The 144179-nt window shown below is 37.6% G+C and overlaps 4 protein-coding genes across 6 annotated transcripts in view; 1 reads left to right on the top strand and 3 right to left on the bottom strand.

Annotated features, from left to right (window-relative positions):
* The window catches only part of bcl11ba (BCL11 transcription factor B a), a 50330-nt gene extending 26474 nt beyond the window's left edge, over nt 1–23856 (bottom strand). For both annotated transcript variants that reach the window (XM_084096742.1, XM_084096743.1), the window contains exons 1-2: nt 21722–23856; nt 9584–9967 (exon numbers count right to left, since the gene is read on the bottom strand). In XM_084096742.1, coding sequence (XP_083952868.1) covers nt 9584–9967; nt 21722–21779 — 442 coding nt within the window. In that variant the 5' untranslated portion in view covers nt 21780–23856. The remainder of the gene's footprint in view (nt 1–9583; nt 9968–21721) is intronic.
* A 23378-nt stretch (nt 23857–47234) lies between these two features.
* On the bottom strand, nt 47235–72291 carry setd3 (SET domain containing 3, actin histidine methyltransferase). The gene is made up of 13 exons (XM_084097176.1): nt 72183–72291; nt 70543–70670; nt 69827–69919; nt 68883–69031; nt 68174–68246; nt 66393–66649; nt 56384–56442; nt 55085–55199; nt 53551–53625; nt 52473–52639; nt 51362–51447; nt 50638–50798; nt 47235–49349 (listed from the first exon to the last, which is right to left on the bottom strand). The coding sequence occupies exons 2-13, from the start codon at nt 70643–70645 to the stop codon at nt 48885–48887; spliced, it is 1803 nt and encodes a 600-aa protein (XP_083953302.1). The 5' UTR covers nt 70646–70670; nt 72183–72291; the 3' UTR covers nt 47235–48884.
* Nucleotides 72292–77812: 5521 nt separating this feature from the next.
* Nucleotides 77813–114372, bottom strand: ccdc85ca (coiled-coil domain containing 85C, a). 2 transcript variants are annotated; one of them, XM_084096544.1, is made up of 6 exons: nt 113339–114372; nt 90839–90918; nt 86792–86896; nt 82698–82793; nt 80142–80240; nt 77813–79023 (listed from the first exon to the last, which is right to left on the bottom strand). In XM_084096544.1, the coding sequence occupies exons 1-6, from the start codon at nt 114042–114044 to the stop codon at nt 78934–78936; spliced, it is 1176 nt and encodes a 391-aa protein (XP_083952670.1). In that variant the 5' UTR covers nt 114045–114372; the 3' UTR covers nt 77813–78933. The 2 variants fall into 2 exon arrangements, with proteins under 2 accessions (XP_083952670.1, XP_083952669.1); XM_084096543.1 differs by lacking the exon at nt 80142–80240 and having other exon boundaries at nt 78417–79023; nt 113339–114366.
* A 5475-nt stretch (nt 114373–119847) lies between these two features.
* Nucleotides 119848–128050, top strand: hhipl1 (HHIP-like 1). Its single transcript, XM_084096064.1, has 9 exons — nt 119848–120425; nt 121326–121972; nt 122313–122456; nt 122584–122912; nt 123055–123181; nt 123718–123863; nt 124017–124098; nt 124881–124963; nt 125560–128050. Exons 1-9 carry the CDS (start codon nt 120135–120137, stop codon nt 126087–126089), a joined length of 2379 nt encoding a protein of 792 aa, XP_083952190.1. The 5' UTR covers nt 119848–120134; the 3' UTR covers nt 126090–128050.
* Nucleotides 128051–144179: the final 16129 nt, after the last annotated feature.

Genomic DNA, 144179 nt, shown 5'->3' with positions numbered 1-144179 from the left:
CTGATGGCACACATGGCAGCATTTAGAAAGCGCCAAGCTTCAGGTATGCCAGATCCGTCACACACTCTGTGCATTGCAGCATAGCACTCATATGCTGAGCGTCTGTTGGCTCAAAAACATATCTCTTTGTTTTGGATCCAGCCCCAGAATCCTCATGCTGGTAAAAGTTGTGTTTAATTCTGTCGCTATATCAAAATGACAAGGAGACCACCAGTTTCTGAAAAAAGAAAAGGAGAAAAAGAAACACGCATGCACACTTCTCAGTCTTGCTAGCAAAGGGCATTCACTCTCTCACACACACACACGCACGCGCACACGGTGTCGTGTGATGCCTTTGCCAAACCACAAGTAAGGGGCCAAAATTCCATAGGCAAATGCTTGAACCCAGCAGGGCTCTGACAAAGGGAAAAGAAAAATCAGTGGAAAGGTAACGTTAGTGAAAAGTGTACACATTTATGTGCTTAAATTAAGGCAAATCCCTAAGGACTGAATAAATGGAGCTCATTTCAAAGATAAAATACTGGGTTATAAAAAAAAAAACACACAAGCAAGTAAAAAGACACCGCATTTAGAAACATTTTATCAGGATTTCAAAGAGGAAAAGATCACACAAGCCAACGCTAAGTAAACCGAGAAAAGAAAGCGAATCGTAAACATGTTACTTAATTGCATACTAGCAATAAGACGGATTAAACCAATCAGGTGTTAGACTAAAAATGGGGGAGGAAGAAAAGAGGAAGGTCTGGCACAAAATTAAAAATTAAGAAGGTAAACGGTCACATTTTCCCTTTCTATTCTCACATCATCCATTCAGATAGAAAAGACACCAAAGCCCTCTATTGCAGAGAACAGTCATCTTGTTTAGAAATAAATAGGCCAAACAATAGATTTGAAATGCCTGTCTGCCATTGAGGGGCTGTTTTCTTCTGCTTGCTTTATGACGTTTCATTACATAGAAAGCCGTTTAAATGACTGCTCTTTTTCTTAGACCAATTACAGGAGATATCTGAGACAACAGCAAGCGAGCAATGCAATAAAGAGACCCGCACAAACACACAAATGTGCCATCTCCTCTTTCTCTCCGGTACATCCGACGCCATCTCCTCTGAACCTCCACAACCCCCCCCCAACACGAATACACACTCACTCACACACACACAAATCCCCACATCCACAAGCGCCACCGCCACCAATCACAGCCTTGACGCCAGGACATCAATTCTCGCAAGTCGCAGAAAATTACCATGCATGAATGCAAAAAAGCCTGATCAGGAGTAATTAACACGGCTTCATATGCAAATTTTATTAATGCAGAACTACAAAGTCATTATGCAAATGCAACTTTCGTCAAGCCTCTTGACAAATATTCAGAGCTCCAGCCAAAGAACAGGTTTTTCTCTCTCTCTCTCGTTCTCGGTCTCTCTCTCTCTCTCCAACTCTATACTTTTTTCCAAGGCACAGAGAATGTATAACAAGTATGTAAAGTTATTTCGAACTTGGTAAATCTTTTTTTTATATTCTTATGGAAGTTTAAATCTTAGCAGTAAGGCGATGATGGCCAGGCATCCGCAATTAAAAAGCTGGCTCTTGGTAATGACTGTTTGGCTTTGGAGCGAGGTAATGAACCTGTAATTCTGGGGGAAGCGTGGGGGGGGGGATGCGGATATGAATATGCATGAGGCTCACTGCCTTTGATGATTAAAGAAAATTTTAATATTTAAATGAGTGCATGCAAAGTGATTAACTGAAAAAAGCAACGAGGCAAAAATCTGAAAAGGATTTCAAGATGCTGAGAAGAACATGGATGCAGCTTTCCTTTTTTATGGTCTATTAATGACTAAAACTGTTTTCTCTCGTTCTTTCACTCTCTCTCTTTCTCTCTCATTTTCAGCTTCTCACTCCTCCTGGCTTTTCCTGTTCTTGCCGCTGCTGGACACAACCCAAATGCGAGGATTTGGAAGGCATTTCAAAAGCCAAGTAAAGGTAGCACTTTCCTGAATTTTGAAGTAGTGGATTAAACACACAGGAGGGAAGAAATTAAAGTCTGGTTCACCAAAGGGGATGGCTTTGGCAGCGTGTAAGTCCATGTTATAACTACGGAGGATGGTTCGACATGCACCGCAGAGGACCATGTAATCAACCGCAGATTAACAAAGATGTTGCTAAAACCAGACACTCTACTTTACATGATGGCCACAAAACTAATAGCTTTAAATATATCGTTGAATAGATTTTAGCTTGATTACATGTCGCTCTAATGTAAAAACGCAAGTTATTTGAAATGTAAAGGCTTAGCATGCAGTTTAAATCAGTAAACAAACTATTAATGCACATTTCAAAGTGCATAATCTGGTCTAGATAACATGACAATAAAATCCTTGCATGTTTGGTTGGACATCCCAAAAACTTCAATGCCACATTCAAAGTACCATTAAAGGGATTGTTCTGATAGTTCACCCAATTTTGTCATCATTTACTAGTTGTTTCAAACCTGTATCTATTTCTTTCTTCTGCTGAACACAAAAGAAGATATTTTGAAGAATATGGGTAACCAAAACAGTTGATGGGCCCCACTAACTTCCATAGTATATATTTTTTTCCATACTATGGAAGTCAATAGGGCCCATCAGCTGTTTGGAACAACTTGATGATTGCATGTAAATGATGACAGAATTTTCATTTTTTTGGGAGAACTATCTCTTTAACATGCATTTAGACTGCAAATTTGAAATGCATGCATGAGGGAAATAAAAAGAAAAATGCTGCATTGTAAATCTGAACTGCCAATGGCTAGTGTGGCTAATGCAGACATTTAAAAAAGAGAGGGGTGAGAAGAAAAATGGAGAAACTAGACAAAAGTGGGCAATTATCACTTCAAAACGGCTGCTTGGTTTGGCACTTCAGGCTTTATTGAAACAACTAAAAGGGAATAAAACAAGAAGACCGGCAAAAGAGCTATGTCTGAAGCAACATATAAAAAATCAAACACGCATCTATCTGTGCACATTGATTCAGGCATAGCCCCTGCACCAGGGCAGGCCATCCTCCTGCCAAGCCTTTGTGATTCTTAATTGAAAAAAATGGCATGTGCATCATATTATGGAAGCATGTTTTCGATATCTCCGCGCCTGTTGTGTCATTATTTATTGAAGAGCCCTCCCAGTGTATATGTTGATTCTGAGAGAGGGACATGTACTCTCAATTGAGATGTTCTCCGCAGCGAGGGAGGATCCAGATATCTGTTTATTCTGGACTGTGCATGTTCATCTCTGCTGGGCAGAAAATAAGAAAAATATACCATCTTCTGATATACTCAAAATTCTGTCTGCTTCATAATGTTAAACATCTAATGGGCAGCACATGTTCTCTCAATTCTACTCTGTAAATATTGAATTTAGACATTACAATAGAGAAAATGTGAACTGAACATAAAAGATAGACTAAACCATGCTAGTCGATGAAACCTGAATGAAGCCAACTACCTACATAGTTACCCTAATACCTAATAACAAACAAAGATAAAATCTAAATAAATGCTAACATTCAAAACAAAGCACATCGTGCACAGTTTACAAAGCTGGCAAACCGTGCTGGCACCACACCACTGCAAGTAAAACTCCGAAACAAATCTTTCTGGGCAAAACCTCAAAAATAGGTAGGAAGTGAGGGCACGTAACAGGAACCGGCTGGCCAGGCTCAGTATCACTGAAGCCAGGATCAGATTGTTCTCCAGAGCATTAAAACCTCTGAGAACAGAGATACACTACAGTCTCACTATTGAGATAAAACAAATGCATTTTATTACTAAAATAAAACTTAAAGTACAATGAAAATATATTACAGACTTAAAGGGATAGTTCACCCAAAAATGACCCAAGTTCTGTCATCATTTATTCACCCTCAAGTTGTTACAAACAAGTATGATTTTCTTTCCTCTGCTGAACACAAAATAAGGTATTTTGAAGAATAAGGGTAAGCAAACAGTTGATGGGCCCTATTGACTTCCATAGTATGAAAAAAAAAAAAAATAGTATAGTAGTCAATGGGAGCCATTCTTAAGAATATCTTCTTTTGTGTTCAGCAGAAGAATGTAATGCATACAGGTTTGGAACAACTTGAGGGTTAGTAAATAATGACAGAACTTTTATTTTTGGGTGAACTATCCCTTTAAACAAACCCTTATTATCATTTTTAACATTGTGCTGAATGTAGCATCTAAAGTAAAAATAAATAAATAAAAATGCTCAGTTGCCAAAGCAGAAATGTGCACAGTCAGCATGATTATTTTATTCTGTGAGCAGAGGTGTCCAATAAAATAATCTGATAATGTGATTCCTATTCAACTGGCCATGTGATCTCAACATGCAGTCTCCCATGAGGTGAATTTCTCCATGTTAAATAATACTTATTTTATACTACTGATAAGACCGGGGTCTTTTTTACACACATTTTCAAGCACTATTCATTCCTGTACATGTTAATATTTTTAATTAAGTAATAAATTAATTAATAAATAAATGACTGAGAGCACATTTAATTACCATTCACAATGAATCTGTGACCATCAAATATGCCGATACTGAGAGTGTTAGGCCCCGAACATCAAGCGTTTTTGGCTCCTGATGAATCGATTTGCATTACACCTACAAAGGGTTCTGCCACTAGACTCAAGACGGCATTAATGACATGTGCGGGCTCCGAAGCGACAGGGGCCCGGCAGTGTGATCACTCTCAAGGAGAGGCAGGGTGAGGGAGGAAAGTGTTTGAGGTAAATTTCTTTATAAATATAGCATGTCTCATGAAATATTCACCGCGACGATCTGGTGAGCCAAGGGTCAGAAATAACTCCCCCTGTCGCAGCACTTGTTAGACGTGTAAAGCTGTGTGAGTGTGCTTGGATGGTGTGAGAGGAGAGAGATCGAGAGAGGGAGAGAGAGTGAAACGCTGACAGAAACGGGCTCATCTCGGCAAAAGACACGTCCACCATCTCACCACGTGCTCCGCTGGCGTTCCTATGGTAATAGAATGCGAGTTAACTGATGCAGCCTGCTGTGAGGTTTTGACTGAGCACTAATGCGATTGTACGGCAATTTTTCAATCATTTATAAACATATATTTACAGTGCTTGCAGCATTGACATTCCTTCCTCAATACTGACATTTTTAGTACTAATCTTAGTATTAAAGTATTAGTATTATCTTAGTGTTAAACTTAATTTAAGTAAGCCCAAACTGCCTAATATAATATATATAAATAAATAAATATATCTGGACAAATCAAAAACTTTTAGTAACATTCTCCTCTTCCTATTTGTCACTCTTATTTGCATGCTGATATTTAAGCTAACCTCTAATGCAATGTAGGTTTTGAATGACACATGGCTGCATCACCACACATTCACACCAACAAGAGCTTGACTACAACCAACACTAAATACTAAGCCTTTATTTACACCCCATCTGAATCAGTTTTCTTGAAAACTGAAAACACTACCATCCCTGTTGAGTACTGTACAACACAAGTATGACAAACAGAGCTTGACAGTCTTTACTTTCACCACTTTTTGCATATTTAAAATGTACAAACTACCCATCTGATCATTTATACGTCAGTGACTGAGGATTCAAAAGCTTATTCAGAGAATTAAACACCAGCAGGCAAATAAGAGAGACAAATAGGAAGCTAACATTTCCTTAAGAGTTTCGATTATTAGATTAGATTATTCAGACGTGATAATGGGACCACTTTAGACTTAGTCTACCTTAACCAAAAATACATATTCTAGGAATTTATGCATAATGTTATCTCATCGCATAATCCTTTTGTTTCTGGTTCATGAGATCATATTACATTATTGCTCTTTAATTAAGGAATCCTCACAGCGAACGGTTTCAGCACAATGCATCGTGGTTCATAGCACCTCTATCGGAGATCTATAATTAAATAACAAGTACCGTTAAATGCCTGGCCAGCTTCAGCAGGCTAAGCCATCTAGATGCATTAAGGGGTGGTAAATGTCTTATTTATTTGTTTATTTATGTACGTATTTCACATTTGGACTGCTTAATGGTGCACAGTGGCAACAGCTAGCTATGTCGGCCATCTCAGGGCCCTATTTTTCAGTTCCACTGAACTGTTTTAACCTTGCTGTGCTACACGAGAGGGGCTCTAGCGGCTCGTGCACGCAAACCAAGCCCTCCCTGTGCCCCCAGCAGCAGTTCCTATTGCCTGAGGGTATGCAGAATGTCATATTTTATTTAATTAGGGCCATTAAATATAATTAAATTCCGCTGAAACTTAAGAAGGCTAAGTGGCAATACAATACGGTGCCGAGCGAGCCTGTGTCCTGCTGATATTTATGCAAGAAATATTGAATTCAACCCTCAAGTGGTTCCTCTTCAATGGCTGTCCCGTATTGTCATAGATAACGTTGACTTTTTCATACACACTAATAAAGAAAAAGCCACTGGGAGAATTATCGCTAAAAGCAATTTCAGTAATCAGAATACTTTATCACAAGGTCTTTTTCGACTGATTATAGGGTTTCGGGAGCAAAGCACACAGTTTAGTTATCATTACGGAGTCTCAAGAGAATGGTTACGTATGGGACTTAATGAAGTTGCTGTTCAGTACCTTCACTCAACCAAAAACAAAGAATCACTTGGATGATTTTCTTCCTAAAGGCCCGTAATATACCGCAAGATATGAGCCATGATATTGGGAACGTTAACTTCAGGAAGTAAGGCCTGAAATGAGGCTCTTCTCATTGGACTATTGGTGAATCACACATGAAGGCCGGAAAGAGAGGGATGATGTGATGGAGGCTGACGTGTGGGAATGAAGCGGTGCAGTTTTAGACCTGTCACAACAGTGCTCGTGTGTCAAGGTTACACGGACGGTTTAATGAAAAGATCAAAATGCCGCTGTGAGGGTCTGGAAGTGCAAGGAACTCTTACGAAAATAATGTTGGTATGATCAGAGTTGGCTTTTGAAATCTTATTGATGGATCCAGAAGTGGTCTTCCTCATCCACATCTCTCTCTATCTCCCGCATTCTCATGCTCTCTCTCATTTCTCCACTTGAAGCTAGCAGATGGATATATTATAGGAGAAAAAAAAAACAAATTCATGAAAAATGATCTGTTCTTTGCCGAGCAAGAGTACCACTGCTATTTTCAAGGCGGAGTGGCTGAGTGTTTTTTTTGCGTGTCATTTTCTGTTTCACGTCGAGAACAAATGGAACGGGAAAGGTTTAGCATAAAAGAATACTTTAACCTGCTGGGAGGCAATTATGAATACAAGGCAGCCTGTGAGTGTTTAGCCGCATGCTCAAGCTGACATTCAAGCGTCTTAATCACTTTCAGAGGATGTTTCATCTGTCGTTATATTCTTCTCTGCGAACTGCCTCCCTATCTAGTCCTGAATTAATAAAAGGTGTAAAATTTACTCTTGCTAACTGCAATATGATTTACAAAGGCAAATGAACTCCTTTCATTTTAAAATCCCGTTTTTCAAATTCTTAAGTTTAAATGAGATTTAAACTATTTTTCAATGCAGATCTTACCACAAAGGTGGCTCGAAATGAAGAGAGATTTAGTAATTTTGAATGGTATTGACTGAAATAACATGAATTGGGTAATCACAATTTTTTAAATCACTTTTCTTTGTATCCTTAAAATACAAGCAAATGTTTTGTTTAACATTTACAAAATGAGAATTTTGTTGAGAACAAAAATTCAGTATACTCTGGAATAAGCAATTTAAAAGGTTTACATCAACAACAACAACAAAAAATAAATAAATAATTAAAATAAATAAAAAATTATATATATATATATATATAAGGACAAAGATGCAAACATAGTCCAAACACCCGCAAGTGATCAATTGACTTAACTTAAAAAAAGAGGAAACCTGTTGCCGATAAACTTCATGCACAATAGAAAAAATTACGTTATGTGGAACTCTAGTGCACATAACCTAATTTTTTTTCTATTATGCATTAAGTTTATTTACGTAATAAACAGTTTATTTACGTAATAACTTTAAGGCAATCGGTTTCCTCACTTTTTTAAGTTTAGCCAACTGATAACTTTTTTACAGTGAAGTGTCAATTGCAAGTGAAATTTACTTAAACTATAATAATTTACAGTCAAACTATAATGAAATTCAACTTTTGCTGACGTAAGCAATGTATCATGACTGTCACTTCAATTAATAATGTATCATTAAAAATGTTCAATTAAGGGCGCTTACATATCTTTTCCTCTAGAACACCACAACACAGATACAGTATGTGAACGATATTAAGGGGGGTATTTTCACATTTCGCTACTGCACTGTTTGTCATTAATATGCAAGAAAAAAACAGCCATTAACTGTATTGTGCATTATTTCTATTTAAAAAGTAATTCTTATAAGTAAATTATAATACAGAAAATATAAAAGGTCAATTTGACTATTTACTGGTGCACTAAAACTTTCACTTTTGGACCCTGACCTCTTTATTTAGCAAATTGTGTGGTTAGCAAAGCACACGTTTACCAGTCAGTCTTTAAAAAAAAAAAAAAAAAACATCACTGACGAACTGTAGTGGAACAGTTTGCACGTAACTGTGTGAACGCTTGCATCATATTTCACAACTAACGCCAACACTCTCTCTGTGCGAGAAGCCAGCCAGTCAGTCAGTCTGGGAGTGAAGTTTGCATCATGTGAGGTACTGAGTAATTTAGCAGCGGCCTCATTATTACAGACATTTAAATACACGAGGCATTGTGGTGGCACGGAATAAATTGTCTCCGATGCCTCGGGTAACTTTCGCAAATAAGGATTGCGAGGCATTAAAAAACGACGTTATTAAAAACCGAGGCAGTGTCATAAGCCGCTCCCCTGCGTTTCCCCCGGTAACTTTGTCCAACCTAGAATATTATTTTATGAGACCCATTTCCCAAGATCCCTCCGGCTTCTTTGTGAAGGACTTGACTGTGCTGTTTTGTAAGATAACTGGGAGAGTTCTCTCCCTACAGCTGGACTAAACTAAACTGCCTCTTTACCCCTATTCAATAGGAAACTCACTCTTTTAATCCTACTCTATTTCTTTCCTTCTCTCTTCTCCTCTCTCTCTCTTTTTTTTTTTTTTTTGGAGCATTTGAATTTTAATGAGCTTTTCACCTTTTAAGCAGATGGCTCAGGCTGGATTTCTCCATGAAAGTAGGGTGAGTTCTCTGTCACGTCTTGCACAATTTGTTTCAACTACCAGAGTCCTTCAGGGGGTTTTAGGGCTTTGAGTCAGTAATGTGATGTTTCACTTTGCACGGCGTAGGCTCCCCTAATGAAATCAGCTGAAGGAAAAACAATCTCTCTTGAGGCTCGCAGATGAGCGGTATCACAATCACTACAGGACGCCCAGAGTCCTACCGAGGTAAATGAGTGCGTGTCTCCCTTTGTCTGCAACTCTGCAGGCTGTAAGTGTATGTTTGCGCACATCAGTTTTAGAAAACACGCTGGCGCGAGAGAACGTTCGAGTTCATTAGCGTCAGCTTCTTATGCCTGCTTGAAACTTTTCTGGAGAGAGTTTGACCTACCTGCCAGGCCACTTTCTAGCTTGGGGCAAATTCCTTTTGGGGGCGTCAACAGTCTCTCGTCCTCCTCTTCAGGTGTCACCTGGATTCCAATTTCGACCGGTTCCACCACTTTTCTCAGCTCGGCGCGGGGCGGCGAGGGGCTATTGCGGTCCGCCATCTTGTCGTAGCAGCCGTGGCCAGCCGTCAGACCCTGGCATTGCTTTTTCTTGTGCTCGATGAAGAGCAGAATGTCCCCCAGTGGGAAGGTTAGTTGGCACTGGCCACAGGTGAGGAGGTCGTGGTCGCCCAAGCCCGGAGGCAGAGTCCCAGGCATGCTGGGATCCAGCAGCGGGTGAGAGTGGAGATCAGCCACGGCCAGTCCCGCATCCACATGCTCAGCTTCCGCTACAAGGAAGACCAAAAGACAGAAGTGTTTTGAGACAACATGAAATCTTAATAAAATCTCCATATGTGCAGTGGTCTAAACAAATAAGAAAATTATTAATAACTTAGTCTACTTCTGAAATGACTTTTCTTTTCTGCTGATGTAACCGAGGCCATGTGGGTGAGGAAAAATATGAACCAATAATACCACAGAATAACACATTTAATCAAATTTCATAAACCAATCAGATCCTGATCAATAAAATCAAGTCCCACCCTAGATTATTTCCCACAAAATATTTTGGTTTTACTCTGAAATACATCCCTTCATGCAAATTAAATGCATTTACAAATTATCTTTAACTCTTCCAGATCCTTTAGCCTGCCTTCACCCTGATTTAAATACATCAGTATGGGAATTCAAAATAAAATACTGGCCACTTGGATGAGTAAAATTATTTACCAATATTTTCTTTTTCTTGCTGAATATTCTGTTTCACTCTGAAATGCATCACTTACAAATGTTCATTCATCATTAACTCATAAGTTGCCACTGTATCTATCCATGCATTTTTCCTCTTCCAGATTCTTAAGCCTGCCTTCTTACACAAATTCATGCGGGAGAAAAAACTGATATATAAGTATGGGAAGTTTAAAAAATAAAATATTGGTCGAATGGATGACAAAAAATTATTAACCAAAGCATAATACGCCCTCACAATCCAATCAAATAAAATCAAGTGTCACTAAATTATTTCCCGTTTAATATTCTTGTTTACTCAGAAATACAATAGTCACTTTATGCAGATTAACTGAGTTGATAAATGTCGATTCATCTATAACTCATTATTTGCAACTGAATCTACATCTTCCCATGCATTTTCCCTCCAAAACTGCATCCCTAGCCACCTTCATTCACCAATTCATGAAACAAAAACCTGACTTGAACACATCAGTGCAGGAAATTGAAATAAAATACAAATGACGGGGAACTTGAGACATAATCACACATTTTCTGAGTTCAGGGTCAGATCATTTAGCATTTATTTATTTGGCAGCTTGTTAAAATAAAGGAAATGAATGTTGGGGCCCATTTAAGCATTCACCTATGTCCCATGACAGTCCCACTAAACTTCGAGAGCAGAAAATAAAGGCCGACTTCAATTTAATCATCCCAGCGGCCACACACGAGGCACCTCACTCTCGTTCGGCGTGTTCTGTCCTGTAACCAGCCAACGCTTGATAAACATCCATATGTGAGGCCAAGACCCAAGAGCAAAGAACTGTTATTAATATACAATACAGTACTTGTGAGGCTGAGAATGAGTCCGCCAGACTTGAAACAGAAAGAGAGTTAGTCTGAAGGGAGAAGAGAGAGAGAGAGAGAGAGAGAGACCGAAAAAAGCAAGAAGGAAGGAGGGAGGGTTCTGTTTTTGGCTGTGAGAGATATTTGCACAGCCATGAGAGCAAGAGGCCCTGCAGATCTTCTGGTTGATTCTGTCACCTAGATAAACAGTGCAGTGCGACGGGCGTTGAAACCACAGAGTACCCCGGACAACCTCAGTCCCTCTCCCTCCATTTTGAAATTTCAGCCTCACCTTTAAGTATGCGGCCACAATCGGCCCTTTGTAGCCCAACGCCGAGTGCAAGAGCAGTTTTATCAAAGACAGTAGAGGCCCTTGACAAAGCCCCCTCGGGACCCCCTGACAGACAGCTCTGTTGATGTTACATTTGACAGCTTATCCTTGCGCCATACTAATCATAAGATCTAGACAAACACCTCTCTGACTGCCACTTTACACTCTTCAGCTTCCTGTCACTGCTTTCATGCTCTCTCTACTCAACACGCTGCATGATTTGGGTGAAAGCAGGAAAAAAGAAGAAAAACACTACCATAGCAACACTTAGAGCCACACCGCGAGCAGGTGCGGATTTTTGAAGTGCACATAAATCTGGAAAGAGAATGAAGGAAGGAATTCTCAAATTGTCAGAGCCTAAATGACAAATGTAAGACTTTTTTTTAAAGAAACAACGACCATGTGAAACAACCCATAAAAGCACATATTAGGATCTAATTGATTAGATTGTTTTAATTATTAAATTTGGCCTGTGCACGTTTTTTGCTTTTCACCAGTACGAGGCCTAAAAGCCTCTCTGAGGCCAGAGAAGCGAGTGAATCCATGCCGCTCACTGGAACGGCATGAGAAGAGACAGACGCCGAGCGAGACAAAGATGGAGGAACGGACCACTCTGCTCACACAACACAGGTAGCCCTGTTTACATCTCCCAGAGGAACCGCCTAACCACTAATTTTCGATGATAAATTACGAGCAGCCTGCGCATCCATCTGCAATTTGTCCACGGTCCAAATTATGAATGCGGACAGATTTGTAATGTCAAGCTCGGAACGCAGCTTTGAAAACGAAACCACTAAACCCACTCTTATCTCCATTTCAGACGAATGCAAACTACATTAGAGCGACTTTAGATCTGCATCCTGTTAAACAACAGCATCAACACTTTGCAATCATTAAGGAAGCATTACAGTTAGCATAAAGCATTAAAATTGTCACTAAAAGCACACATTGTCACTGGGTTCAGATTTTGCACCATAATGAAGGAAATAACTGAAGATGACTAAGGTACTTCAACCCCCCTTAAATCCAGCCCCCCGACCCCGACTCAGATATATAGGAGTGGAGCACAGACCTCCTCCGGGCAATATCAGACCATCTGTGCATTAGATTAGTCTGCATGTAAATAAAGAGAAAAGCCTACAGAGACTCATCAACCTACAGTATGTAATAAACTGCACTGAAATTATGACTGCGACTTATTTTAAATATATTTTCAAATATATATTTTCTAATTATCTCATTTATTTTTTCACAAAAAAATTATATTGTATATTACAAATGTATTATATTTGTATAATATTGTATATTACCATATCCATATCCATATATATATATAGATAAGATAAAACTTTTTTTGTATAAATTCATTGTTTGTTTTTTTGTTTTTTGTTTTTTACCCCACTATAAAGACATTTCTCCATTACTGGGGGAGGTCTCACAACAAAAACTGTTTTACATTTATTTGTAACTGTATTTGCACCTGTGAGCACATGCACAAAAAAGCATATGCGTTTGAACCGATAAATGAAGATTGCTTGCAGGCATATGTATGTGAGCAATATGCGTGCATGTACGCCTGTTTGTGTGTCACGCATTTGTGCATCCTGGGAAGCTGCACCAGCAGAGATGCACACACACACACACACACACACACACACAGGAACGACTAACCCTAACATACACATCACTACAGGAAGAGGTAATTTTCTATGAAGTTCAAAAAGACAACATGAACCACAGTGTATATTTTTGACATTTCTAATAGACTAGCTATAATTCGCCAAACAGGTAATAAGTTGTACAATAAAATAAAAAAACGTAATAAGCAGAGTTAAACTCTCAGACTGCGTAACAGGAGGTGAGAGTGAGATTGCAGCATCTCTGTACTGTGGGAGAGAATTTAAGGTGTGCTAGTGGAAAGCGTTAGTTTAATGTGTCAGAGGTCTAGCACAGAGCTGAATCAAAGTGACAGCTGGAGAAAAAACCCAGAGTGGTTAAGAACGAGCACAGCTGAAATTTTCTCTCTCCCTCTGTCCCCTTCTTTTGCTCTGTCTGTGCCAACCACAGGAAACACGCTGCTTGCAAGCAACGCCGCTAGTACGCACTTCAAAAGAAGGGACCCCCGTACACACAAACACACACACACACACACCAGGTGTTGTAATCATGTAAACATACGGTACAGTCTTGGACTTGACTATAGAGTCTGAACTAATCCATAAGGGAGTAAAACACCATAAATATGTCATTAATTCACCCTTATGTCATTCAAAACCTGTGAGACATTTCAAGCAGCTCTTTTCAATACAATTAAAGAGAATGATGACTGCAAAGAGAATTTTCAGTAAATAATAACTTAAATTCAGTCGAAGACTCAGAATATAGAATGTGAACAATTATGATGGTGTTTTATGGAAAAGAGCAGCTCAGACATTCTTACAAACCTCTCCTTTTGCATTCTACAGAAAAAAAAGAAAGTCATACAGGTTTGGAAAGACAAGCGGTTATATAAATGACAGAATTTTCAATTTTAGGAGATCTTTTCTTTTAAATAAGTCTCTTGAAGGTACGAGATTGAACTACGCAGGCCCGATCCGGTGGTTTGCGTTTCCTGCTCTAGGCAAACAGGTGAGAGTCTGCAATTCCTCACAGTCAGTCACACACACACACACACACACACTCATCCACCAGCGATAACAATGCTGTCACCAAGGTAACATTACAGCTCATGATTTTCTCTGATCCCTCAACAAATACTCCATATAATTCTATCAGGGCCACCGAAATGTCAAATGTTATTTGTCTTTATCAAGCACTCTCTGGCAGGCGGAGAGAAAGACAGTGAGGGACAGTGGAAGTAAGACAGTCTGAATAAAATTTATAGGTGGCTAAAAAAGGATGATATGAAATTAAATCTCAACTTTGGATCAAATACACTTACTATTTTACCTCAATTTCATTTTTGAATGAAAAAAGCACAATAAATACAGTAGGCAATATTTTTCATGCACGTACTACCTTAACATCATGCAATTAGTAAAACGTGGAAATGTTAAAAATAAGCCTCATTCACCCAAGAAATGCACACTAATGGGATTTCAGGAAAACATAAAACTAAAAAAATACATGGCTTCCAAAAACGAACATCACAAGGCACGTCTTAACACAGTTCTGGGATTTATCCTTTTCCATTCTGGATTTGCGTACCATTGTTCACGGGCCCTCTGACTCATACTTACGAAGTCTTTTTGTTTGTGAGGAACCAAATTGCTGTTGACAGGTATTTGGCTGATCACGGTACAGTCTGGCTTTCCCTCCAAAACACACAAAGGTCTGCGTGTTACGTAACAGCGCTTTAGCAGCCCAACGTTAGCGTACCTTTCATCCTCGGACTGTCGCCCTGCAAACCTCACCATTAACGCTCGGCGCTCTTTGGCTCACGGTTGAGCTGTTGAGATTTTCCGTAGTGATATCAGGACGAAAAGTCTCAGACATCTTTAAGGGTTTTTTCAGCCATTGCTAATGTTAGGGCCTTATTAGACAACACACACCATTTAACGGATTTCATATTGTTTTTTACTGGGTCCATAAATTTTCGTATTTAAATCTTGAAAGACTTTATAATGCTGTCCAGATATAAAGATTTACCCTGTGCCAATTAAAGCCATTCACAGAACTGTGTGAGCGGAGGGCTGAGCGTGCTGAAAATGAAAGCCAGGGAAAGGGCCTAATCAAACAATAAAAAGCTCCGCTTTACTGTTTGTGCGTTATTTTCTTATGTTTCCCCATCAGCCCAAGCTGCACAGGAGAAGAAGCAGTGGGTGGGGGCTTCGCTTTTTGTGCTGCTACGTACACAAACCTCACCACACCAGCCCACAAACTAAAATTCTGAAATACCCACTCTGAGCCGCCCGCTACCCAAGCGCATACATGTAACAGAGATGCAGGCTAGCTGAGTAGGACAGGCTGGATTTGGGTTGAGGCACGCAAACAAACAAACACACACACAAACAGATTGACAAAGAGGTAGCGAGTCAACGGCAGCAGTCTTCACGTCCGCCGTGCGTGCAAAAGGCCTGTGTAACACATGCACACGTATCAGCGGCGCGTACAGGAATTTATCAGGAATGAATTAGTCTGTCATTAATCTCTAACCTACAGTCAAGCGTACCAACGCTCAAACCGCAAACCTCCGCCTTGCGCTAGGCCTCAGTTTTTCCTGTTTTCTCTTGCTTAAAAACTTCTCTGTGACCTGTTTGTTTAGCTAAATTTGTGTCAAAATGCATTACATAAAACACTCTTCAATAAGTGACACCATCATGTTTTAGAAAACTGCTAGCCCGAAGGCCTTCGCAAATCCTATAAAATAAAAAACAAAGAACCACACTCGTTCAGGATATTTAGATGCTTTAGCTTCTGTGCAGATGCAAAGCGCCTCGCCGAGGTTTTAAAACACTAGTAAATGCGTGCGCGGTGGTGGCGTGCATGTGTGAGCGCAAAGCGTGGTGCATGTGCAAATGAAGCTGTTAACAAGAAGAGAACAGGGATCATCGTGGCACGCGGCGGCGGTGGAATTTTAAAAGCGTGATCCTCGGCCGCCGCGCCGGCACTAGTCCATTGTTTAATTAAAAAAGGGGGGGAAAAAAGAAAATGAGTTGTCTTGCAGGTAAAAAGAGATTAACATGATGATGTCCACTGGGAGCCCGTCTAAGCATCACTAACCCTTTATCTGCAAATCTCATCAGGGAGATATTACCTAATATTTTCACAAGGAAAGAAGATGGGAGGAATTATGGGTAGCTGGAATGACTAAATATCACCTGAAGCTTAGCGTCTCTCTTTTTCCCCCCCTGCAAAGCTTTTGTTTCTAATGAAATAACACTAAAAGGCACGTGCTGTATATCACAATCGCAGAACTAGTAACACATTCCCACACAACACACTCATCTGATGCTCAGGAAGCGGAGCGTTTCCATGCTTGGAGCCGGTCAGAACTCAGCCAGCTGTGGGACGTCAAACACTCAAGCCACTATTACGAGTGTCTATCCCTCATAAATCAAGCCATGGAAAACTATGCCCACTTTTGATGACGTCCAAAGGATTCAGTCGCCTTGATGCATTTATATTGACAGACAGCCATAGACTTCTGTACATTTCATCAGAGAGGGATTTCTGTTGCTCTCTCCCTCTCCCGCTCGTGGCGCAAACAAAAGGCACCTGAAACTGAAAGGAAGAGAGAATATGCAAGCATATTAATCAAATGTGCCAGGCAGACATTTTGCCCATTGTTATGTGGAGAGTGTAAGCTCTGTAGAGGCTACCATTTTTTATATCACAGACTCAAATTTATTTATTTAGATGGCAAGAACAATAGGTCCTCAGTCAGAGGGGCCCACAAGTTCCAGAGACACTTCATCATTCACTTTTAAGCACGCTTGGAAAAAAGAACGAGGTGACGTTCAACCTAAATTTGTTTGTTTTGGTGTCACGTGTCTAAATGAGCACTGAGAAGCGATCCAACTCGCTGTAAATTATTAAAAAAGTGCTTGAGCGCTAAAGACAAAGTAAAAAAAAAAGGGAGAGAGAATGACAGAGCCATCATGTTTTAAGAGCAGCTGCTGCTGTGAGGCGTTGACAGTTTGCATCTGAGCATGTGTTAATGGCAGTATCGTTTGAAACATCTATGCAGAGTCGTCGGAAGCCGCAGCCCCCTATTTCACTCGACTTAACCATTTAAGTACATTTAGGAAATATGTTTTTAGACTTTTTCAGAACTGTCTTCCACCCCCACTGGCAGACTTAGAGCTCCCCCTAGCAGGTCATGGCCAGCAAACTCTGCACTGCAAATGCAAGGTGGCCCAATTCAGCACCCAGACAAAACGGAAAAAAACCAAAAAAAAACAAGGACATTTGATTCCCTGAACTATAAAAGAAATGAATAAAATGAGCATTTAAAAAGGAAACGTGAATATATTTTCAGACCTGTTTAGTTTAACTTAAAATATGCAATTAAAAAAAAAAAAAAAAAATGAAACCCTGCCTATCCCATACATACTTTTGCAAATTACAAATAAATAAGCAAACATTTTAGAAATAAATAAACAAATAAAAAGGAAAAGACGATTTATTATGGATTTCTGAAGCTGCACACCTGCATCCAAATGCACTTTTTTAGCTACTATAATCAAATATGTTAATGTCTTAACAAACAGGCAAGGATGTTTTTTGATTCGAGCTATTATCATAAATTAAATTCTCTCAGATGTGATGACATGAAGTCATGGCTAAGATTTATGTCCTAAACACATTCAAAAGCAAGACAGTTTCCTGTGCTGGCAGGTCTAATGTGAAACATGCATCTCAAGCAAGAGCTGAAAATTTATGTTACAACTTCATAATTCCGCAGCTCACCGGAGGAAAATTACCTTCTCGCTGTCATCTGATTTCCTTCATTTGAAGAGGACATCTGTTAACTCGCTTTTAGATTTATTTTTAAAGCACTACTGTATAAAGGCACTACACTGACATGACAAATTGAACAGGTGTAAAGATCTCATTTAAATTCAGCTAAATCGGTGATGACATGAATACACTCAGTGAACGTAAACATTAAGAAAATGTATCTAAAAATGACAGTAATTTAGAGAACACTAAGGGCTTGTACGATATGTGATTTTCATAATTCTTTTTAGAAAACGACAAAACTGGAAAATACTCTGGATTTTTAGTTCAGTCAATAAAATAGAATGAAAATTCCAACATGTATAAAGAAAATACGCTAAACACTGCAACCGTTCGCATTTCACACAGAATTAATAAACCACTGGGTTTATAGAATATGTGTTTGAGTGGCGTGATGTAGCACACAAACCACAGGCTGATAAACCATTAAAACTACTGATGTACAGCACTGCAAAGTTTGCAGATCGCTCCCGCCGAGAACACATAAATTACCGTTTGGACGTAGACTACACACACACACGCACTCTGTCTCTCTCTCTCTCTCCTGAACACTTGAGCAGACAAAAATTGCCACTCACTAACTCGAGGCTAATCCAGCTAAGACACCATGGTTAACGAAACTAAATACCACAGAAGACATGCTGACGAGCAGACATGCACACACACACCCTTGTTTACAGCTCCAAATATGTCCTCAAAAATGAAACTTTGAGGTTGGGACCTTTCTGTTTTTGACCTTGACATGTAAAGCAAAAAACAGAGATATCAACTGCCGTCCACATTTGCATGGCAATTTTGCTGCTCTGCAAGAAGCTTTTTCCCATAATCAGCCACATATCAAATAGAGTAAGAGTGATCAAGCTGGCACAGGGTCTTTGAGCTTGCACATTTGCACACATGCTAGCATGCACGAAAAATTCTAGTACGAACAAAAACACTCGTTACATCAAAATCATAGCCACAAACTCGTACACATCAGCATGCGATGAGAATTCCGAACTACGAGGAACGAACGTACCCCTGAGCTCAGATGACTATCTGCCAGCACCTGGCCTACATGTCCTCTGCATAAAAAAAACACTAAGGCATGATACGTTTGAGGAACCTCTCTGAAGCTTATATATTCATTCACCGGTGAACACCTTTCAATCTCTAGTTTCTAAGAAGGAGAAAGTCAACCACCTTCCTTTCTCTCTCTCTCTTTCACTGTGTGCATGTAAAAAATAAAAAAAAACACAAAAGCTTGATGTCTAAACTGGCGTCTGCTTTACTCTGTGCACGTCTGCATTTGTGTCCGTTTGTGTGTGTGTGAGTGTGTGTGAGGGAGAGAAAGCACTCAGGGAAAGTTCCTTGGTGTAACTGGAGCATTCTGAAATTTAAAGCCCAAATTAATAACCACAGCCATTGTACATGCAATGACTGATGGGACATGTGATAACTATAGCGACAGAAATTCAAAAAGGGTCATTTTCCACTAAACCAGAATGATTGTTTTACATGCGTATTGAACGGATGCAATTTATGCAGTAAACAAAATCGGTTTGCACATGCACATGCTGGTGCACAATTAAATATGAGAACGAGATATAAATGACTGTCATGATCGCATATGCGGGTGACACACAAAAAGGGCAGCGCATGCCCTATGGCAAACCTAGCTACATGCAATACAAACAAGATCATGTGCATTAAGCTTTAAATAACATCTCAATTCTCATTCGGTCATAAGTCATAGTCATAATCGTAAGACTCAGGCATAATTGTAAACTCAACAGCAAATTCAAACACACAAAGAAAAGGCATGCTAAATGTTTACAGTGCATCCGCGTTCATATGTGCACAAACAGTAACAGATTAAGCCATTAACAAAAGAATGGTGTGTGTTAGGGCATATATGCACAGCATACATGGCCCTAACCCTGCAACACAAAACAGATTTGGGTGGTATTACATCACTAGGTTCTGCTATGAATTATCTATGCTCTGTAGACTACACTTAAGCATGAACATGAAACTAAATCAGGACAGATTTGATTGTCTTTTGAGTTATCTGATATGTTTTACTGCAACAGTTGCATTCCAGGAAAAATACACGTTTTAAAATTAGTTGCTGGATGTGTATATATATATATATATATATATATATATATATATATATATATATATATATATATATATATATATATATTTATTTATACATACACACACACACACACACACACACATACACATACACTGTCTCCTAAAAATGATGCAAAAGTCTCTCAAGGAAAATCTAAAAAGGAAATTATCATCATGCAATCGAATATAACTCTTGTCTTTGTTTGGAACTTTGTCACGAAAAGTCTCTCTATTTCAGTATCAGCCTCACATTACCTACGCTGTACAGTCACAACCTTGACTCGGGGGCACACCTAAGTGTGAGAAACATTATTAGACCTATGCCTCCTTTGTTTCTTTGTACTGTGCAAACTTCTGTTTTCTCCATAAAAGTACAGGCATTGCATAAAAAGGTGAGTTGCGTAAGAAGCCAATTCAAAAATGAATTTTCTTAATTAGTATAACAGCTAAAGTAAAAGTAAACTTGACATTTGTATCGCTTACTTTGAGATCAAGTTAAATTTCATCGAAATAATTTTCCTTGCTCTGACACCTCTTTTCCTTCAAGTGCACATCTAAGATTTAAAAGCACAAATGTTGCACAATTACAATCAATTTAACCTAGTTCTCTGCAACCGTGCAGTGTGTGCACTGTAAAAATAAAACCTTAAACCGTTCATGTGCTCGGTGGTTACAGGTAGCTTCTCACCTTGAGAACTACTACACATATCTTGTCAAAAAGTGCAAAGACTTTGGTTTAAAATGAAACATGATACATAAAGTTACACTGCATTAGGATTTGAGAAGACAGGCCTACAACTCGAGCAAGCAATTTTTGTAGGCTAAATAAAATGTATTTTATCTTGCAATAAATTATTTTAATGATCATATATAGCCTATTAAAATGTCCAATTCATATATAGGGATTAAACTAGAGAAAATAAAAATAAACCATATTCACTCTAAATTAGCATAATTTATGAAATTATGTCTAAATACTAAAATAGCATACACCTCATTCAACCTACACTTCTATTTAAACTAACAAAACTTAACTTTACATCAACTTTGCAAATACTTCAATAATCAATGCAATTTAAAGTTTTTAATCTGATCTCATGGCCTGCTAACAATTCTTACATTAATCCAAACTATCTGATAGCTTATTAAAATTAAAAAACACAAAAAATACAAAACATACTAAATGAAAGATTTGTATTTTAAGGCAGTCCAGAAAATGGTTCTTATTAATTCTCTAAATACAGTTTCAAGTAAATCACTTTTTAATTCTTTTAAGTAGCACTAAGTATATAAACCTGACTGTTTGCTTAAAGCTGAACTCATAAATATCTTAACAATTAATTGAATTAATTCGACTGTTCCAATTCTGTTCTTCTACTTGAGAAGATTATAATGATTTAACGCATTTTAATGTAGTCAGTTCATCACTAACACCACAAACTCACACACCAATCGTTACTCTCATTACTAGACCGATTTTAAAAAAAATCGCTAAACATGGCTAAACAACCACATAAACACAAATAATAATAAGTAAAACAAAAGATTGACTTACGTGTTATAATTTCTCTTTGCGACAAATGCTGAGGGTTTCCCTGCTTGCGACGGGACATTGCCCTGGCATTTACACTGGCATCGCCCAGAGACCCGCACAAGGAATAGTCGGCTCGCGTCTTCTGTCCTCCGTGTCCGTGGCGTGAGCTTGTTTCCTCCCTCGGTAACAAACTTGTTTCCTGGGACTTCCAAAGAACTGCCACAGCTCCGAGCCGTGGATAGAGATAAGGGGTTCCGTGAATGTGAGAGAAGCGAAAGTGTCTTTGCGCTCCGGCTCTCCAGATGACCAGAGACGCGCAGACGCTCAGTACCTCAGCGACACACACATGCACTTCAGCTGTGCCGCGCGATATCTGTCCGAGGGCGAAAATATCCTTGACGAGTGACAGTTGTGAAGAAACCACTGGAAATGTCTCAGAATGTGATACCCGGTGCGTTTGGATAGGTTGGACCCTGTGGTGGCTCTCTCTTCGTCCGGTCTGCGCCTTGTGGATTTGTCAAAGGCAATTCTTTTTTTCTTTTCTTTTTCTCTGAGTCAAAATAATTCTAAAAAAAGAAAAATAGTCTACTTATTAGATTGGATAAAAACGAATCCAATTTCTCCTTGAGTTGGCACTTGATTGTGCCAAGCACTGGACAGTTCTTCTTCTCTCCTGGGCTCGAAGTGCATGCGATGCCCGGTTACTTTGCACTCTCTCCAACTCTTTGCACTTGCTCCCCTATTCGGCTTTGCGCACTGGAGACCAGGGACATGGACTTGCCACCTCCTTTCCAAATGAATGAAGCTTTTTTTTCTCCCTTTTCTGCCTCTATGAAGATGGCGGAGTCCTGCTTCTCCGGGAGCTCTCTGTGTCTCTGTGGCGAGGGCTGCCTCCGTACAATGGGATAAAATTCAAGTTCAAGTGCGGACGTGACGTTAAGTCTACAGTGGGAAAGAAAATTGGAGACTGCAAGAGCACTGGGGGCGACTAGTGGTGGCTTTTCACAACTATCGGATCACCAGAACAGTGGTGGAGAGCGTGGACATCGCGAGCCGCTGTATTACACACACACAGACACACACACATACACACACACACAGACACGCGCACAAACACACAGCACCTGACAGACCGGCGCACTGCTTGTCTGTATCCGCTTTAGTGCAAATAAAACAATGCAATATTGCATGCACTACAACGTTAGCTTTTATTTAAAAAAAAAATAAAAAAATATATATATATATAAAAGAGTTTGCCCGTGATTATGTTAATGTAAATTACATTTACATCTTTTATGCATGCAAATAAAATAAAAATAAAAAAGGAAAACTGTGATATTGATATTCATGCATTAACAGTAAATATTAAAATCAGAAAATCTCAAATTATTTGATAGAAAGATTAAAGCATGAATGCATGCACAAAGAATACACTTAAGCGATACATAAGTGTGCTGTTTTCCTCACAAGCAATAAATTACATGAGACAAGACAGGCGTTGATATACTCGCATCACATTTCTTCTTTATGTGTTTTATGTCCTACAGAAATGACATTATTGAATTAAACTCACATTTGGAGAAGGAAAAAAATCTGAAGGAAGTAAAAATATTGTGAAGTGTACAATGTACATTTTTTAATCTGTTTTAGTAGGCAATCTAATGTATGTTTTTATCATTTAAATCCACATATTGTTGTTTAAAAATTTTTATCACATTTACAGTATTTGAACAAATTATTGAACACTAGAACTGTTGCATGCGTCGAAAAGCAAGACTGAATACTGGAGGAAATGAAAATAGGGAGGTGTGTTGTGCAAATACTTGCATGATTTCAGTTTACTGGGTGAAATGCAAGCTGTGTTCCTTTGCTTCTGTTTTACACTCAGCGTGCATCAGTAATATGAAAGCTGGTCATGTGGCTCAGATATTTTAATACATTTTTGACTGTATTATATTTGGCGGCAGGTTCTTCGGTATTGGTATAGTTTCTTTAACATTGTGTTTTAAAAAGCTAAAAGTCTTTTATCAGGCTCTAAACCTTTTTTTCTCTTTAGAACCAACCTTTATTTTTTAAAATTGCTGGTTCTACTGAAGTCTAATCAACTGACATATGGTGTCAAATTATATGGTGATATGAATATCAATTGAACAATAAATTCCAATGAATCATGCTTTCTGGGTAATCTTCTTTCAAATACACAGAGTTTGCACCTTTGTTTTAAAGTTCAAGTTTTAACCTGGGCTTCTCATCAGTGTCACTCTATAACCTGCTAGTTTGTTTAAAATGACACTTCAATTAAAAAATTAGAGGTCACACTTTAGTGTTCATACATGTGTTAACACTGAGGTAAACTAATGAACTACAAGCACAAAATATGTAATTATTTTCTAGAATTCTAGCACTTAATTATAGTAACATGTAATATGTGAACATGTTTAGTGTAAACTGAAACCAATTAGATGGAAAAAAAGTAAGCTAATGGTATGGGATTGAGAGGGAACAGGACAAGTTATTACCATTTTAATTCATATGGAGACTGTACCTTCAACAGTTGATTAACTTGGTGTGTAAAAGAGCCAAAGGCGCACAGAGGGTCCGGCTTGTGCCAGTTCAGAGGCAGGTAGTGCCCAAATGAGAGCGTGTCTGCGTCGTTCCATCTGCTCATTATCCATCATGGGATGTGACGCTGGGTGGCACAGCCTCGCCAACAATGCTGTATATATCCTGCCACTGTCTCTCATTTATCCTCCGCCCCTGAACTCTGCTAAATGAAACCACAACTTTCACGTAAAGTATTTGAAGAGATAGATAGATAGATGGATAGATAGACATATAGATAGACAGACATGTAGATAGGCAGAGAGATACTGTAGGCAGATTTCTTGTCACATATCAAGGAAACTGAGCCTGAGTTACAGAATTACATTTGAAATTTCAGGTGTTGCCAAAAAAAAATATTTTTATGATTTACAAGAATGTTTAAATCTGGAGACATCATCTTCCTGGAAATCAAGGTTTTTGCTGATATGGGCTCTGCTACTGCTGGCTCCCTATAAAAAACATGAAATGTTCTCTGAAAAGCAGTGGTTGCCCACAGCTGAGAATCCTATTTTATTGCATGAATTCATTGGACACGTCCATTACTTTGCTCAGTTTCGTATTGAGTTTTTCCCCCGTATGCCAATACATTTGTCTCTATAACAGTAGGTTTGGCTGAAATCACAGGTTTAAAAAAAAGAAAAGAAAACCTGAGAACCAACTTTTTCCTCCATATATTACCAGTGAGAGTGTAGGAATAGTGTCTTTCATTCTTGTTGACACAGCAATTGTATGCACATGTAGATTGTGAGGATCTAAAATGGTTATTTAAAAAATTATATGAAACTATTTTACACATTTTTGTTTTAATGGTAATAAAGTTACCTGTATTTTGGGTCACATTTTCTTAGGTGCTTAGGGAATTTGGACACATGAGCATCTTCATTTATGGCTAGTTCCATTAAAGACAACTTCCATACATGCGCCTATGGAAGAAAGCAATGGCAAAATGATATAAAACTCATTTTGTGCATCTCAATAAAGTCCTAAATGCTGTTCTTTAAAAACAAAGTAGCCTACTAACAGAATAAAATACAGACAACGTTGTTTTTATCAACATAACCTGCCTCTCTGAAGTAAATCACGAATCAAATATTGGAAGCACAAACTCTAAATTTAGTTCACTTCACCAGAATTTAGATACAGCGCACCATATTTTATATTGCAATGCTCATGCAATAAATATCTCCATATGTAATGTCAAACCCAGACATTAAATTCTTAAAATTTGTGTTCAGTAATAAGGACTAAGTGTGTCCGCCACACTTGACAAGATATATTTATTTGCAATCTAGCTCTTCTATGTGCTGAACTTGCAATGCAACAGTACCCTCTATTGGCCAATTATTGCCATACAAATTCACAAGCTTGGATTTCAAACACCCATTTCCTTCAATTTCACACATCGTAAATCTTTTTATTATTTTTTATTTTTTTATTCATGGCAAAATGAAACAACCAACCTCATTTGGAATGGCTAACATGTATTCTGTTGGAATTAGTTATCTACATATGTACACAGTTCCTGTTTTCCCTTCATCTACTTTGTATTTAATTAAAACTGTGGTCTAAAAGTGTCTTTACTTACAAATTAGTTTAATGATAATTAAAAAAAATATGTTGTCTCTCCAACACTTTATAACAAAGACCTGAACAGACTTTTCGTATGTTGAAGGATGCCATCTAGATTGAATTTAATTAGCATTTAGTCACCTTGGTTTTACTTCACTACTTGGAAAACTCACCATATACAAGCCAATCACAAACATATTGGATGTGTGTTTGCTTAGAGATAGCAATATAGCAAATGTAAAAGTTATAAAAAAATAAAATAAAATAAAAAATAGCCTGATGTGCACTATCAGCCTGCACAAAACAAAGAATTTAAATGTTAATTTGGGGAAATGACTGTGGAAATGAAACCAAGAGGGACAAAATCTACCTACATTTTTTCAATTCAGGAACAAAATCTAAAACCCACTAAAAATCACGACGAATATGAATACACACCCAGCATATCCTCATCATAAAGCTCATTAGAATCAGTCTATGAAGATTCATCTTATTTCATCTGTCCCCAACTCTCTCTCACCCCTGCTTTGTCACCATCAAGAGAGAAACATTAATCTAGTGAATCTGAAGGAATGTCAGCCTTAATTGCGGTTCATTGGGGGAAAAAAAGAGATAAAATGGAAAGACATGGCTTTGTCAAGCAATAAAAGATGTGAGCGATAAGACCGTCTGATAAATCACATCTCAGCCTCCTGTCATCACTCAGCTCAAGGCCTGGTGGCCATCTTGTGGGCGGCTCTCACCTCAGGCCTGCAAATGAAACCAAACAGTTTTGTTTCTGCCCATGGGGCTTTCAGGACGTCTCCTATCACCGACCCCTGTTGGGACGGCACATCCCCTGCACTTTGCGAGACCCGGCGAGGAGGTCCAGGGGGGTAAAACATGACTGTTTGAAAAGAAAAATGGCAACAGAGTGTGACTAAATCGGTTTGCTTGGCAGCCGGACAAAGGCTTGATTCCACCGCTCCCGAGAGAAAACGCGGGGCCCGCGAATCCTGGCATCAGATCGGAAAGTTGAACGTTGCCAAAGGCGCACATTCACAACAATTAGCTACGTTTTCAGTCCCAGCCCCGTGGTTATCCATCCCCTAGGTGGTTATCTAATCGCCTGCTTTTGTTTAGAGGAACAGCTCTCTTTCACTCTGGGCTGACATCCTTTACGCCTGCCGGCTGGCGCTTCTCTAAATCTGCAGAGGAGCGCGGGAGTGGCGGCCCATCAAGGAGTTTAAGTAGATAAACAGGGACGTACACAACCTCTTAATGCAACTTCTTAAGCCTCTAGTGCTCAAAGAGCGCCACAAATGGGGCGATCGTCTAGTTTCTAGCACGCACGCAAGACAAGCTTTGCTGGAGAAACTTTCAGAAGAGGTGTGAGAGTGCCGGCCTGTCGACTTAAAGCCACCACGGAGAGGGAGATCTGGCGTTTGAGGAGACCACAGGGATTAAACCGAAGAAATGTGGAGAAGATCTCGTCTTTATCCTTTAGCTTCTTAGCTGATGTCAGTTTTGCTCAGCTGTCCCCTTTTTCAGTTTTCCCCTGGCAGCACATTTCATCGCTGTGGTGTCTGTGGCATGAAGCTGTCCATCATTAAATCTACTATAACCTAATGGCTCATACGCACTCAGTGTTGGTCAGATGACCGTGTGTGCTGAGGTTACCCTGAGGTGTGTGTCTTTACAGTGATGAATTGTATGGTCGCCGTCTCCTGCCGTCCTTACACAGAAGTCACTCCCGGTTCACACCGATAATGCCGCTCCTGCTGCAAATATGGGGCTCATTTACATCAAGCGATGACAAATGTGTGTGTGGGATTGCGTACAGGCGTGTGTCCTCCCACCGAGAGCTCGCGGGATGGTTCGGGGCTGTACCGTATCAAACGGCCTGACACGCTTTCAACAAGAAGACCAGGCGCAACTGCTGCAAAGTACAAAAATGATGACACAAATTAGTTCTTATTGTTTTCTTGTGGGCATGTTGCAGTGATGCAATCATGAGCAATGCTCACACTGCCATTTTTGAAGTGTCAGGGTACAAGAGAACGATGGCAATCCAGTTACCTTGCTATCATCCCTTCAGGAACGACTTTGCCACAACCATCCTTATATCTGCAAGATGAAATAATGAAGCAGGAAGGGACAAGAGGTCATGCATTGCAATGATTTTATCAAAGTTAAGCACAACATAAAGCTTAACGGTGTCCTTAAATGGGCAATTACTTTTATAAAATGGAGGCAACAACAAATGAATAAAAATCCCAACGGTCAACAAATTTCTGCATCACAAAAATAATGACCATCACTGTACTGAAGTCAAAACAAATTGTTAAAATATTATTAAGAGAATATTTACTTTGAAGGTTAACAGTTCATCTTTTTTCTACCCACTAATCGAGTAATATGAGATGTATAAATAAATAAATACATTTTGAAAAATAAATCAATGATATTTATTTATAAATAGTATTTAAAATTAATTAATTATGGACACTAATTAAATATTACTTTATACATAATTTCCAGATAAATAAATAATAATACAATTCGAAAAGAAACAAACAAACAAACAATAATTTTGACCTAAAAGCATATTAAAACATTACTAATATCAAATTAAAATGATCAGGTAAATGATCACCTTAAGTTAACATATTAACTTTGACAGCCCTAAAAAACAATCTTTTCTTTTTTTCTTCCTCAAATGATCCGTAGACCCTTAAGCAAACCCTTGCAACCAGAGTTTAAAAAACTGGTCTGTAGCAAATTTGGCACATTAACATAGAATTCAATCAATCTGCGGTCACAGGTGCATACATCAGACGGCTTTGAATGTGGCTCATCCAATCAGATTGCAACTTTAACTTTTATAAGGTAAATCATGTTTTTGGCTATCATAATGTTACGACTGCCATTTGAGCAGTGGTGCAGATTCTTTCACAGCAGACTGCAAGCGGTGGACAGAGTTAATCAACACGTCTCTCACTCACACACACACACACACACACACACACACACACTGACCCCACAGGCTGAACCTGCTGTATTTGTTTGTCGCAGTGACTTGTTATCAGGAATCAGCGTTTCGAAGGAACACCATACATACTTTACACAAATAGGTCTTTGCACACACACTATCTCTTAGACACACACACAGGCGTACAATCTTCGTGGGCCCTGCACTCTGATGGTGAATAATGGCGTCCTTTTTTGAAAGCGGCAGTTCCAGTCGTAGTCTTCTCCATCCAGCACCATCAGCACTTTAGAAGATTAAGTCCTACCTTCCCTTATCACACCATGCTCCCTCCTGCAGGCTCGACACGGGGTCCTCGCAGGCCGGCCATGTCCCCCCTCTGCCAGCCCCGCGTCACCGTCTCGACAGGGCCTTCATTTTGGCCTCTCCGCCGACTATCTCCTTGTTTCACATTTCTCTCCTCCGCGCTCCGAGCTCATCTCACTTCGGTCGTGCGATTCATCACCCCAGGATCAGCAGCAAACGGCCTCTCCGTCATTGAGCGTTATCTACCATCTCAATGTCAGCCCCTTCAGCCAGACTGTGCCACGTTGCACTGGGTGGAACGAGAATAAGAGAAAAGACAAGCTTGATTTAGGAACTTTTGGGCTAGATCTATAATAAAAGATGTTAAAAATAGATTTTTATGGTCCTGGATGCTGACCTGTCAATACAATATTCCATCCATGCAGCTAAGTAAGAGCGTCTACATATCGCAAAACACAGAAAAGCACAGTGTTACAGGAAAAGATCTTTAGGAATCTTTCAGGAATGGATTAATCAACCTTTTCAGCCTAATAATGTTCGATAGCGACCACATAGCGTGCGTCTCGCCTGATGCGTTAGTTAGAGGAAATGTACCACCTTGTATCCGAGTAAGCTTTAATCCCTTATCAATACAGTGCTTGCCCTTAATTATGCAGAGGTGACTGATAAATTAGTTTAGACAGAATTGTGATTATCAGTTCAATCTGCCTCTATCTGGAATTAAAATCGATGGCTCATCAGCACACTACATGCCACACTAGCCCAAAAGGTGGAATACACAATACAGTGCACAGCACTCGCAGGAACCGTGTGATATCTTTTCACACTCCAGTTCACTCACTTTTTTTTCCCAAATTGATTTTCCTTATGATTATTTATGTAATTGGTTAAATGGATGTCACTTTGTTTTAAAAAAGTAGTGGGGAGTAATAAAATAATGACTTGTTGGTCTACAGGTAAGCACAAGGAAACCAGTGGCCAGTTGCCATATAGCCGCTAAGTTAAGACTCTGTCTTAAGAACTAGTCTGGCCAATGAGCAATTAGTTGGGCTAAGCAGTCTTACTTTTTTTTCGGATTCAAATTAGACCAATCTGCCTTTTTTATGTAACTGATAAAAAATTATGGACCATCTTGAAGAAAAAATATTAGATGATTACTATGATAATTATAATTATCATAGTAAATAGATGACTATGATAATTTGCAGTTTATGAACAATTTTTAAAAAGGTTAAACAAGTCAATAATATTTTGCACATACCATAATTTTCCAGCCAAATAATTAAAAAAGTTATAGCAAAGAAATATTTTTTAAATAATTTTCTCCTTTATTTAATAATTAATATTAATTAATTTGTATGAAAACATTGTTAAAAAACATATACACTAAAAAAAGTGCGGGGTTGCTTCAAATTATGTTTGGGTCAAATACGGAAGAACGTTGGTTTAAATTTTACCATTAAAATTTTAAACCCAATGGTAGGGTTTGTCCATATTGTGTGTGTGTGTGTACAGGTTTATATTACAAGATCACCTACATTGTGGGGACCACCCAGCAGTCCCCATGAGGAAAATGGGTTAATAAACATACTAAATTATATTTTTTGAAAATGTAAAAATGCAGAAAGTCTTCTGTGATGGGTAGGTTTAGGGGTAGGGTTAGTGTAAGGAGATAGAATATACAGTTTGTACAGTATAAAAACCATTAAGTCTATGGAGAGTCCCCACAAAGATAGTGAACCAGACATGTGTGTGTGTGTGTGTGTGTGTTTTATACAATGTTTTGGGCAGAATATGGGAAGTTGTGTGTGGAGTGATGAATCACAATGAAACACGAGTTGCATGGCGATGCTCCGGAACGGTGTCTTTGAAAATCTGCTGAGAAATATAATAATAAATGCATCTCTACCACAGTGAAACATGGAGGAAGAGACTGTGTCATTGTGTGGGGAGCCTTTTTAGTAATTTAATGCTTTGGAGTACAGGAGAATATTGAAGAATTGTTATCTAAAGAGGAATGATCAGATGTTATTTTTCAACAAGACAATGCCCCTGCCCAAATTGCAAAGACAACCAAGTCCAATGCTAACAAAGTTTTTGGTGGCCCAAAAAGAAGGATTTGCAAAACAGTTGGATTGATTTTTCCCCATGTTTTTCAGCCTTTGAATCAGAATTGAGCTGGACACCTTAATTACAGGATTTAACTCATTAACTACCCACTACTGCCCTCCTCTGGTTGAATGCTTCATAGTGGTGAATATGGCAAGCCATTGTACAGTATTCTACTGACTGTATGAGAAATAAGCAAGAAGTTGAATAGGAATAATCATCTTTTAACTCAAACATACACTCCCGCATTGTATCATTTAGGTATTATAGAGCTATTTGCAAAGGCAACAAGCAATCAGTCCTGTACAGAGCCTTAACAAGCCCATTGTATGATTGCTCCAGCCCATCTAATGCCAGTTATGTTCATAACTCCTGCTGGTGTGTGTGCTTAGCACCACTCACTTTAATTAACAACAGTTGAGGTAGCACAGTCACATTTAAAAGGTTGCCATTCCACCAATATGAAAGCACAATTAAATATTAATTGCCTACTGAATAATAGATGAAGAGTATCTGTGTACAGTTCAGGAGCCTAATTCCTGTTAAAGTACAAGTCTTTAATCAAGCAGTAATGAGCACTGCTATGTCAACAGGCGTTGTGCCCTATCAGCAAAGAAGAGAGAGAATTACCATCGAAGGCTCATGCTGCCGAGAGCCTGTATCAATTTTAATGTAATTATGCTTTACTAATAACAATTCAACTCATTATAACAAGCGCTTGCAGAAATTGATTCTGTAAACAGCAGACACGCACAATTCTATTGTGATTATTCTCTTGAGGTTTGTTCCTGCTGTGTGGTACTTCGTGGTGAGGACTATAGTACATGCAAGTACAGACACAACACAAACTGGCGGTCTCCAAGTCTTCAGTTTTCTGAGCTATGATTGACCCGTCGGCTATCATTTTACCCATTATTATAATTGCATGTGGAATAGTTCACCCAAAGAAAGTAGAAATTAAACCAATTCCATTAAAGTAGTCCATATGACTTCAGTCCACTTCCAAACTGGAGGAGAGAGAGCGATGCAAAGTAGCAATGTAGCACAATTTGTGGTATTTTTAATGAGTAACACATTGCTTTGAGTAATACATTCTCCTTGTTCCTTAAGCTATAATATTAGGGATGCATGATATATTGGTTCTTTACTACCGTTCAAAAGTTTGGGGTTGGTAGTTTTGCGTTCCCCCCAGAATTTTTTTGTTCTCCCTCAAAAGCTTTGCGAGCTAACGCAAAGTTTCATAGGGGAAAATCACGCAAAACACTGACATATTATTTTTCATCCCATCTCATATTTTTTCCCCCCACCATGTCCCTTTAGGGGCTCTGTAGATTTTTAGTTTTCAGTGTTTTATTTTTAATTAATTTAGACAGTATAGAACTGTAATATTGACAATTTATAAGTTATCAGCTATAACATGAAAATAATTATTGGTTTATCGTTATATCAGCCACATTTTTTATATCGTTGCATCCCTATACTATGTATGGCTTTAGACATGAGTTGCATGGCTTTACATGTTATGTTTCTGACTTTTTTGAGGCTCTACAGTGTAACCCACCATCCACTTTTGTTGTATGGACATGAGAAGCCTGGAAATTCTGCAAAACATCTCCTGTTATGTTCCTACGAAGAAATAAAGGCAAATGACATGCGTAAATGAAGTCAGAATTTCAAATTTTGGGTGAACTATAGTTTTTTATGGCATAAAATGAAAGATAATGTAAATCTTATGACTCTGCTGCCCGGTCAGTCTTTGGTCTTCCTGTTAAGAACCATTCGGAAGGACTGTGTGTGCCGCACTTCTCCTTGAGCTAGAAAAGCAGATAGAGAGAGAGGAAGAGAGACGAGGTGACGCCGCATTCACCTTTGATCAACTATGATTTTTCACACCGCACCAGAGAACTGCACTTTTCACAGTCCACTCATGGAAAACGGGAGATGCTTTAGTGTCCAACCATATATGCATCACAGCCACTTTCCCGCCACCCTGACCTAGAAACGGAGGACCCGGTGAGCTGGCTGACCGGTGAAGGGGGCGAGGGGCCCCTGCTGACAGGATCTGGCCGCTCAGGTGGAGGCACTGAGGAGAGGAAGACGAGATGGCTTGTGGCACGCTGACTTTCCAGCTGGCCAACTCGTCCCAATGTCAGGACCAATGTCTGTAGAGGAGGAATGCAGAGAAAGAGAGAGGGGAGAGTGTTCAGTGTAAAGACAGACCCGATGAAGAGCGGCCAGTGGAGCTGAAGTCACACCTCAGGGTGTGCCTCGCTCCTCTGCAGGTTCAGAGTGTTCGACTACAGGGGGTCAGGAAAAGGTGAAGGAGAGTCTCATACTGCAGCTGTAGCTTTGCGTAGCCAGACTTTTGACCATCGGCGTAAAGCCTGGTCCACATTAAATGATATTCTAGCCAAGAACGGTCCAATTAGCCAGGAAAAAACATTTAAAGTGAACAATCACAGTTTATTTTTAGAGGAGTTTAGGGGTGGTTCAATCTAAAATTGGATTTTAAAAACAAAACGTTTCCAACATCGGGACAACCGCTGTCTTTGCTTAACAGTTCCATTCCGTGCCAATCCAGCCAGCCGGTACAGATGTGGTTTAAATTTCCACTGTGGGACTGATAACGGAGCTCTTTGGTATGTAATGCAAATGCGTTAGTCGTTGCCTTGATAATCTAAGAGTTTACAGATGAGTGTCAGATGTAAATAGTGACTGCGTTATGGAGGATGGTCAGATATTTATTTTAATTATTCATTTGTGTTTACATCCCTCAAATAGCACGCTTAAGTCCTGCCGCACAAGTCCTGAAAAGTGAAGCCAAAACGTTTCGATCGCCCCCCAATGGCTGGATGCAGTATAGCTCCTAAACCCCACCCTCTTCATGTAATTTAATGGGATGTGAGACAAACTAAACAGTCAAATTACACTTCAAATAAACTTTTGCCAAAGATTATCTGTCATTATAGGTAGTTTTTTTTCCCGCACTGATGTAAGTTTTAGTTTGTTTTCTCTGAGTGAAGTAGTCACTGAGGCACCAACAGACAGGATTCGGGAGGAGATTGGAGCTTCAACTTTAATTTCTACATTTCCATGGTGGTTTATTAACCGATTCTGCGTGGACGGGGCCTTGATACCGCGGCACCACTTCACACTCACTACTGCGCAGACTCAGGCTCCAAGTCAGGAGTCTTGGACATTGGCAGCTTCACTTTACTACAATGGAAGAGAGTGCAAGTGCATCATCCATCTTTATTTACAGTCTATGTTCAGCATGGTAAGAAAACCGTGCTGAGAAATTCAGGCCAAGAACGGTTTGTAATCGTGACGTTCCGAACCAGGCTCAAGTGGAAATTTAACTGGAACAGTTCCTTACTGTTCTTAGAACAGTTCGGCCCGATGGTGGAAAAACGGCCATTGTTTCAGCTCTTCATCTCCAATTCTTATTGGACGAGTCTCCTTCAATCCTGATGTAAAATGAGAAATGTGTGTTTTATTATTAAAAAGGATTATTTTTTATTATTAATTTGACATTATATATATATATATATATATATATATATATATATATATATATATATATATATATATATATATATATATATATATATATATATATTTTTTTTTTTTTTATATAGATTTTTTTATTTATATAATATAATACAACATTAATAAAAATATAAAATAAAAGCCAATACAAAATATAAATAAATAATACTATAAAATATTAAAATAACTATCATATTGCTTTTTTTTGCTGCATTAAAAAAAAGCCATATTGCTTTCATAACTTCAAATGCTGCGTTCATGCCATGTCGTAATTACCATAAATAAAGCTCTGTATGCTTTGATGTCATACACCGATCGTTCTGCACAGCGCCTCTTCACATTAAACACAACTTAAATCTGCGGTGGTCAGTTGCTACAGTGTCCATGTGGTACAAGTCGTAGCTCTCAGAAAATTACGAGTTTACATGTTGTAATCACAAGTTCTACAAGCACGGGAAGGTGCATGGCGTAAATGCACCTAAAGTGGTTTATAAAGTGTCATAAGTGGAGTAATTTGTCAGGGTTAGGGTGATGAATGGAACAAAGATTGAAGCGCAGAGTAGCAACAGGCTTTATTTAAATAAATTTAAAAAACGAAAACAGTGAGGCTAGACACGAGGGGTAAACACAGCAACACACAACGATACTTGGCGACGAACTGCCACAGGACTGAACAACACAAGGTGAATAAATAGGAGGAAATAAGGAGGATAATGAGGGAGAGCGGGTGGGACAAACCAATAATCAGGTAAAAAGACAATAGACTGGTGAGAAAAATCTTTGTTTTAGATTTATTTATTTTTACAGCGTAGCCTCATATGACCTTTGAACCTGAAATTGTGTGCATGCCAGCCAATCAGATCAGATCCTCAGCATTTTATCTAAGACTGAAACTATCCCAGTTGTAACTACAATGTTCCTTACACTACTCTGTTTGCATCAAACACATTCTACACCCATTTTGTCATATTCTTTAGGGTCAAGTACTTGAATAAACAGCTGAAGAAAACCGTGGAAGTGAGAAACAGTGATGTCAGGACTGTTTTACAAAAATACGGATGGTGTAACACAACATCTCACCTCTCTGTCTGCACAGTTCCTGTGATTGGCATTGGCGACACTGGTCTCTTGAGGAGTTCTTTCACCAGGTTGCATTTATTAGGTCTCAGAGGGCATGCTGGTCTAGCGGTCATAGCATCCACCTGAAAGAGAGCATGACTTTTAATGTGTATATTCTCTCCAGAGAAAGAACATGAGTTTGAAGACAAACCAAGGTCCTCAAAGCCACATACCAAAACATCCATTTTCTCTTTCTCTTCCCCTTATATTTCTCCATGCAGTTGTATATTGATCTCACAAAAGAGAAAATTCATTTTCCCCAACACAGAAATGTTATTCTTTTATTACAGAGATGTGTGCAGTGAAAACAACACATGCTCTCTATCACTTTCGGTGCGACACGAGCCACAATTCTATTATGGGAGAGCTGCACCAGATACAATGAAGTATTTTCAAGGGATCTTGAGGCAACAAAGTATATAAAATGCCATAAATAAATTATGGCAGACAATTTTAAGAGCATTAAAAGTTTGATCTCCTTCAGGGGAGGCCGCAAGGGACTTTTTGAAGCAGTAATTATTCATAAAAATGAAATGTCATATTAGTTTGTCCCGGTCTAATTTGATTTCACGTTGATAAATTTTTTCCGCTTCGACAGGATTCGGTGGGACAAATGTGGTGCTCTCCTCACATCATTTTCTCTAATAAAGACACATTTGTTTGAATATACAGATGAGGAGTTCTGAACAATGACAGTAATTAAAACTGTGGAGCCAATCACTGATGTTTAACGATTATGTCTCTGATTAGTGATAGAAAAAAAAATGAATACATGTTTGAATGGATTGATACACTTCTAAAAAGGTGATTTGAATGTGAAACAATGAGGACAACACCATGCTTTTCAGACAACTTCCTGTTTTGACATTTGATGTACTTGGTCCCACTCTTAGACTCAGAACAAATGTGAGCATGGGAGCTGAATATTCAGCTGAATTATTAATTTTATAAGGATGCTACAAAGAACCAAATAAATCTAACATTAAATGTTTATGGTAAGAAACAAAAAAACAATACTTACTGAGTTACACTTTGTGGTTTCTTGTTTGGCTAGCAAAATCATTTGCTTGAATTTACCTTGAATGTTTAAGACTTCAGCAGTGAAAACACTAAATATCTATATTTTTTTGGAAGAAGTCTCTTCTTCTCGCCAATGCTGCATTTATTTAATCAAGAATACAGTAAAAATAGTAATACTGTGAAATGTTATTACAATATAAAACAACAGAAGCAGCTATAACTGTCTTCACGTGATCACACGATCCTTATATGCTGATTTAGTGCTCAGGAAGCATTTCTTATTATGTTTAATGTTGAAAACAATTGTGCTGATTAATATTGTTTGGAAACGATGGTACATTTTTCAGAATTATTTGAAAATTATTTTGAAAAAGTCTGTAAAAGTTTTTCACTTTTGATAAATTTAATGCGTTTTTTGTTAAATAAAAGTATTAATTTATTTTATTTAAACCCCAAACTCTTGAACGGTAATGCTAAAATGGAGCCTAAACAGTGCACTTCATTGTTCCAAAAGATACTTTGTTTTTGAGAACAACGCCAAAATAATAATAGCAATAAAATAGATAAATAAATTCAGTGTTGATTTGTAATATATCTCAACTTTGTTACCAGCAGCCCACAAGGTACGTATGGATGAAATGAAGTCTGAATCATCACCTTTCTGATCAGCATAAAGCACCGGAGGACACTTGCATGGACGATTTATTTCAGCTTGTAATTCTCCTTCTGTTTGCCTGTTTTGCAACCACATACTGTAGTAAGCTGACTTACTTTCTTTAAAATATTTGACATTTCTAATATATCTTCATAGAAGACCTAATCTGTTTGTTTTCCATGGTGGACCACTGCTACTGGCTTACACTGGCACTATCCAAAGCAGATAATGAGGTGAACATGGACCTGCGCTGCAGTAAAAGGACACAAAGAGTACAATTGAGACAGAGAGAGACTAGTGTAGTGGGCTGACATGTCCTTTGAATCCCAGACACACCTTGTTAAGGGTATTAGGATCAACACCGTGATTGATCTACATGTCAGATCGGTAAGTGAAGGCGTGGAGTCAGCTGTCCACAGCTCATTTTCCTCCTGGAGGTCAATTAAGACACGGAGAGGTGAGGAAACCACTAGGATGGGTGCATAACATTGCATAGACCCTAATATGGAGATCTCAACACACCCACCGCATGCATATAGATACACAAACCTAGCCTCATTTGATTGCCCAATGTCACTGCATGGGGGAGGGTTCTGTCACGAAAGACAGTGTCTTTTCTATAAGGTACACAGAGAAACAAAAGGAGGGGGTGGTGGATAAAAAGATTGATGAATAAAGGTAGAGCTTCATCTTTGACTGGGCTGAAGACTGTCTGTAGTCATTCAGTACTGCCTCATTTCCCTGTAACGCTTTTCTTTTTCATTAGCGGAGCTCGGAGCACACAAGGAGTCAACCGTCTGGATATTCTGACACCCCTACAGCACTCTATTTACCACAGCTCTTCAGTGATGTATCAAGGGGAACGTCTTCCCTGCATTAAATATAGATGCAGTCGGATTAACATATCAGGAGAGAGCATGATTAATGTGAGATTACACTGGATAACACTGCTGCTTTTTCCATCACTGTTGGAGTAATGGACTTTGATTTGATTCAAATCATCCTTTACCCCATCAACATAAGCAGCCGCTCTTAAGAGAGAGACGGGACATCACTTGACTGCTTTTGACCGCACATAATACAAATAATATATGTAAGTTTGAAAACAAACTTACAATAACTTCTCTTGCTTGCCACAGGTCTAGGTTGGCGTCTGTTGCCCAACTTGTGCCGTACTGTTTGTGCTACAAACATGAATGATACTTCAAATCGGTTTGTTGAAGAGTGGTGTGCTAATACCTTTCTAAGTAATCTTACTTATGATTTTCACCAGGCAGGTGATCAATCAAAAGGAAGAAAAATCGAATAAACGTACATTTAAGGAGAGACTGAGACTTTCGGAAGTAAACACTTAGCAAATACCCGAAACACATTAACAGCTACATCAGGGATGGGCAACTTCGGTCCTGGAGGGCCACTGTCCTACAGAGTTTAGCTCCAACCCTGAAAAAATCACCTGCCTGTAATTTTCTAGTAATCCTGAGGACCTTGATTAGCTTGTTCAGGTGTGTTTGATTAGGGTTGAAGCTAAACTCTGTAGGACAGTGGCCCTCCAGGACCGAAGTTGCCCATCCCTGAGCTACATGCTAACCACTGCAGAATTGTGCTGACAGCAAGTACTCACAATATCTTAGAAACCATAAAACACCTAGCTTGTGAGTACTGAACATTCCTAACAAACACGTATCTTGTAACCGCCCAAAACACATTAAAACCACTTTTGCAGTCATGTCCCATTAAAATACAAATCAAGTTTGAGTACTGAATATTCCCACCCTGAATGCTCTAGCAATCACATAGCAAAATGCCAACCACTCAAAACTTAAAGGCAAGTACCACTCACACTCACAGCCTACTTCAGAAAATGTAAAAGTCTTTTTTGTTACTTTTATAAAGCTAAATTGGTTCAAGATCTAGAAACAGAGTAAAAATATATTTTTTCTGAGTACCACAGTTTTATTTCAGTATTTTGGAGGACAATAGGCTACCATTTTCACCACTAAAGTACATTTCATATGAACTATGAATGCTATAGACCATGAAAGATGCGAAATGAACATGACCTATGTTGTGGTGCAAAAAACCCAATAACCTGACCAATCCATGACCATCTCATTTATTTTAGTTGCTCTCTGCACCTTAAGAGATACATCACAAGTCTACGTGTGCATATCGAATTTCACACCCCCAATAAATTGCTGGGCCAACATATTGATATTTTCTGGCCTGGTCCTGTTTTGCCTCCTTTCTCCTTGAGAGAGACACCCGCAAAGGGTTAAACCCTCCCCCCTGTTCTGCCCCGTGCCACTGCGTCTCTCTCGCTCCCTCACTGTGTCTCCCTGCATCCATTTGCAAATGATCTCGCTTGTCTGCATATTGTCACTTGCAGCCTGCCCACACATTCATCAACTGTCGGCCGGCTCGCCGCGCACTCCACGCGCCCTCTACACTTAATTGTTCCCACTCTGACCTGGGAGAATAGAGAATGATGTTTCCCTCATTCGTGCCGGTGCAGGGCGAGGAGAATTAACAACTCTTTGGGGATGGCCGAGCTGTGGTATGGTCGGTCAGGCTCTCCCCTCTCCCCCTTCTTTGTGTTTCTGGGGCACGGCCCTACCCTATTACCAGAGGCAGGCGAAGATTCACTAGCTGCATGAAGAAATCAGGCAGAAAAGATAGGTGTAGACGTCTTCTTCCATGGGCCGCAAGTTGGAGATCTAGACCAGATATATATGTGTAGACAAACGGACATGGACGCTAACTTTCTTTTTTCATCATCGATATTTTTGGTTAAACTTTATATTGTATAAGAGAAAATGTGTATTTTTAAATGACATTTACCTTCATTATACTACCAGGGCTGCCAACTCTCACGCATTCATGCAGTTGACACTGCTCTCAGGCTCTCACGCCACACATCCATTTTCTCACACAGTGGAAAAAAAACATTGAGGAGCAAAGAGGACACTGACAACACGTCGACAGAAAGACAGAGCAGGTTACTTTTGATATGAAACAGCTTACAAAATTCAAACAACAAATACCCTTTTGGCGCTCTTTAATGTGGCGTAACAGATCTGTCCTCCTCTTTATTACTTGTCATAACACCAAACATAAATGAACATCAGAAGGTATGTTGAACGATACAGTATAGCCAGTGCTGTGTGGTAACTGATTACATGTAATCTGTATTACGTAATCAGATTAAAAAAAAGAATTATCTACTTGTAATTAGATTAGATTACGTTTACCGTGACACTGACAAAATCAACCGTTAATCTCTCCGACGCTTTTCAACGGTGTAGTAACGTACGACGTCCGCTGGGGGCGTATTGCGTATTATGGAGCTGATTTCAACTGCCAGTGTGAAGGCGGCGTGAGTCTCTCCTGCACTCCACTACTGGTTATTTCTGAGATTTTGAATGAGTGAGATTATTCAAGTGTTTTGTTATTGCCAATGCCGAAGCTCGTGTAAAGGATCAGCCGTCTTCTGAACGGAGGCGGGGAGCAGCAGCTCATTTGCATTTAAAGGAACACACACACAAAAATGGCGCGTTTTTGCTCGCACCCAAAAAGGAGCAAATTTGACAAGCTATAATTATCTGGGGGTATTTTGAGCTGAAATTTCACAGACACATTCTGGGGACAATGTAATGTGATGTTTAATGCACTTCATGTTGTTGATAACAAAGAATGGAATATATTTTCTTTCTCTTTGTATTATTTATTTATTTAAATTTTTTATCATTAATGTACAATATTGCACAAAAACAAAACAAAAATGACTTTATTTAACAATCTCTACGCTATTCGTGTGTAAACAATGCAGCGCTTCCGGGTTCAACATCAGAACACCGGCTCATTATTTAATGAAATGTCTCATGAAATCCTTCAATGAGTGTTTTAACCACGGAAACACGTGAATAAAATAGCTTGTGAACAATGTCACGTAAAGCCAATGACCATATAGCATGTTAGTTAGCTAGAAAACTGAAAATAAATGCACTAAATAACATTATACTAAATAACATTGCACTAAATAACATCTTAAATCATTATAAAAAAATATAACGTTATTATAAAAACTGCATCATATTAATTGTAAAATAATGATTCGTTAATTTTAACCTTTAATAATAATAATACTGGTTAATAGGTTTCCCTGTAGAAAATGTTGAGAATCTTGCCAAACAGACGTCTTTGATCAATGCAATGTGTCTTGCTGTTTTTTAACATCTCTGTTACAAGCGTCAGGTTTTTAAAATGCGGTTAATTATTATTATTTTTTTACATGTATCAAATAACAATTGCATTTAGTTTTATTCTTTTGCACTGCATCTAATGGTTCCAATCGCTGATGTCTGAACAGCCCTTCAAGTTCTTAACCCACCCAAATGTATAATGCTTTAAATTATTTAATGCTTAGTAATCACACTGCAGGACAGAGTCGCTCCACAAAACATAATTGGGATTGTGTAAATTAATGACAAATTAAAGATATTTTTAACTAATTACACCAATTCAATTATTTTGAAATGGTATTTGACAAAATAATTTAATAATTATAGGGAAAAACCGATGTTCATTGCTGTCCAACTAAATAAATAAATATAAGGCAATAAAAAACGACTCGCGTTTTTCATTGAGGACAGTAAAATTGCATGTCACGTCAACTGTCCATCTAAATATATAACCATCATCTCCCGATGGGGCCCCCAGCTCTGTTCGGGTGGCGAGAGGTCAGTCTGCGTATGCATGTCACAGGCGAGCACTTCGGGAACGAGCCGGCACTGGGAATGTCACACACAATGGATTTATAGCTTCTTATCTGCATGCCATTTGCATTTGCGAGGAGATCTGCAGCATGGGCCCATTTTCTCCGTCTGGATATAGCAGAGCGGCCTCCACCGGTGCCCAGGGGCTCCTCAATGCATCACTCGCTCCCTCCTTCGGCTGCTAAACATTCCCACTGCATTAGCTAAGACAAGACATCAATTATACATGCCGTGGTTTCACTGTTGCAAAATACTATTTCCAGTTGGCTTAAATATTAAAAATTAAATATTGCTTGCTGAAAAGGAATATGAAATCAGCTTGAACTTCTGCTACTTTCAAGCAGGACGTTTGGGGCCAGTGTAGAGCAAAAGGCTTGTTTTGGGCGAGCTGCATGCTTGTGTTGTCCATGTGATGGCAAAAAGGGAAGACTTTTAATTAGCTGTTTTTGGTCTAGCAAATATTTACCCAAGCATCTCACAAACAAGTGCTTTTAAAAGTTTGATTTAAAGCAGACCCAACAGATGGTGAACCAGGCGCTGGCTCATAACTCAACTCATAGCCGAGTTTCAGTGTGACCACAGGGTACCATTGCATATGTTAACTCAGAGGAAAAGATGCTAATATTGGTATCAGTTCAGCCATTAAAATCTTAAACCGATTCAGATTCAGAGCCACAGCATGAGGAGTCTTTGAAACTACTTCGCTTAGGGAAAAAGTGCATACCCACCACCAAATGTTCTTCACACTTCTCTTCATGGACTCAACTCCGCATGTCAGTTCCTTAAAGAGCAAGGGTCGACAGTGGTATGGGCCGGTCACGCCGGACCAGGCCTGATGGAGCATCCCCAGACCTTCAGTCCTGCCTCGTCAATTATGAATAGCTACTTCCATTATGAGCGCCACATCTGCTTTAAGGGCACACTTGCTCCAAGGAAAGAGCGCTCTGGCGGTCATCATAGACATTCAAGAGTTTTTATGTATTTCTCCCTCTTTTTCATGCAAATAACTTTAAAGGCGATTTAATAGCCCATCTCAGCCTAATTTGCAAAGTCAACTATAAGGAAGTAGTTTGAGAGGCGTTGATTCCATTGGTTTGGGGCAGGAATATCAATCCGACCAAGACTATTGTTTTCGCTTATTTGAAAACAGTAACATTTTCATTTGGTGGCTCTAGTGATGGAGAAATAATACTTCAGCTTTAAAGTCAACATGAGATCAAAATCTACTATTTATTGTAATAAAGTCAGCATGGAACAGAAGTGGCGGTCATCTTTTTGTGACGTTTATTATCCGAGTGAAACAGCTTCTCGAACGAGGAAAACTGTAGGGTGGGAGTTGATTTTGTCCATCAGGAATTGATTGGATCATAGTTGTTTGCTAATTGTTGCGATCTCATGGGTGTGACAGGTTGCTGGAAGAGAGGGAATATTGTCCCGTCCTTTCGGCAGTGCACAAGTCATCAGAGATGAGATGTCCTTGTGAGGGGAAGTTAATGGAAGAGAATACGCACCGATAATTTCATCACTGTAAAAGAATATATGATCAATAAGTTATGACATCTTATTTTGTACTCATTAAAATAAGTTAAGGCAATTTTCAACTTTTTTTATAAGTCATAAAAGACTAAACTAATCTTTAAAAGTCAGATTAATGTAATTTAAGTACTTAATGATTTAATAACCTAGATTCTAATAAACACTCCTAGATTCCATTATAAAACAAATTTAAGAATTCAATTTTGATTTCATGGTGACTTTAATGTATGTTTTTTGTCTTGTTGTGTATGATTTATTAGGTTGAACTTTAAAGTTTGTCTTTGTAGTCTTTTATCAAAGTGTAACACTCTAAAATTACTTTCCTTTCTGCTAAATTCTTATTATTCAACCACCTGTCATATAAAGACACACTTTTCACAATCCAATCAATTCCCAATAGATAAAATCAATTCTTCAATAGTTTTTGTGTTGTTGTTGAGAAAACCAACTTTAAATGCTGTGCATTACAGGCCACTACAGAGATAAGGGTAACATGTCCAGACTCTTGAAAAACAAAGCTCTTCTACAGTTGTGCCTCAAAGCAAGTAGCTGTTATTCTGGGAGGTAGAGACATTTAGCCATTTGAGCTGCATGCATCTAACATTACTTAAAAAAAAATATAAACACCACCCATATATAATTTACTTGTTTAACATGCAATAGGCTCTGTAGTCAGAAGAAGCCGCAGCTATACAAAAAGTTACACTTCATTTCAAAGAAAAAAATAACAGTGACCACTTTAAAGGGTAGGAGAACACAAGACAGTTTCTCTGTGATTGTTCAAGGGCACTTTATAAATATGACCGTTAACACTTTCCAGCCTTGTGTCACCTTAACTAAGCCTGAGCTGAGAAACCACAGACCGGAAGTCATGCAGACTGAAGTATTCTCATACAAGAACAAAATTGTTTTCTCTCACCTGCGTTGCCTTCGCCTCAACTGGAGACTATTTCCCACCACCTAACATCTCATGTACCTAAACTGTTTGTAGAAGCAGCTTAACGCTTTAAAATACAAATAAGGGGATCTTCCCATGGGTAGAGAAATACAAGGTACCAATAATCCTCAATTCAAGGCAGGTGGTGCGTGAACAAACTGTAGAGCTGCTCTTCTCAAGAAACACGCTTGACAAAGCAACGAGACTGTGCAGACATTGGTTTAGCATTAGAAGACCTGAATAGCTGAAGAGTCAGATCTCACTGCATGTAGAAAGCTTTTATGAGACAACTTTTCCAATGTGCATTAACTGCCGGGAACTCTAACAGAATTTTACCCACACTCTTATAGAACAATGGTGTTAGAAACCAGTGTCGTAGTTGAGCCCAGCTGATTCGAGTTCAGGCATAGACTTGAGTAGGTTGAGTCATTGAGTCAAACCGAGACTAGAAGAGGGTCAAGTCTGAGTCAAGACAGAGTCCAAATGACCATAAAATACAGTGGACACAGGGCGTACAACACTGTTATCAAAGGCCCTGTTTACACCTGGTATTAAGATGCGTTTTGGTCGATAACAAGTAGACGAGGGAGACACATTCCCGTTTTCACCTGGTGTTTTATTCCGTCTCTTGTCCACTTACAACCTCTTATGTCCTGATTTCTTCAAAGGAAAGGTATGGGCGGGTAAATCTAATGGACAAAATAAGCTTGCGCAATTTACATATGAATGAGATCGGAGACGTTTTAGACCCTGTTTACACCTGTATTTAGCGTCGTCCAGCGATCGACCAAAACGCATCTTAATACCAGGTGTAAAAAGAGCCAAAGAACCTCCTCCTCATCACAAACAATTTTTGCTGTATTTGGGCTGTTGAGTTGCTAAATGCATATTATGGTTACATTATAGGTCTTGAATAACAGGAGAAATTAAGCATTCCTGGGTTCTTTGAAGCACCAGTGGTGTCCAATTGATCATGTGACTGTTTACAGATGATCGGTTGTTTTTGCTTCCACTTGAGAACTTGAACATCTATTCTTAGATGAACTTGTGGCGTTCATGCACCTCAAGCGCTGCTGTCAAAAAAGCAAGTTAAAGTCCCCTAAGTTCATTTGAATTTAATTAGACTTAACTCAACTTTCACTAGTAGTCTCAAACTTTGGACCTCATTGTAGATGGTTTTCCCATGTCACCAGGCTGTAAAACCCTTTCTGGAACATTTATTTTTAAGCATGCAACTTAAAAAGTCATCTCTTCATGTCAACAGTACCGGTCGGGCCTCCAAAGGGTGAGTTCACCCAAAAGTTCTGTCAGTTATTACTCACTCTCATGTTGTTCCAACCCCAAAAGACTTTCGTTCATCTTCTATGGAGTGAGACAGCTTTCAGATTTCATCAAAAATATCTTAATTTGTGTTCCGAAGATGAACAAAAGTCTTACGGGGTTGGAACAACATGAGGGTGAGCAATTACTTCCAGAATTTTCATTTTTGGGTGAACTCACCCTTTAACGCACATGTAAATGTGACCTCGCAACCTTGGAAGAAAGCCCCCCTCTCTTATGCCACATGTATTGGTAAATACTTGCATGACAATGGGCCCTCCGCCCAGGGCCTGACGGCATTCTATATTAATAGAATCGCTGTATATTATTCATAGGCAGAATTACTTTGGTGGCATGGTCCCAGGCCAAAGGGAGCTTCATGCACTTCTGCTCTCAGCCCTGACAAGAGGAATTCTAACAATACCGGACATGTGCAGGGCTGCCCGAGTTTACCACTGCCCACACTATCGCCCATTATAATAATCTATTCAAGGATTAAAGGGGTTTTATCTTGAAGCTCATGAATAATGAATGTGGAATTTCAAAATTTAATTGCCCCGAATTAAATGATTCAAGATAATGTTTCTTTTATAAATTTGTAATGGGGCTTGGGGGGCAAAGAATGAAAAAATACATTAAATAAAACCTTTTTTTCCCCTTCAAATGAAACGAAGAATGAAAGGACAATGGACAAGTGCCCTTATGTCTCTTAATGGATTTTTTTTTAAGGCCCTCTTAAAGACAGATAGACAGGTCAAAGATTTGAAGAAAAGCACTCCACCTTATTTGATTCAGGTGAAAAATGCACAGAACTTTAATCTTGGACTTGTCATTGTAGACAGACTCTAATGGCTTTTACCTATACAGTCGTACTGATGTACTAGGAGTCAGTGCAATCTACTATGTATCTTCTTTATGGCTAGATCATGTTAAAGATTTGAGAATAAGTGTATTAAAGCTGTTAGCTTTCCAAAGCTATAAATCTATATACAGAAGCAGCAAGAACAAGTGGCAGGTTTCCATACACAAACATCTTTCAACGAAAACAAACCATTCTGAACAGTATATTGAACAGTGCTGTTTATGGGCAGAACACATTAAAAGTAATGCAGTTTCAATTTCAACATGTGGGATTTCAAAAGGACAACAAAACACTGGGGGCATATTTCGATTCATTTCTCATCACCTCATACAAGTCACTACTGATGGATCATGTGAGTCAAGATTTAGCAATTAGGTTACCCAAAAAGCAAAACGGAGTCATTATTAACGTACCAAACCATAACTTTGCTATTTATATTATTATATTAGTAGATCAAATGCAAAAAACAAAAACAAAACAAAAATCAACTTTGTTATTATTCATTTTTTTTTTAAAATTGAAGAAGTAATCACACATCTCTTTGCCAGTTCATAGTGACCAAGGGGGGTAAAGCTCCAAAAAAAGACAAAAATAGCCATATGATAGCATTGTGTGAGGAAAAGATGCAAGATTATCAGTGAATAATCACTTAAATTTCAGTCTGTTCCTTACCTAAAGCTATCATATGGCTTCAGAAGACTTGAAATATAGTGCAAAAGTTGCATGTATGGACCACTTTTTGGTAATAGTCCCCAATGTTTTGTCGTTTAAAAGTTGACAGGAACAGAGTTTTGCCTTGTGGGAGATGCACATCTGTAAATGCACAAGGTCTTCATCCTGGATCAATATTTCTACTTCAACTAAATGGCATTTGTTAAGGCTTAAAGATGACCACATTAGTTGCATGACAAATGTGAGATAACCTTGCAGTGAATACTTAAATAAAATACTTAATACTTGCATTAAAAAAAATAAGTAAAAAAAGATCCAGTATGAGGGAGTTAGTCCTCCGAGAACATAGTCTCCATGTCCATTAACTGCAAGGTTGTTCATTAGCACAGAAGAATTCAAATGAATATAGATACCATACTAAAGAGTGAATGGTTTTAACACACAAACTTAGAATTACATTCACAGCAAAGAGTAACCATATGGCCACAAACAACCTCTTATCCTCTGGTTTAGGTTACAACATTCAAAACCGGAACTAATGTTCACTTTGAGACTTTCAGCAACCTTACTTTTTATGTGAGTAAAGTAACTAGCGTGCATCAGTGATGATCTCATCACAGATCAATGTCAGAACATAAAAGAGTAATGATTGTCAAGCGGCACTAAACGTCAAGCATGTTTCTGCCACGATCTACAGCAACGGCTGGTTAGAGAGAAGTAAAAAACCCTAAGTCAGCATTTTAGATGACTAAACAGAAACATCCTTGGCAACGTTACCATGTTAAAGTCTTCGATATATATATTTTTTTCATTTTGTGAAGTCTGAGCAAGCCTTCATCTAGACAGGAGTCCATATGATTGGTTACTTCGTCACCTTGTTACCAGGAACGTTTCTGGCAGCACGAGTGAAGCTACTACAAAAGAAAAGTTGTGGCACTGATTAAAAACTCAAACGAAACAAAAAATAAAAATAAAAATAAAATAAAACAACAGGCTTTTAATAGCTTGAGCTAGCTCATACTTAAGCTGCATTTATTAAAAAACAAAACAAACAAAAAAAACATTTAAACTGAAATCCTCTGCATTTTTTTTGTTTAGAAAGCGTTTGCTCCTATTTGTGAGTCTCTTAAACAAAAATAAATAAATAGCAGGAACTAAGATTGCCACCGCGCTCTGGTCATGACTATTTGCCACCATCTTTTGGTTCACCTTCAGTTCGTTTGGTACTCGGGTCGTGCTTCTCAACCTCACACCCTTTCACCACAGCATCACTTCCTGGAGGATCCTCTTGAGTACCATTGAGATCTTTACACTGCCCGTTAAGAACAGGGGATTTGGAGGAGTCCAGGCACGCAGCGTCGGGCTTGATTTCGGCCAGGTTCATCTCCTCCTGAACGTGCTCGTCTTCTTCTTCCAGTTTGCGCAGGATGATGGGGAGTTTGGCATCGGCGTTCTCCAAAAGGGCGATGTCACTTTCTTCATAGAGCGGCAGCGGGGCACCCTCGTCCAGCTGCTTCTGGAAGTGCAGGCGCTTGGCCTGACCACAGGACACGGCGCGCTCCAGAATCTCTTTCTCTGCCAGCCGCAGCTTTATAGCAATGCGGGAGTGCAGGGACAGGTCGGGCTTCTCCAGCATGGAGCGATCCTCCTGATCGAGATAACAACAGAGATCTTAAAATAATGACGATATTGGCTAGCTTGACCATTATTGTTTAACAATCAGTAACAAATGAACTGCTAGATTACAAAATCAGTTATCACAAAAAAGTTGTTTGTTGTTTTTGATGTGACAGTAAAGACATTTTTATTTTTATTTACAATATTAATACTTACATTTCAAATAAATGCTGTTGGATGCGAAAAATTCAGCTTTGCCATAAAAATTTGTATTTATTATTTTATTATTATTTATTTATTTATGTATTTATGTATATATATATATGTATATGTGTATATATATATATATGTGTATATATATATGTGTATATATATAAATATATATATATATATATATATATATATATATATATATGTGTATGTGTATGTGTATGTGTATGTATGTATGTATGTATGTATGTATATATATATATATATATATATATATATATATATATATATATATATATATATATATGTGTGTGTATGTATATACACACACACACAATTCTTATCACCAGATGTCTGTGATTTCATGTACCGATTAGGATGGGAATAACATGGCTGTGTTTATTCCAGAGGTGGGAGTGGGAGTTTTCTAGTTTTCTAGATGTGGGCGTTACAGAAGGTCATCGGCTGTGCTTGTGTGCATCACTTATGATGTATGTGTTTAATTAATTACTTGTTGATGTACCTTTAATTTATTATTAAAACCCTATTTAAATAAACTTCTCATAAATTTATAGAAGTGGATGTTTATAATAAACCCACATAATTGAGCAGAGGCATCTAGACAAGTATCTTAATAGACACTGATTTTAAAATGGGCAGACTTTGCAGTTTCCACGATTTGGCTTTATTAATTTTATAATTTTATTTTTTTGTCAGGATACCATCCATATTGAAATGAAATGAAACTAAAGCACAATGTCTGCAATCGAGACATTATTAGATTTCTCAGAGGACCGTTTAGTTTGCCGAAAAACAGTATGTAATTTGCCCTGGAATTATTTACGCTTGTGAAACACAAATTTCTCTAACGTCCTCCATGAAAACTAGTCAGTCTGAATAGGGCTTGAGTTGACATGTAGTTGCAAAATCACTTATAGTTAGTAGAATGTCTAAGGTGGACTATAGAAATAAACTGTAACCGATAATATGAAATGTTTCTAGCATATGCTACCTTTGTTCCCTATGCAATTTAAATGTTTCAACAACTTAAAGATGCTTTGTAATATTTATGTGAAAAGTTCAGATATTGTTTGACATGGTTCCAGCACCTCTGAGGTCGTCTTGTAGGTTTTGAGAAGCAGCGCAGCCCGTGTTTCCAGGAACGTCCACAGCTTGATTTCGTTCTCCCAGCTGACAGGGAATTCAGTGTTGCCCAGGGTGAAGATCTTGTTGATGGCGTGATCGCCCACCAGGTAGTCCCTGAGTTCCTCTGCAATCAGAAATGCACACCTCTCTAGTTAAGGGAGTAATCTGCTGTGCAAGTGAGCCGGCAGGTCTGATCTGTGACGATTATGTAAGGTATGATTACACGGCTGCTAACGAGATGAAAGGGCTTGCCGAACGAGTGCGTCGCACGTGCACGACGCTGAATCCTGTCACACCAGTAAAAAAGAAGCCCCCAGCACAGGGGCCGAGTTTCGTTTAAAAATTAACATAAAAATTCTGAATAATGTATCAACTCAGACTTAAGAGGTCTTGCCAGAGGACATGGCCTTGCTTTATGGGATTTATGACAAAAACTTCTCTTACATGGATGCTAATAAATATTTCACTGACTCTGGATCAGTCCTTCCACACATCTGCCACACTGTCTTGATCAATTAAACACCTGAGGGGAACTTGTTTAGGCTTCGTTGTCTGGTCTAGTTTAGTGTAAGGATGTGATATGGAATAAGGCATCTCACTTCCTGATTTATGGACCATAGGTGACCACTGGTGTACCTTAGTGCCATGCGTGATGGTACCAGGACAAAAACAAAAGAAGATTCTTACCTTCAGTCATGCAGAAGACACGGAGGAAGGCCAGGAGCTGAGCGGATATGGGCGGCTCGCTGCAGTGCAGGGCAAAGATACTGGACCTGAGGAGAAGAACCGGAGAGGGTTCAAAGCACCAACTGACTCCCCACCGCCCCTCCACCCATCTCAAATTAAACCCCAATTAACTCCAGCGGAACGGGCAGGTGCTAATGGAAGCCTCCTGCCTGCACGAGACCGCGGCGCTGCTCCCCGTCGCATGACAACTGATTGATCTGAAGCGATGAGAGGCCACTGAACTTGATGCATTTTTAAAAACACGCTCAATCATTTATAATTTACCGTTTAATTACTGGAGCATATCTATGGCCTCTTCCTGTCTGACTTACAGGGGGATGAAAAGAAGCATCTTGACTCTGACCTGAATCAAAAGGTAATTTCATATGGGCCTGTGTGGATTTTTTTAGACACTTAAAGGATATTGATCTGTGTGATAGAAAGTTCACTGATAGTATTATGCCACAATAGAAGAGGTTTTACAGCACTGTAATTCTGTTACACTTGGATGATGATTCTTGCAGCAGTAGAACTCACCACTGAGACCTTACACATTACATTTACAAAAAGAGAAGAAAATGCTTTTCTAATGTATGGAGGAAAAAATTAAAAAAAATAATTACATGTACACTGTCCTCCAGTGCTGATGTTATCGATCAGCTAATAATAATAATTTCCTTTGTTTTATTATTAAAAAGTTCTCAAACTAAAACTTGATTAGCAATTTTTGTAACATGTCTTTAAGTGGCTATTCAAACTTCTTATTCACTTGGAAAACAAATCATATGATGGCAAAATTTAAAAGCATAAATGACAGAGACGCTTTTTCCATTGCCTCTTTTGGCTCATCTTTACTGAAGAAAATAATAATGGAGGGAAAATTTATCAGCTATAAAAATGTTTTCACAATTTAATTAATAAATACATAATTTATGCAATGCAATTATGAGGTCTGATACGTTTATATTGAATTAAAACTAGACTAAACACTAAAGTAATAATGATTAAAAAAAAGCTAGTCAAAGACCTGACTCAACATAGATCATGTGTCATTTCTGTACGGGATACTCACGCAGGAATCCCTGCACGTGCCAGAACCTCTGCCTTCATGGCATACAAACGCTCGCTCTTGCTCACACCCAGCTTAATTTTCACGCGGTCGTGTGCGTTGTCCTCAAAGAAGAAACCATTGTGGATCACAAACTCTGCATTGGATCTCGTACCATAGAATATGTAGATCTGAGGGAAAACAAAGGGAAGAACTTTGTAATTCGACACATTACTACAACAAAGCATAATTGGCACTGCCTTTTATTTCATAGCGGAAGCAGACATGGACACCCGGACGCATGGGTCTATGGGAATGGATGCTGCAATTTACACAGTGGCAATTTAGCCCTAAAAACTTCCTTCCCACACTACCGTCCTCTCAAAACACCGCTCACGTCTTCCCCTCAACAATACATCCACAAAATTTACAGATAATGCTGTGCATAAAGTGTGTGAGAGAGAGAGAGATAAAACATAGTGCTGAAGAGAAAGAGAGGGGGCGAGAGAGAAGCACAGTTCAATCCTGTTCTCAGCCTCTCCACAGTGAGTTCCGGCCCAGTGCGAAATCAGCAGCAGGAATCAGGGATCAAACGGCTCTGTACGGAGCGACGCTCCCGAAACAGCCCCTCCTACTCCCCCCAACGCTTGTCCGAGTCCCACACGCCGGCCCCCGCACTCTCTTTCTTCTTCCACTGGCTGTCTCTGCGAATCTTATCAAATAATTCACATTCTGGAGAGAGGGGGGGTGTATACCTGGCCTGTCACAGTGTGCCCTGCATATCCGCTCTCCCCATGGCTGGATCTGAATGCCTCCGCTCTGATATTACCCCCGGGCCTTCGTAATGGCTGCTGGCTGATAAATGCATCACGGAAGCACAAGCATAGAGCAATAGCGCGAGGTGAGAGTGCGCGAATAGAAATTGAAAATGTACAAGAGCATTAGGTGGACAGTGCATGGCACGAAATCCACCCGCTGATTTTTGTCAATCGCATGGAGAGATGTGAAACTGTCCGAGGTATTTCTGCTGTAAAAGACCAATGGTCATCCTAATTGGGACCTGTAAACAATTGAGCTGCTGTGATGGTGTTGTAAGACTCACCTGTTCGCCCTCTTTGTAATCTTTGAGAGCTACGCATTCGCATCGGTCATCCTCTAGATTGTAGCCTGTCGTAATCTAGAACAGAACAAAAAAAGTCTTGTTAACATTTGAGTCACGTCATATACCTTAGAGGTATATTAATACAAGATACTGATTCAGCTATATATATATATATATGAGAGCTGTATGCATACATGCGTGTACTTTTTTTAAAGAAAAACACACTTTTATTTAGCAAGAATGCATTAATTTGATCAAAAGTGACAGTACAGACTTTCACATTGATATAAAAAATAATTTTTCCAAAAAAAGCTGTTCTTCTGAACTTTCTAATAATCAATGGATCCTGAAAAAAATATGTATTAAACAACTGTTTTTAACACTGATGATAAGAAATATGAGACCACAAACTTTTGCATGGTAGTGTATATATATATGAATGATAATTATATATTTTACATGAACAAATGGAGAATGAGTTTCAATAATTAAACAGTACAATGGCACTAAAGTTCAAGGATTCCTGTTAGGCTTTTTTCATGTTCAACCTTATTTTACTGTTCAACCTTATTTTATATGAAATATAGTCTCTAAGACTTATCTGTCCACTGACATCATCAAAAGCCACTTTTTAATGCCACTTTTCCCAGTTCAAGTGTTGGCATTGTTAATGAATTTTGTTTATCACCGTCTATTTGTCACTGGAAACAGATTTTAATATCAGGTGCTAATAAACAGAGCTTGATGAGTCAACAAAAACCTGTACCTTTCTGCTTTTGTCTTTTTTCCCAACTTTAAAATGTTAAATACAAACAATTAGGAACCAAAACTGCAAGGCTATTTCATTAAATATTTCTGTGGGTGGGAAAATGATCAAATGAAACAAAACAATACAATAGGGCAAAACCAACAAATAAAATGGCACTTACTAATGGTTATAGAGCCAACCTATTAAAATAACACACCCTAACAAATACAATCCTTCACTATTAAATCTCTCAAAATCTTCAGAAATCAACTAAATCAAATAATCTTTGAGTAAATTGTACGAAAAACACTGCTACCAAAAAATACAATATGTTTTTATTAGACCTTAACCAGGGGATTACCAGAAAAACAATTCATTACACATTTTAATGACCGTGATTTTCAATGCACATGGTAATTTGAAACAAAACTTCATTTGAGGATATAAGTGCATTACAGAGTCATATGAACAGAGGCGATATATTGCTCTGTGGCAAGAGCTGCTGAGCACAATCAAAGACAAATTATCCAAATAAATATAAAAGAACCCTTGGGATGAAGGCATAATCTACCGAAAAATCGCATTAGACCTTCCTCCCGCATTCCTTAAAATTAAATGTTTTCCCCCTGTACTTATACAAGTGAAAGCACTGTAAACGTCCATGTCATGCAGGAATATTTTAAAAAAAAAATGGCTGAACTGAATTGGTTGCAAAAACCTTCTGCTACCCATAAATGATTTGACGGGGAGTTCTGTATTGGTTTTGCAGCAGTGCTGTGGACTCACCAGGCCGTTGGTGTGGTTGCACATGTCCCAGAGAGGGATGAGGGCCAGTGTGACCCGACTTCCGTCTGCAGTAGGAATCTGGTTTTGACGAGTCATTACAGAAGACACTGCCCACCTGATATACAAAATGGCATCGCTTCATTACAGATTCAAAACACTACTAAAACTGATGTACATGTTAAAAGGAAATATAATGGAAAACAGGAGTCTGATGTAGACCTATTTTATAATTAATAACACGAAATTCCATTTCCAGTCTACCCAAAAAACATGTATGGACACTAAGCTGCAAAAGCAGGTAATTCAGATATCCTTTAGAACATTAAAGTTCACGTGAACCGGACTGTTGCGACCGATTTTACTTCAGTATTGTGATGCATTTCCGATTGAAATTGAATATTGAAATGAGAGAGAGATAAAAAAAAAAAAATGCAGACATGGCTTGATTTTAGCACCTCCATGTCATCTCTTGCTCGCAGCAGACAGACGGTTGGAGGTTAAGTATATTCTGCTGAAGATTATGAAGACACGTCATTTTTTCTGTGAACTAATTGTCTAGTAATGGGTGCAAACAAAGTAAATGGGGTCAATATTGATTTCATATGGACTTTATTGCATCAACGCCCATGTTTACACACCAAGGCCTTTAGTATTCTGAATAGGCAGCGCTAATGCGCATTTCATTTGCAAAAATTCCTTCATACAAAATTCCTAAATGTACAAGGATAAAAATTACCTTTTTAATTCTAAAGGCCAGAGAGAGGGTTGAAAATGGTCATGTAAAACTAAATTACAACTGAGAGAAAATCTTCTTCCATTACGAGTGGACTTCAGATTAAAAAAAAAAAAAAAAAAGTACAGAATACAGCTGCTTTAATAGTTTGCATCAGGCAATATAATGACCTTAAATTTGAATGTGTCCAGAAGAGAGAAAAAAAATTCTTACTGATCTAGTCTAAATAATCTGGACATAATTTATTTAAAGGAACTTGAAGTCCACCGAAGACAACATTAGCTTTGACAAGACGCTATTCCATTCTCTTCACACATTACCCAACGGGAGCACAGACTTGCATCATATTCAACAATCTGAAGATGAAAGCGGACCAATGATAAATTATTCCTTCACAGATAATTTGGTGCTAATGAAAGAACAATGAGAACAAACGCCTCATTTTTAAAGGCCATCGCGTAGCCCTACAACCAACCTACGGCTCATCTTCCTGCTCTTTTCCTTTTTTGAACCTCAGCAGGGAAGAGAAGTTCCTTTTTTTAACATAGTAGGACATTTCAACCAACCTGTAGTCGTCAAAGGTAAAAGCATCCTTCAAGGGCAGTTTGCTGGCATTCGGATGAGTCTGGGAATTGAAGATGAAGAACACAGAGAGTGGAAGGAAGGAAAAAGGAGAAGAGAGAGTAAAGGACCAGAGAGAAGGAGATATGGAGGTAGAGGGGAAAAAGGAGGAAAGAAAAGAGAGAGAGAGGGAAAAAAAACACAAATCAGTCAGTGGAATTTCATTATGTGGCTGCCTAACAGATCCTAACAAGAGTGTAGCCAGGCAAAGAGCGTCCAGTGGTGCTATGCAAGGATCATGGTGGCATTAGCCCCCCATACATCACTGTCAACTTAATTTGTTGTGCCCAGCAGCCGTCATAAATCTGCTTCATCAATTTGTGTGACAGAGAGCCACTGGTGCCACAGAAATCTACATTTAAAGCCACAGACTCGCTCCCTCCAAGGGCTCATTTGCAGCGGGTGTCATGGAGAAGGGGAAAAAAAAAAAGCTACAATCCCGAAGAAAAGGAAAAAAAGGTAGGGAGCAAAGAATGCCAGGGTCTAATTCAGCCGGCCCGTAGCACCCTCCTGAACATGCAAAATGAGCCATAAAAATAGATGTAGGTATGAAGCTGAGAGTGAAGGATATTCTTCTTTTCCCCCACAGGTACCCTCATGGCTGTGTGTGTGGTGCTTGTCCTGTGAAATGAAGCACTGTACTCCACAATGAGGTACCGTGAAAACCGTAATGGTGCTGATATGTATATAACACAGTACATCAAAAAGCTTGCGCTCGAATATCATAATCACGACTCAGGTGATCAGTCCATCACACAGAACGAGTGATAAGATTGCCCAACAGACACAGGAAACAAAACAACAAAAGAAAATGTGAACTTTGCAGATTTCAAAAGATATAAATCACTTACAGATATGAATACAAAATAACCACCATAATAAAGATGTGTCTTTGACATGAAGGTTTTCATCTGCAAATTTTTTTAAATTGAATGTTACATCAACATTAAAAATACCATAACAAAAACAACTAGCCTAACTAATATAAAGTTCAAGCATTATTAAAGACAAGTAAACACTCAGTAATTAAAAAATAAGCACAAAATATAGCTGCAAGCAGCAATACGGGGCCAAGCCCTGCAAGGCAGAGCAAGCAACAGCCGCTGTAGCGCAATGCGGAGCCAGAAGAGCAAAACATCAGAAATTTAATGTACATCAAGCACAGTAAGCACATCAATTACAGCAGCACAGCTAGCATTTAAGCACCAACAGCAGTGCAGAGCCGGAAGGAATTTAAATTATTATTTTATACACAATTTCAAAGTCGCCCCACACTGGTCTCGAACCCACGACCACAATGGTTCGGGATTCATGACGCATGGTTGAACCACTTGCGCCACCCAGAGGACATGTTTTACAAAGCTGCAGAGGAGAGGCTTCAGTGTGTGAATGAGCACACAAAATCATGTTAACGAGATTAGCATGCTAAGCTAACTTAATGCTAATATAGCTTATGATGTGGTACATCCAATGCTGGCAAAATAGATATCCTCAGATTCGACATGACGCAAGGAATCGATAGACACCAATTTTATGATTTTGTGACAAACTGTTCACAAGTTACAGCCTCTGAACCAATTATGGGTTGACCTCATTAAGTTTGCGACATCATAACTTTTTTTTTCCAGTATAGCAAAAAAATCGGGGACAGTACTTTTATGCGGCTCAGTCCGAAGATCATTTGAGTACATGTTTGGACAAAATTAGACCAATTTTGAAGGAGGAGTAGCGAAAAAACTGTTTTACATTCACTCCAATATGGCGGCCAGTCACATTGTTGATAAATAACATATGAGATATCGTTGAAATCGGCATAAGCCAAGGAATATATTGACATAAAGAAATCAAATTTCAAGCAATGTTAGCAAAAGTTATAAGCGTTTTTTCAAAAAACAATGATATCTCTGGAACACTAGGTGGCGCTGTGATCAAATTTCTCAGGTACCTTCGGGCCATGCTAATGATGATCCATACCAAATTTGGTGAAGAAATTTCAAATAGTTTAAAAGATATTGCAAATTATGACATCATTCAAAATGGCGGACACGTGGTACATCCCATCATGGCAAAATCGATATCCACGGATTTGTCATGACCCAAGGAATCGATAGACACCAAGTTTATAATTTTCTGACAAACTGTTCATAAGTTATTGGCCAAAATATGCATTTTCCATATCTCATGACCCGTAGGTGGCGCTGTTCCCAACTTTGGCATGGAACCTCAGATCATGCTTCCGATGAAGTGTACCAATTTTCGTTTCGATTGATCAAAGTTTGGCCGAGCTATAGCTTCTGAACCAATTTTGGGTCGACCTCGTTAAGTTTGCGACGTCATAACTTTTGATCAGAGAAGAATAAAAAAAATCGGGGACAGTACTTTTATGCGGCTCAGTCCGAAGATCATTTGAGTACATGTTTGGACAAAATTAGACCAATTTTGAAGGAGGAGTAGCAAAAAAACTGCATACTGTACTTTTCAAAATGGCCACTACTGTAATGGGCGGAGTCTTAATGTAAGATATTGGTTCTAATCAGCATGATGAGATGAATCAGGTGTACTAAGTTTCATTTTTCTAGATCAAAGGGTTCAAAAGTTATAACCATTTCAATGTTGAATTTTTGAACTGCTGGTGGCGCTATAGAGTTGGACCTAGAGACTCAAAAATTGCTACAATTACTTTTCATTACCATCACTACAAGTGTGCCAAATTTCATCATTTTCCTATGTATGGTTCATAGGGCTGCCATAGACTTCAAGAGGAGGAAGAAGAATAATAATAATAATAATAATAAGAAAACTAACAGATACAATAGGTGCCATAGCCCCTTCGGGGCTTGGCCCCTAATAAATACAACTGAAAGATATGATTGAAATAAACAAATTAAGATTTTCAGGTATATTCAGGTACAGAAATCAAATGTAAAAAAACACTGCACTTTATAAATAAAATATACATTACAAATATAGTTACAAAGGTTATTCAGTCAAGAACTTTTCTCTGTCTTTAGTTGTTTGATTAACGGCAGCAGGAATATTAGGCTGTTGTCACTTTAAGAGCTGCACGGATCCAATATACTGTTACACAAGTTTTCGTCAGCGGTTTACCTTCACTCAAGACATAATCAACGATGTTTACGAGGATATTTTGACATTTTTGTGTGTATCATTTGTCCGTTCAAGTACAAATAGACGTGGAAGAGAAATCAAGTTCAGTATTGCGCACTATACCATATGAGGCAGCTTTCTGTGCGCACGTTTTGGATGTGCGCACAGCACAGAAAACAGCATGCGAAACTTCTTTTACTTGAATGGTTTAAAATCACTTTTTCTGTGTGTGCGCTTTGGATGTGTGTGCAGCACAGTAAAGTGTGTGGGTCTTCTTGCGCTTGAATGGTTTAAAGTTATATGAAAATGCACACAAAGGAATCGATAAGAGAAATCAAAATTTTGCGGTTCCAGGATTGGAACCCTCCAGCCCTTTTAATGAGTTAATAATAAGCTAATAGATTAAAACAAAGTAAAGTTAAAATAAAAGCAATCAAGATAAAAACAATTACTAAAAAATGAAATAGTTTACAGTATTTGTTTACCTGCAAGTCATGTAACCATTAACCAACATCAAAGAACTGGAAACATTAACTTAAAATACTTATTTGAAGTACACCCTAAGATTAGGCTAAGTCAAAGGGGTTCGGCTGACCGAAAAGTTGTGGAATGACTCATCAAGCTTGAATATACAAAATTCAGCGAATAGCATCTTTAAAAGACTTCTTTTATGGTGCTTTTAAATTCAAACGATGCTTTTGTTGTATGGAAAAGAGCAGTGTGAACACTCCTTTAGTGTTCCAAAAATATCTCCTTTAGTTTTCCATGGAAGAAAGTTATACGAGTTTGAAACGATAACAAGGTGAGTAATTGAAGACAGAATTTACATTTTTTCAAGTAGTGTGCTCCTTCACAGATGTCTCAGAGACATACGTGCGCATACTGGAAAGAGGGCGCAAACCCAAGCTGCACCACTAGGCTCGCAAACTGAGGAATAGAAGCATTAAATGCAAGCGCTCGGAAGAAGTGGATAACTTTTACCTTCCACGTCTCTCCCCATTAATCAATTTCCCTGACACTAATTGAGCCCCGTATTCCCCCTTGCTGCTCTGGAACCCACACACACTGACACAGTGTGGTCACATCATATCTTTGCCTGTAACTCAGTGTGTCGGCAGAATAGAGTCCAGTTTTGAAATTGTTGTAGCCCTACAGCAGAGTGTGAGAACTTGTGCATCGACTGTCTCTGCTGTGAGTAACCAGGCAAAGGTGAACACACTCAGGTGGATGAAGGTGTACAGGTCAGCTGTGATTTCATAAAGCATGACATAATAACAGAGCAAAGCCTGACCACTTTCTTTCATTTCAACCCCAATTCTAAGAAACAGGCTGACTTGGAAGCATCGCTCACGTACGCTGACGGACAACCATTAAAAGATAAGCTCTGGGTAAAGCCGGCAAGTCAGAATTCTGTGTCCTGGGTTTGAGCCTCACATTGCAGATGTAGGGAAGTGGTTCATGTATGGATGGGGGGGGGAGCATATTACAGGTTTTGATGGAAGTAATAGGGCAAATCTTCAGAGAGTCAAGCGGTTCTCCGCAGACTTCTTGCAAGAAGATGTGCTGAAGCCAGCTAAACAAAGTAGAAAGGAAAAAAAAACACTTTTGCGCACCGGTAACCATTACAGGCCACCTGAAAAGGGTTAAAGCGCAGTTAATGATGTTTTCAGTCCTCTGAGAGCCAAATACTCGAGTGCCCAAGTACCGTAATAGATTCAATTAAGGCAATAATTAGTTGAACAGAGTGATACACCTCAGGGGGGGAGGGCGAACCTGGCTGCAGAAAGGCCATGAAGAGGTCCGCCCGGATCCCTCAGAGTGCTGTGGGGATAGGATAAGGCCTCCAAGTCTGGAAAAACATAAAATGTGCTCAAGTAAAGACTAGAGAGGTAGTTTGAGACGAAACAGAGGTACTTTTAGACGGCACGTTTGATGAGGTGTAGTTTTCGGAGATAAAGGGCAGCTGCACTGCTGCAGGTTCAGCTTGTGATGCATTAGCATCACCAGAGAGAGGTAATTCATCATGTGCCACAATGGCACCGCGGCTCAGAGAGAGACGAGGGGGGAACGGCCCTGTAAATCAATTAGAAAACAAAAGCTCCCACCACGAGTGCCTGCTCTCCTTAACGAGGACGGCGGGAAACGCGGCTAATTGGCCGGTGGCCTCCAGGAGGTCTTTCTGGAGCCGAGATCCCCAAGCACCCCATCCGCCGCCCTGGCCGGTATTAGAGAGCTTGATCAGTGCGCATGCTGAGGTTCAAAAAGGATTGATTTTTAACATCTTACTTCTGTTACGTCGACCATTTCAATTCTCGACTTTGCGCACGTTACTGAAAATTACGAAACAGATGCATGCCTACATTGTCGTTCAACGTCGCAAACTCTCCCTCATTTTCCGGGCTGCATCAGGAAGGTCAGACAGATATCTTCTCAGGTTTAGGGAGAGGGGGTGGGATGAGAGCATACCACTGGGACCCTGTTCATTTCTCATCAACAACGGCAGATGCAGCACGCCAAGGTTACTTTGCATTCGCTGCATACCGGGGTCACCTTATGAGGTTCACCTCCCCCACACACGCACGCATCCGGCCCCAATGAGGAAGGTACGGTTATCATTGGTCCCCCGCGGACACGGGAGGCGCTTGGATACTCCTCCGAGGGCGCTCGGCGTTGACAACCGCCTATCCCTCTTCACACAGGCAAATATATAAAAAGCTACTCAATTCCAGTAGGTGAAGGGCCTTGCTTTCTCACTTCTTCTCGAGGAGAGGAGGGGGGGCAAGGACCAGATAAAGCAGGCAGTGGGAGGAAGTAGAAGGGGGGCCGGGGTTGTCAGTCATGTGTGGAAGGTACATTCAGGTCAATTCAATTCAAAGCCAATGCGACAAGCTAATTTTCCAGCCCGGTCATCTGCGGCCGCCTCAGAAGAGAGGCTGACATTGACAGTAGTCATTACAGTGACACTGGCTCCCAACCTGAAGAGCCAAGAGGAGAGGAGAGGAGCGGACAGGACACTCACCGAAGGGCCGGCAAAACAACCCTCCCCCTCAAATGAACATCTTTGGGGAAAAAAAACCCCACAGAGCTTTATATGAGCAAAAGAGTTATGTTCAATTAACTCTGAACTCCTGTTTGAACGCAAAGAGAATGAAACCTTCTGTTCATTAATAGGTTTACTCGGCGTGATCAATGTGTAATTCATTACGCCAAGAGGTCATCAGTTCCTCCAGCTTTATTTTAGCAATTCAAACTTTACCAAGTTCGTTTCGGAGGAAGTAACATTTCATTTAGACCAGTACCCTTGGAAGCTTAACTCACTTCTGCCACCTAATGGACTACATATTCAAATTGAAATCGTTCACTACATATACAAATTGATTAACTTTCGGATGACTGATGCTGACGGCTTAAAGCAGCAAATGCATATATTTCGGTTTATTGTGTTTCCTGTTATTTGTCTCAGTCGCTGTATAGAAAACAGTATAAATACACTTGATTAAAGTTATTAACGGAGAAACAATAATGCAGCTCCTAATTACACTTCCACCCCCTTTTATAAACTAGAAAACATTTAATAAAGAAAATGTCAACAGATTTGCAGACAAAATGACAAATACATTAACTATCTGCATGAATATTTGATGCCTTATCTTGACAGTAATGTGAAATATTAGTTTCTTTTCCCTAATTGACAGTCATCTAATGAAAGAAACAAAATGTACCAGCAAAGATTTCGAATGAAAATTGGAGAGAACTGGGAAGAGCATATTATTGCTTCCTTAATAGCTAAGAGGAGGTCCAAGAACCAGGATAAAACTTATTGGACAGATCACAGGCCCATTGAAATGAACTGCCATCTCAATGTGTCTGCATATTCAAGATTTGCATAACACTGAAATTACATTTTATAGTAATATCATGCACTTTTTGTTAACAAAGTGGAAATAAAATACATCCTAGAACTTACCAGGTGACGCTACAACAGAATATTAAGATATTTGACTGGACTTATGCAAAATCAAAACTTATTTTTGTTTAGTTTCAATGAGATTTTACATTTAACAAGATTTTATAGGCTAAAAGTACATTTCTATTTAATTTCTTATTTCTAAATAATTTCTAATTCCTCATTGTAACAGAGCAAAAAGTATCATATCATATTTATCATTAGCATATAATCTAAAATCTAAGCACTAAAATCGAAAACTTCAGACATGCAATTATTTAAAAAAAATAAAATAATTCAATCCCACTTATGATTTTCTTTGAACACTACTTTGAGGGATAAACATCTCCCCCTGCTGGTCAAAGATTGCCACTGCAGCACCATCTCTGAGCCATGTCAATGGCAGCTTATCAGGGGCCCTGAAATTGGGTGCAAGAGGGCATTATAAAGCTCCTTTTACCCATCTCCAATGTGCCTTCAACAGCAGGGATCCTTTTAAAACTGGATTTCCTCACCTCAGCAGACAGCAGTGTAAAGGACAGCTATTCATGTGGCTCGAGAGTCTGAATAACTTGTCACACTGATTGCTTAAAAAACCCTGCACTTAAATGGCTTGCAGTCCATGAGACACAGATAGGGCTATCAGTCGCCGCACTCATCAAAACTGCCATACGTATGAGTACAACTCTAGTTTGCTGAAGAAAGTTTGTACTTTTGTGTAGCTGAAATGTGAGAGTAGGTGCTTGAGTAGGTGCTTAAGTTAGGTCTGTAATAACAGCTGGATGTGACAGAGTGACCTGTCCCTGTTGGATTGCGCAGCACTTATATAAGTTATTTTTCTTTGAAAAAGTAGGTAAATATGTAAAACAGTATGCAATAACCAATTAACCCATAAAACACTTGATCACACCACATTGCATTTGGCAATCAACAAGAGGTCAGGCATGTGATTGGCTAAGGACAAAAAAGCAGGAAAATATACTGAGACCCCCCCCCCCCCCCCCCCCCCCCCGATCAAACCGATAAAAACATCCAACTTTTTATGACACATGACAACAACTTATTTGAATTTAAAAAATAAAATATATATTTTTAAAAAAATTTACACCAAACTTAAACTGCTTAATGTGCAATATCCAACTTATGTCATGAGTATGACACATAACAACATAACAAAAAAAATGCAATATTGTGATATATTATTACAATTTAAAATAATTGGTTTTCCATTTATTAGCCTATACTTTAAATTATCATTTATTTCTGTGATGCAAAGCTGAATTTTCAGGATCATTACTGCAGTCCTTTAGAAATCATTCTAATATGATGATTCATTATCAAAGTTGGAAACAGTTCTGCTGCTTAATATTTTTTAATAACCTGTGATACTTTTAGGATACTTTGATGAATAAAAAGTAATAAAATAAAAATAAAAAAATAGAAATATTTTGTAACAATATACACTACTGGTCAGTAATTTTGGTTCAGTAATTTTTTTCTTTCTTTTTTTGAAATAAATCAATACTTTTATTCAGCAAGGATGTGTTAAATTGATAAAAAGTGATAGTAAAGAAGATTTATATTATTAGAAAATATTTTTTTTATTTTGAATAAATGCAGTTCTTTTTAACCTTTTATTCATCAAATATTTTAGGCAGCAGAACTGTTTCCAACACTCATAATAAATCAGAATATTAGAATGATTTCTAAAGGATCATGTGATTACTGGAGTAATGATCCTGAAAATTCAGCTTTGCTTCACAGAAATAAATTATAATTTAAAGTATAATAAATTGAAAACCAATTATTTTAAATTGTAATAATATGTCACAATATTAAAAAAAAAAAAATCAGTATTTTTGATCAAATAAATGCAGGCTTGATGAGCAGAAGAAACTTCTTTCAAAAACATTAAAAATAGTAATGTTTCCAAACTTTTGGCCTGTAGCCTACTGTATTCCCCCCAAAACTGCACAACTGTAGGGTAAAACATTAATAAAAAAAGTGATAATAAAAAATGCGTCTTAAAACTGACATGATTGTAACAAAATCACACAGTCTGGAGAACTCAGAACAACTGCTAACATTAAGTTTAAGGTAAAAAATAACTGCCATGAAATTATAGTATCTTACTCCTATGCAATTAGATAAACTGTTCATTCACTACATCACTTTACCTCTGTCTTTATCCCCTTTTATCCTCTTCTTTCTTTTTGGCACTGTATCTATCGCAGACTATAATGCTCATTTATAATGTGTCACGTAAATTCGGCCATCCGTCACAATCAGGAAACTTTCACCGCGTCTAGAACTGGCGCGAGCTGCCAGGCCCGTTTCTACGAGCCTGTGTGTTAAGCGCCCTCAAAAAAAAGCAATGCTGTATATATGGATGCGGCGTCGCGCACGCTACACAACAAATTACCAACAACTGATCGCGCGCGCGCTCTGTTTCTGACGCACTTCAAGCACTCGCTGGGCGGGGAAAGATTGCATCTCTCTGCCATCTGTAACCATGTTGACGTGCCGCCCGGTGTGGCCGCGATTCGCGGCGATTGTGGTTCCGTCCCGGGTTACCATGGTGACGGCTGTGAGATCCCCCCCCCCCTTTTTTTTTTTTTTACAGATCTGCATGATTCACGTAGGTCACATTTTCAGGTCGGAAAATCCGGAATTCCGGATTAATCCGGAAAAATCACATCCCTGCTTTAATGACTTTAATGACTGAAATGTATTCATGTTTTTTTTGGTAGTGCAATCAATCAGACTGTTAAGATTGTGGTTGAAAGTCACTTTTTCATGTTTCACACTCTAAATGAAAAATCAAGCCAAATGAAGGAATGAAAAGAATGAATAAATATATATGCATGCACACCGACAGTTGAGATAGCTGTAAGACTTACATGGATGACTTTGTAGAAGTAGGCGTACTGTCGCGCTGTGTTTTTATATTGACTGAGCACGTCCTGTATGGCTTGTGTGGCCAGCAGGTGGCGCACTTCCTCCTCTTCAAAGTACAGGGGGGTGTCATAGTCGGCAGGCAGGGTCTTGATGTAGGGCAGCCAGGGAGAGCTGGGATTGGCCCGTTCACACAGCAAGTGTAGAGCCAGGGTCACGTTGCCCATGGCCTGTAGGATCCGGTCCTGACTGTACAGCGGCCCTGTGAATAAAGGTTCAATTAGGGGTCTGTCTGCAATGGTTTCCAGATATTAAAACAGAACTAATTCTTTTCACTTACAATTATGCTGTTTAAACGCTACCTTTTTGACGTGGACCCGTGTTTAATTGAGCAGAAAGCTTGGTTTGTTTGAAAGTTAATTCAAGTTTATATCGGGTCATGTAAACCACAGTACAGTTACATTTTGAAAATGTGCCACTGTGCAGATGGTTCGGATAATAACTAGCGTTGTTATTGTTAACTAAAACTATTAAAAAACATTTTCAGCAATTGACAAAGCTGAAATAAAACAACATAAATATTAGATGAAAAACTTTAAATAATTTTACAAAAAAAATAGTAGTAAATTACTAAAACGGAAATAAAAAATTTAATTAAAGCTAAATAAAATATGAAAATTAAAGCTAAATAAAAATATAAAAAAGACAGAAATATATAAAAACGAAGCTAAAATATACTATAAATATAGTAAAGTTAAGTATATAAAGTATATTTAGTATATAAATATACTATAATAAAATAAAAATAAGAATGAAAAATATAAAAATAAAGTAAATAATATAACCGTATACAGTATAAATAATACTAAAACAGCACTAGTTCTAAATCTAAAAGTGTGAAAACAACATTTATTAACATGTACATGGTAGAAGGACAATTTTAAAATACAACAAAAATAAGTTATTATTATAAAATATATATAACAATATAAAAAAAATGTATATGTGTATATATATATATATATATATGTATATGTATATGTATATGTATATATATGCATATGCATATGTATATGCATGTGTATATGCATGTGTGTATATATATATATATATATATATATATATATATATATATATATATATATATATATATATATATGCATATATATATATATATATATATATATATATATATATATGCATATATATATATATATATATGCATATATATATATATATATATATATATATACACATGCGCATATATATATATATATATATATGCATATATATATATATATATGCATATATATATATATATATATATATATATATATATATATACACATTTTTTTTATATTGTTATATATATTTTATAATAATAATAACTTATTTTTGTTGTATATATGTATATATATATATATATATATATATATATATATATATATATATATATATATATATATATATATATATATATATATATATATATATATATATATATATAATAGAAACAAAATTGTTGCATGTTTGCCCCGCACACTTGCATGTATTACCATCTGTTGAATGAGTCAAATACATTTTCTGTGGTAATCAATAGATGCTATTGATGGAGCTAAAATATGCATTTAACCTGGGACATTAAGATAATATTTATATAAATGTCTTGTGGTCTCCATATTCTATGCAAGGAGAGAAATATTTGCAATAGTTTCAATGTGGCATTGCATGTGATTGTCAGAGTTTAAGGTCAAAGACTGACATTGCTACACTATGCGAAACTCACCAAGGACAGAGTTCTTGGCGGATTCCACAGTCATCAGCATTTTTCTAGGGATCCAAAGGAACAGCTCCTCAGCCTGAAATGGACAGAAATGAAAATAACATGGTCAAAAACTTACATTCAAAAGCACAAAGCACAAATGTACAATTGAATAAAGATTTATTTTGATTACAGGGCTAGTTCTTTCCTGACACATTCAAATTCCACTATTTTAAATAGAAATCTTTGAAATATTGTGTAAAATTACATTTTGTAAATAACAATCAGCTAAAGAACCACCCGAATATTGAACCCAATCAAGTCTGGAGGTAAAATTTGACCAATCATTAACCTCTATGTATCAATCAGCACTTTCCCTCCTAAAGAACTAACAAGGTTAATGGAAAAAAAATAAAAATCAAAAATCCTACTGCCAGTGCCAAAATACAGTAAAGGTTGGATTACTTGTTTCAGCCTTCAACTGAATATATGACAGAACGCTGTGTAGGTGGCAGAAAAAGCAAGCACATCGCATATATAATTTGCAAGGGATCTAATCTCCATAATTTTCCATAAAGTGTGTGTGTGTGATGCTAAGAACACTATCAGCATGACGCCTGGTTCATACTGTACCTTACTTTGGCTAAGAAGAGCCAAAAAACTTATTATCAAGTCTCGACTCATCCAACGTATCCTCAAGCATTCTGCGGACCAGGTGAGGAAAAACACCAACCTTAATATCTTTGGTGGCCTTCAGACCATATCCTTCGTCTGCAAAGTTGGAGATCTCAAAACCATCACAAGAAGCCCCGCATTCTGCGGCCCAGGCCATCAGCTCGGAGAAAAAGTCTTCCCTGATTCCCTCAAACGATACAGACATCCCTGAGGAAATAATACAATCCCATCACAAGCTGATTTAGCTATTGTATGTATATTGAACAGCAGCTTGAGAAGTTCTCCCTGTAATGAATTCCATTATTCAACGGCACTCTGCTGTATTATGTTGCTGTAATACCACAAGTGAACCTAAACGGTGCTACATATTACTCTTGTATATCCTACTGCATAATGTGCTGTCTAACATTTATTCTAATGGATATTTATGCGCTCTAAATGCACATCTCAGAGACTCCCACTGAGTATTTTATCAAGTAATGTGATAGGATCATTCTCAAGTCTTTACATCACTGTATAACTGAAGCTATTTCTGTTTGTTTCATCAACTTACTCTATGTAATGTGCATTTTGTTATCAAATTCATTCTATCAAATAAAGAAATGTACAACAAGCCATCTTTTATGCTGAGTTTTCTTGTACTCTTTTATGTTGCTGGTAAAGGTAGTTAAGATTCTGTCAATATTTACTCACCCTCATCATGTCTCTCTCTCTCTCTCTCTCTCTCTCTCTCTCTATACATACATACATATCAAAATATCTCGTTTTGTGCTTATCCACAGAAAAAAAAAAAAAGTAATGAGAGCAAGTAAAATGACAGAATTAATTTCATATCTGGGTAAACTATTAAAAGTTCCACACCATCTGTTTTTCCGTCCTCTTTATTCTTGCAACTAGGACGGTTAAATACTTAACAATAGCCAATGGCAAATCAAAGGGAAAACCACACTGCATAAAAGCTCGAGAACTGCTAAATCATATTCATGTGAAGCAATAACGTACCTTTCTGTTTCTTACGGATCTTCTCCACCAGAGCTCGGATCTGAACATACTCCTCCCACTCTTTCCCAGGAGAGGGAGCAGCGCTGCTGCACTCTGAATGGGGAAAAGAAAAGAAAACGTTCCAATAATTTCTATTTATCAATCACTTATGCTTGGATAAACAGAATCCAAAAGGGGACTGTGGGGAAATAGCATAGTGCTCTAGTTCCTAGAGTAACCAAATGCTGGCCGATTCATTTTCTCTTCCGGCTGCTTTTGCAAAATGTTGCGGCATCTATCGGCCTGGTAAAAGTCCTTGCAGAGCACAGACCGCAAATTGTCTTTGATATAAACAAATGCATGTCCTTCCCAAAATGACATGCTATTTTGGAGAGATGTTTGATGTACGGTTTAAAAATGTAGATTGATGACCAAATGATTCCATGAAGTACCACCGTACCCTTGAGCACAACCTCAGGAGGCTCCATTTGTATAAAAGCTTCAGATGATTAAACACTAAATAGATTTACTTGTACATTAGGAAATCCTTCACACGGAAGATCCTTCACACGGAATCCTTCACACCACAACAAAATATTATAACAATCATGCAATACGATTATGGAATAATCACAAAAGCCTTTTGTGTCCCAGCGATGCACACATCCATGGGAGAAAATCATTGCAACAGTATTTCAGAGCAGGAATGCAGCCATAAAGAATGCTTTCATACTCACTCTGCAGAAGTTCAGAAATTAAATTCATCATCTCTTTTGGAGAAACCGCAGCTGTGGCACCGGTCCCCGATTTCTGGGTCTTCACTCTGCTCTTTTTGCCCATCTTGCTGGTCTGGGAGAGAGGATGGCTGTGAAAAATGCAAAATGCGAAAAATACTTTTAATTACAGTAAAAAGCAAGTAAAAATAACGCTAAAATGTGACCAGGTTTTCATTCTCCTTTATGCAGCCTATGTACAGTAAATGAGCCAATAGTCTGAGACGTACTGGACTCCAGTCAATCTACACTTCTTATAAATATTTAGGTGTAGTGGACTAGGTACAGTATATTTATAACTAAATGGAAGAAACGTGAATGTTTCACATCCAAATAATCTCTGAATCTGAAATCACTGCCAAGAAAGGTTAATGGTCTCTGTGAGGGATTAAACGGATGGCTATACAGCGAGCCAAAGGGCACTAAATCAGGTACTTTATTGTAAACAATGAGTATGTGCCTTACATGAAACTAATCAAATACAACATGCTTGTATGTAGTTAACTTCAATAAATGAGTCATATAGCAGCTGTTCCCATATTTCAAAAGTTGTCTGGCTTCTTTACCTGTGCAGATTTGGGCAACGTACAAAACTGCAAGAATATTTCAATGGTAAAACATACGTTAAGAAAGCTCCACTGGTGCACTGTTTATGATTGCAATCATACATGCATTAACTGACTTTTATATAGAATGCCATTATACATAGGCCTAATACACAATATGCATGGCCAGTTGAACTGTCAAATTTTCAGATGAATCCAGAAGATGTCAAAGCTTAAATCTTAGATATTTCCATCAAATCACCGAAAGCCTACCATTTAAAAAAATATAATGAGAGGCACAATTGTGTTACTGAAGAGCAAATTGGATTGAAACACTTAAAAGTAAGCTACTTAAGACTGAAACCATCAGAGAAAAGGAGAAGCAATGCAATTATACTGGCTGACAGCAAAGACATGCAACATAAAACGAACTCAACAGATCAATATTCAGAATACAAGATCAGAATATATTAAATAATAATATCAGCAGCTCGATGCCTTAAAATAACTGGCCTTGCCCAATGCATCTATTCAAACCCACCAGTAGATGATCAGCTTCTTCACACCATTGCACAGCATGCCAGTGTCTTCATTTTAAACACTGGGTGGTCCAGTGATCAAATGCATGAATTAAATCCTTAACATATATATTCATCCATTCATATTCATCTAGCTATCTGTCTGTTCCTGGCCCAAGAATCCTGGTTAGCTGCCTACACAGACTTCATTTTAGGATATCATAAGTGCGTTTGAAACAGACAGATTTCAAAACGTTCAACAACATTTTGGGCAGCGTAAAGTAAAGTTACTCGTCGCTTCAAGCTCGCCTACGACGCCCAGATATGCTGTCTAGGTAGGCAGCTCACTAGTTTTTGAAACACATTCAATGTGTTAATAACCAGCATGCTTGTGTTTCGCAATTTGCTGAATTAGACACCATTTACAGCGTACATTTGCCACGCATTTACATGCATGTGACGTATTACATGTTGTTTAATTATACACACCTCGCGCGTATTTGCAAACATCATATTATGTCACATTATATACGAAAACTACCTTCCAATTGACTGCAGGGATCCTCCTGTCAACCTGGAATTCAATCCTCTTCAGCTCGGTTTACTGGTAAAACCTAACTTTCTTCAGAGACAAAGCCACGCCCTAATAAGATTTCTAAAGAGCGGATTGGGCCATTGAAGCGTTTATCCCGCCCTAAGCTTTCCAGAAACCAATTTTAATTGGCTTATGTTACATACGCAACTGCATACGTGCGAGCCAATTGGTTAAAGTGTACGTGTATTTCACTTCGCTAAACTGTATGCATTTATTGGTTTTCGCTAAGGCGGTACCCGTTTGTCGTGACTTCACTGGTCGTGAGAGGAGTCGATCTGTTTGGTCAGGTTTACAAGGTTGGGTTGACTAACTCAAACAGAAAAGGCTTGTGTGTCTTGCGATTGGAAGTTTACTTTGGGTTCATAAAGTGACCATAAAAGGATAAAGTTAGCGCAACGTGATTCGCGGAGGAAAATGTCAATCACAGCAACAACATATAAACGTAACACAACTATAACATACAGTACTTTAAACATTCTGTTGTAAAAGTAAGATCATTTTATATACAAAAAAAAAAAAAAAAAAAAACACCCCTAAAATTTATAGTAAAGTAAAATCATAAAATCAATAATTTGTAGAATTGATTTTTCTACCACTTTTTTACTTCTTACATTTATAATTTTATATAATATTGTATTTACCAATTGTGGACATGTAGGATAACTGATAATTCCCTAACCTTGTTTAAATTACACCAAATACATGAATGTTAATTTAATTTAGGCTATATTTCTTAGAAAACAACCAAAATGTAGAGTTCAATGTTAAACTACATTCAGACATTAACCAGACTGGAAGCTCATATATAATTAATAAAGAATAAATGTAATGTTTATGTAATATTTTGTTTGACCTAAGCACCACTTTCTCTCATAATGTTTGGAAAAGATAAAAATTCACTCACAAAATCTGTTAACATTAGGAGAGTCCATGCAACTGCAGTAAATCCCCAGTAGAAGGCAGACTCTGCCTTTTATTCTGCTGTTCATTTCATACAATAAAAAAAAAAAAAAAAAAAAAAAAAAAAGGAGAAACATTCTACAAAGAGGATTCTTTATTTCAAATCTACAAGAGGGTTATTTGCAATGCATTTAGATTTATTTTTTTATTAGCTAAAATACAGGTCCGTTCTCAGCTACATTCAGCTTATTAAAAATATATAAACGCATGCTAGTTACAGGTATTCTACAGTAATAGAAGTTATTTACATTGTCCTAGAATACAACTTAATGTGTGTTTCACATACAGATGAGCTACACAGAACATTGAATTTCATGAAAGATTCAAACATCAAATCCTCATTCACAAAAGAAGCAGTGCATTTGAAAAAAAACAGGAAGATTTCAGCATTTCAGATTCTTTTGTGCTTTGAACTTAAATACAAAAAAGTCAGTAGTTGTGTAGACTAGATCTGCTTATAAAGGACACTTTTAATTGGATTTCAAAAATAGTTTTAATGAATATGTGTACTTCAACACCAAGTATTTAGGCGTTGTGTTCACATGAAACACTTTACAGCATAACCGAGACAATATTTACTGTTGTTAACAGCATACACCGTTTTACTGACCCAAATTCACAACGTATCTTTTTCATAAAAAATATGCAATTATTTACTGAACCTTATTCAAATGTTTGCTGCATGCGCACTTTGTTCTCATAAACACCAGAAAAAAAAGAAAAAAAAGTAACACACCACCAAAAGCCACCTGCTGCATCCACTGTGAACAAAACCATCCAATAAGAATGTGGTTTCAGTATAGCACTGTAAAATTGCTCTCATAAATATACAATTTCAATGAAATTCCACACAACTTTAATACAAAAATAACTAGATCGGCTGAGTGATTTTCGTCAATGCTCAAAATAGCTTCGATTTAAACAAACAATACAAAATTATGGCTTATCGGGTCACTGGTTTTCAGAAAAAAGAGCTTTTGTGTGAATGCAGCATGCATCTTTTGAGGCAGTTCTTGTATACACAGATAATGGTTCTGAATGATAACAAACAAAACTCAAATACACTTCATTTACTGCGTTCTCATTAACATCCATTCAGAATTTGCTTTATATCATGTACAGTACGCACACAAAACGATTTTTGCCTGAAGGTCTCATGAACTAGGCCTATAAAGTTCAGCAAAAGAAGCTCATTATTAATAATGCTAGCCTTATCCAGTTCTTATCAGCACATACTGTACGGTCTGATTTAATTTAGTATGCAGAAGCAATAAGCTTGGTAAAAGGAATAATGTTGAAAATAAAATTGACTGGCTGAGGTACTGTACTACATGCTTTACGCCATTAAAACTGCATGTGCTAAAGTTGCATCGTATAATAAATGCTTTTAGAAATAGTGTAATGGTGAAACTTCCCACTGCAAACTGGAATCATTTATGCAATTCCAGGCTGAACTGAAAACACACAACACTTCCATACTTACATTCATCCAGACAGTTTCTATATTGCACCTATTCAGTATATCTAGAACCTGAAATTGGGTTCCAGTTCTTTTCATGCAGGACTCAATCTGTAGACCTAATACAGATTTAACAGTACTTTCCATTATGACACCATTAAGCCATTAGGTCTCATATGCAATTAAAAGCATAACACTGGGTTACATTATAAAATAATGATATTGACATTTTTGATCTGCTTTCATTTGATAGACCACAAAGATAGAAATAAAGGCATAGAAAGCAGCTTCAATTAATCACGATTGTCAGTTTGGAATTTAAAGTACTTTACATAATATGCTGTGAAAGTTGAGTTGGCATTTAGAAGTACTATTTGGGAAAAAAATAATACTTTAATTAAATGCAGCTGGCCTGCATATATCTTCTGAATATTTCCAGACTAGAATTTTGCCATATCAAGTATATAGTATTATTTTATTGTTATTTTATGTAAGCCTGGGAACCTGAGTAAATGTATTATATGTGTTCATGCCTGGGAAAAAATAAATAAATTAAGCTTACTATCATATTTTATTTTTTCCGCTACGTGAACAGGTTCCAAAAAACAACTGTCAGCAGTAAATGAGTAATAACTGGCATTGCGGAGTAAATTAAACTTGTTATCTGTCAGTGGCTGCCAACTTTCTAAGTAACAGTTAATTTGTAATGATAATAGTCTATCACATTCTGATGTGATGTGAGTGGCTGGCTTAATACATCCATTCAAAGGTTTGGGGTCAATAAAGTCTTTATATATATATATATATATATATATATTAAGGTGGCCCTTATTTTTCAAGTTTTGATTTATAATTGTCTGACCCCCTCAAGTTGTTCCAATACATGAAAAAATAATTCAGGCAAAATATGAGCTCATTTGAACAATATTTAGAGGTGGCTCGATGACGTTGAAATTTTGTATAATCAGTTATTATGCTCAATTTGTGATAATTACCACTTGCCTAATTTTATCTAAACTATTTAAATTACATACTTGCTTATTTAATGGCAATTCTGAATTTACACCTATTTTGCACAAAATATATTCTATGCATTTCTTGCAGATGCATAAATTGTGTAAACGACGGGCTAACGAAGCCACTTTCACAGAAATGCGTGGTGTTAAGAAACAATGAACTATTGCCTTTGAACTGTGCAAACTTAGTCCAGGCAAAGTAGCGTTTTACGACAGACTAACTGTAAAATAATTTTTTGCAGCTTAGATCATTTCTATGAGGTGTCCAGAACAACATACTAAGTCCTTAGAAATCCTAGTTGAGGAAATATGTTAAATTCTCACCAATCCGAGATGTGTGCCAATAAGGCCAGGCAACAATACACCCCAATGGGGCTATGTTTTTCCTTTACTCCTATCAAAATGAAACTTTACACAATGAAAGTACCCACGAAAAGTTTTTTTTTTTGTATTACAAGTTTCTTTGAAAATTTATTTTAATATGCAAATGAGCTATACACTAATCGAATATGCCCAAAATACACCCAAATAGGCTTAATTTTTTCAGGGTCGGTAACAACAGGTAACAACAACATGGGGAGGTTTCTTTTTGATTTTTTTTATTTGATTTTAGTTTTTTAATTTTTATTTTTAACTAACCTAGATATTGCTGTTGCTAGCTTCTCATAACACTGCAAAGCTACTTTACAAACGGTGGAAGTCTGATGTGTGGCCCGCCTGGTCTGAAATACTTGCTAACTACAAAAAGAGAAGCAGTTTTGGTGTCTGGCAAAATTATTTTAAAGAGCTGTAATGTCTGGAAAGTGTGTCTATCCGGGTTTTCATCTGTCTTCTGTGTGAGAGTGAATCGTTTAGTTGGTAAGAATGACTTCTGCCTGTAATCTCGTAATCTTACCAACAATACCAATCATTTGTAAATCTACCAGCCCAAAATTTAATCTCACCACGTTACTAATGACTAAGATGGCTATTCTGACTTTCTTCTGATGTTATCTGTGGGGTAATGTCATTAGGTAAGGCTTGTTCGCAAAAAAAAAAAAAAGAATTTAGAAAGCAACTGGAGGCAAGATTGTGCAATCAATTCTTAAGGTCAATATAAGTCTTTTTGTGGCAAGTGACCCAGGTAAGTGTGGCAAGTGACTTCAAATTTATCGTGTTTATGCATAGGTAAACTTACTGAATGGACATGAATGTGTTAGTTATTTGGTCCCTGTTTTTTCTACTTGTGACTTTATGGTTTCTTGGCCATAAGTCAATTAGGCCTAGTGTTGAGCTCATTTGCATATTTAAAATAGATTTTTCAAAGAAACTTGTAAAACAAAAATGTTACTTTTCATGTATACTTTCACTGTGTAAAGTTTTATTGTGGTAGAAGTAAAGGAAAAAATGAAGCCTATGCGGGTGTATTTTGGGTAGCCTATATTCGATTAAGTGTATAGCTCATTTGCATATTCAAATTCATTTTCAAAGAAACTTGTAATACAAAAAATTTGACTCTTCGTGGGTACTTTCATTGTGTAAAGTTTCATTTTGTTAGGAGTAAAGGAAAAAAATAGCCCCATTGGGGTGTATTGTTGCCTGGCCTTATTGGCACACATCTCGGATGGATGAGAATTTAACATATTTCCTCAACTAGGATTTCTTAGGACTTTCAGTATGTTGTTCTGGACACCTCATAGAAATGATCTAAGCTGCAAAAAAATATTTTACAATTAGTTCTATTTTTGGCTCCAAAATTAGTTACTTTGCCTGGACTAAATGTGAAAAGATGCGTATCATCAGTTACCTTACAATAGTCAAATGTATGTTGTGTAAGATATATTTGGTTAAATAATTAATATAGTACTCACATTGAACTGTGATCAAGTAATAGGCTATGTGATTTGATGCATTCTGCAAACTGTGTATAGTATTGAATACAATGCTCAATGCTAAACGTTTTAGAATGAAGAATTTTGCTGACTTGTAAAATTGCCTACAAAAACAGCGAACTTTGATGTGCTTGAGCTACCTCTAAATATTAATATTTTTGCCCCATTTTTTTTCTGGGGTGTTTTTAGCATAAATGGAACAAATCTAGCGGGTCAGGCTGCAGAAAAACGGAAAAATATATATAATATATATATTTTTTTTTTTTTATTAATACTTTTATTCAGCAAGGATGCATTATATTGATCAAAAATGACAGTAAAGACAATTATAATGTATCAAAAGATACTTCTTCTGAATAAGGTTTCACTACTTTAGTTAACATGAACTAAGAATGAACAATGAACTATTTCTTAACATTACAAAGTTCACAAACATGAACAAACAATGAACAATTGTATTTTTTAAAATTAACATTAAAGATTAATAAATACTGTAACAAATGTATTGCTCATTGTTAGTTCATGTTAGTTAATACATTAATGTTAACAAATGAGACCTTATTGTAAAGTGTTACCGAGATTTTTATTTCAAAGAAATGCTTTTCTTTTGAAAGAATTCTGAAAAAAGCATGACTGTTTTCCACAAAAATATTAAGCAGCATGACTGTTTTCAACATTGATAATAATAAGAAATGTTTCTCGATCAAATCAGCATATTATTATGATTTCTGAAGGATCATGTGACACTGAAACTGGAGTAAAGATGCTGACAATTCAGCTTTGCCATCATATAAATAAATTTAATTTTAAATAGCAAACATTTATTTTAAATTGTATTATTATTTTACCATATTACTGTTTTTACTGTATTTTTGATCAAATAAATGCAGCCTTGGTGAGCAGAAGAGATAAAAACATTAAAAGGTCCCAGCCCCAAACTTTTGAATGGTAGTAGTCTACAAAGACAAAAAAAGAAAAGATGACAGAATATTATGAAGTGGTCTTATGCCAAAATCAAAAAAGCTTTTAGGAGTGGAAAGGTTTAATCTTGTATAAGTAACTCCGTGGGGCATTTATCTGTGTGCTTTCATTCCGTATCTGGAATGAGAAATGAATCCATTAAGCTGCCTTGTACGAATACTTGGAAGGTATGCACATAAATAGAGCAGTGATTTAGCTTGTGCTAATTGTGAGTCCATTATATATTAAACTACCACCTGTGTTGTAGGTAATAGGTTTGAAATGTCTCAACTGAATGCCATGAGAGAAGCTGGCAGTAGAAGCCAAGTTCTTTGTGTCGTTTCCCGAAGTTGCCCAGCTCTGTCTGCTCCTCTCGTCATATTCACAGATTTGTTTGTTTGTTCAAGGCCTGCCGTTCATTGACATGGGAACTACAAAGGGCCTTTGAACTGGTTCCCAGAGAGATGTTGGCGGATGGAGGGTTTGGATCCTGCTGCATCACCGAGCTTTCGCCACACCACCTGAACACACAAAGCGAACACACAGTTGGGTCAAGCTGAAACGAAAAGTGTCTTCAAAATATTTATCCTGTGCTACTGTTCAGTATGTCCTGGAATAGACATTTGGTCATATTATAATGTGCAGATTTTTTATATTGTGTGTGATGGGAATTATGATGTGATTTTTCGGGTTCTGCAAATAGATCTTCCTAACGGAACACATTAACTAGCAGCCAAAAAAAAAATATATATATAAATATATATATATGTATTTAGTATTTATTTATCTATTTTTTTTTTTTATTAAAAATTCTACTGACCAATTTAGTAATGATACCTAATAAACCAACTCATCAACTTTAAATTAAATTACTGCAATTTTTGTTATAAAAATTACATTTAAATTACAATATTTTGACTTATTAAGAAAAAGTGCTAAGTATAACTTTCCTGATTTTAACATGTTTTCTGTATTTATTAGATAAGTTGAAGACAAACCCCTAAAAAGATAATTTTTTTGAGAATTGTACAAACTTAGGAAAAAGTCACATGAGGCACACAAATCATTATTTGTAATTATATATATATATTTCAATCCAGGAACCTGAAAAGTAAAAAAAAAAAAAAAAAAAAACTATAGTTGTGCAATGACTCAACATACAGAGAGATCTTCTAAAAGGGGGTTGAGTGGGACTGGGGACTAATTATAATCAGAAAAGAAAGCAGCCCTTGTGCTATCTGAGATTTTGCTTTTGACAGGCTGCGGTTCTCGGGGCAAAAACAAATCACAGGTCCCAGATTCCAGGGGCCCTTCAGGGAGCTGATAAACCTGCATTGTTTCAGCGATCAAGTTATTTTAATTGCACGGACAACTGCGCGGTAAACACTCCGAGGACTTTTGCCAAGGCCTCTTATTAAAGTGGTCTGAAAGTAGGTCTCTGTTGTGAAACATTCAAACAGTGTCCTCAATCAAAGCCGGCGTGATTACACAAAGTGACAGGAAAACAAACACATGGGAGAGGGAGCACACACTTACAGCCTCTTTCTGTTGGACAGGGATTTATCAATGCACTAGAGGAATCTAAGCTGAGGTTCAGGGTAGGGGGAGGCAGATGGGAGATGCTACTAGGTAGACTCACATTACACATCTCTCTGACAATGGCTTTCTCTTTCTCACTGAGATCCTCCTCATAGTCCTCTGGGATCTTCCTGTCTAGGTTCTCATGGACTTCTAATACCTACAAAGCAAATCAACAGAGGGTTAAATGATTAGTGGCGTTCACTAAAGCAAGCTTCACTATTACTATACTTAACTGACTTGAATGAACCCTAACCCAAAGTATTTAGGATTTCGGTACCATTTATGCTACAAAATACTTCAGATCAAAAGTGAAAACTTTTTTTGTTGCCATAAAACAAAAGAAAGGGGGACCTGAGTCAGAATATCAAAGAGACTAGAGGCTGGGCTATTTTCACTTGCAGCAGTCTAACTCCCCAGCACACCTTAGCAACCACCTGGCAACGACCTAGAACACCTTAGCCTAGTCAGTGTTTTTCGTTAAGTAAAACTATTACATTTTTTGTTAACTGAAATAAAACTGAATTCAATTAAAATATAAATATTAGATGAAAAAATTAACAACAAAAAAACTTCAAAATGTTGCATTGGCAACTAACTGAAATAATTAAGTTTAAGCTGTATTAAAGTACTAAAATTACTAAAACTTAAAATGAAATAAATATAAATTAAAGCTAAATAGAAATATAAACAAACAAAATCTAATACAAAAGCACATTTGTATGCTATGTTTCCTAGACTTCAGGGAGCCCTAAGCAAAACTTTGTAAGGGGGTAAATGCGCTCGTAAAACCCCAAAAAGACCCCCAACCCCTTCATCTGTTCTTTCAGAGCAGTTTTACTGTTAAACAGTCATATATTTAGTAATTACCAGTAATACCATAAAAAAATACAATTGCAAACAATAGGACAAATACAATAGAAAAAAAGATACAAATGAAATAATTTAGCCTATAGCCTATACAGAAATTGAATAAAGTAATCAAATGTAAAAATAAAAAACTGTATAGTCTTCACCGTATGAATTCAATTTAGGCCTACATTGATTCTTATTAAAGTTACTAAAGTTATTCAGTGAAGAGCAGTGAATGACTTTCTCGTTTTCTTTTGTTGTTTGATTAACATGAAATGACACAGACAGCGGCAGGTTTATTAGGCTGATGTCACTTTAAGACCAAATGCACAGATCTAATATACTGACAAGCATGCAATTACTTTCCCAATTGTTTGTTTACTTAAGACATAACCGACTGCGTTAAGTAAAACTAGCCAAGACGGGAATTTTGACATAACTTTGTGTATTTGTCCATTTAAGCACACGCCCGAAGCCCAAAGTAGCCTTGTCCGTGTTTCGCTCCGTCTCGGATCGCCTGGGGAACAGCATCTCTTTCGCAACTAAATACACTTTTAACTCTTGTTTTTTTAGTATCGAGCACATCCGGCCGAAGACTGTATATTGCGACAGCTGCTTTAAAGGAAAGGAACGGAATGTGGCATCATGTTTTCATAATCGTTGGAAGCCAAAATCATAACTAAACTAAAATGCTAGTCATTAAATCATCTTTGAGAGCAAGGGCCCCCTGGTGGTTCGGGAGCCCAATACGCAACTTGCATACTTCGCATATAGAGAGGACCAGCACTGGGCTTATTTTCATTGTGTTTTGGTTTAGTTTTCACTGTTCTCATTTTGCCTGTGTTCCTGATCTTTATTATTCTCTTTGGCAGTTAATTAGTTCAAGCAACTACAGTATTTAAGCACTCCGTTTTTTTTTTCAGTTCCCTTGTCCAGGCAGTATCGTCTTTATTTAACGTGGTCGTATTAATGTTTCCTTTTAACGATTTTTTCTATGTGGATTTAATAAAGACTAGTTATCTACTCCTTTCGTTGTGCACTCTCTGCAACCAAACGTGACAATAACAAAATTACTAAAATGAAAACTGAAAATATAAAAATAAAAGCTAATTCAGAATATTAATAAATACTATAAGTGTATATAAATAATACTAAAATTACACTGGACCTTGCACTGTGTCAGCAAGTTTTACACAGGAAAGCACCACTTAATCTCAGAAAATATAAAATAAACTATTATCATTTTCGTTGTATTTTTTTTTAGTTTTATGTGGTATTTATTGTCGTATTTATATTCTGTGTAGCTCTCTCTGCTTCCCTTGACCAATGTTTTGTTTTCTTTCAAATAACAGAGATCCAACAGTTCACAGAAAATCCTCTAGGTGACAGTATTAGTATAATAATAGGTTCAACTCATAAAATTAATGATGCGTCCTAAAACCTATTCAAGGGGAATCAAGCAAGAAACCAATCAGGCGTTTCTAAATTGAAACTCAATCTAATTCCTGTGAAATCAGACTTGACCTTTAACTTTTAAATGATTTATGACACTTTTCATTGGGTTGATTAAAAAATGATGTGGGAATACAACTGGAAAATGATGCAAACCAGCCTTGAACTAAGTAGAATGCATGATCACTGCTAGGCCATGAAATTAACAGTAATATTTCAGCATGATACAATTTAGCATAATATTTTTAGCATATCTAGAATTCAACCACAAGAAGTATGGCTTGATTTTGCAACATCAGCATCATAATCTTACTTTCATGGCATGTACAACAGCCTCTGGTTTCTGTGCTGCCGGCAGGTATCCCGTGACAGGGGGCGGAAGATCACCTCCAGGCATCCGCGTGGACCCCTGTGGACAGATGGACACACATTCGTCATGATCAAAGATGACTCATACTGCTCTCTCAGATTACCAGAAGAGATCCGAGCACTGGAAAAGCCATTAGCTGTTTCTCTGAGTCAACTCAGGCTCGAAATGGGTTAAGCCATCTCATTATAACTCATCTCTGCTTGTACCCCCTTCATGGGTACCCATCAACAAAGAGCTCTTTCAGTGCACAGGGTCTTGTGAGCCCCAGTATAGACACAGCTCTTTGAATCCCGTTCTAGCGTTAAATCCACAACAATTGAGCTGGCATTTCAGCAGTGGGGTTGGGAGAGGACCCCTGGATGGAAACTGCAACTCGCTTTTGGCCTGAGAGAACAGGACTGTGATGTTCACTTGCAGTTGCCAGCAGGTTTATTGAGGGCCGGAGCCGTGGGTACTTTACCCTGAACTGACCCGGGAACATCCTGACCCAATGCTCGCTGTCATGCATCGCCCCGTAGCCTGATTAGAGAAGCCCAGGAGTCCCACAATTCATTCTGCATGGATTCCTTTGCCAGTACAAGCCAAGCAGTGGTCAACGTTATGGAGTTTTTTAATAGCAAAAGCCAATGACTATCCGGGCCCTTAAAATTGTATTATCTCGTATAAGTTGTATCCTCAACATCATAATGCAATTGAAATTATATGATATTAAATATGACCAATTTAATTTACAATTGCTATATATATATATATACACACATATATATATATATATATATATATATATATATCCAAATCCAAAATAACATACCTTATCAACCTGAATGAGATTTATATACAGTATATCAAGTGTTTACATGTTGTATATGGGTGCAGAATGATTCTAAATAGTCTTCCATGTGTTTATTCTATTGACCAAAAAAGACACAATTTCATCAGATCATCAGATTATAGATTATTAAATAATCTATTAAGTAGTAAGTGGCATCTCAAGGCATTAACAGGAAATGAGTGACCATCGTATTTGTTTTGGAGCCCAGTTTTGAAGCCTTGCCACGAGGAACATCTGTGTGATTCGCTTGCGTGCCAAGTGCTGTCACAAACAGAGTAGTGGTGGTAGATGTAGCCAAATTCAATCATTAAGATATTTCTGTAGTCCGATCAAATCCAGGACCAATTTTATTGGATAGTCTGAAGAGGCTTTCTATAATCCGCAAAATGCATTGATCATAAACATCACTTGGAAATCAGAATCACATAACAGGCCATAGCTGGATTAAACAAATCCAAATACTACTAGACTATATGGACTGGTCAGCAGCACAAACAACCTTACTCTGATGTGTGTGGCGCTTCTCAATAAAAAAGACAGGAAAATGTGGATGATGTATGTATAAAGTTATAGGTCCATCAGCCATTAAAAAAAAAAAGCAACATTAAAAAAAATAATTCAATTAATTAAGTATGAGCTGTTTTTTTCAGTCCGTCTGGAAAAAAGACATTTATAAGAACCTAGGCAGCTAAAACAAGCACTTAAGAAGAACAAATAGCTTTATTTCCAAACGTTTGAATTCCAGAAGTTTGAAAAGATATTCATAGGTTTGGCATCAGTAAGATTTCTAAAAGAATAAAAATAAAAACTTATTCAGCAATGACTCATTAAATTGCTCAAAAGTGACCCTGGGTCACAAAACCAGCCATAAGTCGCACGGGTATATTTGTGGCAATAGTCAACAACACACTGTATGGGTCAAAATTATCGATTTTTCTTTTATGCCAAAAATCATTAGGATATTAAGTCAAGATCATGTTCCATGAAGATTCTGTAAATTTCCTACCGTAAATATATAAAACATTTATTTTTGTGAGTGAATGCAACACAATCACGAACATAAATTGACAACTTTAAAGGCGATTTTCTCAATGTTTCAATTTTTTTGCACCCTCAGATTCCAGATGTTCAAATAGTTGTATCTCGGCCAAATATTGTCATATCCTAAAAAAAACATACATCAATGGAAAGCTTACTTATTCAGCTTTCATGTGATGTATAAATCTCAATTTAAAAAAAATTGACCCATGTGACTTGGTGACCATGGTTTTGTGGTCCAGGGTCACAAAAGTGACAGTAAAGACTATTATATTGTTACAAAATATTTTTTAAAATAAATGTGCTTCTTTTTGAAGTGAAAGTTTCCACAACTATATTGTATATTGTAGTAATAATGCTGAAAATTCAGCTTTGATCACAGGAATGAATTATATTTTATATTAAAATAGAAAACTTCTTTTAAAATGTAGTAATATTTTATATTATTACTGGTTTTACTGTATTTTTGGTGAAATACTGACCCCAAACATTTGAATAGCATTGTCTACATATACATTCCTGTCAAAAAATAATTTTTACACAGTACATTTTACTTGGGTTAAGCAACAGCAAAAGCACCAAACTACTCTGATTACCTCTCCTCAACTTCATCCTCAGGTAACCCCTAACAACAGCAACCGATCTGTTGTGTCACTTGTACGAACCTGATTATTGTTTCAGCAGTTCGCTACTGCATTATTTAGTGCCATCTCCCCCCGTGATTAAAGCAAAAGTTCAAAGCCATGCTAATGAAGCGATGAGCTCGTAGACAGAGCTGAGACGAGCTGGAATAAAATAAGTGCAGTACAGGGTTCCGTTAGGCATAATCTATATAAATATTAATTTGTTCCACTGTCAGTGGTATTTATTATTGAGCAAATCAAGCAGGGAGTTGAGATAACTGCAGATACTCGTAGGTCATGCAACTAAGGGTGGTGTGTGTGTGTGTGCTTTTTTAAAGCAATTTATAAGTTAAAATGTTTTTATTTGAAGAATTCTGTTGTTGCCTTTTCTATGCAAGGAAATGAATAGTAGGCTACCTTGACTTTTACCAGTTCTTATAACACTAAATAAAATTGATCTAGTAAAAACTTTCAAATAAATGCTGTTTTTTAGCTTTCTAGTACTCAATGCATCCTATATATATCTATATCTATATCTATATATATATATATATATATATATATATATATATCAGTTTTCAACATTGATAATTATAAGAAATGTTTCACCAAATCAGCATTAGAATCATTTCTAAAGGATCATGTGACTCTGAAGATGGCTGCTAATTTTTTTTACTTTGCCATCACAGTAACAAATTACATTTTAAAACATATTGAAACCAAGTGTATGCTTATAGTTTCACATTTGGTACAAAAAAAAAAAAATCATTATAAAAAGCAACTTCTGCAGTTGTTCTCAATCTGTAGTTGGCAATAAACAAAACTGTGGACCTAAATAAATAAAATGATTGACAAAGAGCACCAACGCTGAGTTATTTGAATGATAAATTAACTCATAATAATGAACAGATTCTGCTAAAGTTCATTCGTGATAAAGTTTTTCTGTTGTCTCATTTCAATAACACAACTGACAGTTATGCAACAGTTGGTTCAGTTTGTGTATTGGCAAACAGTGTGGTTCATTTCAATGAAATATTAACAAAACAGTCTGGCATCTAAATTATCATTATTTCAAGATAGAGGGTATAACTTGCATAAAAATTGTACACAACTTAAACCTGTAAATACTTGTGTTGAGGTTTCTAGCTGGTGCACAATTTTTGTTGATCAATGTTGAGTTATCCGCTACCTGAAAAAGTTTAAGAACCACTGAACTAGTGGCACCTATTCTTTCAAATATAAATAAATAAAAAATAAGTAAATCAATAAATACATGAGACACGTCCTGAATGGGACTTTACTCTGTCATTCAGGTTTTAAGCTCCTGATGTTTTAAGCTCCTTGGCACGGGTCAATTCTCATCTGCTTCTACAAAGAGCAATGCAGAATCCTGTAACCAGCTGGAATTGCAACAGCTAATTGTTGCCAAATCTCTTCCAAATCGGCTCAACGTGACAAATCTTTTTAAGCTCCACTGTGATTTAGGTTTTGGCTCTGATGCAACATAATGGGGTCACGTTAGATTGCATCATTGGAATACGTACATTCTGTAAGGTGTCCTGAAACTGGGATAGTGAGGAGAGCTGGGACTCTGAGTGATACAGGGACAGTCCTTTCCGAAGTGTCTTCAGATCGCCCACGTTCCCCTGCTGTAGAGAGAAGCAGGTATGTGTCAAACACAGATTCATTTTGATAAATAGAAGAATTAACAGCAAAGTTAAATCAGACACAAAAATCTTTCAGTTCCCTAGATAAATCAAAACCAACCAAAAAGAAATACAACGAACAGTATTATATATGAAAGATATTTTACAGTAGAAGGCAAGATAAAGTTAAATAGAACAACATTCAATTGTAATTGAAATACTTTGTAACATTATACAATTATTCACTGTCACTTTTGATCAATTTAATGCATCCTTATAATAAAAATATTAATTTCTTTAAAAAATCTCACTGACCCCAAACGTTTGAACGGTATTGTATGTGTGCAGAGAGATGAGAAAACACAATCAGTGTTAACTCAGTGTTATTCAGACATAAAGCTTATGATGTCATGAAATGCCAGATCACTTGTTTTCCAAAAGGTCATAAACTTTGCATTTGTACTTTCATAGCAAACAAAAAAATGTATACGATGCAGAAATCCTCAATAATAAAGGCACTGATTATTTAACCTCTAAAATATACAATATGAGAAGCCTTACATTTAAGACAAAAAAAAGTATGAAATCAATCCATGCAACTAGAAAGATCCAAGACTGAGTGTGTGATTACAAGATAGTAAGGTATCAAACCCTTTTATCTAGTCTCTCTTGCCACTAGTTTAACCAATATGGGTTTTTCACCCTTTCCTGACCTCTTCTCACAGCACCTGACAACTGCAAATCTCATAGTTCTTATCAGATGAACTAATGTTCTAGCAGTCCAAGCACAAAGAAACCACAGGGACAACCACTTCCTCTATCATTATGGCCATGAAACTGGAAAAACAACTGTTATGATCCGTAATGTAGAATGTGCTGTCTTCAACATATTTGACTAAAGGATGATAACAAAACCTCTGCAAAAATGTTTGCGAATGAAAAATTGATAGCGGATGGCACGTGAGATCATTTCCTGAGAGGTGATCTGAGAAAAGGGTAAAAGGCAAAAAAGCAAAAACAGAAAGTTCTGGAGCTGAGAGGTAATGTCAGTCACGCTTCATAAATAATGACCTAAGAAATTTAGCCAAAAGGCACCTGTCCGTAAAACTCTTACCGCTGCATATTTGAGTGTCACAGGCCATGAAATAAAAATTTCGAAAATCCCTCAGCACAATGGAGAAATGAATGAATATTCCATAGTAAAAGCATCTGTGTGTGATTATCCCCATTTTGAACTTTCATGCCCCGTATGTTGATGGCTGTTGTGTGCAAACAGCTCACAAAGGGATTACTGGAGCTCAATTGAGGCTGTGAACTTTTTTCGGGGAAAAGTGGATTGTTACAAAAGTTTTCTGTGTGTGTCTACGTGCGTAAGTTGCATAACCGTCTAGCATGTTCTAATAAAAGTTCTGCTAAGAGAACATGAGACTGCAGCTAAACCCATGGTTGTACTGAAAGGGTCTCATATTTCTTTTATTTTCTTAAATGCACATTGTTAAAAAATGCAAACATGATTCAACTTCATTCTATCTATCTATCTGTCTGTCTGTCTGTCTTCCAAACGTTTGACTGGAAAACGACTCAATCAAAAGATAAAAAGGCTGGAGTGAAATAAATTCATTTCTGCTCACAATGTTTTACAAAGCATGCATAATTGAACACAGGTTTGACCCATGAATGAGATCTTTGGCATGGACTGCAGCCAAAGGCAGCTTAATATCTGGTTTACTACCTGCTAGAGGAATACAGTGACAGAGTTATAGCTAAATGATTGTTCTAAAAGTCCCATCAGCTAAAAAACATTCTATGAAATGCTCATATTTCTTATAGTAACAGCAAGAATGCCTTGATCAGCCATTCTTGAAGGTTATCGGGCACAATATAATACAGAACAAAATATACAATACTTGCGAATTCCGAGATATCTTTCTTCAAAGAATTGAGTTATCTATGGAGGCAATAAAAAGAAAAAGCAGCTCTATCCATCATCAGAGAAAGACAAAATGAAGAAGTATCATTAGAATATCAGAGATGAGCGTATGCAATTAAACTGACAGCAACTAGTCGCATGAGCCGTCTATAAATATTGAGATGGATGTGCTATCTCTGTCTATAAATCTGGGCTCGGAAAATGGGAGATGAAGACCGTCTGAAACAGAAAATTGTTAGTGACAGATCTGTATCTTTGTCTCATATAACTGTCGGAGCTCCGGGGCTTTTTGTTCAAAGCTCTTACAGTGTCATAAAACGAAGTCGCATTTCAGCACCAAAGCTTTGAGATTCAGCCACAGTTAAACATGTAAGTCTTAGTGCAATGATATGCATTTAAGGAACAAGATAATTAAAAACGACATCTTTAATGCATGTCTTAGCCAAATTTGTGAGCTGATCACCTGAGCTGTGAAAGTCATGTGACTAAAATATTTGATACCATCCCTACTATCTACCTCTTGTATTACTACAATCTACAACACAAACACACATAAAAGTGCAAATGCTACTCTGCAGGCAAGCCTGAAAAAAGGGGCCCAAGCTAACCACAACATGCGCCCCCTGCTCTCATAACCACACTCATTTTTAATTTTCATTATATTGCTGATCATGTGCTGTGTAAGCTACACTGGGGCAACATACTTTTAAACATCAGCACTTGATTAAAACCCTCAAGCACACTATTATAATGCTGCACTGCACACCAAATCCATAAAAGACTAATACTGTACATGGTTGCAAAACAGTTAACAAAGCATATTACATTTTTATCATATAAAGGGGTCCTATTATGCCCTTTTACGAAGTATTGATTTTGTTTTTGGGGTGTACTAGAATATGTTTTCATGCTTGATTGTTCAAAAAACGCATTATTTTCACATATTTGACATTATTACAGCTCCTCTCTCCCCAGTCTGTCTCGAACGTGTCGTTTTCGATGAAGCCCCTCCTTCTGAAATGCGAAATGTGCTGTGATTGGGTAGCTGGCCCAGTGTATTGTGATTGGCAGCATGTGTTTGGGAAATTAAACGCCCCTGCATAACCGCAAACTCTACTCGGATGTAAATATTAATGATGGCGTCAATTTCAAACCAAGTCGAGCCCGATTCAGACCCTGACAATGTTAACAAACAAGAGGATTGTGCTGAGCGGATTTCATGCATAGACTTTGCGAGAGCAGATTTTACAAGACATTTCAGCGTGGAATACCACTTTTCACTCATTCTGACCGTTAGAATTCCACAGGCTTATTACTATAATATGTACATTCTGTTTTCAAATTATCCTAATATGATAAGCTATCCTCTGAGAGCTGGCCTGGGAAGGAAGCTTTTATGTTTTCATTTTACGTACGTTTCCATCACATTGCCAGCGGATTATAGCCTAGAAATCTAGACGCACCCTATCGGCAGCAAATTTTATTTTGCAGCCAATGTCGTCTAGCAACTCTCCGTTGGCTTGCGAGTTGGAAAAACCAAACTCTAGTCAGGCCAATCACATCGTGTATAGAGTCGGTGGGCGGGCTTAACATAATGACGGCAGAGTTCTGAAGGTTCCGCGTGAATTCCCTGCTACTTGAAAACAAAGAAGATGGCTGCTGCTGCTGGCGAACAACGGTCTTTCGAATCGGATTTGACCACGACTCTGGAAGGCTTGGAGTTAAGCTTTTCTTTGAGAAAAGAACAAAGAACGGCACTGAAGTCATTCTTTAAAAAAAGGAAGATGTGTTCGTAGTTTTGCCGACCGGATACAGCAAAAATTGAATCTATCAACTAGCTCCGCTGGTGGGAAAACGCTCTGGTTGGTTGTAGCGCTATCCTATTGTGTGCAGAGGGAATCTGAAAGACAACTGTTTATCCCGCCCCTCGGATTGAGCCCTGCCAATGGTGTGTTCCCAGAACCAACATCTTGATGTGGGTCTGGCTTGTCATGCTAGGCAGATTAGACTCTTACCTGGGATAACAATTGCTTGTGGTCATCCTCTAAAATGCGGACTTTAGTCTCCAGTTGGCGGATGTAGTTTGAAGATGAATCTGTACAAAGAATAAAGGGGGGGGGGGGGGGGGGGGGGACAGAAATATGGATTAGAAAGTTTGATCATAGAACATACATCACATACACTACAATTCAAACATTTGAAGTCAGTAAGATTTTTTGTAAAAGACGTCTCTGATGCTCATCAAGGCTGCATTTATTTGAATTTTTCCCCCCATTTTATTTTAAATTTATATTATATATTTGATCAAAATACAGTAAAAACAGTAATATTGCGAAATATTATTACAATTTAAAAACATTTAAAAACATTTCTTACTATTATCAATGTTGAAAATAATTCGATTGTGCGCTGGTTAATATTTTTGTTGAAATCGTGATACATTTTACAGAATTATTTAATATATAGAAAGTTCAAAAGAACAGCATTTATTTGAAATAGATTTTTTAAATTCTAAAAGTCTTTACAGTCACCTTTGATCAGTTTAATGAATCCTTTCAGAATAAAAGTATAAATTTCCTTAAAAACAAACAAACAGTCCATTGAGATCATGCCAGTTAATGAAATCAAGATGATCTGCAGTTCTGTGTGGCCCTACATCTACATGCAGCTTGTAAGATTTTTTTTCCTCATTCCTCAAGTTTCTCTAAACATAATTTCTTATGTTATGAAAGCTGGTTTACTGTAACTCCCTAAAAGTGATTTGGTCATCCCGGAATCGTAGTCATTTTGAAATGGTGCTGCTTTCTATTATAAACTGACATACAATACCATATCCCAGAATGCACTGCAGCTACATAAGTTAAATAGAAGACATCTGTCAAAGCAAAAGAAAGATTTTGAAAGACGAACGTTTAGCACAGTTCACATCCTACATGATCACATAAAGGTTTATACTTTAAAGAGCTCATTTAGACAAAGAAATCTCAAATCTACATTGCCTTTGACACACAAAAGCTGCTTTCATTTAAGCCGTCCAACGTTTGTCTCGAACATAATCAGATGTTAGAGAAACTAGAAGCACTGATAAACACACTGATTTCATGTCTGTGAAGTAAAAGCCAATGAATCAGGAAAAAAAAGAAAAGTTTTGTCATAGAGACAGAGGGGGATATTGAAGTGTCTGGTCTTGTGTTTATGCTGCATTCCCAGGATGCCTTTTATGACCTTTTGGTGATGGAGGATCTGTTGGCCTGAGGAGATGCCAAAAGTGTGTCTGTCTTGTAATTTTACTTTTGCAATCCTTAAATATCCATTTTCAAAACCCTCCTGAAAGAGACCAAGAGTTGCTTAGTTATCTAAACATACTGAAATATCTGAATCCAATCATGTGGCCAATATTGTGAAATAAACCCAGACAGGGTGATCAGGACCCTGAAACAAAGCAGAAAGGTTTTGTTTGAAATTAAATGCAATATTTATTTTTATGGGAGATTAACAATAATACATCAATAGATACTGGGAAAAATAATACAATTTAGCTGTCATTATGCAAATATATTTGACCAATCAGAATCAAGTGTACCAGAGAGTCTTTTAAAGAGGATCTACTAGTATGCTTTACATTTTCAACTTTATTTAGTGTGTAATGTTGAGCATGAAAAAGGCCTGCAAAGTTACAAATCACTCCAAAGGCAGTTATTCTCTATATCAGTAAACACTGTTTCTGAGCTCCCTGAAACACCTTGATTGAAGTCTTGAGTTTTCTTCATTCCTCAACATTCAACATTCCTCATTTAAATAATTCCTGCTCATGGCATGTTATCGTAAGGGGCATGGCATTTCTGAAACACACTCAAAGCGATTAACCAATCACAACACACTGGTCCTGCCGACCAATCAGAGCACATTGTGCTTTTCGGAAGGAGGGGCTTCATAGAGACCGGAACTAAACAGAGCGAATTCCAGAAGACAGATATCATGAGGGTGATATGGGTATCATGCATTTACACAAATCAGCAGCGAAGACTGAAGAAGAGATTAGCTGCATGTACACACTCACGTACACAAACTCACACAGAGTGTGTGTCAAACAGGAACTGAGTGAGGTGTGATTGGACAGATAAAGGCAACAGGGCTCTTTAATGAAAGCAGAACGAATCATCATTAGGATTTCTTGCTTCCTTTCTCTCTAAAAGACCAAGGACCCCTTGGTGACAGAATAGAGAACCTCTGTTCAATACTGTATAAAAATGAATGATGTATTTTAAGCCTGGCCTAAAATAACATTAAATAAAGTGCCAATTTAGCGTATTTACATTGCATAACAATAAAGTTAAAGTTACTTAATATTGTATTTTTGTTTAATGCATATTTTTATACACTACCATTCAAAAGTTTGGGGTTATTAAGATTGTTTTTAATTCTTTTCTTTGATTATTCAGCAAGGACTAATTAAATTGATCAAATTGAGTTTTATTTTAAATAAATGCTGTTCTTTTGAACTTTTATTCATCAGAGATTCCTGAAAGAAATGCATCCCAGTTTCAACAAAAATATTAAGCAGAACACTGTTTTCAACACTGATAAAAATCAAATCAGCATATTAGAATGATTTCTGTGATGATTGCGTAAAACTGGAGAGTGGTGTAATGACTGCTGAAAATTCAGTTTTGCCATCACAAGAATAAATTACATTTGACAGTATATTCAAATGGAAAACAGTTATTTTAAATTGTAATAATATTTCACAATATTACTGTCTTTACTGTATTATTAGTCAAATAAATGCAGCCTTGGTGAGCATAAGAGACTTATTTAAAAAACATGTTTCAGCCCACAGAATCACTCTAATACCCTTTGAAACATCAGAAAGATTTTAACAGCATTAGTCAAGGATGGGCCGCCCGGGCCTTTGAAATGAGATGCAAAGGTTCGTCTCCTGTGCCCTATGAACCCAAAACTAATAAACCATGGCCAATCCTCATTCTCCAATCAATCATCCATGCCATTTTGTATGGTTCATCACAGTGAAATTGATGATCTCCACCAGGTGTCACTGCTGCCTCTGACTTGTTTACAGAATCTGATGAACCCTTAATGAGCCCAGAACGAATTACTGTGTTAGTTTTCCATTCATCTTATTTCTGACAACAATACATGCATGAAAATGCCGATTTGAAAGGTAATTTAACTTAAATGACTCAGATGGGATGGACATACGGTTGCGAGCCCAGTAGAACCGCAGCGGTAGGCAGAGGTCCTACTTCGTTAATCCTCTTTTCCAATCCTTGTGACCCTTTAATCTAACTAAAGTACATCTGATCACCTGACGCACAGCCAAGCTGATTAGGGAGACTGTCTACCAAGCCTGACCGGTTCTGCCACGTACATAACCCCCGCCTCGACCCTCTTCTGGCGTGACCGGAGAAAGACGAAGCGGAACGCTACACTCCCTCCTGCTCCATTCACAGCCGGAGAGTCTTTTATCTCCGCAGGGGCTGAAATGCAGCAGGAACTCTTTGAACATGCGAGAAAAATAGTTTTCTACACCCCTCCATAATGTATTGTTGGGGAATGAGGTATACGCCCAGATTTGAATACCACCATTATTGGCGTAGTAGAGGATTAATGGAGAATTGTACAAGCAATTTCAATTGTTGATATCGAAGGATTATAAAAGGAACACGTGTAGTCACATTCAAAAATGATAAAAATACACTCCTCCAGGTTATCAGACATCATTTGTTAGGCAATACGAGATAAACCTGGCAAAGTATGTGACATAGGGATGGTCGTGAGAGCGTCGCCCAGACGCCCACCTCTAGTGATCTCGGCTAAATTAGACATCCTCAGCAGCACAACACTCGCCTCCATCCGCACAAGTGCTGTAGGCTCTCCAACAGAGCACATAACTTAACATTCAACTCTAACAAGCTGTCCTACTGTGTCTTTAGAGAAACAGAGTGAAACACATGTTAGCAGTAATGCCAGATCTATCTGCTATCGTGCTGGCAACATCTCAGGGTGAGCTTGACTTAATTGGAGAGACGCTGTGATGTGGAATAGCCTCAGAGAAAGTCTCCCTCTGTCTTATTTGATCATGTCTTAGTAGTGACCCACTTGCAGAGCCATGGTTTTACTCTTTCTGTCGAGTCTGTCCAGTTGAGGTGTGGTCAGTGTTATTAGCGTAATAGCGTTAACGAAAATAATGGTGTGTTTACACTTGTAGTTCGTAACTTGCTGAACATCCAAAACAATGCTGTGTCTTGGGCTATATGTGCTCGTTGTATGTTGGTACATACGGTGGTATTTTACCAGACTAAAGTAGTCAAAAAAAGAGCGACATATGTTAAAAAGCAATTTATCAGTTCAATAAAATACCTTGCTCACCTGTTGAGTAATAAAAGCGGGATCTCCGCATTGCTTTTACAGCTTTTCAAATCCAGTTCTCGCCATCTCCGAAAAGCCAAGCTAATGTTGATTCTTGTTTTATTACGAGCACTGTCACGTTCTCTTTTTGCCAGCAGACTCTCCTCGTTTCAGCGTTTGTTTGATTTTTAAAAGGGTGATTATATTTATAGGGTGATTATCTATATAAACCTTTCTCGCTCATTGTGACAACTAACCTATGCCACTCTCAAAGCATATACGTGTCGAATGTAAGCAATTTCCTGTGTAAACCATCCCGACAGATCTAAAATATTACACTTATAATAGGCTTACCATAGTGAATCAGGGTAAGATAAAAACACATTTTGGAAGAAGGATTGCTGTATTGACTGTGATTGTGAATTTTGAATTAAAAAAAAAGTTACAAAGTGTACCTTTAAACATTAAAATCCCTGCTAGTGTCACACTGAAGTGACAAAACAGTCATGGATTAGTGGTTAGCAGTTAAGGTGTTCATATGGGCAATGTGAAACTGAATCTGGCCCTAACTTATATCCATAATTTCCTGTTCTCTATCAACTATAAATATTAATGTAGTCCAACCTGGGTCATGTCCTGATCTCATTTCCCCCATCTTGACCCTACTTTCCTGTCTACACTCTCCTATCACTTTCCTGAAGTAAAAGCAAAATCAATAAGAAATAAAATAAAAAGTGTCTAAAACAGTTGTTGCTAGATCGTAACTTTCATTCTGCAAACTCCTCACAAGAGTTTCTAGATAATGAGCATTACAAAATAGCCATTACTGACAAAAAATGAGAAAACCTTTGATCTCATTGGTTACATAAGTTATGTAATCTCAGTCTTGTGATGTCTGGAAAGATTGAAGATATTACAGTAAGGGTGTGGAAGAGGTGTTTTCAGTGCCAACTTTTGAAGTTCTTGATTTGAACACAGCCACCCAGGCAGGTTAACTGCTGGAATCAATAAAAAGCTCATTAGCTTTTCCAGTTGACCCCACATTCGATTCATACATAAAGTAACACTCTACAAAAACAACTCTACACCCCTCCCACCTTCTACGGGTGTACAAGTCCCTGAGCAGCACGGAGAAATAAGCTTTGGTAGGATGGAGGCCCAGGAATGATTTCAATTACTGCAAGATGTGGAAGTGGGGCTAGCCAAACAGTGAGGCATTGTTCCACAGCACTGTGGTCCGTCTCGCTGGTGTTAAGCATTTCCCCATGAAACCTGAAACGGGTTGACATTCAAAGGGACCTGGATACTGTCCACCCTGCAACTAGAACATTGATCCCCTCTAGCAAGGGTTACCAGGAACTAAATACGTTTCTCAGGTAACAATTGCTTCATGTTTTTGGTTAAGTTTTGCATTATGTAAAGTATAAAGTATACTATTAAAGTATACTAAAGTATACTATTGCTAAATACGCAATTATCCATTTGAAAGACGATTTGATATAATTATGAAGCCAAAAATCATTTTCGATCATCAAAATATAGTTGTAGCACAAAAGGTGTAACACAAAAGCAAAAAGTATTTGGACACTAAAGTCGCCTTTAAAAATGTACAAATTTAATTGAATAAAAATGTGAAAGCAAAAGTGTCCAGATACTTTTGTCTTCATTTTGAACAGTATATTGATCAACAATTTTCTCTCTCTCTCTCTTTCTCTCTCTCTCTCTATCTCTCTCTCTCTCTCTCTCTCTCTCTCTCTCTCTCTCTCTCTCTCTCTCTCTATATATATATATATATATATATATATATATATATATATATATATATATATATTAGGGCTGCATGATACTGAAGAAAAATGCGATATGCGATAACTCATTAAATAATGCGATATTCGATATGCGATACGATAATGCTTAAAGTGTGTAAAATAAACTTAAATTATCTTTAAAATATATTTCAAATTATATACATTAGGTTTATTTAACAACAGAAACTGAATAATCAAATGTAAAAATAAAACACGGCTTAGTTTTCACTCTATGAATTAAATATATTTAGTATACTGATTCTTATTAAAGCTACAAAAGTTATTCAGCCAAGAGCAGTGAGTGATTTTCTCTGTTTTTTGTTCATGACCCCAGTTATTGCAAGCCGTTGCGATATGCATATCGCGATATATACATTTGCGATATTTCGATAGTTTCGATATATTGTGCAGCCCTAATAATATATAATATATATATATAATAAAAAAAAACAAATACATAATTATAGAGTGTTTAAATACTTTTGGCGGCTGCTCTCCCTAAAATAACAAACTGACAGTTTACAGACATCTCAGAATCAGTTACATAGCATAATCTTGGTATCTCACATTCCCTACTGTGAATAGATAAGAGCTCAGCATTATTCAGAGATACGGTGTCCCTGCAGGTCCTATAAACCACTAATGACTCATGTCCACTCCATCAAAGATTTTCCAACCATAAATGAAGACTCAGCAAAAAATTCTGCTCGAAGAGCTTAGAATAGAAAATATAGCCTTCCTCTCATCAATGAGGCTGACCAAATTACAGCAAAGTCAAGATCGACTCTCTCTTCAGAGCAATCGCTAATGACAAGTATAGAATTAAACGGTCTGCTTCCTGTAAAACAACCTTGGCACCGAGAGGCAGAGGCAGGAAGCTCTGGCGCAGGTATCCAGTTCAGATTGCGCAAGCTCAGCAGGGACACATTAACAATCATGAGATGTGCTGATTTCACTCATTAACTGTTATAAAACAGGCTCCTGTCCCGGCCCTGTGGGCACGTCTGCAGCACTGCTGTCAGGGCAAATACAGAGAGCCTTCTGACATGAGCTACAATGACAGCAATGAAACTACAGGGCATTAAACGCACAGTAGAGGCATGTCCAGACTAATACTAATGTCAAAGTACATCGTATCACTCACTCACCAACAAATATTATATAAGTTTTCACGCAGACAGATTTATTAAATGGCTTGGTTGAATTCTAATGTAGAATGCGGTCTGTTATTTCTTAATAACAGACCGCTGCTAAGTATAACACACCGTTGCCATGAAAAACAGAGCGTTGCTATGGACGCAGGATTCTAACCGTAGAGACGGAACGGACTATTTTCTTTAGCGGAAGCAATACAATCGTTTTTAAATCAATAAACTCCTTTTTAAATCAATAAACTCCTTTTTAAATCAATATTTTGTGTCAAATTATTGATTTATTTGGTAGGTAGCCATGTAATAAGTGGGATAATGTAGAGCGAGGCGGTTGTTATAGCGAATACAATTGTGTGCTTCACATGAGGACCGCTTTTAATCTTATAAGGTTTCCTTTTGGTTAGTGAGCTGCCTTGCTCTCTATGGCCTACTGTAGCTTACTAGGTTTTAGAACAGTGCCGAAGTATTCTTCCCTGTAAAAGTCCCAATGAGTAGATTTTGAATAGTAAATCTCAAACGTCACTGAAGATTTCAGGTTCCATATAAGACACTTCCAGGAAGAAGGAAATGACAGATGGAAAAAGTAAATATTAAATCTAAAACCCTTGTGATTCATTCACACTGTCTTCATTCACACAAACCGGTCTTCAAAACAATGCCTCTGTGTCAAGCAACAAATATGAACTATCATTCTGGCAATGACATATCATGTTCAGGGAAACACCAGAAGGCTTCATGTGCTGCGGAGCGCAGCATGTGTCAGTGACGGAGCGTGTGCTTATATGACGCGGCCCACGGGTGTATTTGAATGTCAACAAATGCTTTTCCTGTATCCTCAATGGAGTCCGCAGCCTAAACAGCCAGAGGCGGAGAAAAGATGGAGGAGGAAAAGAAAAAGAGCGAGAGAAGGAGACAGACTGAGGAAGAACGGGGAGGGAAAGAGATGAAGAGCGTGCATGTGCCCTTGTGCACGCAGCCTCGTGCAGCAACGCCACTGTCACTATCAATCTCTGTCTGCGGCGCTGAACGCAGGGGTGTAATAAGGAGGCAAGGACGCGAGTCAGTCATGCCCCCCCCCGCCACTTACTCAAACATGATGCATGCTGCCTTGGCAACCACACCACGACCCTCATGTGCAAGACACATCCCTTGATGCTTAGTTGAGAGACCCAGAATGCAGCAGTGCCACACAACAACCCACGCATTCTTAATGAACACTAAGGGAATCGTGCGAGTACAGAATCTTCCAGCGAGTGTTGATGTCTATTTGAACTTCTAACCCTAAACATATTTTTGAAAATTAACGCAAATCATGAAGCTTGTTGAGGAGATTTGCTCAGACTTGTGAATTTTCACCTGTTGGATGATAAAATAAGTGAAAAAAAAATCAGTATAGTGACTAAAATATCATATTACAGTTCAGGGTACAAGCTCAGATTTTAGGTCTTTACAAATGACAAGATGATTCCCTCAGTCTAAAAGACATTGCCACTATTTGTATGCCCTATTGTGGCACGACTAAATTAGTCTCTTCGGACAGTTCACCCAAAAATATCATTATTCATTATTTACTCAATTCTAATAGTCGTTTCACACCTATATGACATTTAATTTTTCTGTTGAACAAAAAGTGACATTAATGAATTCCGTGTAGCTGTTTTCCATAAAACAACATGCTCAAAAAAGGAGAAAAAAAAACATCCTAAAATTAGTCCATGTGTAATATTCAAAGTCTACAGAAGCCATCTGATAGTTTGTGCAAAACAGACTTTACATTTAAGACAATATTCTCTCCAAATGCCTTTATGGTGCTTTTTAGTCACTAAATGCTGTTATTTGGGAAATAGCTGCATCAAAATACTTCAAATATTCTCCTTTAAAGAATAGAATGCACTATTAGATACATCCCACTGTTAGAAAATGCGAATCAATCTACACAGTCCATTAGAAAAGCAGTTGAATTAAACAGCAAGCAACACAATTAAGGCGAGAAACAATAAAAACAGCTTTTTAAAGATTTCTTTGCTGTTTGACCCTGTACTGCGGAACAACCAACTGCTGAGCGTCTGATTAATGAGCTTCACTCTGCCGGGGTGCAGAATTCCTTTTAAATGCACAATTACTAAGTTGTTTTGGATGGACTATAGCCATTTTGCCCACTGAGTTTTTCAAGCAGGCCGTTCTGTAATCATCTTACAGCTGAAATCTGTAGATTAGCAGAGGGGCATATGCTCTCTCTCCCATTAAATTTCCCCCCGTCTCTCTCTCTCTGCTTTATTGCCCTCTCTCTCCATTTTGAACTCGATGTTTGTCTTTTTAAAGAGGTGTAAATTGCCCTGGGGTCATCTGTTTGCTTTACTGACCTCATAAGAGTGAATCACGCTGTGTGTTCTCTTGGTGAAGAATGATTGCACAGTGTGTGTTTACTGCCAGGTAATTGTCACCATGAGTTTTGCGAGTGACTTTGGAAAAAACACAGCAATAAATGCGCCTACGGCACTGCCATATTACGTGCTTATCTGGTCATATGGTATTTTTATCGCTTATCTACAGGTTTTAAAACGACACCAGGGAGTGAAGCACTTAATGGCGGTGAAGGAAAAGCAGAGCATGTCTCCAGACAGCACTCTGGGGAGGAGGAGCCATCAGAGGATCTGCTGACACCTCACTTACCACGACTGAATGGAGACGATCACAACTACCATGCTCAGAATGCAATCCTAATGTACTGCTTACACCCTAGCAGTTTTAAAAATGAAATGTGAAACAGTATGTATAATGCAACAATAAACATTTTAAAATATCAGTATGCTACATGGATACAAGAGACAGATTGATACCCAGCTAAAAAGAAAATTATATTCTAAGAACGTTTTGCTAACGTTCCCATTAAGTTATGAAATGTTTTGTTATGATGTTGCATGCTTAGGCCCCGCCCATGACTGCTGACACTCAACCCTATTAGCATAAACCCCGCCCTGAGTGAGCTGTACACAGTCCGCATTCAAGTAAGAAATTAATTCTTATTAAAGCTACTAAATTTATTCAATCAAGAACAGTGAGTGATTTTCTGTTTGATTCATAATAACAGCACATATAGCAGTAGGTACTGTATATTACGCTGCTTTCACTTTAATACTCATGCGATTTCTTTACTTGTTGTTTACGTTCACGGACATAACCTACTGTGTTTATGTGAACGTTGTGTTTTTTTGGCAACCTTGTGTGTATTTGACAGTTTGAGCGCAATAAGACGTAAAAGAGAACTTATAGTTTAATACTCAAGGGACGCACCGTCTGACATCCAGCTTTCTGTGTGTGTGATTCGGGTGTGTGCGCTCAGAAAACCATATATCAGAAGTTTAAACGATATGGCTGTAAAACGCATGCAGATATTAAACTTTCATGATGAAGAACTGCAATGTCACGTGAGCATGACCGCGATAGAGATGATAATCATAACCAAACAGATGTTTTAGCTTTTAGCAGAGTATACGAGGCACGAGCGGTACAGGCTTCGCCCTCTTCTGGAATGCAGGGTGGGGAGCAGCAGCTCATTTGCATTTAACAATATGCACAAAAACAGCATGTTTTTCATTCCACTCAAAAATGAAAATGTGAAAAAGAAAGTCACATTTTAAAAGGTTAAAAATCTGCATATTGGCAGAATTAAACCAAAATAATTGTTATTGTTAAAAAAAAACATTGATAGATCTCTATATGTTGAGTTATCGTGTTAAAATAAACATTATTTTACATTTTGAAAAAAAATAAAAATACAGTTCAATTAAGGAGAGAACAATATCACTTCTAGTTCATTTCTCACGCAAAATTGAATGTCAAGTTTAGCATAGTGCATTGTGAAATTGTACATTATGGGATGCACATTTTGGTGTGTGTAATAAGTCATCCAGGTATTACATATAAGATTTGCACACTGTGCACATACAGTACAACTGCATTCCTAGAGGAGTTGTGTGGTATACGTCATCAACTTTCTGCTTACAGTAACTAATGCATTGTTCTCATTTGTCTTGTCCATCAACACACAAAGGAAGAAAGCAAAGATAAAAGAACCCATTTGTTTGCACACAACTACGCAATATGGAAGCTATGCATTTAAGGATCTATGCCATAGTTTTGATTGCTTGCCTTAAAATGCACTTTCAATGACTTAATGAAAGATAACCGTTACACACAACTGTCTGGACGCATTACGAGACAAAAGAGCCGTCTTATCACAGACTGAAATGACTGAACGCACGCCCTCTGAAAATATGCAGACATGAGTAAAGTTCAATCCAACTAACAGTGATTTGAAGAATCACTTTTTTTGTTGTTGCACAAATTAAAGAAGAAAAAGATCTTATGAAGGCATGAATAGGGACTAAAAACTGGTTGCAAAAAACCTAAATGTATTCTGAAAAATTAGGAATAACGACACATTCTAGGATTAAAACACACACACACACACACACAAAAAAAATCTAAAAGAAAAAAATCTGAGTTATTATACATAACATTAAATGTTCAACATTAAAAGTCAACATTTAATGTTCAACATTAAAAGTCAACACAGGGGTTTTGGGGTCTCCCAGCTTGCTGCAGACTTGGCTTGATTCAAAAATAGAGCAGTGAGCAAGCGAGTGGCGGAGCGCAGCTCTGAGAAACGTGTGGGGAAGATAGACGGCATACCAAGGTATTGATAAGAATGTATCCTAGCAACAAGCGCTAGTGTTTGACTAAAGGGCCTGCCAGTGCTTTAGTATTACACCTCCAGCCTCTGCCAAATGAGCTTTCTCTTTCCTTCTTTCACTCTCTCTCTCTCTCTGCTTTTCTCTACACACACACATGAATTCAGCATGCATAGACTGCAGTGTAGCTCATACTAGAAGAGAAAACAGCATTATCCTGGTATTTTCTTACACAAATATTCTTTTACAGGGAAACTTATACAAATCTGCATGCATACACATGACTCACGGTTTGATTGCACATCTTATCCTAAGTAATCACATGATTATCGGGCAAACAGATCACACCCAACGAAGGAACACTAGTACAGAAAACACAATCACATGATTTGGATTTGCCTCTACTTCACCCGCACACTTCTACATACTGAATAGGTAGAGGAATGATTTGAGAGATGTTTGAGATGTCCATCTCTAAAGGTGAGCAGTTCATGTAAAAAGTACATGCATTGCAACACAAAGTAATAAAGCTCAGTGCTTTTTAAATGATATTTAATTGGTCAATGAGACAAAAAGTACTTGAATATGGTATCAAGAATTTTTAAACCATATTTTCTGGTGGAAAAAGCCATTGCACTTTACTAAGAGTGACGTTTATGTTTATGCCCACAACAAAAACAGGTAGTAACAAGTACAAGTATGTCATACAGGCAATGTATACGCTATTTTCCCTCCCATGAAGTGTGAGGTTTCCCCCTCAAGGTTTCGAGCTGAAATTCAAACTGGCAAGTGAGAAATTACAGTCACTCCGCCACTGGAGAATCTTTATAAACTCACGCTATTTTAACTCTGTTGGATCGTGTTCAGTGGGGGAAATCAGCGTACGTGGACAGGTGTGCTGATGCAGTGATTTCCAAATACACCTCGCCTGGCACAGCTTCAAAGACATCTCATAAGACAGACCTGACAGTTTGAGGGCACCGAAAACACACAGGGTGCGTCTCAATCGGCTCCCTAGCTTCCGAGGTCATGAATCAGTATATCATGTTCACAAATCCTATTTCCTGCGACATGACAATGTTCTCATCACTAAAGGTATGAACAACAGCAGAACTGATATCTTTATTATATTATGTTCTAATGTTAAAGTACATTATGATACATACTTTGCTTGTTACTGTATATATATGTGCAACATTTCAGCTGTAAATAAATTATAAATGTTAGCTAGATTATGTTCATGAGGTTATGATTATGTTGCCTGTCTAGTGATGTGTTTATGCTGAAACGATTAAATAATGGTTTGTATTTTAAAAGAACATATTGCGTGTCGTTGTGTGTGAGTTGGCTCACGTGATTTATGTTTCACGCTTCAGAACTTCTGTTAAGGGAACATAGTGAAAATCGATGCTCCCTGGTTTTCACGGTGCATTGTGGGACTTTTTAGGGAGCGAACGTTTCAGTGGACTGAAAGGATTTTGTGAATGAGCCTGCCCTTAAAATGGCCAATTCCTTTGACAAGTGCCCTAACTATTGAACTAGGGAGCTGATTGAGACGGACACACAGTATTTTACAAAGTAGAGTCCCCCAACCTCACGAATTAAACTTCAGTGTGTAATTCGTCCCATCAATGATACCTCAAATAGTGTGACTTACGGACTTTTCTAAGTGATCAGATTTTTTGCCTGGGGTTGACGATTTTTTTTTTTTTTTTTATAAAAATGAATACCATGGAGACTTAGAGATTGTTTCTTCTATGTTGGACCAGTATTTTCATTTATTTATTATTATTTATATAATAGTACAGTACTTGTTTAAGTTAGCTTTTATTTTTATATACTTAGTTTTCATTTTAATTTAAGTTTAAAGTTTCTATTTAGCTTTATTTTATTTCAGTTTTAGTCATTTTATTAAATTATTTACTAAACTTTTTTTCAGTTAACTGCCAAGGCAACCTTTCTAATTTTTATTTATTATTTTGTACTTTAAAAAAAAAATTTTTTTTAGTTAACAACAACAACACTGACTTGGACCAGTGAGCAACCACCAAAAAACACCCATAACAACCAATTGCAACACCCAATCAAGTTTTGCACAGTCTAGCACCACTAATAATGTTTACACTATTAAGTGTTAGTAGTACCAGCAATGCAATGCCAATGTGAAGTGCATGACTTACAACACCCAGGAAATCAAGTATTGAGTCTTGAATAACTTTACTTGCTGCCTAACAATGACACATTAAACCCATTTGACAATTCATAAACATACCATTGAAATATCATTCAGAATAAGAGCAAATACACTGATGTCACCCGACTTCATGTTCTCACATGTTTGTCTTTACAGAAGAGCGTAAGGAAATACTACAATTTGTCTCTTTGGCCTTTTATCAGTGAGGGACTGAGAACAGTTAAGACAGTGGATCGCAAGCGTTTGATTGGAATAAAAAATAAAGTAGGAATGGGGCAGGAAGTAAAGATCAGGAAACAGAGATGCTCCAGAACTAGAAGACGCTCTCATGCTCAAGCAGAATGACGTTATGGCTCTATTCACTTAGTGGTCTTTGAAGGGCTCTTTCGCCTTTGTGTGTTAAACAATACTGTCGGACAGATGGCTCAAGCGAACCGAGGGCGCACAACCTCACACCCCCTCTAGACAGTGGCAGGGGTCCGCCAGCCCCACTCCCCCCATCTAGTGAAGGGATGCATAGAAGCACAATAGTGAGAAAGATCCATTTCACATTCAGAGCGGTTTAAAAACTGGTGACGTGCTCTGCAATGGTCTGGATATCAACTGTACGAACATGATATTAGGGATGCATTGATATGAAAACTTTGGCCGATACCGATCATATATTTGAAAGCCGATAACCGATATATTGGCAGATAAATCTAAATTTGTATATAATTTTTGCCTGATTACAAAAACAAAAGGTTTCATCATTAAAAGCCATGTCCTAAGCACACAATTATAATGTCCTCATTATAAGTTTATGTAGCCTATATGACAGCACATAACTGTATTTTCCTTTTTTGAAGTGATTCCAACCATATTTCAAGCAGTTCAAAAACATCATGGCGAACAGTGTGCATCTGAAGTGTTTCAGCTAAAGAAAATAATCCAATATTTATTAACTTTAATATATAGGCCAAAATTTCTTATCGGGCCGATAACAATGACATTAAAAATGAACATATATCGGCCGATAACGATATGGTGGCTGATATATCGTGCATCCCTACATTATATAAAGTATTAGCGAAGAAAAGGATACAGATTTTGATATTAAAATAAACACAAAGGATATATGAGTGTGGAAAGAAGCTATAAAGTTAAATACTTGCTATTCTGCTCAAAGAAAGTTGTTAATGAATGTCCAAAATGAATATGGGCCTCAGCAAGCACAACTGATAAAACTGCAATCCTTCATAATTCAATGAGACATACAATATAGGTGTGTGCTGGAAGATAACTAAGTCACATACAGTCATTGGAATATCAAATTATTAGCAGACCATTTTCCAAAGAAAAATAATTCAGCAATATAAGACTCATCTGACCGGATTTATTCATGCTTGGCTATAGTTTCTTCCAGAGGTAACATGCCAAGACAAGGAACCTGAGTCAACAAGATCAGTGCAATGGAGCTGAAATCTGACCTTCCATTTGACATCAACTTTAGTACCCAGGCTGCTCTCTGGAAAACACTGACCCGTTTCAGCGCTGCCATGGAAAGTGGTCCCATTAAAAGAGCATCAATTCACATGGATTCTGAGCTATTACAGAGAAAGACGTGCACTAATAGTACTTGTTGTACCTAAGAGCAGGCATTTTCAAACTGGAATCCCGCAAGCGTTGAAAGTGTTAAAAAACCCATACAAATATAATACCGTAATAATAATATCAAATGAAATAAATAATCAAAAGTAGTTAAAATAAGACATTACTGTTTTATAGATATATTTTTAGAAGCCTGTAAGTCAAAGAAAAACTTAAATATAGGCAAAACGTAATACAAAATGTAAATATAATAATAGTTCAAATGAATGATTAATTGTAGTTGAATTAAGACATAAAAAAATAATGATACTGTATATTAATCAATTGAAAAAAATTATTTCTTCCAGCCCCACTGTGAAACGTTCTTCTCAAGTCGTGCTTGCAAGGTTGGTTCCGATCGATCGGCTTGATCATCAGCATTTTCAGGCTCGAACTGATATGGTAATACAGATGACGTTATTAACTGTGTGTTTACAATTGTTTAAAGCCTTGGAAGCTGAAGCTCATGATTATGAATGAAACCTTTATTGCCCCGAGGGGAATTTGTTTTGCACTCAAGATTATGGTAAGAGGCGTTGCATTTCCGACACATGCTTGAGGCGTTTGGCCAATCACAACGCACTGGGTCTGCTGGCCAATCAGAGCACTCTGGGCTTTCCGGAAGGAGGGGCTTCGTCAGCACGTTTCAGACTGGAGATGCAATAAAGTACATAATATGAAAAATCATGTTCTTGGAACATTCATAATAATCAAAATGATGACCTTTTAAAATAGCATCATATGACCGCTTTAAGTTTCATTCTTAAATTTCAGACTTTTTTGGAGCATGACAGCCAGCTGGTCAATATCCAGTTTTGTTGTATGGAAAAGAACAGCCTGGGTATTGAGCTGGTGACACGAGGGAAGGAAGATGAAGACCAAATTTTCTTTTTATTTGTGAACTATTCCTTCAGATGCATTAAATATGAGAAAACAGACCCAAAATCCTCCACAAATGTCACATACTGACTTGCATTCCCTTTAAGTGGTCCAGAAATCCAAACATACTTTCTCTCAATCATCTCACCCCAGGTGCCCTCCAGTCTCCTGACCCACTATCTCTGTATACAAACATTGGTGCCCTTATCTTCCTCTACAGGATCAATCAACCAGCTGATAATTACTGTTGCTATGGCACTCACCACCGACCCAGTGCTGCCACCCACTCTGTGACCCCCTTTCCATCTACTGCCTTCATATTTTCCACAGGGTAAAAGAGAGGAGGGAACATGAAAGGGAGGGAGAGCAAAAAGAGGAGGAAAAGTAGACAGCCATACCAAAACCAAATTTTTTCGTATGACTTAATTAATTCAATCTGGAGGTTCTTCGGCTTCGGTGGGCAGGAATTTCAGGCTCATGTAGGCATGTGTAAATTTATTTATTCAGTAGTGACTTCATTACCTTACATCTGTTCAACACTCTGACAGGGTTAACCAGTTCACTGAATACAGCTGATGGCATTTTTTTTCTTTCTGCACATTCAGAGTTCAACAGAATTCAACAGTTAAACCCTGACCGCCCCCCGCCCCTTCAGCAGTATTCACATAGTAACAATGTGAAACTTCCACTATTGTTGTTACGGAATGTAGTAACTCCGGATAGCCAACTTTTTTTAATACACACGAGTGGCAATATCACAGAAAAGAAAACACTTGGGATGCTTCATTTATATATCACAAAGCATACATAGGATGGGCGCAACAGCTAAACCTTCAAAAGCATTTTCAAAAAGTTGACACCAAACACCAAAAATCAACTTTAATATGATTTGGTTCACTCAGATTTACACGTTTCAAATCTGTGTTGTTATTTTTTTTTCCTTCCGTAGAACACAAAAGGAGATATTTTACAGGATGTCTCGACTGCTTTTGTCTATACAAGGAGGATGCCCAGTTTTAAAATACATAAAAAAGCACCATTGAAGTAACATAAAAGTATAGTAAACATGACTCATAAGCTATGCAAGATTTCTGAATACATGACAGCTTTATGTGATATATATATATATACAATTTTTGAAGACATGACAGCTTTATGTGATATATATATATATATATATATATATATATATATATATATATATATATATATATATATATATATATATATATATATTTGCATTTAGTTTTCGTTTTATTGCACTTTTAGTAATTTTAGTACTTAAACTTATTTTTTGGTTGGTCACAAAAATATTTTCATCTTCATCAATATTTACATTCATTTAGGATCATTTAACATATTTAATTTTATTTCAGCTTCATTTTAATTAAAAAATTTTTTAACAGTTTTAGTTAACAATGACACTGATTCAATAAAAACACATTCAATCATACACTTAAATATGGCATGTCGAGATGCTCCACACCAAAATGACGTCAATAAATGAATGCTTTGTTTACATCATTCTATCTCCCGAGTCCTTCTGGTAGAACTATTGTAAAAAACACAATAAAGCCTAGGTTTCTATTGAGAGAAAATTCTTCATCCACCAACGGACTTCTGTCTATCCTGAAAAGTAATTCTCTAAAAGATTATTTTAAAACTCTCAATACAAATCAATCAATATACAAATCAGACCACATCAGCGACAACGAAACATTGTATAAAAAACTCTGCGGCAGGCTTACTAAAAAAACAATACGTACTTTACGAGAAGGCCTTAGTTCAATTAGGACATTTAAGTAGCTTTTATAAACGTGCCTTAGAAAAAATATATATCACTGGTGTGCATCTTGAGACAAAACAATGGCACTGATATATTTTAAGATATGTCACTGCAAGTTGTTTTCAGTTAAAACAAGCTCAGACAAGCATTTTAGGGACTGTCTTACGCCTTGATTGTGAAACCGGGCATGTAGGCTAATAATGTAAAAATGAACCCATAATACTTCTTTAAAAGACAAAACTAAACACCATCTTCCTCTCAGCCATAATCATCACTAGCACTATCAGAGCTGCTGGTCCCAGGAGACCATTTTGTAAATGTCAGCGGACTGAAGTGGGACAGCCCAATTACAGGCCCATTTAAAGCTCGCTCTGGCAAAACCGCCTCACAGGGACTTTGCATGCTTCGTAAGATTATTATTTTCTTTATGAGGCAAAGACGAGCGGCAGGGAACAAGCAATAACACGGTAAACTTCAGATTCAGCAGAACCAAAGACTCCCGCTGACAAGTCTGAGCAGTTGGGGAGGTGCACTCTATCACTGTTTGTTTTTAAAAGAACAATGCCTTGCACCAACAGCACAAGACGGTCACTCGACTGATAAAAATGTGATCTTTACTGTTTGGTTACCACCTGAAAGTATGACTGAACAAGAACTGACATGGGGAATTAAAAGGTGCAGCCACGTTATCCTATATTTGGCGTTCCCAGGAGAACAATTCAATTATCTCACAGATTACTTGAGGGAATTTGTGAGTTCCCATCATTGGTAAAGAACTGTGAGCTAACTGAATTTAGAATGTAATGCCAATGAATAATAAAACAATGCTTTTAAATCCAATTCAACTTCAATCAAACACAATGGGTTTTTTTTTTTTTTCAAAGGGGTGACCTCCACACTGAAAGCTTCACTCGTAAATTGGGATCTGTTTTATGACAAGCCAGACATCTGTACCTTTGAGTGGCGCAGAAGGGCTCTAAAGGTTTGATGGAGGGTCTTGAATGGGGGCAACTGAAGGCCTTTTCACTTCAGCCGTGGGAAGAGTCAGGGAGGAGTGTTATCTGAACTCTGAAACAGAATCTCGACCCCAGCCACTAAACTTTCAGTCCATTGGTGGCTTGCTGGGGGGCCGGAGTCTTTTCAAAGCAGGACAGAGACACTTTTACCTCAAAAGGACAGATACCTCAAAGTCAGGTTTCGGGATGGCTTAACCATAAAATGATTCTAACTCATGGAGTAACTAGTGGATTACACTTAAAGAGATAGTTAAACAAAATTAAAAATATATTTTTTTTTTACATTTACTCACACGTTTTTCCAAACCTGTTTGACTTACTTTCTTCTGTGCAATAAACATAAAAGAAGATATTTCGTAATGTCTTTTTTTGTCAAGTCAATGGTAACCAAAACTGTTAAAATATCTTATTTTGTCTTCCACAGAAGAAAGAAAATCAGACAAGTTTGGAACAATACAAGTATACAAAATAACATGCATCTTTTGATTTGATACTATGCAGTAAAGAAGTAGCTCTTTCGTTTTAATGCAAGCCACGTCAGAAAGAATTGGAACTCTTCTCATTTTGTCAGTGCGGTATGGGGAGGATGGAGGAGAAATGTTCTCCTGGTTGGTTGGCAGTCCAAGTTGGTCGTTTTGAGTTTTGTAAACAAGGAGAACCGCAACCTGTGGGTCAGATTAACTCATTGGGGGGTCAGGCCTGGGAAAGCCAGCCTAATCTCTCTCCCTGACTGAACACAGGCTTACATACAACACTACTACAGTTCTGAGAATGCGTCACAGTTTGGAAAGGATCACGGAATTTTTTCAACATTTTCTTGAGAAAAATGGATTCTGCTAGTCTATGCATAACTAGCCGACATGATGTTGCTATGCGGCTGCTAAGGTGTTCTGAGTAGCTTTTAAGCTTAGTAAATGCCACTAATTATTTTTAGAAGGACAAATATGTTAATTAACCTCCAATCTTAGGGGTTGCTCTGCAAACTCAGCTATGGAATGTATGTGTATGTGCATAACATAATTAAACAAAGTAATCTAAATTCAAATCATATGGAAACGCCACTTTCACAACTATGATACTTTTTTTTTTAAGTAGAAATAATAATTCTATTGTAAGTCTGTTTTCACCTCAGAGTAAAAATTAAAAAGGTAACTGTGAGATAAAGTTTAAAATAAGAAATATTTTGCAGAAACTGCAAGATATAGTTACATTGTGATATTTTTTTATTTTTCATTCTGAGGTGGAAACAAACGTCCATAAATTCTCAAGTAAGCAACGTACTAAAACGCTAAAGAAAACCCAAAAAGACTAATCTGTCTAAACGACTTGTGCTTCATACACGTGACTGACAGCACGGATGCTATGGCATGTCATGATAGGAGGAAGGTTGGAGGTGGAGTTGTGGCTCAGCAGACAAACTAAGAATCACTGAACAATAAGATGAAAACATCCTGGCAGGCGTAGGTCAAATGGCACTATACTGCTCACGAGCCAATGACAGGCACCTGAAGAAAAGTGCGAGCAAAGAGGAATCAATTGGATATTAAAAATACTTTTTAAAATCATTTGAAATATTTACTCACATACCACTTTTGAGAATGTCTAAGCATAAAAGCCACATCTTCACCGATGCCAGACGCTTCCAGCTGACACTATCAGCAGTAAATAACAGGCATTTCTTTCTGCTACAGTTACGTGCCGCACTAGAGGTGGTGAGCTTGTCATAAATCACCCGTCATGTAGCGGGAACGAGTTGAGAACCCTACTGTTAGTCTTGTGAATCTTGCAGGTTGAATAGACCTGCTGCATGAACATGCACATATTGCATATATTATAAAAAATTAGCAAGTTATGCCCAAAGCACATAGCTTGTACCATTCAGATAATTTTGTATTAAATTGCATTGTAGCATTCTTAATTTATGTTGCATAAGCATCTGCTAAAATGGATCAATGCGATGCAAATAACAAATAGAAAGCTCGTATTCAGTGTACAACTTATTGAGAAGATTGTGGAAATAAAAAGTGGAACGGGGGAACAAGTAGTTGTGAATTAAAATGAATAAAACAAGCTGCACTGGAACATGTGGAATGAGCATCAAAGGATGAAACTAAAGACAACGCAACTAATACAGGTATGACCAAGCAGTCAAATGTGACATTGTGACATCAGATAATTTGGTATCTGTATGCAAACCAAAAGTAAACACATAAAAGTACATGACGTAAAAGCAGATACACACCCTCTATGGTCACAGGTTAGCAGCACTAAAGGCACAAATAGAAAGAAAATAAATCTCTATAATACCCTCTGAAAATGTACATTACATATTATTTGATTTATATATTGTGGTTCAAATGTTTGGGGTCAGTAAGATAAAAAAAAAAAAACATTTATTCAGCAAAGATGCTTTAAATTGCATCTTTAAGAATGAAAGTGTCTGAATGAAGTGTCTGATGGTCTATGACAGACCTGACAGCATGTACCAAAGCCACAAGGCTAAGACAGCATTAAATCCTCATTAGTTCTGACTTCACAGGCTGAGGCAATTACTGCAATACCGTAGCATCTGTAGCTCCAGCCTATTTGGATAAGTTGTTGGTCATGTGTTAATACTGTCACATACGCTAGGTAAACCTAAGGCCATAAGTCCCAGTGATCCTGTGTTTCCCTGGAAACCCTTTAGAAGTCTCAATGACTGCATTTTACTCAATGATGAGCATCCTTTTCTATATTTGGATGATAGTGCACACAATTGCATAAGACTTTCAATGTTGAAAGTGCACCAGAAAGGTCCCAGAAAAACCCACATCTACATGCTTAAGAGTCGACTATTTCAGCTCCATCAATATGACACCCATATTCCTGACCTGCACATCAAATCTCCATTAAATATTACATGTTCTTAAAGGAACTGCTAAAACACCAACATTTTGGAAAGACATGGGATGTTTTCCACAAAACCCTCAATTTAAAAGCCCAAACTCACCATTGAGCCCATTCGGTATGCTTCTGAGAAGATGGTTGGTTGATAGATCGTCCATAGACCTTCTGATAGACACTATCTTTCCCTCTGAAGGCTTGTGAATATGACTGTGGTGGTGATCTGGGCTTCCAGCACTGCCCGTGCTGGAGGTGCTGCTCCCGTCTCCAACATCCCTCACAGTGGCAGAACTTCCGTTCAGATTGGTAAGACTGGATTGGCTGTCTATGGAGCTCCTGGATCCAGCTCCATTCCTCTCATCGTCCAACATGAGGACGATCTCCTTGAGCTCCACATTCTCTCTCATCACACTCTCCTGGTTGCTCTCTAGGTCTTTCAGTTTTTGCTGGAATATGCCAACCTCCTTCCACATAACACTGGCAGTGTACCTGCCAAATCTCTGCCATTCCCTGGACAGCTTCTTCCCTTTCTGCCGATCATCATCCAAGAAACAGCACAGTTCTCTGAGCTCCTGGTTGTCTTCTTGCAGTTTCTGGTTTATCTCCTTCAAGCTCCGTATTTCGTGAAGATGCACTTGTAATCTCCGGTTGACGTCCTTCATCATGTTCCCGTGCTCCACCATTAAGTTCATCTTTTCACTATCCACTTTTCGGAGTTTCCTAACCAGCTCCTCTCTGCTACATTTAATCAGTTCTTCATCGGATACCTTACTTAAATCATCCCTAGGTACGTCTATAATATTTTTTGCCATATTCCTGTCGTTAAAAGTGGTCTGACGAGAGAGATCTGGTCACGATTTTCTAATCATTCCTTCGCAAAATCGTAGCGAGCAATATTAAACTCATTATTAAAATTAATCCAGTTATTCGAGAGATGAAACGAACGAGAAAAAGAAAAACTCACGTAACTGACCCAGATAAGTAAACACTGTGTTTATACGAATTCCTTTTATGTCGTTATTTCATATTTGTTTGAGCTGGAATCTCCTGTTTCTGACAGTGATGATGAGACTCTCCGGCCGCGAGACAGATGAATGGTGAGAAAATGTGCTTCAGCTCAGCTCAGCGTTCAGTGACGTCAGCGATGTACACGACGCGCGCGCTGCACTGCATGCTTATGTTAATGTCCTATAGGGGGCGCTTGACGTCTCAGAAAGTCGAACTGTTTTGAGCTGCATTCAAATATCACGGTTTTTGTCTTACTACTGTAGGCTACATAGGCCTATATGTATAGGTTAACATGTATATATTTATATATAAATGTATTTTATAAAAATATGTAGGCCTATAAAGTATAGAGATAATGGAAAGGGAACACAAAACTGGGATTAGGCTACAGACAAAGACTGGACTAAATATGATTTTGTGAAAGAAAGAAAGAAAGAAAGAAAGAAAGAAAGAAAGAAAGAAAGAAAGAAAGAAAGAAAGAAAGAAAGAAAGAAAGAAAGAAAGAAAGAAAGAAAGAAAGAAAGAAAGTTAAAGGGTTTCTGAAAATGAAATGAGTTTTAAAAGAGTTGAAAAGTTTCACCCAGTTTTAGGCACAATCTTGGCAATAATTAGGCTAATAACCATTAATAACAGTTAATAACAATTTATAGTAAATAACTGGAATAAGAAAGACACAAAGAATGCTTAATGGCCATTTAATTAAAAATAGCTTATACATATAAATTATCTTAAATTTAAATTTAAAAACATTTTCTTTTTTATTTATTTATTGTTATCACATAAACTAAATGGTCAATTCCCTTGCTACATTAATATTTATACAAAATGTTTTTTTTAAGTGCTAGTTTTTCTTCTTTTTAAATTCTTAATTCAAAATATGAATACTATGTAAGGATTATTCAATTCAATTAGATGGAATTTTACTATTAATTGAAATGCGTAAATCTTGGTAAAAGGCTTAATATTTTTTTAAGTGTATAGTCCTACTCACTAATTCATCCAGCAGGGATTCAGAATTGAGTTTCATGATATGATTCATGATTTAATTCAAATGAGCTGAAAATTAGGGCCCCTGGCCCCTCGACACATACAATCCAAGCCAATCACTACCCTGGCTACTGTTTTAGATGTCTAATGTACACCTGTGTAAAAACATTGTACAGTTTCTTAAGCCAAACTGCCCATGTAGTTTAGACATTTGCTGACAGGCTTTACAGGACCATGATTAATTGAAACACTTTACATCGTTTAGATAAAGAGATTAGATAAAAAGCTTAAAAGAAATACTCAACTTGGCAACGTCAGCAACACATTAAGTATATAAAACCAACAATGTAGTGGCATTTATAGCACTACAAAGTGCCTGATTACACCACTTGAGATGTGTGAATGACAAATGATAGGGCTAAACACAAGCAAAAGAGTGGTAGGCATGTTTCAGCCAATAGGGAATCAGTGCAATTCTGTTCCCAAAAGAAGTTCATAATTTCCATGTGAATGTAGTTACAAAAATAGCCACCAAGCTTTTTGTGAGCATTCAGACGGGGCTTAATTTAGTTAATAATAACGTTCTACTAAAATTTCTGACCTATATTGAAACAATGAAGAATTATAGCAGGAACATTACAGTGGATGTTAAAGACTAGAGCAACATCGGTAAATTGCCTATTCATATGTTAATACATCATGTAATGTGAATGAATGAACAAAAACATTTCAATATCAAATGATCTCATGATCTCCCTTAATAGGCGTGGGTATTGAAATAGGACTCTTCTTAGGGTTGTGGTGTGAACACACCGCCATCTAGTGACTACAATGACTCAAAGTTGCTCATCTGAATTGTGGCATGGGATCAACATGATTACAAGGAAAAAATAATAAGCTGGAATAACTTAATAACTGCTGTGTGACCTTAAAAAAATATAATGGCTTGAACTGACCCAGAGATTGCAAAGAGTTTGCAGAAAACCTTAAAAACAAAAACAAAAAAATCAATAAATAAACCGTTGACCTATCTACAGTGAGGAAAATAAGTATTTGAACACCCTGCTATTTTGCAAGTTCTCCCACTTAGAAATCATGGAGGGGTCTGAAATTGTCATCGTAGGTGCATGTCCACTGTGAGAGACATAATCTTTAAAAAAAAATCCAGAAATCACAATATATGATTTTTTAACTATTTATTTGTATGATACAGCTGCAAATAAGTATTTGAACACCTGTCTATCAGCTAGAATTCTGACCCTCAAAGACCTGTTAGTCTGCCTTTAAAATGTCCACCTCCACTCCATTTATTATCCTAAATTAGATGCACCTGTTTGAGGTCGTTAGCTGCATAAAGACACCTGTCCACCCCATACAATCAGTAAGAATCCAACTACTAACATGGCCAAGACCAAAGAGCTGTCCAAAGACACTAGAGACAAAATTGTACACCTCCACAAGGCTGGAAAGGGCTACGGGGAAATTGCCAAGCAGCTTGGTGAAAAAAAACTTCGCTTGTCTGAAGTTTAAAATCATTGGTTACCCGTAAGCCAATCACATGACGTTTGGTTATGGCGTGTTATGCGCATGCTCAGCCGCATCTAACTTCCACTGTAAACACATTTATGATGCGAAAACAAAACCATCGAGGGAAATACCGGAGTAAACATGGCTGTGAACGACTTTTGCAGATTATATGAAGTAAATCAACGCATCCACGGTACAATCAGCATCTACGTCACGGCTCTCAGCCCGCCCTCTGTTCGTTGATTGGCCCGGCCGTCCGAAGGCCGCTGGAAAACTGAAAGATAAGCTGCTATCTCAGACTGACTACAGAAGCGAAATGAAATTGAGCGGAAGTAGGAAGTCTGACGTAGTCAGGCTAAGGTTCCCCTGCTTAAACCAGCACATGTCAAGGCCCGTCTTAAGTTTGCCAGTGACCATTTGGATGATCCAGAGGAGTCATGGGAGAAAGTCATGTGGTCAGATGAGACCAAAATATAACTTTTTGGTCATAATTCCACTAAACGTGTTTGGAGGAAGAAGAATAATGAGTACCATCCCAAGAACACCATCCCTACTGTGAAGCATGGGGGTGGTATAGCATCATGCTTTGGGGGTGTTTTTCTGCATATGGGACAGGGCGACTGCACTGTATTAAGGAGAGGATGACCGGGGCCATGTATTGCGAGATTTTGGGGAACAACCTCCTTCCCTCAGTTAGAGCATTGAAGATGGGTCGAGGCTGGGTCTTCCAACATGACAATGACCCGAAGCACACAGCCAGGATAACCAAGGAGTGGCTCTGTAAGAAGCATATCAAGGTTCTGGCGTGGCCTAGCCAGTCTCCAGACCTAAACCCAATAGAGAATCTTTGGAGGGAGCTCAAACTCCATGTTTCTCAGCGACAGCCCAGAAACCTGACTGATCTAGAGAAGATCTGTGTGGAGGAGTGGGCCAAAATCCCTCCTGCAGTGTGTGCAAACCTGGTGAAAAACTACAGGAAACGTTTGACCTCTGTAACTGCAAACAAAGGCTACTGTACCAAATATTAACATTGATTTTCTCAGGTGTTCAAATACTTATTTGCAGCTGTATCATACAAATAAATAGTTAAAAAAATCATACATTGTGATTTCTGGATTTTTTTTTTTAGATTATGTCTCTCACAGTGGACATGCACCTACGATGACAATTTCAGACCCCTCCATGATTTCTAAGTGGGAGAACTTGCAAAATAGCAGGGTGTTCAAATACTTATTTTCCTCACTGTATATACTTTAGAAATGGGAATACTAGCTTATATAGTCCGATTCTCTCCATCACCCAAATAAGCTAAGAATGCTGCACATTAACAGCAATTAGAAAGTATGCAACTTGATTGCTATTTTTGTTTCCAAATGTTTCCAGTTGAAGGGTTAAAAAGTCATTCACTCCTTTAGTTACAGTAATTGATTAGAAACACGCCTGCAGTTTGATGTTCATTCAGATAAAAAAAATAAATAAATACAATATATTTTCACATGCTGAATCCTGCCATTTGTATATAGATTTGCTTTAATTCGACTATGCATACTTGCTAGAGACACATTCACTTAAAACAGACATGTTACTATAATAATAACCTTTCTGAAGTTCACAACAAGTCAAAGAACAATGGGCTAATATTTGATTACTGGGTTTTAATTAGTTTTCTTTCTTTTTTTCAACTGAGGGGAGATTAAAGGTAAGTAAAAAAAAAAAAAAAAAACTACTGAAAATCTCTTCACATCCTGATAATACAAATTACCCAGTAGCCTAATAGAAGTGGTCTAAATATATATATCAAAAATACATATACTGTATCTTCTGTGGAAGTCTCAGGTCCAAAAAATGTCGGTCGGTCGATGTTCTACTTGCCTGTCAATATATATATACTTCCATACTTCTGTGCACCTGCTCGCACAGACATCACACGTCATCAATGCGTTCCATGAGGCTGCAGAGTATAGACACACAGGGGGTGTTTTTCATTTCTTATTTGTGCATCCTCGTTTCCTTTCCTCACGTCTTAGCTCCACCCCCTTAGGATGTGTGGGAAGGTAATGTTCACGTAATGTCATAACCGTACGAGATGGCAACCCGTGACGTTCCCGTACCCGGAGCTGTTCATGTCCCCAGTCTCAGATTCATGCGTTTCTATGTCAACACTGTCAACGCCAAAATGAATCTGCAGCAAGTAAGAGCTCTGTAAGTTGTTTACACATTATTATTTTAATGTTATGTGCTTTGAGACATGAGGTAATTTAACACTGTCTCACTTGGCGCTTAGCAAACTCAACTGTGTGCGTTCATGTGTTTTGAAGGAGACGTGATTTTGGAGACGCTCTAAAGGGAGGGTGGGATCATATGCTTTCAATGCTAGCTTGCTATTGCTAGCCTCTCCAAAACTGCCTACCCTACCTTTAAATTGTTTCATTTTTGCACATAGGGATTTTGATACACCAAACAGATAGGAAGTAAAGCCAGTTTCAACAGAACATGAGTTAAAATAAACAGCACAAAGTGAGGATATCCAAGTGTTTGAAATATGACTGTGATTGCGTAACAGAACAGACGGAACAAAGATTATTGTTTCGTTTTCGTCCATTCAAAGCCAGTGCTCTCACTTTAAGCCTCTGTTGAAGTTGACTTTCTTTCTGTTTGGGTTCTGTATAAAATTACTATGATGATAATAATAATAAACCTAACCCATTATTTTCTCTTCAAATGGTTAATGTGGTAATCTGACCTAATAAAAACTGTATGTGCAGACATGCACTTTTGTTATTTTGTTCAAACATGCACTGATTGTTATACAAATTAGAGATTTCAATTTTACTCCAGCAAGAAAACATACACACACAGCTTTACAAAGATCCGACTTTACAACCTGTGGTCTCCGAGACCCACGTTTAGGATTTTTTGAAACATGAAATTCTCCTAAAATCAGCAAAAGCCATGTGTTAACATTATACCTAAGCATGTTTTAAAGCTGAAAGGTGGATTAAAGGGTTAGATTAAACACTTAACCTGTGATAATGAGTCTTTTTTTTATCGTTTCTATAACTGCAGCATAACAGGTTTAGAGAGACATGAATTACAGTCGGGGAATTGCTGTTCGGAACTGTGTGTGTTTCACAACTGCTCAGGATTAAGACGCGTCTTAACTCAAACAAGGAGATGGGATATGATAGAGATCCAAACGATTTGCGATTCGCTACACAGTAAATAAGTCGTGAATTTGTTTGGAAATGGTTGATGATTAAATTCGGGGCAAAGTGCACGACTAGGCTACATAAGTCAGTGAGGACACACGTCGAGTATCCTCGCCATTGCATAACTTTTACTTCCATGTATCTGAAGTAGCGCACCAGGATTTGAGCGCTATGTGGTACTTTTGCGATGTTTTCGGCCGTATATGGCAATCGCCGTGTATTTTGTTTTATTTGTTGGCGTTTTGGGTCGCACCTGCGTTCCTGCATCCACAGTGTTTGGATTTTAAACCCCCCTTTCAGCCTCAACAAGAGCTTCAGTTCTGTCAAATGTATAAATACTTCGGCTGCTGTGACTATGCCAAGGACCAAGAGCTGAAGGCAAAATACTATCGGATAATGGATAACTTCGATTATTATGGATATTCGAACTGTGCCGCGTACGTTCAGGATATGCTTTGTCAGGTAAGTTTGTTTGACCGCACAATTATGAAACGATATTTTTTGTTTAGTTTGTGGCTTTATAAATGTAGGCTACTCGAACCATTGTTTGTTTGCCTCTCAACACGTACCGCAATTCGCAGCCATAAATTGTACTAAACGATGATGTCCAGCTCTCTGTCTGAGTTGCCAATGATTTGAAAGTTGGTTGGGGCCAAATGACGTCACTAGAGGAATCTCTTTTTTGCCAATAGTAACAAACTTAACCTTGCAAATAGTTCCAAGATACATGCACACTGCACAGTCATGTAAATGAACACACAAAGAGCATGACTAAAATAAAACAAAATAAAACACAAAATAAAATGATATAAAAATGCATAGACTATGTTACAAACAAAAAACAACAACACGTAAACGTGTTCTCAAAAGTATGAGATACAATATAGCAAAATAAACACCCAGGGTAATCAGATGAGTCGAACATTTCAAAAGAATAGCATTTATTTGAAATAGAAATCATATAGGCTAACATAAATGTCACTTTTGATCAGTTTAATGCATCCCTGCTGAATAAAAGTATTAATTTCTTCAAAACTCCCTGGCATGCTATAGCAACCGGCTAGCAAGACCCTAGCAACCATTCACGCCAAATTAGAAACCTATTGCTAAATATAGCTGCCTATTTTAAACTTTTAGGTTCATAAGTAAGTTACACGTCTAGGGGTCACGTATGGATTGCTTCATGGATTGCTTTTTCCCCAGTGCAGTGTGGGCCACTGTAAACACTACATTGAGGTTTAAGTACTTGTGGTTTTCACAGAGTGTTGAATGTGGGAAAGCAGACATGACTATTCAAATGCATTGCTTGAGGCCGTCACGATTCAGTTACATCCCCCCACTTTTTCTGTTTCTCTTCTTCAGGAATGCTCTCCATATGCTGCTCATCTTTTTGATGCCGAAGACCCCAACACGCCTTTACGGACCATACCTGGACTCTGCCCCGACTATTGCTCTCAATTCCATTCCAAGTGCAGATCCTTTCTTACCTTGTTGTCTGACGATCCACGTCTTCCAGAACTTAAGCATGACCAGCGCAGGCTTTGTCAGTACCTAGAGCTGGATGACCCAGATTACTGCTATCCTCATATTCTGAGCAATGAACGCTTGACCAAAAATCTGGGCCGCACTGTAGCGGACTCTCAGGGCTGCTTGCAGCTATGTTTGGAAGAGGTAGCCAATGGACTCAGAAATCCTCTCGCCATGGTTCACGCCAATGATGGCACGCACAGGTTTTTCGTTGCTGAACAAGTTGGCCTGGTCTGGGTATACCTTCCAGATCGATCAAAGCTTGAAAAGCCATTTCTAAACATCACAAAAGCTGTGTTGACATCTCCATGGGAAGGTGATGAAAGAGGATTTTTGGGACTCACCCTTCACCCCCGTTTTAAATACAATGGGAAGCTGTATGTATACTACTCTGTTGAGGTGGGCTTTGATGAGAGAATCCGTATCAGTGAGTTCCGTATCTCTTCTGCGGATATGAATGTGGTTGACCACGGTTCAGAGAGGTGAGCAGCTGCTTTTCTTTAAATTAAAGGTTCCAAAAGGGGGTTTTCGTTTTGGTGCAACAGAACCATTTGGGGTTCCTCAAAGAACCGTTCTGTGAACAGTTCTTAAAAGAACACATTTTTTTTTCTTATTGTGAATAATAATTGAATAATCTGAAGAAACTTTTTCCAATTTAAAGTACCTTTTGAGCAATGGAAAGGTTCCATGGTTGTTAAAGGTCCTTCATGGAACCATCAATGCCAATAAAGAACCTTTATTTTTAGAGTGTATGCTTTCAATAATTTCAGTTGGGTTTAGAGCGTCCAATACTCCACATACAGTATCTTCATGTCCCCTCAGAATCATTTTAGAGATCGATGAACCTGCTTCTAATCACAATGGTGGGCAGCTTCTCTTCGCCGATGATGGATACTTATACATCTTCACTGGAGATGGTGGAATGGCAGGAGATCCATTTGGGAAATTCGGAAATGCACAGAACAAGTAAGTTTAGATAATTAGTCAACTCTGATATTATTTGAATATTTTGTAGAAGCTAATTTCAGTTTGGTACAAGAAGGACAGATTGGTTGTGATCATTTTCCATCTCTTATCTGGATGTTACTGCTAGATCTGCCCTTTTGGGAAAGGCTCTTCGCATTGATGTAGATGACAATGAGAGGGGGCCATTGTACAGAATTCCACCGGACAATCCATTCATACGTGAACCCAACGCTCGTCCAGAAGTGTATGCCTACGGTGTGAGGAACATGTGGAGATGCTCTGTAGACAGAGGAGATCCGAACACCAAGGAAGGAAAAGGACGAATTTTCTGTGGAGACGTGGGACAGAATAAGTATGAGGAAGTGGACATTGTGGAGAAAGGCCGGAATTATGGTTGGAGAGCAAAAGAGGGCTTCTCTTGTTATGACAAAAAACTCTGTGCCAACAGCTCCTTAGGTGGGAATACATTTACTCTCATTGTCAGTCCTTTAAATTCTTAACATTTGGATTTTTAATTATTTGTATTGGATGAATGGACGAATTCTAGTGTCTTTTTCAACCTATAAAGTCTTTTTACGCTAAATTATTTTACTTCTAGATGATGTTCTTCCGATTTACGCATATCCACACAAAATGGGTAAATCAGTCACAGGTGGATATGTTTACAGAGGCTGTGAAAATCCAAATTTAAATGGCATGTACATATTTGGAGACTTCATGAGTGGGTAAGTAATGATTTTTTTAATGAAAAAAAATGAATGCTTTCATTCAGAAAGAGTGTATTAAAGTGACGGTGAAGACATTAATAAAATGTTACAAACTATTTCTATTTAAAATAAATGCAGTTTGAACTTTGTATTTATCAAAGTAAAAAATGCCATGGTTTCCACAAAAATATTAAGCAGCACAGCTGTTTTCAGCATTGATGATAAGAAATGTTTCTCGAGCACCAAATCATCATATTAGAAAGATTTCTTAAGGATCATATGATACTGAAGATTGGAGTAATGATGCTGAAAAAGCTTAACCATCACAGTAATAAATTGCATTTTCCCAGAATATATTCAAATACAAAACAGTTGTTTTATAGTGTAATAATAATTCTCAAAATTACTGCGTTTACTGTATTTTTGATCAAACAAATGTAACTTTGGTGAGCATGGGACCTTTTTTCAAAGCATTAAAATTAAAATCATTTGAATGTATATGCTGTTGACAATGACAAACATTGTTTTTAAATGTGAACTCTGTGAATTTCCAGACGCCTGATGAGTTTAAAGGAAAACAGAAACACACACAATTGGGAATACAGTGAGATTTGCATGGGTGAGGGTCTGACTTGTTCCTTTCCAGGGCTTATCAACAATTACTATCCTTACATCATTTCGTTTGCAGAGGATGAAGCAGGTATGTACAAGAAAGGCGACATGTTCCTTTTACACACTTTATATGCTGCATAAATTAGTTGCTAACACCTCCTAGCGGGAAGAAAACTATGTAGAGTTTAATGTTAATTTGATCAGTGTTTCATGTGACTTAACTTGTGTTATCTGTGACCAGGTGAACTCTATTTCATGTCCACCGAAATACCAAGTGCAACATCTCCTACAGGCGTTGTGTACAAGATTGTTGACCCTTCAAGGTGTTCTTTTTCATCACTCATAATAATGTAGTCCCTTGTGTTCAAAGATCAGCTTGTGTTGCCTCTTAACAGACTTTACTCTCAAAATGCTAAGTTGGCACCAATATGTGCTGCTGTAATCTCTCTCTCCCCCTCCCTTTCTCTCTCTCTCTCTCTCTCTCTCTCTCTCTTTCTCTCTCACAAAAATCAGAGTTACAGTGAGACACTTACAATGGCAGAGAATAGGGCCAATGCGTAAATGTTAAAATACTCTCTGTTTTAAAAGTATGGCCACAAGATTATGCATGTTAACATGATTTTAGTGTGTCAATTCTGTGTAAAGCTATATCCACTTTTACAACTATGACAACTTAACAGTTCAGTCAAATCATTTATTTGTTATGACAGTAAACTAGACAGGTTAAGACATGGGAGCTCCTGAATGCATTGCAATTTGCTCAGTAATAAGTTTATGCCAAGATGGTGGAGGGAGCTTAACATCCAACACAACCTTAAAAATGATGAGAAAGACTTTACAGCTCAAATAATACACACGTTTTAACAGAATAACATAATAATTTAGTGCTTTTATAAAATGTAAAGCTTCACATTTCGGGTTAGAAATTGGACCCTGTTTTCTTCCATGTGTCTTACCGTAACCTGGATTTTTGCTTCTATTAAAGAAAACAAGAGACATAATTCTGTGATAATCAACATTAGGCCCCAAATACTGTTGATCTCAACTTGTATTAAACCCAGAACATTCATTAAAAGATTAAAATGCTCTCCCTGCTTTATTACAGACGTGCACCTCCAGGAAAATGTAATTATGAGCCACTTTCAGTTCGTGTTAAGAGCAGTCTTATACCATTCAAGCCAAAGGAAAGTAAGTTTGCTTACTTCATAAGAGATCTAGTCAATCTGTACATCCAAAACTGTGTTTTTGCCATCAAATTATGCTTTTTTTGTAAATTAAAAGTACCACAATTAGAGTAGGCCTCTCAGAATCATCATCACCTGGTTCCCTTAAAATTCCAGAAAATAAGCTCTGCGACCAACTAAAGTTTATGATTCTTACGTTTTGTTCATCATGACAATCGTCAAAATTAAAGTTAGGCTCTAATGAACTACACCATGTACGCACAACTTCAACCTCACCACCACTAAGCTTCCGAAAACTTTCAATTTTGATTTCATATCTACAATTTGGAAAGTTTGAGTTAGAATAGTTTTAAAGATCTTGAGTATAAACACAATGAGGCTGTGGAAGCAGACTAGTGAGTAGAAGAGTTTTCCTGTTCGGTGTGATGTTTAATGTCCCCGAAAGCCCTATTCAGCCAATTTTACAAGATACGTAAAACAGGACAATAGAACCAGAGTGAAAATAAAAATGAAACTTTTTTTCCAGGTTTTAGGACTCTGCGGCACTCTATAATAACATGATTGAGTAACTGATTTTTGTATAAATCCCCCTTTTCACAGCATTGATAGGAGTCCATGTTCCAACAGAGCTTCCTGTCCATGACTCAAAAGGCTGGTTTCAAGAGCTGCTGGACATCTTGAATGAGCAGGATGGGCAGATCACCACCACACCATTCACCCCAACTACACCCAAGCCCAATAGGACAACCAGACAGAGGAAGGGTAGACGCAGGAAGGGCAAGCACAAGAACGGAGTGGTGAGATTAGTCGGGGATGAAGAGGGCCGGATGGATCGGGGAAGGGTGGAAGTATACGCTCATGGGGAATGGGGGACCGTTTGTGATGATCTCTGGAACACCAAGAATGCCATTGTGGTCTGCCGACAGCTCGGGTTCCGCCATGCACTTAAGGCTGCCAAGCACGCTGAGTTTGGGGAAGGGACGAGCCTGAAGATTATTTTGGATGATGTGCAGTGTGAGGGGACTGAAGAAACTCTCTTGGATTGTCAGCACGCTGGGGTTGGCACACACAACTGCGCTCACCATGAAGATGCAGGAGTGATATGTGGAAATTCAGATTCAGGCCTATAATAATAATCTGAAACGTTTCAGAAACAACCTTTTTGTTATTAGTTGTAGCACATAACTGATCTTTTCCAACTGCAAGAGAGAAGACATTTGGACTATAATACAGTTTTTCTCAGTTGCTTTAGGGCCATTTCTTGAATCATCCTTAAAGGGATAGTTCACCCAAAAAATGTAAATTCTGTCATTACTCACCGTCATGTCGTTTCAAAGCCCTAAAATGTTGTTTATCTTCGGAACACAAATTAAGATATTTTTGATTAAAAGATTTAAGGCTAAATCAGATTTGTTCATCATTTAAAGCGATTGTGTCTCTTCAGACAATTTGGACTGAACAGCTCAATTCATATGATTAGTGTTACGATCTCTTTATGAATTTTTTGAAGCGTCAAAGTGGTAGTTGCACAGCCGTCTATGGAGGGACAGAAAGCTGTCAGATTTCATCAAAAAGATCTTCATTTGTGTTCTGAAAATTAACAAAAGTCTTCCGGCTTTGGAACTTTTGGGAATTTTCATTACTTGGTGAACTAACCCTTTAACATTGCAAACCAGTAAGTGCATTTCTCGAAACAATTACGTACAAGCAGCACCACACAATGGATTTCCTGCAAAAGCCTGTAACTTGCTCAAAATCCTTAGTTCATCTCTCAAAAGTTGTTATATCTATTAACATATCACTGCTATCAGAATGACAAGACTGTGTCATTCACAAACAAGCTAGTCAAAATGCTTAGCCATGTTGTCAATATAATAGTGTACCCTGACTGTATTTCCTAATGTAAAATATGGCAACGGTTTTGATACAAAACAGTGCACAAGGCAGAACCTTTTCTATATGGCATATATCAATTTCAACAGTACAAATTTACAGATTAGTGTATTTTGGCAGAAATCCCATTTTTGACAGGATTTAGTTAGATTGTGGTCTGTCAACAAATCATAGTGCAATGTCATTGTGATATAAAAAAGAAAAAGACAAGTATACCGTATTGCAGTACAGTGCACATTGTTGGATTACATACCTTTACTGTCCACAAAACATTTGAATGTTCTCCCAACCATTTGCCTCCATCCTTCGGCTTGCCTTGGCCATTGTAAGGCCATGATTGAGAACATGTTTTACAGTGGCCCTTATTTTATCAGAAATGTGCCTATGTCCTCTGCCTCTTCTACCTCTGTTTTGAAACGCTAACCTTCCATCATGCATCCTAACCTGGCTGTTGACCCTGTTTATTTCTTTGTTCTTTCATTCTCAGAAATTGTAACACTGTGTTGTGCTCTGTCTATATATGCTTAGCCTACTAAATTGAAGGTTCATCAGATGCACCTCTGAGGTATTTTACAAAACTGGTTACAGACTTGTCTTCATTAGTGAAATCCAAGATTCACCTGTGTAATTCATCAATTCAGGACACATTTGTAAAAAAAAAAAAAAAAAAAGAAGACGAAGAAAAAAAAAGTATATGCTTGACATTATGACAACTAGTTTTAACCATTTTGCATTTACTGACTTTTGCAATGAACTAATGCCTAGATGTTTTGACTATTCAACAGAGAAGTAAGCCTATAATATATTATGATCAACATGACATAAGCAATTGATAAAACATGAAACAGCAGACAATTGTACAAAATCATTTTTCATGAATGTACCAAAGCATTGGCAAGTTGTTCAAAAGAATGAGAAATTGATTTATGATGTGCAAGTGAGATGTGGAGGTTGAACAAGTAGTTTTGAGAATTGTGATATGATAAATGTGGCTGAGAAAAACTGTAAAACGTGATATTTGAGTTTAGTTTAAATCATGACGAAACATTCATGTTCATTATTTTTATGCTCAGATTAGACGTCTGGATGTTTTACTGACTCTGAAGTTTTGTTGTCCCATAAATTATATCATTAGGCCTACATAACATTTGTAACAGTTCATTTAGCGTTATTCATTCAAATAAATTTGGAATGATACAATTTTTGTGATTATTTTAAACCAACCCAAAACATGAGAAACAAAATCAGCATGTAGCACATCTTAAAATGTCTTTGGACACTAGTTTGTTGTAGCCTATATTTTGAAGTAGCCTACCTTGGAGTACAAATATGTATGAATATGGTAGCCTACTCATTTGTATAATATTTCAGAGTATGGTATTAGCTACTATCCGTATCACTTTACAAATGTACACTTCAGCTATAGGCTATCGTGGATAGGAAACACAACAACAACTGGCAAACTAGACGTTTTGTTGTAGGCTACTTTTGGAGATACCGCTATTTTCTCAGTAACAATTTCCGTGAATATTTTTTGAGTAGCAAATAGGTCATTTTACAAATTTACACAGTTGCTAGAATTGGTTTGCTAAACGTTTGTGGCTAAATACGAGATTCAGATATATAGATGTGTAAATAAATGCGTACTGGTATACTATAATATGTCATGTACAAAAGCGTATATTAGCCATTAGCACGTTAGCATGCAACAACATGGCTCCATAGCTCAGTGGTTAGAGCACTGGTCTTGTAAACCAGGGGTCGCGAGTTCGATCCTCGCTGGGGCCTTCATCGGTTTTTTTTTCTAACTTTCACAATCACGTTAAGTTTTTATTGTGAAGTGAAACTAACTATTATACGAATATGAATATTATAACAGAATGTTAGCAAAGGATGAATGTGTGTTTTAAAGCAACAACCGCAAGTAAAAGTTAATATTTTTTACTTTTATATTAGGCTACAGCCTATACATTTTTAATAACATGGGAGCATAAAATTAAATATTGATGTACTGCAAAATGCCTTTTCTTTTTATGAGTTATATTTAGGCTATACATTATTTTTAGATCGCTAAATTTTAAAATAATTTTTAAACCAAGTTTGTCTTAAAAAAAACAGGATTTGACTGTGATATATTTATCTTAAATCCACATCCAAAACTAAATAAGCTGTGTTATCCAAATGTGGGTAGATGACATTGTTCTCATTTCAATGATGTCTTTGTGTGTTGAATTCCAGCTCTGCTTTGAACGAGGTCATTGATATGCTGAGCATTCAATCACGTAGGTAGTGCCAGCCATCTCTTCCAGCTTCCCTTCCAAAATTGGCATCCCTTTGAAAAGTAATTTAGCTCTCTGCTAATTTAGGTCTTCCTGTTTGCAGAAATGGAGAGTGTCATTTTAGTTCCCTTGTTGCGCATGCGATCAGAATTCAGATTTTATTTTTTACTAATTGGACTAAATTAGCTGTCAAAAGAGTTTTAGTTTTACTTTAAAAAGAAAATTAAGCTTTTGTAAAAGCACAAAACAAATAAGGCATAAAAACTTATTTATTATTACAGGCTATATTATTTTTAAGTGTCTAAAGGTCCAGTCAACATATAATTATGGTTATGGTAACATCCCTCATGTAATAATGCACAATAGGTGTGCTGTATGATGTGCTGTTTTGCCAACAGTCATATTAGGCTTTTTATTAAAATCAGCGCTGTACCTTCTGTTTATTTCAAATGAATTAAATGTGGGGTTAGACTGACACCTATTGGCATTGTATTGAATTGATTTGGGAAAAGATATTGGTGTAGTAAACGTAAACATTTTATGCCAATAGATGGCAGTGTTGCACTGCCATAATTATTCAATGGAAGATTAAAAAATGCCCTTCTCTTGTGAAATATCAACTAACAGTTCAACAATGCTCGATTTTCATAATAAGAGCATTTTAACTTATATGTTATGTTTTAAATAAATTAAAATAATTTAATTAAAATAATAAAAATATATATTTGTAATTAATTCCTGGTTATTTACTGTAGGCCTATGTATTGCACGTTATATATATATATATATATATATATCCTTTTTCTCCTTCAACCACTGTGTGGTCAGTTTTGCTGTGTGCTTTGGGTCATTGTCATGTTGGAAGGTAAATCTTCTTCCCATTGACAACTTTCTGGCAGAGAGCAGCAGATTTTCCTCAAGAATTTGACAGTATTTTGCCCCATCCATTTTTCCTTCTATCCTGACAAGTGCTCCAGTCCCTGCTGAAGAGAAACAACCCCATAACATGATATTACCACCTCCATGCTTTACTGTAGGAATGGTGTTATTTGGATGGTGAGCTGTATTGGATTTTCGCCAGACATATCGTTTGGCGTTGAGGCCAAATAATTCAATTTTAGTCTCATCTGACCATAACACCTTTTTCCACGTGGCCTTAGAATCTTCAAGGTGCGTTTTGGCAAAGCTCAGTCGTGACTGCATGTGGCCTTTCTTGAGGAGTGGCTTTTTTCTTGCAACCCTCCCATACAAGCCACATTTGTGGAGAATTTGTGATATTGTTGTCACATGCACACAATGACCACTCTTTGTCATGAATTCCTGCAACTGCTTCAGAGTTGCTGTAGGCCTCTTGGTAGCCTCTCTGACCAGTTTCCTCCTGGCTCTTTCATCCAGTTTGGAGCGACGTCCTGACCCAGGGAGGGTCTGTGTTGTACCAAATACCTTCCACTTCTTAATAATAGACTTCACTGTGCTAGGCACTGATAAAGCCTTTGAAATGTTTTTGTATCCATCTCCTGACTTGTGCCTGTCCACAACTTTATCCCGGAGATCTTTTGACAATGCCTTGCCACCCATAATTGATTGTTTTCTTCAGTTGCACTACCAAGGACTGAAATGCTTCAGGAAAAGCTTGTTTCATGCTGAGCTAATCAAAATGACCACAGCTGATCACAGTTGAAAGTCAGTTGACTTTGTGTGCTATTGAGAAGGTGATTAACTACACCTGGTTGGGTTTACAAGTCATTTTTAGGAGGGGGGTGATTCTTTTTCCAACTCAGTGATTCTGTTTTTTAATTTGTATTTTTTTTTTCTGACAAGTTGGTATTATATCTTTCACTTGGATGTTATAAGTTGTAAATACAGCTGAATAAAACAAAAATAGTTTTTGTCTGTTTTCATTTCAGGCTACAAAGCAACAAAATGTGATTATTTTAAAGGGGGGTGATTCTTTTCTATACCCACTGTATATATATACATACATATATATATATATATATATATATATATATATATATATATATATATATATATATATATATATATATATATATATATATACATATATATATATATATATACATATATATTATTATTATTATTATTATTTATTTTTTATTTATTTTTATTTTTTTTATAGATGAATGATCTGTCCCTGATGATCTGCCATTCATGGTCAGGTCATGGAATAAAATATTAATTAATAGTCTGCCACCCATATGGTGCTTCTGTTCATCCCTCCCTTTGTCAAGCACATTAAAAGTGTGCATTTCAAAAATCCTATTTTGTTTAAAATGCCTATTTAATTTCCTTATGACTCACATTGGATCAAAAGGCATCTGAAGCAGAAAACTCCATGACTGAAAACTGAGCCGCCTTCTGTGTGGAATACTTTTCCAGATGAAGACATAAATGCATGATGCAAAATCAGCAAATGTTGAAAGATTTGACTACTACCTCCATTATAAAGGATGGATCACGTGGCTGTAGGATGTAAGTGGTTTTAAGCCATTTCAAATCAGAACAACCATGTCACCCCAACATGACCCCTTTTCATATCTCACATTAGTCTTCCTGTTAATTATGGTCAATTAATGGGACACTAGTGAGTGATCTCCTCTAGCAAGCTTTAAGTGGAGCACTGAACCTGAACAAATCCCATTTCCTGTCATGTTTCCCTCTTCTCTTATCAAAAGGTTGGTCATCTCCGCCACACAGACCCAGATCCTGCAGTTCTGGAGAGGCGCTGGAGCATTTCTCACGGCTCATCACAGTGGACACATCATCGCATGTGTACAATAACCAGGCCACGTCAACTAAAGGAGTATCATCCTTCTCAGAATAAATATGAATTTGCTAACTAACACAAACTTTTTTTTTTAGCTCCAAATCATTATATTAGAATGATTTCTGAAGGATCATGTGACACTGAAGACTGGAGTAATGATGCTGAAAATTTTGCTTTGTCACAGGAATAAATTACATTTTAAAATATATTAAAAAGAAAACAGATATTTTAAATGGTAAATATTAGGTTTTTAGTGTGTTTTTAGTGTGTTTTACAGCTGGTTAAGCTTTAGAGACATTTTGTAAAAAGTCTTAAAGACCCCAAACTTTTGATCAGTAATATATAAACCTATTATCATTATAGGCCTACATCATTATAAAAGTATTATTTAAAAAGTATTTGAACACTTTCTGGATGTCAGACATTAGTGGATCATGTCAAACTTAAAACCTTTTTTGGGCCACTGATTCACTGTTCTGAAATGAGTTTATCTTCAGTATTATGTAACAGTTCTTGCTTTAAACTAGATTCAGTGGTTTACCAAACAATGAAACACAGATCTGATGAAGGTCCATTGTTGTCATGCCTAACGTTTTTTCCGTTTAGAAGTGTGTGTATGGCTGCAGGTCTTGTCTATTAGGACTGGGGTGACTGACACAAACGGGTCAGTGAGCGGGACTAGGGGTCTGTGCCTGGCTCCAGACCGGCCGGCGATTCTACATACAGCTGTTTACTCACAGCTTGAGGCCTTCCTGAGGACCTGCCCCCCTCTAGAGACCCTGAGTTATGGAAGCTTGTTCTGCCACAGGATAAAACATTTTAAAAGATAATTGAGACTATTTATCTCACAACAGCAAGTTTATATCTTACGATTCTGACTTCTTTTCTCAGAATTGTGAGATCTAAACTCAGAGTCAAATTGGGAGTCATAAAGTCCAATTCTAATTAAAAAAAGACTGAGAAGACTTTTTTTCTCAGAATTGCAAGTTTATATCTCACAATTCTGACTTTATGTCTCGCAATTGTGACTTTATATCACGCAATTCTGAGTCAGAATTGTGAGATGTAAACTTGCATTTGCGAGAAAAAAAAGTCTGAATTATGCTGAAAGTCTGAAAAGTAGGAATTACATTTTTTATCTTTTATTCTGTGGAGGAAACAAGCTTCAGATATAAACTTGTGAAAAAAAAGAAAAAAAGTCAGAATTGTGAGATAAAAAGTCGCAATTATCTTTTAATTTTTTTTTTTTTCCAAACCAGAAACATGGAAGCTTAATTGTTTCCGCCACAGAATAAAAAATAAAAATGGTAATTGTGAATCACAATTTATCTCACAATTCTGAAATTTTTCTCGCAATTGCAAGTCTACATCTCGTAATTCTGACTTTTTTTCTCAGAACAGCGTGATATAAAGTTACAATTGGAGTTATAAAGTCCGAATTGTAAGAAACTCGCAATTTAGAAAAAAAATTCTCTCAATTATGACTTTTTTTCTCAGAATTGTGAGATATAAACTCGCAATTAAGAGTTTGAGGAAAACTGACTTTTTTCTGAGAATTGCGAGTTTATATCTTACAATGATGTAAACTGATGTAAACTCGCAATTGTGAGAAACAAAGTCAGAACTGTGAGATAAAAAGTTGCAATTACCTTTTATTTTTATTCAGTGGCCGAAACAAGCTTCCGTAGGAAACAGGCTTCCATACTGAGCACAAAGCAGCTACTGCCCCAACACACAATGGGGCTCGGCCCCAACCCCTCGCCCTAGTTAACAGCAGGTTACCATTGCATTGCTGGCAAAGATGCAGATTGCCCATAAAACTAATAAAGTGTGATAAATGCATCTGCCATTACTAATGATGGGCTTAAAATGTTATATTCAAACTTTCACCTTAAGGAAAGCACTTACTATTGCTCTTCCTGCAACCACCCAGAACAGCCTATCATTGTGGAGGTGAGTTTGGCATGAGTAAGCAAAATCTACCCGAAATCTAGTTTGCACAGCTTTTTGGTTGACTGAAAAAGACCTCTTCCCAGTTCTCAAAAGCTACACACTGAAGCACCACGGATCAAGGGTTGCCCTTTGGAGGTTGTAAAAGCTAGCTAAACACAGAAAAGCATCCGTTAAAAAATAAACAGTCATAAGGACCTGGGAGCTCAGCAGATGTGGCGCCGCACGTAGAGAGCCAGAAGCAAACATTTGGTTAACTCTCCTATTGAACAACGAAATATCTGGCTTTACGGCCATCCGTAGCAATACCATTCTATTGTCTGCATGGCCAGGTGAGTTATCTTCTGCTATAGAGCCCTGCATTTCAGCCCGAGCCCGACGGGCCCCGACTTTTTTACGCCCCTAGGGCCGGGCTTCGGGCCAATTTTCACGTCATAGTTCACATGCGGGCCGGGCCTCGGGCCTTTTTTGAGTTATCCTTCTTTTTATATTTTTAGACATTAATAAAAAAAAATATGAGAAGTTGACGTCGACGATAGAAAAACAAACATAGAAAGACATTTAATAACCTCATAACTTTCATAATCTTATAATTACACTGACATATGATTGACATGACAGTCGCATGCACGCACGCACGCACACACACACACAGAAGGTTTCCCGTCAGCGGAACCAACGATTCACCTCATGTGCAAATAATGGAGAATATTAAGAGAAAAATCGCGAGTGATAGAAGAGAGGACTGGGTTAAAATCTTCCACTGTGGATGCTATTCTTTTTCTCCACGATGCTCTGTAAAAGACTGTTCTAACTTTTCGTTTGATTGGACTTTATTTTCGTTTAACTGTTGGAAACTACTGGAAAAAAGAATGGCCATGTTCTGTGGTGCATTTTTGAGGTAAGATAACCTGCAAGTTTGTTTTTGATTTATTTAATTTAATTTGTTTAGATTGACTATTGCTCATTTCGTTTGCGAGCGCTGTTGCGAGCAGCCTGAGCCTGCCTCAGTATTTCAAAAAAAATTTACTCACTGTGGTTTAATAAATAAACATTAAACTAACTGTCTGTGTGATATGCTTGAAGTGTTTTATATCTATGGATTTTATTGTAGCTAAGTAAAGTATTAGCGTTGATTTGAGAGGCTAAATTGATCAAACATGTTTTACTCGCTGTTGGCTCGGCTTGCTTGGCCGTCATTTTTTTTTTTTAAATGCTTCAAACATTTGTCTAAATTAGCTTAATAAAGAAATGAAATGAAAAGAAAAGAAACATAACTAACAAAACAGTCATTTTAATGGCAGTCTGCCGCTGTGAAAAAAAAAAAAAAAAAAACGGGCTCGGGTCGGACTCGGGCTGATAATTCTGATGAGCTGTCGGACACGGGTCGGGCTAGGGCCTGAGCGTCTCGGGCCAGGGCCGGGCTCGGGCCTAGATTTGAGGCCCGTGCAGGGCTCTATTCTGCTATTGTGCTCTGTGAATGAGAATAGCTGAAATACCCTCCCCAAGTGATAACATCTCTTAGGTATAGGTTTTATGAAGAACCAAATGTGCAGCACACAATAGACTGACCCCAAGAGGTTAAGTTCCAGTCGCTCTGATAGTGAATTCTCTCTAATACCACAAGAGCTGAAAACTGATATTTTTGTGTAGTACACTGGTAGTGTTCAAATAAATTTACTTTAAATCTACTTAAAGTAGCTACATTTAAAGGTATATTTTAAGTAAAAAAACAAAACAAAACATAGGAACATAGTAGTAGCCTATATTTAAAGTGCAAAAATAATAAATAAATGTTAAACTATAAGTATGATGTTAAGTTCACTTAAAGAAAACTCAAGTGTACTTGCAGTATAAAACTACTAAACTAGTAGTTTACTGAGAGCATACTTCAGTGTACTTTCATAAACTAAAAAATGTTTAACTAGTAAACTATCAGTATACCTATAAGTTCCCTTTCAGTTGTCATGTCAGTATGTCAGAACGACTGATGAATTGGGATCTCGTCTGAGAGCCCAATCACTTTCGAGTGGTCGCCATTTTAAGGGACATTAAAGTTTTCTACATTTTCTCTGCATTCATTGCAGTTGAACTAAAATACTTCCTGTGCACACTACAGGCTTCCAACAGTCTGCAAGTTGTGCTGTGACCATTCTCTGTGTGCTTCAGCACTATAAAAGAGCTATTTCCCGAAAAGAGCAAACACGGCTGTGACACTGCATCTTTTTAAAGATGTCATTCCACCTCTGTGTTTCTGGATGCGGTCGTTTGCTGCATCACGTGTCTGGGCTTAAAGCACGCTGAGGTGGCTTTCGTGGATGAATCATGTACCCACTGCGGGAAGATCATGGTTCTGCGGTCGAGACTCCATTACATCAAACGTGACTAGGCCGGAGCTACCACAGAGACCTTCCATATGCAGTACTGCCCTGTTGGTCTCCGTAGCATCCCTTTCCATAGGTACGCTTTCCCAGTGTTATCCAATAGTCTCACTGAGTGGGTCAAAATGAACAGCAGTGATTGACCTTCTCTGTGTAAGTCCCTGTCCCATCTTCCACCCCAGTAGGTGTTGGGGGATCAGATGGCTTACGCGGAATGCTGGAAGGGCGCTTATAGTGACACTTTGTTAGGGATCCCAATTCGTCAGCCATTCTGATGTAACGCCGAACGTGACTGACTGAAAGGGAATGTCTATGTTACTATTGTAACCCCTGTTCCCTGAAGGAGGGAACGGAGACGTTTCGTCCCGTCGCCACAATTGCTGTACCACCGCTGGATGGCTGGGACACATTGTCTCGGCTCCTCAGCGAAAAACTTGAATGTGCGATTGCACGCCCTCTTCCTTATATACCCGCTTCGCAGGTCTCGCTTCAAATCTCGCACGCCAATATGCATTGACTCGTTTAGTTTACACTCTAAGGTGATTGGGCTCTCAGGCGAGTGGGCTCTCGCCCCATGGGTTACAATAGTAGGCTACCTAGACTTGTAGTATAACCTAGACAGTACAAACGAAAAGCATTTGTGTTGTGTACACAAAGTTTACTACTGTTACACTTAAAGTATACTTAAACGTATACTTTTAAACACTAAAAGTGGGCCAATGTATCTCTAAAATAAAGGTTCCAAAAGGGTGTTTTCTCAGTGATGCCATAGAAGAACCATTTTGGGTTCCATAAAGAACCTTTCAGGAATCAGTTCTTAAAACAACAATTTATTATAGTGTGAAGAACAAATTAATAATCTAAAGAACCTTTTTTTTACTATTAAGAACCTTGCACAACACTTGCACATAATTTTTCAGGTAGCTTTGCAAGCAGGTTTCTTCAATTATTATTATTATAATAAATGAATAAAAGATTTTCTAAGTTCTGGAAAAGAACGCTTTTAGGTACAAGTTTTTCAGTTCCAAACATATGCATTTTGTATATGTAGCTCTTAGAAAATAAGACATAAAAAAGAAAACATGATTATTTAGATTATTATTATTATTAAATATATAAATACATTTCACGTCAATGGTGGCAGTTCATTCTTTTTGTAAAAGTTTTGCAGTTCCGAACGTACAGGATATGTATAATATAATTTAATTTAATCATGACAAATAAAATTCATATTAAATTGCTGAAATAAAGCAAAAATGTATTTTACACAATATATATTTAAACATACAAATAAAGAAAAGGCTGTCAGTTGATTTTGGAACTGATACAAGGCCAAAAACTTTTAGATTAATTGTACAGTACCAATCTATCAGAAGTACATCTACTTGAGTTCTTGACGTAACCTATATGTTGAAATCTCTGTTTTTTATTTGATAGCATTATATAAAAAAATAAAGAAAAAAAACTAGTGTAAAGGAACAGTTGCAGATAATCAAGGCTGACATCATTGGTCTGTCTGTTATTCGTTTAATTTGTGCCTGTGGAAGAATGAACCTGAGCGTAACACATGAGCTGAAATCCCCAACTGATAAAACCTAAATTAAACTCAGCTGTGAACAGATCAGCAGGGTCATGGCTAAAATACACATGCCAAATCAAACACATCCACAGAGGAAAGAAATCACAATAACTCTCAAGCTTCTCCAATCGGATATTGTGTTGCTATGCTAAAACTTCTTCATAAATATGAGTCTTAAGGCCCGTTCACACCATGAATGTAACTATAACGTTAACTATATTAGCACTAACACCAATGCACAATAATGTTCTGTATATTATAATTGCGCACTGCAATTTTATCGTCTACCGCTTAAAATGCCTGAGCTCTTTAAATCAAGATGGTTTGTAATTGGCTATCAATGTTTTTTATTATTATTCATCAGCTGGAAAAAAATAATTCTTAAAGTGATGATATTGTTTCTCTGTGCCGTTATCGTTATAGTTGTGGTGTGAACTCTGCTATTCTCTTACATTTAGAACGATTTTAAAACAATATCTTTATCATTTTCATTATAGTTATCATACGTGGTGTGAACGGGCCTTTTTAATCAAGGGTCACTAATATATATAGTTAAATCACATGATTAATAAGAATGTTAACAATATAACTTTCTAAAGGCTTTATAGACATCCTTGATTTAATCCAGCAATCTGGAAGCATAGACGTTTCACATGCACTTAATAGCCATATACAGTAAGCCTGTTTTTGTGGGGATTTTTAGACATACAGTACAAGCACAAATATACATGTACACTGCTCTTTTGTGAGGGACAGAGACCTGGTTGCCAGTATAGATTGCTCATAGGCATTTGTGGCTCCCCTGCAGGAAGCACTGAGGAAATCTGGGATTCTTGTTGGTCAGGAAGAGTAAACAAGACATTAACCACCAGGCCAGTGGCTGTGCCTGTGTTGCCTGTACACATAAAGTAGCTCCTCTTTCATGAGCTAGCTAACGTAACACAAACTCTGACTTAAAGCTAATGGTTTTGGAAAAGAAAGAAGGGATATGTCTCCTAGGCAGGTGGGAGCCCAAATTAAGGAAGACCTAATTGTGAAAGGTCACTCAGGAGTTTAAAATGATTAATTATCATTACGCAATATAATTCTAAAGTGCATTATAACAACACATAGCCTATCTAAGCATTAAACATTAGGACATTAAATATTTATGAGTTTGCAGCTTGCATTGGATGTTCGTCATGACATACTATGACATACAACGAATCTTGAAGCAATTAACTGCACTGCTTTCCCTTTACTCACTTTCCCTCGATGGTCTACACATCTGCTGGCGATTCCTCATCTTTTCCAAGGACTTCAATGTGGTCTACATATGTTTGGCCGTGTTTCCTTGTCCATTTAGCCCCAGTTCCCTCTGAATTAGTAATGTGCTTTATGCCACCATGCAGATGTCCACCAGCAGGCAGTTCTCTCAAATCATATTTGGATCGACCCTTTTCAAAGCTAATTGGTGATGAATTAGCAATGACGCACCATTGCTCAGACTCTCCTCACATCAGATGTTAAATGTGGCTTGTGTTCCTGTCTTTCTAATGCTCTGTGTCACAAATTTGGAGGTCTGATGTTTCACTACAAATGCAGACTTTTTATGCAGTGACATTCAATGGAAGTAACAGAGCAAAGCTTGCAGGCACATGTCATTCATTTTATCTGTAGTTGCCGACTCAGAGCGGCCATGGAACCTTCCCAACATGCTGGGGAATAAATTATATCAGTTCTGGGAAGTTGCTGTAATGCAAACAAACAGCAATGTGCTAATGGCGGGAATTTCACACCCAGCAAACCAGTGTAGTGTATAAGTTTATGAGTGTTGATTACGTAATAATGGCTGGTAATTTTCTGCCCAACAGATGTGTATTTTGCATCATTTTGTTTGAGTTATATGTAATGACTCGATTTTTTATCTGAACTGTCACAGAATGGAACCACAGTATTGTGGGATATCAAAGGCAGCGAAGAATACATTTATGCTGCCTTCAAAAATAGATCGATCAGATGAAGGGATCTAAGGAAACAGGAACATTGGATTTCTTACCTTGCAAAGCATCCTCTGAAGACAGCATTTTTAAGCTTTCAGACGCAGTCCTCGTCTTCAGTGGAGTCTTTGAATCATTCACTCAACTGATTCATTCACAAACCAATTCATTTAGGGGAACAATACTGTTTGTTGCTAGGTGCTGCGCAATGGTTCTGTTGCTGCTTTGTTTGGAATAATCCTTGGCGGGAGGAAATTTCATTTGACAAAGGCAAAATGTAAGTTAATCATTAATATATTACATATATTTAGTGCATTTCTACAGTATGTGTCCCTATATGTAGCTCCTTAGAGTATTTACCGCTGTTAAGTGAATATTTAATATGAAATTCCACATGAGGCCGCCCGTACCAATACAATGAACCTTTTTGCCTACAAAATTTGGCTAATTTGACCGCACCATATGTCTATGGGATTTCACCTTTTATATCGTCCTCTATGCGCTGAGACGAGCGCTGATGCGAGCAGGTGCGCAGAGGTATGGAAATACAAGTGTTTATATAAAATTGCCTAGCCTACATTTACAGTTTCAGAATTATTGGCACCCCTGGTAAATAAGATCAAAGATGGCAGTAAAAAATCTGCATTGTTTATCCTTTTGATATTTCATTCAAAAAATGTGCACAAATCTAACCCTTCATTGAAGTAAAAGAATTAAAAGTGGGGCGGAAATCACATTATGAAATAAATGTTTCTCTCCAAAACATGTTGGCCATAATTATTGGCACCCCTAGAATTTTTTATGAGTAAAATATCTCTGAGGTATATTCCCATTGATATTTACATTTTTTAGCACACCAGGGTGACTATGAACATGAAATTGTCTAGCTGTGACTTCTTGTTTCACAGGAATATAAATATGAGGAAACACAAAGGCCAAATTCCCTTAATCATTCATCACAATGAGTAAAACCAAAGAATATAGTTCTGATGTGCATCAAAAGATTGTTGAGCTTCACAGAATAGAAAGTGGCTGTAAGAAAATAGCTAAAGCATTGAAAATCTACCTTTCCATCATCAGGGCAATAATTAAGAAGCTACAATCAACTACAGATGTTACGAATCTGCCTGGAAGAGGACGTGTGTCTACAGTATATCGTCTTAATGCACAGTGAGGATGAAAGTTTAAGTCTCCAAGGATCACAGATGGAGAATTGCAGAGATTAGTTGAGTCTTGGGATCAGAAAGCCTACAAAAGCCTACTCGCTTTTTTTTGCTGGAGGTCCTGGACATCTTGTTCAGATACAGGGTATCATGGATTCTAGCAAATACCAACAGATAAAAAATCTAAACCTGACAGCCTGTGCTAGAAATCTTATAATGGGCCGTGGTTGGATCTTCCAACAGGACAACGGTCCAAAACAAACATCAAAATCAACACAAAAATGTGTCACTGATCACAAAATGAAGCTTCTGCCATGGCCATCCCAGTCCTCTGACCTGAACCCTATAGAAAATAAGTGGGTTGAACTGAAGAGAAGAAGCCCCAACATGGATCTGGGAATCTGAAGGATCTGGAGAGATTCTGTATGGAGGAATGGTCTCTGATCTTTGTCAGGCATGTTCTTCAAACGCATTATAGGAGACAACTCAACGTGTTTTGAAGAAATGTGATTTACTGCCCATTTTCAATTCTTTTACTTCAATGAAAGTTTAGATTTTTGTGACTTTTTAAATGAAAGATAAAAAGGATTAACAATTCAGATTTGATTTTACAGCCATCTTTGATCATATTTACCAGGGGTGCCAATAATTCTGTCCACAACTGTAAGTCTTAGAAGATAGAAATATGAAGTTAATATGATGAAGTGATACAGAATCAAGTAATAGCATAACACAGACTTCTCTATTTGGGAGGATCCGTTGTTAGTAAAAGGAGACTGGTGCAGTGGAGTTTGTGCTGGGAGCTGTACTCATTCAGAGCAGAAGGCTTTGATCTTGGCTCATCACGGACCATTCCACCGGCACCCATATGGACTCACTTTTCTCAGGTCTGTTTTGGATCTCTCTCTCCCTTATTTATAGCCCCAAGAGTGGTTGTAAAACAAGCCCCTCTCAAATGTTGCTCTCATTCACCAATGCTCACAGTGATACTTACCTCGGCCCATGATACTCAGGGACAGGAACGTCACCATAAACCCAAAAACGTCACCTTAATTTTGCTACATTCATCACAAGTAGAATATGCAACAAAAAAAACAAGGTCTGTAAGCCCTAGATTTGGTCTGTTGAGGTTCAGTGACTAAATAAATCAAATGAAAGATAAGTCAAAAAATAAATCAAATTATTTTTATGTATTAAAAAAATCTGTGGAAAAACCCCCCAGCTTAAGCACACTTCAACGGACCTGTTTCATGAGCCCCTAAACCATTTCCCCATTATGTGTTCAACAGTAATTATGCCTCCTAATGCATTAATGGTTTGCAGTACATTGAGAAGACATATGCTCGGAAATAGACTTCCTAATTATTCATAATATACGAGCAAGAGCAAAGGCCATAGCCGTACAAGGAAATAACCCAATTTGGTTGTCTGTCTTTAGAGCCGGGTCTTTATGTTTAAGCAATGTCCTGTGACCATTCACTCCTCTATTTATTTTTGTTTCCTCTCGTTGTGAGGGACAAAGAGCAGGCGTCCCTCTGGCCTCCTGGGGTTCTCCGGGAGGGGGGTGTTTTCTGTGCAAACAGCCCCAAATGCAGGTACAGTTATCTTTGCCTGACTCCCTGCACCCAGCTCCAAGCCGCCAAGCTTTGAGCTCACTGAAGGGCTGACCTCTAATAAATATTCTGTTTTAACTCTGCAGTGAGTGTAATTTCTGCTTGTTATTTTCACTGATAGAAAAGAAACATTACCACGAGAGCTGTGGGAGATCCAGAGGGTGCCATGTTCACTTCAAAGGGCTTCAAACAACTTAATTGAAAATATTATACCTACAATAAAACATTCACTGTTTCCACCAACTCTATTTAATGGTTTACTGCTTTTTGTAAATGTTTTAAAGCATATCGGAACCAAAGTTACCCCTGGTAACTCAAGAATACAATGTCAGTGGTGATCGCCACCATAATGCTAAGGTGTTGTGGGTAGGATATCATTCAGAAACAAATCTCAGATTACAAACATTACCAAAACCGCATGACGTTCGGTTCTCACACGCTCATTCTTCCGCTGATGTGGACGGAATATTGTATAGGTTAAACTCTGACAGAGTCTTACTATAAAATGCGCCGCAAACACTGCAACTGAATCTGTGTACGAATGACTCACGTTAGCCAGTTTTGTAAAACGCATCTGAGGCAGATCAGACAAAACCGCTGAGGAAATCCACTAAGTGGGCTCCCAAAGAACAGAAGGGGAGGGGAAAAGGTTACCGACCTCCGTTGCAGCACCTGACTTGGACTTGGTTCAGGTTGTGTCCTGGCTGAGGCATTCAAGCGATACTTAATATGAAGGCAATTAGATTATTAGAGCAGCAGATGGCAGTTACATAGCAAGATTGCTATTCAATGATAAGCACTGCAAAAACCCTTCAGGGCTTCAATCTTTTCTCAGCTTTGTTACCCAATACGTAACATTAAGCACAGTTCTAATAAAGACATGAGACCAAGCCAGTTGTCCAATTCATTTTGCATTAGCTAGACTTAAAGCTAATGCTTCTTTTCGTCCAAAAACAAAATGTTCTTCCTCTTAATTGGTAATTGAGAAAAGGAGGCAGCACGTGTTCAAGGCAACCTAATCTCCAGCGGAAAATGAGAACACAAATCTACTGTTAATTCCATCATGCTCAAATTAAAAACGACTGCTGGTGTCCGTTTGCTGTGACAGCTGTCCACACTTCATGTTTTTGAGCTATTTAAAAACTTTATGAGATGTGCAGCCATTTTACACATCATTTTTGAGGTTATTAATAAAAATAAGACAACTTGTGGCTGTAAGAAGGGTGTGGGTGGACCACAAATGAGACGCTAGTTCTGGAGTTCCCATTAACATTATATTCTGTATTAAAACTTTAAAACTTTAAATGATACACTTCTGTTCAAAAGTTTGGGATCGGTAAGACTTTTTAATGTTTTTAAAAGAAATCTCTATGCTTACCTTTGCTGCATTTATTTGATTAATAAAAACAGTAATATTGTAAAGTATTATTACAATTTAAAATAACAGTTTTGTATTTGAATATATTATAATATGTAATATATTCCTGTGATGGCAAAGCTAAATTTTCAGCATCATTACTCCAGTCTTCAGTGTCACATGATCATTCATAAATCATTCTAATATGATGATTTGATGCTCAGGAAACGTTTATTAT

This window comes from Abramis brama, assembly GCF_963993115.1.
Source record: "Abramis brama genome assembly, chromosome: 21".
Lineage (NCBI taxonomy): Eukaryota > Metazoa > Chordata > Actinopteri > Cypriniformes > Leuciscidae > Abramis > Abramis brama.
This window is presented reverse-complemented; position numbering and strand designations above follow the sequence as displayed.

Coding starts and splice junctions, on each gene's coding strand:
- hhipl1 (XM_084096064.1), top strand. CDS start 120,135: ATGTGGTACTTTTGCGATGTTTTCGGCCGTATATGGCAATCGCCGTGT. Junction 120,426..121,325: donor TTCAGGATATGCTTTGTCAG/GTAAGTTTGTTT, acceptor TCTCTTCTTCAG/GAATGCTCTCCATATGCTGC. Junction 122,913..123,054: donor CTGTGCCAACAGCTCCTTAG/GTGGGAATACAT, acceptor TTTTACTTCTAG/ATGATGTTCTTCCGATTTAC.
- ccdc85ca (XM_084096544.1), bottom strand. CDS start 114,044: ATGGCAAAAAATATTATAGACGTACCTAGGGATGATTTAAGTAAGGTA. Junction 82,794..86,791: donor TTCAGGACACCTTACAGAAT/GTACGTATTCCA, acceptor ATCTGTCCACAG/GGGTCCACGCGGATGCCTGG. Junction 80,241..82,697: donor CTGTTGTACATGCCATGAAA/GTAAGATTATGA, acceptor TTTGCTTTGTAG/GTATTAGAAGTCCATGAGAA.
- setd3 (XM_084097176.1), bottom strand. CDS start 70,645: ATGGGCAAAAAGAGCAGAGTGAAGACCCAGAAATCGGGGACCGGTGCC. Junction 69,032..69,826: donor GATCCGTAAGAAACAGAAAG/GTACGTTATTGC, acceptor TTATTTCCTCAG/GGATGTCTGTATCGTTTGAG. Junction 50,799..51,361: donor TGTCTTCTGCATGACTGAAG/GTAAGAATCTTC, acceptor TTCTGATTGCAG/AGGAACTCAGGGACTACCTG.